The sequence below is a fragment of the Peromyscus leucopus genome, chromosome 7 (genome assembly GCF_004664715.2).
Source record: "Peromyscus leucopus breed LL Stock chromosome 7, UCI_PerLeu_2.1, whole genome shotgun sequence".
Classification (NCBI taxonomy): Eukaryota; Metazoa; Chordata; class Mammalia; order Rodentia; family Cricetidae; genus Peromyscus; species Peromyscus leucopus.
Genome location: NC_051069.1, coordinates 102,300,594 through 102,442,706, shown reverse-complemented (window position 1 = coordinate 102,442,706; position 142,113 = coordinate 102,300,594). Strand labels below are relative to the sequence as shown.

At 46.5% G+C, this 142,113-nt stretch overlaps 2 protein-coding genes and 1 pseudogene across 9 annotated transcripts; 2 read left to right on the top strand and 1 right to left on the bottom strand.

Annotated features, from left to right (window-relative positions):
- Positions 1–25,827: 25,827 nt before the first annotated feature.
- Fbxl2 (F-box and leucine rich repeat protein 2) lies at positions 25,828–84,754 on the top strand. Of its 4 annotated transcripts, XR_005092048.1 has the most exons (16): positions 25,828–25,913; positions 35,461–35,522; positions 52,243–52,297; positions 52,505–52,579; positions 58,255–58,349; positions 68,570–68,638; positions 68,736–68,831; positions 69,875–70,001; positions 70,104–70,178; positions 72,702–72,832; positions 74,645–74,705; positions 75,478–75,522; positions 76,026–76,082; positions 83,055–83,267; positions 83,811–84,020; positions 84,335–84,754. XR_005092048.1 is itself a non-coding variant. In XM_028893006.2 (15 exons), the coding sequence occupies exons 1-15, from the start codon at positions 25,911–25,913 to the stop codon at positions 83,916–83,918; spliced, it is 1,272 nt and encodes a 423-aa protein (XP_028748839.1). In that variant the 5' UTR covers positions 25,828–25,910; the 3' UTR covers positions 83,919–84,754. The 4 variants fall into 4 exon arrangements, 3 of the variants coding, with proteins under 3 accessions (XP_028748839.1, XP_028748840.1, XP_028748842.1); XM_028893006.2 differs by having other exon boundaries at positions 83,811–84,754; XM_028893007.2 differs by lacking the exons at positions 25,828–25,913; positions 35,461–35,522; positions 52,243–52,297; positions 52,505–52,579 and having other exon boundaries at positions 58,262–58,349; positions 68,717–68,831; positions 83,811–84,754.
- Positions 84,755–85,687: 933 nt separating this feature from the next.
- Positions 85,688–135,884, bottom strand: Ubp1 (upstream binding protein 1). 5 transcript variants are annotated; one of them, XM_028893004.2, is made up of 17 exons: positions 135,818–135,884; positions 135,278–135,467; positions 119,906–120,057; positions 112,636–112,712; positions 108,333–108,438; positions 107,592–107,698; positions 105,272–105,424; positions 105,072–105,182; positions 104,522–104,629; positions 98,726–98,829; positions 96,815–96,869; positions 96,478–96,571; positions 93,516–93,606; positions 92,670–92,788; positions 90,297–90,439; positions 89,604–89,655; positions 85,688–87,583 (listed from the first exon to the last, which is right to left on the bottom strand). In XM_028893004.2, exons 2-17 carry the CDS (start codon positions 135,388–135,390, stop codon positions 87,546–87,548), a joined length of 1,623 nt encoding a protein of 540 aa, XP_028748837.1. In that variant the 5' UTR covers positions 135,391–135,467; positions 135,818–135,884; the 3' UTR covers positions 85,688–87,545. The 5 variants fall into 5 exon arrangements, 4 of the variants coding, with proteins under 4 accessions (XP_028748837.1, XP_028748834.1, XP_028748835.1 ...); XM_028893001.2 differs by lacking the exon at positions 135,818–135,884 and having other exon boundaries at positions 135,278–135,586; XM_028893002.2 differs by lacking the exons at positions 104,522–104,629; positions 135,818–135,884 and having other exon boundaries at positions 135,278–135,587.
- On the top strand, positions 128,705–129,374 carry LOC114709259 (annotated as a pseudogene).
- Positions 135,885–142,113: the final 6,229 nt, after the last annotated feature.

Sequence of the window (142,113 nt, the reverse complement as noted above, 5' to 3'; positions counted from 1 at the left end):
TCCTCACTGGGTATGCTGTGTTTATAGAGAGAAGATCTTGCTATGTAGCCCAGGATAGCCACAGCCTCAGCCTCCTGAGTCCCAGGAATGGAGCTGTGCACCACCAATAGGCTCCTCCACATCCTCCACGTCTTCTTTCGTTGTGAAACAGTGTTCTGTCCTGTTTTGTATTTCTTAGAGTCTCATACTTGTTCTCTATTTTTTTTAAAGATGAAGTCTGGCTTCTCTGAATTTCTTGGGCTCAAATGACCCTCCCTGCTGTCTCCCAGATAAGCCGGACTACAGGTTAGTTTCGGGATTTTGTGTGTGTGTGTGTGTGTGTGTGTGTGTGTGTTTTAAGATAGGGTCTCAATTTGCATGTAGCCTTGTCAGGCTTGGGACTCAGTATGTAGACCAGGCTGGGCTCAAACTCACACAGACCCTCCCACCTAGTGTTAGGTCTTTATAGTAAAGATTTTTCTCGGATAGCTAATGACCCTTTACAGTGCTCATGAGCGTTTAAGGTCACTAAGGGATGTGTCCTGGGACAATCTCCATACAGACAGCCCCCTGAATCCCGAGACGTCTCCACTTTAAACACAGATGTTTTTAAAACTTACACAAAGGAGGTACAGCTTCGTGTCACCTAAGCCCATAGATTCCAGATTCATTGATCCTTCCCAACCCTGGACAACCCGGTGCCTCCTTCTGAAAGCCCTCTCGGGATAGGCATTCTCTCACTCCTAGTTTGCCAGGAGGTCTGCCGTCGCTGCCATGTTTGCCACGAGATTCCCCTGCGTCACTTTCCTTCACGGCAGCCGTCAACAGGTTTACCATGCAAGCTTGGTGGGGCACTTTCTTTCACGGCTGTGTCCCCCAAACGAGGCAGAGAAGGACGGCAGTCCCCAAGCTTAACCAATCACTGTACCACGTTTGCAGCGCACGGGATTTCTCGTTTAATAGTAGCAATGTCTATGAAAAACACACAGCTCTCGCCTGGAAGGGAACAAGAGAGAGTTTATTCTCCAGCCATTTGAATGACCATGGCCCAGGAACCCAGATTTAGGTTACCTCACAGTCCATGCTCCAATGTGGAATCAGTTCTATAGTTTTACAGAACAAAGAACATCTTAAATCAAAGTAAGTTTAAAATACGTCAGTGTGGTGGTTTGAATGAACATGGCTCCCAAAGGCTCATATGTTTGAATGCTTGGTCCAAAACTGGTAGAACTGTTTGGGAAGGATTAGGAGGTGTGGCCTTGTTGGAGGAGGTGTGTCTCTGGGGGTGGGCTTTAGGGTTACGAAAGAGCACATCATTCCCAGTTAGCTCTCTGCCTCCTGCTTGTGGATCATATATAAATTCTCATCTGCTGCTCCAGTGCCATGCCTGCTGCTTGCCTGCCTGCCTGCCTGCATGCATGCTGCCTGCTTATATGCCTGCATATGTAAACTCTCAATTACTGCTCCAGTGCCATGCCTGCCTGCCTGCCTGCCTGCTTTGTTGTGGGAATTCATTCCATTTAGCCAATGGCTTTGGGATAGAAAACCCTAGGTCATGGTCTTACCTATGCCTATGTGACCACTTAAGAGGAGAAGGAGAGAGGTTGTGTCCTCTCTTGGGTGGCCAGGGCCAGCTCAAGCAGTGTGGAACAGCTTGAGGTTGGTCCCCATCTTCCTTGGACAGGTCAGCGGCAGCTGGACCAGGAGGATCAGCACTGGCCTCTTCCTTGTTCTGCATTAATGAGTCTGTATTTCCATTGCACCCCTTAATAAATTATTAAATAGATTTTTGTGGGCTCACACTTCACTGCTGCCCGCCTGCCTGCCACCACGCTCCCGCCACGTTGATCATGGACTCTAACCTTCTGGAACCATGAGCCCCAGATTAAATGCTTCTTTTAAAAGTTTCCTTGGTCATGGTGTAGAAAATTTGCTGGGCAGTGGCGCAAGCCTTTAATCCCAGCACTTGGGAGGCAGTGCCAGGTGGATCTCTGTGAGTTCAAAGCTAGCCTGGTCTACAAAGCGAGTTCCAGGAAAGGCGCAAAGCTACACAGAGAAACCCTGTCTCAGAAAACCAAAAAAAAAAAAAAAAAAAAAAGAAAAAAAAGAAAAGAAAAGAAAGAAAGAAAAAAAAATTAACTATGACAATTAGAGAAGAGGTGAAGCTTTTCTACAGGACTTAGGTGGTGATGACATTCTTAGCTTTGGGGACCTGAAACATTCCAACCCCTCCACATCGCTGCAGTTTTACCAGTCCATTAGTCTTTGCAGACACAGCTACTTTCCAGGAATTCCTGATCACAGCAAGAACTTTACGAATTTTGTATCCTCCTCCTCCTCCCTACTTAACACAGAGGATACAAGATGTGGTGCTTAGTTTCCCTGAATCAAGACATCTGGTGAGACAGAAGTACCTGCCTCAAGGCTATGCCTCAGCCTCTCCTTTCCACTGAGCCTCTAAGGATGAGGGGTTCCCAGCCAAGTACCCCCTCCCCCACCAGGGAGAGCAGGCAGGGTTTCTGTAAACGCCAGTAGACTTCAGTTCTCTGCCAGCCTGGGGAATTATTCAAACAAGCCAACCGCACCCTGGGAGTGTGACCAGGCATCACCCCGCCCTCCTCACACCACAAAGCCTGCTCTCACTGATGTCCTTATTTTCCGTAGTCTGCTGCTAAATGTAACCCCTGGGTGGTCTGTACAGTGCGTGGCGTCTTCATCCAAATGAACTGCTGTCAGTTTCCCTTGGCCGGCACCAGGTAGGTGTCAAGTGCTCAGCCATCTTCAGATCCCGAGGACCGGACTCCTTTGCGCACCCATGCAGATTGGCAGCAAGGACCACGTGCCTGCATCATACCTTTCTGCTTCCTGAGTACCCAAAGCCACCGTTCCCTAGAGGCAGGTCAGAAAGACACGGGCACTAAGCTGGAGCTAACCCAGGAGAATAGACCTGGGGCTTTGACCCTCACCTCACCTTAGCTAAAGGGATGGGAATGCACGGGGTGACCTCTAGTTACCTGTACCGAGCAAAGAGAGTCTCAACAATTTGAAGGAAGAAGAAATTATCCAAAGGAGCTGGGGATGTAGTTTACCAAGTAGAGCATTTGTCTGGTGGGTGGAGGCTCCTGGGTCTGAGTATCAGCACTGAAAGTGGGGAGGAAAGGGAGGAGGGAGAAAGGGAGGGAGAGAGGGAAGGAGGGAGGAGGGAGGGAGGAAAGGAGGGAGGAGGGAGGGAGAGGGAGGGAGTACGGGAGGGAGGGAGGGAGAAAGAGAGGAAGAAGTAAAAGGAGGAGGAAAGATGCATGAACAGAAGGAGGGCAGGAGGAAAATGAAAGGGAAGGAGAGAGAAAAGGAGAAGGAGAGAGAGAGGAAGTAAGGATAGAGAGAAGCTAATACAGGAAGTCAAGGCAGGAGCCTGAAGCAGAGATCACGGAGGAGCAGTGCTTGCTGGCTTTCTCCCAGGCTCACATCCAGCTACCTTTCTTTTTCTTTTTAATTTTTGCTTTATTTTACGTATATGGGTGTTTTGCCTGCATGTATGCAGGACCCAAAAGTGCCAGAAGAGGGCGACAGATTCCCTGGGACTAGAGGTGGTTAAGTTTCCTTGTGGGTGTGGGAAACAACCTGTAAGAGCAACCAGTACCCTTAACCACTTAGCCATCTCTCCAGCCCCATCAGCTTGCTCTCTTATACAGCCCATGCCCACCAGCCCAGGAGTAGTACCACCTACAATAACTGGGCCCTCCTATGTTGATTAACAATCAAGAAAATGCCCCACAGACAGGGCCAACGTGATGGAGGCAATTCCTCAGGTGAGGTTTCCTCTTCCTAGATGACACTGAGTTAGTGTAAAGTGACAGCTGGAGGTAACTGTGACATCAAGTCAGAACAGCAGGCGTCCTTACCCACCAATCCATCCTCGTGGCTCCAACTACACCATTTTTTTGTTTTCTTTACCATCTTCCGGTGTTTTCTCCTTGTCTGTCTCCTGTCCTCGTCCTCATCATCATCACATTCTTCCTGCATTTTAGGTCTCTGCTCCCTTTGCTTCCCACCACAACTCCAAATGCACCCAGCACTCAAACACTCCAAGATGCCGACACTTACAGATGAGGACCCACGTGAGATTTGACCCTGGTGTGCAGGACTGTCCTCCGACCTAACAGCTCCCATCTCCAGGAGTTTGGCAGGCCCTGATCCCCAAACATCACAGCTGGGTTTGTTGACCTCCCCTCCAGGAAGACGGGATGGAGAGGATCCTGGGACCCTCAGCCGGCCTGTATATCCAGTCACTCCTCCCAACCAGCTGTATGTAGTTCTACCCTAATTCAGCCTTGGGTCTCTGGGAAGGGCCAGAGGATGCAGGTGGGGAGGGATGGGGGAGGGAACTACACAGCCGGAGAAGAGCCACCCTCCTCGCTGGGTACAGCCCCTGCCGCTTGGCTACTTTAAGGCCACCCATGCTCCTGCCTGTAACTCCTCATCCCTTGCTCTGGAAGTAAGTCTGAGACGCTGGTTCCCCTGCAGGGTGGACTCTGGCAGAATCACACCTTGGGACCACAGAAGGAGGGCGTTTAGAGCTCACCAAGGGAAGAGTTTTAGCAGCAGGCCCATACCAGAGTCCCATTGTTTACAGTCAAAAGAGTTTGCTTTGAACTGGCCATAATGGTGCATGACTGTAATTCAACATCTAAGGCAGTAGTGAGACTAGAAGACTCACTACTAGAAGATTTCGAGTTCAAGGCCAGCTTGGACTTAGTAAGACTCTAAGCAAAATAAAATATGAAAAAGGTCCGAGAAAGCAATTCAGTGGTAGAGTGCTTGCCTAGCATTTCAAGAGGCCTTGCATTCAATCCCCAGTATACAAAGGGGGGTGGAGAAGGGGGGTGGAGCTGAAGAGAGGGGGCCCAGCAGCTAAGAGCACTGACTGCTCTTCCTGAGCACTGGAGTTCAGTTCCCAGCACCCAGGTGGGCAGCTCACAACTGCCTGTAACCCCAGCTCCAGGGAATCGGATGCCTTCCTCTGGCCTCCAATGTCACCTGAATACATTTATGTATCTGTGTGAGTGTGGTTACACTCACACATATACATAAATACAAGCGATAAGGAAGAAAGGGAGGGGAGGGAAGGAAATTAAACCTCAGGGAAGGAGAAGCTGTTCCTGTATCAGCCTAGAGAGCAGCCACTGGGGACCGGGGACAGCATGTGCCTGCACAGCTGGGACCCCCGTGACCATGCTCACGAGCCTGTCCTTTCCACAGGGCGGGGACGGGTCTCACCATCTCCATGTGAGAGTCCGCCTCGATCCCAGCCTGCTGCCTGGCCTGGTTGCTGAAGGTTTACTGAGTGAAGGAGACACTGTCCACAGCGATGAAGACGACGTCTCTCCCACAGTCCTCTACACCTCATCGTTTCGGAGCTGTGGGGCAGCGGCTCTGCTGAGCAGTCTTCCTGGTGACCCACCCCCTCCACAGATGACGCCTCCTCTACCTTGCCCTGGACTGTTGTAAGAGCTCAGGGGCTTGGCTCCTGAACATTTACTTCATAGTCCACCTGTCTCTCCTACCCCGCTACTCTAAATGTCCTTGAGGACAGAGACCACATCCTGTCTGGACTGCTCGCTTTTGTTTAAATTGCATGAGCAGGACATGAGTTTTTCTTTTGTTGGTGTATATTCATTGAACATGGTGTTGGATGTAGTTAGAGTTTTCCTGCCTTGCCCACAGTCAGGACAAATCTCTGTCACCCGCCAGTCCCACAGCTGCTCAGACCCGGCCAAGTAAAGACAGAGACTTATATTGCTTACAAACTGTATGGCTGTGGCAGGCTTCTTGCTAACTGTTCTTTTTTTTTTTTTTTTTTTTTTTTTTTTTTTTTTTTGGTTTTTCGAGACAGGGTTTCTCTGTGTAGCTTTGCGCCTTTCCTGGAACTCACTTGGTAGCCCAGGCTGGCCTCGAACTCACAAAGATCCGCCTGGCTCTGCCTCCCGAGTGCTGGGATTAAAGACGTGCACCACCACTGCCCAACTTGCTAACTGTTCTTATATCTTAATTTAATCCATTTCCATAAATCTATACTTTGCCACATGGCTCGTGGCTTACTGGCATCTTCGAATGCTTCTTGTCATGGCGGTGGCTGGCAGTGTCTCCCTCTGTCTTCCCGTTCCCTCCTTTCTCCTCTCTTAGTCCCGCCTATACTTCCTGCCTGGCCACTGGCCAATCAGTGTTTTATTTATTGACCAATCAGAGCAATTTGACATACAGACCATCCCCCAGCAGTTGGGGTCATAGAGGAGCTTTCTTTCCAGCAGAGGACAGTTTGGGGGAGGTGGTTCTTTGGACCATGCCAATCCCCAAATCCCAAGGATCCAATTCAGGTCCTTAGGTTTCATGGTGACCTCATCGTGACCCAAGCTAGAGTCACCTGGGAGGAAGGAACTTCAACAGAAGAATTAACCTCCCTCCATCAGGCTGGCCTGTGGGCGTGTCTGTGGTACATGGCCCCCACTGGCAATCCACAGCGGAGGCCCAGCCTACTGCGGGCAGTACCATGCCTAGGCAGCTGGGCCTGGGCTGCAGGAGAGGGAGCACAAGCCGAGTTCCTCCCAGAGTTCCTCCTGACTTCCCTCTGATGGGAAACTAAGACGCACTTTTACCCACTGAACCGTCGTCAGCAGCCCTGTGTTTAATTTTTTTGGGAGGGTACTCCATACTGCTTTCTACAGTGGTTGGGCCGTTTTTCTTTTCTGTGTTTTTTATCCGTAGCGCCATGCTCACGGTGGGTCCCCAGTCAGAGGGTCATGTGGGAATACGCCCAGTGTCAGGCTAACCCATGAAGGCCCCCGAGAAAGCAAGGCAGTAAGTTCATTGGTTTCAGTGTCTTTTGCGTATTTGGCTTTTACATTTGTTTTATGCACTTACATTTGTGTGTATGTGTGCACAATACACATGCATATGTGGATCGGGTCTTTCTCAATTGCTCTCCACCTTATGTTTTGAGACAGGGTCTCTCATTGATCCTGAAACTCGATTTAGCTAGACTGGCCAGCAAGCTCCTGGGATTCTCCCTGTTAACCTCCCCCTCACTGGAATTACCTGCATGTACCCACCATACCCGACTTTCCACATGGGTGACAGGAGTTTGAACTCAGGTCCTCCGGCCTGCACGACGCTTTACCAACTGAGCTGTCTCGGGAGTCCCTCGGTGTCTGCTCTATAAGACACCAGCCCTGTTCTTGGCCCCTTGCGGACGGGGCACATCTTGCCCATTCGGTTAGGCTTTGCTAAGTGGAAGGATGGCTCCATGAGCCTGCAAAGCAGCATCATACCAGCCAATATAGAATTTCAAAACCTGTTTGATGTGCAGCAGCCTTACAAATCATCTTGCTACCAGCCTGAAGCCACTGAAGGCCCTGAAAAAACCCAGGCACAATGTGGCATTTACATGCCGGCTGCCTTGGAGGCCCCGGAGGTTGTGGGCGGGGTCCTGGGTAAACACAGGCTGCACTGAAGAGCCATTGTGGACACTGGGGTTCTTTCAAGTTGCTCTGGGGTCTGAAGCCGATTTGCAGCTGGACGCAAGTCATTGCCAAAACTGCTCCCCACCTCTCGACCCTCAACTTACCTTCCCTGCCGCTTTTAAAAATTAGAAGAAACCATCCAGGGAGAAGCCCGCTAACCGCAGGCTGCCAACGGCAGGAGACTTTTCTTGTTTACCACAGGGTTAGCGCCTAATCTGCAGAGCAGGAATGAGTCTTCAGAGAGGGGTGCGGAAGCCTGGGTCCCAAAGGAAGCCCCCCCCACCCCCACGCTTGGAAGGAAGGCAGTTTAGGGCTGCCAAGGAGAGAGACACTCAGGAGTCTTACTTCTGGGTGGGCGTTGCCTCTGACTTGCTTCTTTCTGTATTAGCATCTCGGGAACCCTGGGAAGTCCCCAGTCACCCAGGAAGGCCCTGCAGGCTCCATATGGTACCCCTGCTGCTTTCTTCCTTTTTTGTTGAAATGCAGATGGCCCTGAGAGGGACAGTTCTGGTAAAATACCATATTTAAAACCTGTGGTTAATTCTGGCTTTTGCGATTTAATCAGCAGGAGCCTTAGCGCCTCATTTTACATTCCTGGACCTCAGTTGCTTTCCTCTAAAACACACAATAGTGTCACCTATATAGATGTTTCATTTGTTTAAAAACAGGACCTTGCAGGCTGGAGACGTGGCACAGCGGTTAAAAGTGTATGTATGGCTTTTGCAGAGGGCCAGAGCTCAGTTCCCACCTGTAAGGCTAGCTCCAGCTCCAGGGGATCTGATACCTCTGGCTCCATGTGCACCCCCACCCCCCACACAGACACAAAATAAAAAGAGGACCTTAAAGGCCACAAACTAAAACCGGCAGTGGTGGCGCACACCTTTAATTCCAGCACTTGGGAGGCAGAGCCAGGCGGATCTCTGTGAGTTCAAGGCCACCCTGGGCTACAGAGTGAGTTCCAGGACAGGCACCAAAACAACACAGAGAAACCCTGTATTGAAAAACCAAAAAATAAATAAAATAAATAAAAATCACAAACTAATCAGTGAAACATACCCTTGCTTTGAGAAACAATTAAACTGACCTTCTCCATCGACTTTTCCATTGTCCAGTCACAGTGACATCCCAGATTGTCTTATTATACCCATCAGTATACAGGTGTTTGTCAGTCTGTACGCCCAAATCTTTGTTTCTTTCTAGGTATGGTTATGGTTATGTGGGACACAGCAAAGCCTACTTTAATGCTCCAATAAGTTAACATCATCACTCATTGAGATGCTGTGCTGACTTAGGCTTTATATTAAAGCTTTAGCAAAGGTATTTTTCCTGCCTTTATTTTCTTCCTTCTGTTCATTCATCCATCCTTTCTCCCTTCATCTCTCCCTTCCTGTTTTTCCTCCTTTGGCTGGGCAAGTACTGAGACTTGAACCCAGGACACATGCTAGGTGAGCACTCTGCCCTGAGCTCTGCCTCTAGCACTGGCACACAGTCCTTCCCATTTACTCTGAGAGACATGGTAGACAGGTTCAAGACCGGCCAGGATCAAAAGTAGTTTGCCAGTTTATTGTAGGTTACTCGTCCCTTTACATTCTGTTTCTTGTTCTTCTACTGCGCAAAGCCCAGGAAGACAGGGATGACTTCTAATGAGGTTCTCTGTATCCTGTTGGGGGTCACAGGCCTCTCCCCTCACATACAGCTGTTTCCTGATTTAGGGTGCCTCCTCTTGGACAGGCTGGTATCTCCAAGTCCACATGTTACAGCTTGAATCAGAAATACAAGTCCTACACACACACACACACACACACACACACACACACACAGAGACAGACAGAGAGACAGAGAGAGACAGAGGGAGAGGGAGGGAGGGAGAGTCCTATTTTGAATGCTTGTTCCCACTGGCTATTCTGAGAATCTCTGGGGGCTTTAGGAGTTAGGGACTAACTAGCTGGCAGAACCTGTTAGGGGCAGGTCTGAAGGTCACACCCCCTCTCCTGGTTTCTCCTTGCACTCTGCTCCCTGGTTTGCCAGGATGTGAATGCCTCTGCCCTATATTCCGTCTGCTATACAGTGGCTCCCCACCCTCTCTGTCAAGGTAGACAGAAATGTAAACAGACGTTTCCTGTCCTGACTGCCTGTGCCCCACATACCTGGTAGCTGCTTCCTAAATTACCACACAGAGGTTTAATTATAAATGCTCAATAGCTCAGGCTTATTACTTAAACTAACCCATAATTCTTATCTATGTTTAGCCACGTGGCTTGGTACCTTTTCTCAGTACGACATTCTCTCATCTTGCCTCTCTGCATTTGCCAGTGACTCTCTGACTCTGCCCTTCCTCTTCCCAGAATTTTCCTAGTCTGGCTCACAAGCTCACTCTCTTCCTGCCCAGCTATTGGCCAACCAACTTTTTATTAGCAAATGAAAGTAATACATATTCTCAGTGTAGAAAAGGATTGTTCCACAGCACAGACACTCTCCTGTTTCTGTCCTGGTGACTCAATGGTAACTAATATCTCACACTATTACAATTTGTCGGAGCATGGGTCCGAACCCACGAGGGCATGAGGTTATCTCGGGCTCGCCACATGAGGCCATCTGAAGAGGCAAAGACCTTTCATCAGGAAGAGGACTAAGAGTTTCATCAGTTGTGCAAGGTCAAGAGATGCAAGGGATTTCAAAACAGGGAAGTACCCATGATGGACATGAGAGCCCAAACCAGCAGAGAGGCCTTGATGCCAAGCAAGCTGTGTGTTTTGACCATTAGCAGTCTGATGACAGATTCTGAACCAAAACTGTTTGCAAGGCAGAGAATTCCAGGCCAGCCTGGGCAGCAGAGTTCGGCTTCTGCCCTTTGAAAAGCCAAATGCTTAGTGGTGGAGCCTTGCTTAGCATGTACAAGGGTTTGCATTTGATCCCCAGCACTCCAAAAATAAAAAAATAAAAAAAAAGAAAAAGAAAAGAAAAAAAGAAAAAGAAAGGAAGAAAAAGAAAAGAAAAAAGCAGTTTGATGATTACCCAAAGTGAGGGGGAAAACCAAAACCAAAAAGTAATGCAAACAAAAAACACAGGGTAAACTGAAGGTTGGAGGCAGGAGAAATTACTTCAGTAAATAGTTCAAAGGAGGCCTAGAGAAGGATGGTGATAAGTAGTCCTGGCTGGCTTTGATGTGTAACCACGGCTGGTCTCGAACTCATGACAATCCTAGCCTCTCTAGAACTAGGATTATAGCTATGTGCCACCATGCTCAGCCCTTGGTAGCTTTGTTTTATTTTGTTGTTTGTTTAAGACAGGGTCCAGCTATGGAAGCCATATCTGCTTCAAACTCACTATGTAGTCAAGGCTTGCCTTGAACTAAAGATATAGTCCAGGCTGGCCCAGAATTTTGTGGCAATCTTTCTGTCCTAGCTTCTCAAATGCTGAGAGTGTAGGCATGTACCACTATGGTGATATTTTATTTGTACTGAAGTGTGATTTTAATTTTATGTTAATAAATAAAGTTGCCCTGGGGTCAGAGCTATTAGAGCCATAGCAAGAGCGTGGTGGTTAGAAGAGCTAGGTAGATTTCTGTGTGTTCAGGGATACAGCCAGTATTGGAGACATATGCCTTTAAGACCTGGAGGGCGGTACTTACAGGCAGTGATGAGGCAGTCATGTGGTTGGGTTTAGAACCAATGAGAAGGCAGAACAGAAAGACTATTTAAACACAGACAAACAGGAAGTAGCTCTCTCTCAGGGAAGTTAGGAGCACTGCAGGAGGTAAGATTTTATCTCTGAGCTCTGACCTCTCGGCTTTCTCTTTTACATTGGCTTTGTGTTTCTTATTTTAATAAGACGATTGGTTACATCTACATCTGGCGCCCAACGTGACAAGAATCCACCACTGTGTCTGCATTGACTAATATATTTTACAATGTGTGTATTCATTTGGAACCTCAGTTTTATTTAATTTTGCATATAAAACTGTATACAATAATTTCTATTTTTACCATTATACACTAGAGGCTAAGTCCATTTATTGCCAAGACAGCAGATCAATAACAATTAGCTTAATCATCTAAAAATATCAAGATAGGCATGTTTATATAAGTATGAAAGCGGTCTGCAGATAGAGCTCAGTGCTGAAGAGGATGTACTGCCCTTGAAGGGGATCCAAGTTCAATTCCCAGTACTGACTTTAGGGGGCACACAAGTGCCAGTAAATCCAGTTTAGGGGCCCCAGCACTTCCTCCTGACCCCAGAGGGAAAGGACCCCCAAGACCAAGTTCTCAGCCCAAAGGAGAGTTCTTTGCCCCAGAGGGACAGAGAGCAGAGAATAAGGGACAGACAGGAGACAGAGGATGAGAGAGAAGGAAGGGAACTGGGGAGGAGGGGCAGGGGTGTTTGTCCCAGGCTGGGGGTGGGGTGTGAGGGGGCTGAGGGGCTGAGGTGGGAAAAACAAAGGACTGTCTCTGGATAGAGAGGAGGCAGACATGGCTCATAGGAAAATGGAGGTGTATAAAGGGAAAATGGGAACTCCCGTGTTAGGATGGGGCGTCTAATTTTAATTGGGCGTGTTAATTAGGTGAGCCAAAGGGCTGCTCACTTTTAATTGCTGGACCTTGGTGGTCAGCCTCAGGAGGAGGAAGTATAAGGGAACAGACCTTGATGGCTGGCTTTAGGGATGTAATCTAATGGTTTTTGACAAGGCAGAGGGAGTCAAGAAGAAGGGAAAAGCCGGCCAGAGCTGTGTTTGCCATGCTCAAGCTGGCTAGAGTCCCTTCACTGAAGGTACCTCAACTCTCTCTCTCTCTCTCTCCCTCTCTCTCTCTCTCTATCTCCTCTCTCTCTCTCTCTCTCCCTCTCCCTCTCTCTCACACACAGTAATAATAATACATTTTTTAATAAGAAATAATTATGCAAGTTTTCTAGGCAATTGTTGTGAGGCAGATGTTCTTCCCTGGGGAGATGCAGCAGACACCTCTCTTCACCCCAGGAAGGGAACCTTGGCAGATCAGGTTAGGACGACACCGTGTCCCATGTGCTGCACCGCCGAGTTATTATAGGGGTTACTGACAGAAACGGGGTGATGGTTGTTTGTTTGTTTGTTGACAAGGACAGGGATGACTCAAGGCACTCGCATCACCAGGAAGCCCACGCCACACGGTGATGGACGACACCTCACTGTGGCTGCAATCCTAGCCCGCTCTGCACAGCTTGCAGGCAGGTGCACAGTCCAGATGTCTGCTCTCTCCCTCAGCAGTCCCGCTGGTCAGAATCTCCTTCCCAGGTTGTCTACTGCTGGGGAAGGACCGTCAATAAGTCTAGTCGACCAAGTGAGCTCCAGGAAAGGCGCAAAGCTACGCAGAGAAACCCTGTCTCGAAAAAACAAAATAAAAAAAAAAAAGACAGGGTTCCTCTGTGTAGCCCTGGCTGTCCCGGAACTCTCTTTGTAGACCAGGCTGGCCTGGGACTCAGAGATCTGCCTGCCTCTGACTCCCCAGTGCTGAGATTAGAGGCTGTGCCACCACGGCCTGGAACAAACAAGGAAAACAACAACAACAAGAATCCAGGTTTTTGTTCTCCCAGATTTGAGCTCCGTTTACCCCCTGAGCCTCTTCCTCCTCCTTGGAAGGAAAGTTTCAACTCAGAGAAAAATGCCGTACAACAGTGATGTAGAACTGACTTGAACGGGTCAGGCCCTCAGGAAACAAGAGAAATCTTTTCTGTTTTCCCTTTACAGTGGGCCGCAGAGAGCCGATAGGACAAGCAAAAAAGACTGGCCAGGGGGAAGGCCTCTGGCCAGAAACAAGTTGCCCAGCACTCATTCATGCATACGTGCAACACGCAAGCGGTGGAAGATGCGAGGCGAGGCGGACACATTCTGGAGGAGACGATCTGGTTTGACAGCCCAACTCTAGGGCCAAGTCGGTTGGAATCCAGAGAGGGGGCAGCCGAGCACTGGGTAGCGCCACAGGCATAAGTCACTGTGGACCCCATCAGGCCCCTGACGAAGCCCTGCTGAGGATATCACCTGCATCAACTACCCCGAGACCGCTGGACACCCGTCTGTTACCCAGCTCCCTGTTTACTTCTACACTAGCCATTGCTCCGGTGGAAGGTCCACCTCAAGCCCTCCCCTCTCTCTCTCCCCAAACCCCGCCTCATCCCAGAAAGCCTGCCAAATAGGCTCCACCCCCCGGAGGGTGCCTAAGGTCCGGCTGAGCCGTGCCCTCTTGGTTCTCCTCACGGCTTCTCCTCTTCTCCTGGGGCCACCCAGGAATGCTCTGCTCAGATTAAACCTGGATTTACTAATTCGTCCTGATCTGATTCAGTACATCGGCGGCAGCGTTATTTCCAGGGGCATTTAAACTTTCACCCATTGAAAAGGTGGCCAGGCTGGTATTTGTTTATCAGAAGAGGTGGGAAGAGCCTTGGGAGAAGGACCCCACGCCCAGTTTTTTCATCACTTTGTATTTCAGTGCTCTGTCTTTTCCTGTCTGTTGACTTCTAAGAAGCCCTGCCAGACTCTGCTGAGCGAATGAGCAAATAAAAGGATTGCTTTGTAGCTGCTTGGAGAGCTTTGGAACTTTATCTTCATTTGCACAGAAAAAAACAAAACAAAATTCTAACTCCACATTTCACCAAAATGTGCAGTGTGTGCCTACAGCAGCAGACAGGAAGGATGGAGAGAACAGACCCCATTGCCCGCAGACAAGCTCTTGCTCCAGTGAACGGGAGGCCATGTGTGGACCAAAGGCTGGGGAAGTGGAGGGGGGGGCAGCAGGGGTCTGTTCAGTGCTGTGTGAGGAAATACTGTGAACAGAGAAACTAAAAATAATCCCCAGAGGCGGGGAGATGATTTAGCTGGCAAAGTGCTTGTGGGACAGGCATGAGGTCTTTAAGTTCAATCCCTAACATCCACATAAGCTGGCCTGGGGCTCGAGAGATGGCTCAGAAGTTGAGTACACTGCCCTTCCAGAGGACCCAAGTTTGGTTCCCAGTACCCATGTCAGGTGGCTCAGAGGCTCCTGGAACTCCAGGTCCAGGGGGTCTGACACCTTTGACCCCCAAGGACACCTGCACTCACTTACACACACACACACACACACACACACACAACTTTAAAGAAGCTAGGTCTAATAGCATATGCCTGTAAGTTCAGTGCTAGAGAAACTGAGACAGGCATATTCTGGGGGCCCATTGGCCAACCTGCCTACTTACTTGGTAAGTTCTAGGCCAATGAGAAACCTACCTCTATAGCTAGAGTTCCTGACAATCAGGACAAATCGTATGCTGTAGTACACAGAGTTATTGCTACTGTAGCTGAGCTTAGCTTAGATTAATCATGATACTGCACAGCGTCATATTCTGGCTGGCGGCGCCAGTGACTTGCCAACTCTGCCTTACTTACTCTTGTAAGTTCTCTGAGGCCAATCAGTGTATTTATTGACCAATCAAGAAGAATACAATACAACTCAAAAATAAAATGCCCCCAAGGAATAATAGCCAAGGCTGTCTTTTGACTTCTGCTTACATCACATGAGCACACATGCACATGTAGCTTCCCTGACCCCAACATAAACATACATGCACACAAATAATTCCCATCTGAAGTGTATTGTAGAAACACAGGACCTGGGAAGTGGCAGCTACTTAGAGTACTTGAGGCCAAGACAAGAGGATGATAAATTATAGGCCGGAGAAGACAATGTAATGAGACCCTGTCCCAAAAGACCAAACATCAAGCAAATGCACTCAAAGTAGAAAAAAATCTCCAAATGTTAGAATGTCTGACAAAATGATGCTCTCTGGCCCAAAAGCCTTCTACTCAACCCCAAAATGTCTTTGTCCCGCTTATAACTCTGACTCATTCAAATTCTTAATTATGTAACTTACAACTAATTCATTTATTTTATAAAAAATTAAAATGTTATGTGAAAGCCCAAACACCAAAAGCCTGTATCATTATGAGTTTGTGTACACAATTTTTAAAAGAATAAATTGGTCATAGTGGCTCCTGCCTGGGAGCCTGGGACTCAGGCTCAGTGGATGAGAACACAGGCAGCTGTTTCAGAGGACTCATGTTCAATTCCCAGTGCCTAATGTTGGCTCAACCGCCTGCAACACCAGTTCCAGGGCATCCAACACTGTCTTCCGGCTTCCACGGACACCATTCATGCGATGCACAGATGTACACGCAGGGAAAACACCCGTACACATACAACGAAAATAAGTGTTGGCAATCTGGCCCGCCATTTGGAGACCTGCCCTGTGTCCCGAAGCAAATCCTCTTTTAAGGAAAACCCCTCCCTTCTTCCTCTTCCCCTTCTTCCTTTGCTCACCTTGAAGTGTGGCCGCCGCCGCTTTCCCTCTTTCCTGCTCTCTTCTCTCTCTTGCTCACTCTGTAATAATCTACTCTCTCCACATGGATGCTGTGCCTGGGGTGTGAGTGACTTTCCAACCTGCCACGCCCCCTGCCCCAGCGTCTGCATGGCATGTCTCCCTCACCCACTGGGACACCAACCCAGCAAGGCTCCCTACTCACCATATCATTATAGTAAGTCCTTAAAAATACAAAATCTTTAAAAACTACACAAGGCTACACAGAGAAACTCTGTCTTGAAAAACAAACAAAAACCAAACAAAAGAATGTGTCAGGGTTAACAACATAACTTTTCTTTCTTTCATTTTTATTTATTTATTTATTTATTTATTTATTTATTTATTTATTTTTATTTTTGGTTTTTCAAGACAGGGTTTCTCTGTGAAGCTTTGTGCCTTTCCTTGGTAGCCCAGGCTGGCCTCGAACTTACAGAGATCCGCCTGCCTCTGCCTCCTGAGTGCTGGGATTAACGGCGTGCGCCGCCGCCGCCGCCGCCGCCGCCGCCACCACCCAGCTCCAACCTTTGTCTTTTAAAAGGGTATTTGCTTCTTTATTTATTTGTACATTATGTGCATATAGTGTATGTTTGTACATGTCCATGTGTGTGAATATTTGTATGTGAGTGCCCGTGTGTGCCCTGGTGCTCATGTGGAAGTCAGAGGACAATGTCACGTGTCTGTCTCTGCCTTCCACCTTGTTTGAGGCAGCATGTCTTACTGCTCACCTATGTGTAAGCCTGGCTAACCAGCCACAGATTTCCAGGTACTCTCCCACCTTCCCCTCCCAGCCCACGACCGGGTGCTGCACTGTGCAGGTTCTGGGGATTCTAAAGTTTCCTCGCTTCGGTTGAAAACCCTCTGCCCTCCAGTGCGGTCTCCAGGCTGCCTCCTAGTGGCTTTGCTCCCCGCCTGCCCCTTGGGCCTTCTTGATGTGGACAAGTCAGGAACCCACCAACTGCCAGCCTCCAGCTAGCAACCTGTCAGCTGGTCTCCTTCCCATCCAGGCTAATGTGATGGGTGTTTCTGATCTTCACACACAAACTGTGCACCCATCTTGCAGACAGCTAACCTGTGAGGATGCATCTGGCATCAGCGTTCATGCTGCAGACCCGGCATCCTGTGTCTTCTCTGCAGCGGTTGCTGGACGGGCTAAAGGAGATGCCAGGGAGGACAGCGAATGCAGAGTGAGTCTCAAGCCATTCCCCCACCCCGGACGCCACCCCACCCCCACCAGGGACGCCACACACAGACTGGTGCTGGCAGGGAGGTTATTTTTGGATCGACTACATATAGTCTGTTTAAGGAAGTCATCTGTTCTGGAAGTTAGAAAAAAATGGCCGTGAAGCTTACAGAGGAGCTCACCAAAGGTCAGAGGTCACCGAAGGAGAGATGAACTGAGGTCAGGCTTGTTAGCAAGCACCTTTATCTGGCCAGCTCTTTCCCTGCCACCCCCTACCCCGCCTTTATTTGTTTGTTTGTTTTGAGGCCGAGTCTGCAGCCCAGGCTGGCCCCAGACCTGCATCATCCTCTTGCCTCATCGTCCCAGGTGCTAGGATTGCAGACGTGAAGCTCAAAGCCTCTCTCTTTTGTTTGCTTTGAGACAGGGTCTCACTCTATAGCTCAGACTGTCCTTGAATTCAATATGTAGTCCTAAGTGGCCTTGAACTCCTAACCCTCCCACCTCCACTTCTTGATTATAGGATGAGCCACTATATCCAATAATGTTAAAAATATATTTATTTTTATTTATTTGTATGTATGTGTGTGTGTGTGTGGGTGTGTGGGGGCTCGTCATGCATGAGTTTACCATGTGCATGTAGTTTTTCGTGGAAGCCAGAGAATATTGGGGTCCCTGGAACTAGAGTTAAAAGTGGTTGTGAGCCACCTGATGTGGATTCTGGGAACTGAACCTGGGTTCTCTTAATCATTGAGCCATTTTTCCAGTCCCAACCTCCTAATGTCTTGATTTCATATATGTATGAAATTGTTCTTTGAAGGAATCTTGAGAAGAATGTGGCTGACTTCATGTATATTCATGAGTTCTCTAAGCAAAAATAAGACACAGTTCTTAAGAAATGCAAAGTCTATAACTTAAAACGATGTGGGGAGGGGGGAGAAACAAAAACCAAAACCATACTAGGTAACCAGACTGAGGTACTTGAAAAATGTATGTGTCTTAATTTCTTTTCAATTGCTGTGATATGACACCATGACCGAGGCAACTTATAGAAGAGCTTTTAGGTGCTTACAGTTCCAGAGGGTTCGAGTCCATGACCACCATGGTGGGGATCACAGCAGCAGCAGGCATGGTGCTGGAGCAGTAGCTGAGAACTTACATCCTGACCCATAACTTTTGTTTCTGTTTTTCGAGACAGGGTTTCTCTGTGTAGCCCTGGCTGTCTTGGAACTCACTCTGTAGACCATGCTGGCCTGGAACTCAGAAATCCTCCTGCCTGCTTAAAGGCTTGCACCCACCCCCAAGCAGCCCTTAGCTCTGCCCCTACAGTCCTAGTCTCTCACTAAGTCATTTTCCAGTCCTTGCTTTGACAGTGACCCAGCTGTGAAGCCCTGGATCAGCTGGTGCTGTCAGAGTGGGCTCAGACAGGGGGGAGCTAGAAAGGAATCTGGGAATATAAAGCCTGACAATGGATTCAAAGAAGATGGGACCATGGACTTTTTGTTTGTTTGGTTGTTTTTGTTTTTTTGTGACAGGGTTTCTCTACGTAGTTTTGGTTGCTGTCCTGGATCTCGCTCTGTAGACCAGGCTGCTTTGAACTCACAGAGATCCACCTGGCTCTGCCTCCTGTGCTGATTGGTGTGGGCATTCTAGGACTGACTTTTTTTTTTTTTTTTTTTTTTTTTTTTTTTTTTTTGAGACTTTCTGTGTTTTTGCGTTTTCTGACTCACTTGTAGCCAGGCTGGCTCGAACTCACAGAGATCCACCTGGCTCTGCCTCCTGAGTGCTGGGATTAAAGGTGTGGGCCACCACTGCCTGGCCAGGGACCATGGACTTTTTAAACCTCAAAGCCCACCCCCAGTGACACACCTCCTCTAATAAGGCCACGCCTCCAAATCCTTCCTAAACAGTTCTACCGACTGAGGACCAAGTACTGGAACATAAGAGCCTATGGGCCGGTATCGTTTAAACCAGCGCAGTGTGCATGGAAATCAAAGAGGTGAACTTTAGTTCCATTTGCAGTTTGCCAGCTGAGTCATGGGCTACCTTGGAATAACTTATTGGTCCAGCAGCAAAGATGGTGAACCCTTGGGGCAGTGCAAGCCTAGCCCCCCTTTTGATGGTTGAAGCTCGGCAATGGTGGAAGGAGAGGACTGATTCCACAGAGTTGTCCTCTGACCTCCACATGAGCACTGTGGCATGCATATCCACATACACATCATTTACACACACACACTCATGTGCACGCGTGCACACACACACACACGGACACCACGGACACACACACACACAGTTAATAATAAAATAAAATAGAAGTAGAGACATTCGGGCCTGGAGAGATGGCTCAGAGGTTAAGAGCGCCGACTGTTCTTCCAGAGGTCCTGAGTTCAATTCCCAGCACCCACATGGTGGCTCCCAACTATTTGTAATGAAATATGGTGCCCTCTTCTGTGTATATAATAAATAAATAAATCTTTAAAAAAAGAAAGAAAAAAATAAATAGAGACATTCTCCTCCTCCAAGAGTCACCATTGCCTGCTTCAGTGGTTTTGAATGGACCCTGAGCTTGACCCCAGCCAGCTGCTCCCTCTGCTCTACCTCTTTGTACCACCACAACGTGCCCAATGCAGCCACAACCACAACATCTGCCTTGAAGGTGTGCCAAACTACCACCAGGACCTGGATGCTGCCATCAACTGCCAGGGCACCCTGGATCTCTTTGCTCTGGTGTCTCTGTCTGAGCCTTGTTATTTTAGTCATGATGATGTGGCTTTGAAGAACCTGGCTAGATACTTTCTTCGCCAACCTCAAGACAAGAGGGAAGATGCTGAGAAACAGGAAGCTGCAGATGAAGCCAGAGTGTCGGGGCTGGAGATGGCTCATTGGGTAAGAGCACTGCTTGTAAGGGCCCAGGTTTGATTTCCAGTTCCTACTTGGTGGCTCACAATCATCTGTAACTCCATTTCCAGAGGATCGGATGCCCTCATCTGGCCTCACATTCTCACACATGTGGCACACAGACATTAATGCAGGCCAAAACACTCATACACATAAAATAATAATTTTAAAAAGAAATCTGGCACTTAATTAACTAATATACAGCATGGATCAGGCATGTTGGAGCATATCTATAATCTCAGGTGGGGCAGAACCATCATGAGTTCTAAGCCAGCCTATGCTAAGTAGCAAGATCCTGATTCAAAAACCCAAAAACAATTGCCAGTACACCCCCAAACAACACTAAAAAAATTTAGAGGAGTCTCTAACCTATTCCTAGTCGTCCAGTTGCTGAAAGCCTTGATTCTGTGTATACTCTGAAAAAGAAACAATATTGATTAAAAATAATTTCACCAGGGTTGTCAAAATGATTCTGCACTTGCTGTCTAAGTCTAGTGACGTGAGACCGGTCCCTGGAAGTCACACAAAGAAAGAAACAAGAGCTTGCATCTGTAACCCCGGCACTCCTATGGAAAGATGGAAGTTAGAGACGGACTGTCCAGAATCTTTTGGGTTAGTGTGGTAGTCTGAGTAGGAATGGTCCCCATAACCTAATTTTTTTAATGCTTAGTCACTGGGGAGTGGCACTATTTGAGGAGGATTAGTAGGTGTGGCCTTGTTGGAGGAAGTGTGTCACTAGAGGTGGGCTCTGAGGTCTCAGATGCTCAAGTCAGGCCCAGTGACTCACTCGCTCTTCCTGCTCCCTCTGGATCTGGATGTAGAACTCCCAGCTACTCTCCAGCACCACGTCTGCCTGCACGCCACCATGCTCCCTTGCGTGATGACAGTGGACTGAACTTCTGAGACTGTAAGCCAGCCCCAGTTCAATGCTCACTTTACTAACAGTTGCTGTGGTCATGGTGTCTCTTCACAGCAATCAAAGTCCGACTAAGACAGCTAGTGAGCCTGAGATACACAGAGCCGCAGAAAGAAGAGAGCCTACCTCAGCAAAGGGGCAGAGAGAACTGACTCCACAAGCTGTCCTCGGCTGCAGGATAATACTCTTGTACATTGCAAAGATTTGTCACTTGTATTGGTTTAATAAAATGCTGATTGGCCAGTAACCAGGCAGGAAGTATAGGCGGGGTGAGCAGACTAGGAGAATGCTGGGAAGAGGAAGGACAGAATGAGGAGTCTCCAGACAGATGCAGAGGAAGCAAGATGAGAATTCCAAACTGAGAAAAGGGACCAAGCCATGTGGCTAAATATAAAAAAGAATTATGGGTTAATTCAAGTGTAAGAGCTAGTCCGTAATAATCCTGAGCTAGTGGCTGTGCAGTTATAATTAATATAAGCTTCGGTGTGTAATTTGGGAAGTGGCTGCTGGGTATTTGGGAGTTGTTAGCAGAACAGAGACTTCTGCCTACAGACCTTTGACCTCCACCGTGGCACTCACATATCCCAAATAAATAAATAAATAAATAAATAAATAAATAAATAATATTTTAAAAAACTACATATGGAATCTGATATTTTCCATGACCTCAAACCTCTGTGAGAATGCTTCCTAGCAGATATGGAAGGTACATAACAACTTTAATAAAACACAAAAATTGACAGAGAACAGGAAGGAATTGACCCCTGTTGTGGAATATCACTTTAATTGTATAAACGTGTGTTTTTGTTTGTGCTGCATTTGTTTAGCTGTTTCACCTTGTTGTGAATGTGTTGCTGTTTCCTCTTGCCTGCCTAAGGCACCTGATTGGTCTAATAAAAAGCTGAACAGCCAATAGCTAGGCAGGAGAGGGATAGGCGGGGCTGGCAGGCAGAGAGAATAAGTGACATGAGAAATCTAGGCTCAGAGCAGAAGAAAGAAGAGAATGAGGGAGAAACAGAGGAAGACGCCCAGGGCCAGCCAGCCAGACACGGCAGAAACAGGGAAAGTTTGTTCTGTAGGACATACAGAATGAAAAAAAAAAAAGATAAAAAGCTCTGAGGCAAAATGTAGATGACAAGAAACTATAGCATGATTTCTATTTAGTCTTATTAATAAAAACCCAGAGTCAGATATCAGGGTGAAAGCTGAAAGATCAGAGAAGCAGAGCAGCCAGCCACCAGTTCTTACCTCTATGAAATCCTCAGCCTGAAAGAGAGCTGAGCTCCTGTTTCTTCCCACTTTATATTCCTCTCTCTGCCCAGGCATATCACTTCCTGTCACTACCTCCCTAGTGCTGGGATTAAAGGCAAGAGATTCCAAGTGCTTGGATTAAAGGTGTGTGCCACTACTGCCTGGTTTTCTTTCTCTTTTAGACTGGATCAATCTTGTGTAGCCTAGGGTGGCCTTGAACTCACAGAGATCTGTCTGCCTCTGCCTCCCGAGTGCTGGGATTAAAGGTATGTGCCACCACCGCCCCGCGAGGCCTGACTCTTGAGAGGCCCCAACATATCAGGTCCACACACTCACCCCAGCAACCAAACAGAAAAGGTAACAGTGACATCTGCAGCCCCGTCCTCAGCAGGCTGCAAAGATCTTGTTCAAGATTCTGTCGTCCAGGAGGCAAAAACCACATATCATCAGGAGTCAGTCGATCATCATCTCAGGGTCAGGTGGGGCCTTAATGTCCCTGCCTAGGGTTGGACTCCACTCCCTTCTGAGCTGGTTGGTTATCTGTCAGACCAGCTGTCCCTGCAATCCAAGATGACTTTAGGAGGACAGACATAGAGTCGAGGGGATGGAGGCAGGTGGCCAAGCCTCTATACTGCATTTACTTACCCATCCCACCTCTACAGACATTTGCAGCTCAGTCAAGTGAATTCTTTCCCTTAGCACAAGCAGCCTCGAAGTCTTTGTCATAGTGTGGAAACAGCGGTTGCAGTTAGTGGAACATTCGCATCCCCTAGCATGTAGGGGCTTATTGATTGTGATGGTTAATATTGGTTAATACTGGTTGTCCATTTGACAGGGTCCAGAGCCACCCAGGAGACAATCCTCTGGGCACATCTGTGAGGGGGTTTTACGTTATGTTATTTGACATGGGAAGACCCATCTTCAATTCGAGTGATCTTCCGTGAGCTGGGGTCCCTGCCTGAATAAAAAGAGAAAGCAAGGTGAGCACCAGCCTGCCCCCACAGCTTCCTGACTGTGGCCGCCATGTGACAATGTGAGGAGCTACCCCAGGCTTCTGCTGCTGCGTCTTCCTGTCATAATGAATGGTATCCTCAGACTGTGAGGCAAAAGGAACCTTTCCTTCCTGAAGGTGCTTTTACGGGGGCATTTCATCACAGCCAGAGGGGAGTAACTGACCACAGATGGAAGAGCTTGCATGTTTTCTTTTGTCCCACCTGCCAGAGAACCCCCTGGAATCCCACCATTGTGTACAGGACAGGAGGGAAGACAGGTGGCGCCGTGTGTGAGTCTGACTGGGCTGCTATGACAAAGTGCCACAGGCAGGGTCATTCTTAGTAGAAATGTGTTTCTTATGGTTCTGGAAGTTCCAGTCCCGTTTAGGGATGAGTCATTGTTCCCAGCACAAGGACCAGCTCACGAGTCTCTGTTCCCCACTGCTAAATGAAGCCCCTCTAGGCCACCGTCTTTTCAAGCAGGGAAACAGATTAAGTCTGAACACGAGTTTGGGGCACAGAGGTTCAAACTGTAGCACAAAGAGACAAATTTAGGCAAGGGTGTTTGTAAGAGTGTAAGTCTGAAAAAGTAGACTTTCAAGATACAGATAACATACGTACATACTATATCTACAGTTGTATCTATAATGGGTATGTGTATAAATGTGTGGTTACATTGTGTGTATTTGCACACGTGTGTGCACATGCATGTGAAAGCAAGAGGACATCCGTGGGTGTTCCTTAGGCACTGTTCACTTTGTTTTTGAGACAAGGTCTCACACAATGTCTCACCAAGCAGCCAGCAAGCTCCAGGGATCTCTTGTATCTGATTTCACATCACTGGGATTACAAACACAGGGCCCGATGACTGACTTTTTTCTCTCTTACACATGTAATCTAGGGATCAAACTCATGTCTTCAGGCTTGTGCATCAAGTGCTAGACTACCCGAGCCCCCCTCCCCGGCCCCAGCCTCTGAGGACATGTTTTTGTTGTTTTTTGTTTTTTGAGACAGTGTTTCTCTGTGTAGCCCTAGCTGTCCTGAAACTCTCTCTCCGTGGACCAGGCTGGAGATCCGCCTGCCTCTGCCTCCCGAGTGCTGGGACTAAAGGTGTGCACTACCAGGCCCCCATGTTTTTTAAGGTAAAGAGAATGTTTGTTAATAGATGGGAAGTGAGGTCAAAGGGGGAAAAGGGACATCAAGGACAATTTATTGGGAGCAACCAGGGGACAGGAGGATTGTTTGCTGGGACTGGGAAGATGGGAAAGCCAGAACCTTGGGTCCTGTAAAGTCGGGGAGTCCATCAGACATTCCAGGGGAGATGGCAGGTTGATTGCTGATTTTTGTTTATCTTATTTATTTATTTTTGAGATGGGGTCTTATGGAGCCCAGACTGGCTTCACATTTACTACATAGCAACAGGGATGACCTTGGACTGCTGACCCTTCAGCTTAGTGTGCATGAACATCGTAAAGGTTATGCAACACGGTGGGTCGAAGCCAGGATTCCTGGGTGCTGGGCAAGCTCTCTACCAGCTGGGCCGCGACCTCAGACCAAACGTTTCTTCTCCACCAGGTTGACGGGCTGGATCTGGGAATATCTAAATTTTATTCGATCACATTAAAGGGCTGGAGGGTTGGCTCAGTCATTAAAGGTTAGGCTCACAATCAACCACATGAAAAACTTCTAACAAATTACTGTCTGATTTACTAAATTAGAAGCTACGCCTATTAAGCAACATCATTAATGGACCTGCTAAGATTTCACATATGTGTTTGAGATGGAGGGGGGGTGTCTCTCTATGTTGGTCAGTCTTGCTTTGAACTCTGGACACAAGGGATCCTCCTGCCTCGGTCTCCCAAGTATGCAGTATTTCACCTTAGCCACTGCACACCAGTTTAAGGATAGTCATCTGCCCTGTCCCCCTCACTTCCCCGAGACAGGATTTCTCTGTGTAACAGCTTCTGGCTGTCCTGGATCTCACTCTGTAGACCAGACTGGCCTCAGACTCGAAGAGATCCTCCTGCCTCTGCTTCCCGAGTTCTGGGATTCAAAGGCGTGGGCCACCACCTCCCGGCGGGGAGTCATTTTTAATAGACAAAAGTAGCTTACAGAACAAATGCATGCTTCGCTATGTATTTGATTGGAAGCATGCAAGCAAACAGATTAGAATACCAGCCGTGACCATTTCAGGTGTTGCCATTTACCGTGGTCATTTAAAACGGCCTCTTAGGTAACTGGTGTTTGTTTCTTTCAAGACGAGGTCTTCTGTATCTCAAGCTGGCCTCGAACTCTCTATGTAGCTGAGGATGACCTTGGATTTCTGGTCCTCCAGCCTCCACCTCCCTGGTGTGCACCACCACGCTGGGTTTATGTGGTGCTGGGGGTGGAACCCAGGGCTTCATGCACTCTAGTCAAGCAGTCTACCAACTAAGTCACATGCCCAGCTCCCACAGTTTGGGTTTTTGTTGTAGTTTGTTTGTTTTTGCTTCCTTAGTAGAGAGGACCCACAAAGGTGTCTTGCTCCGCACAGTGCGTGGCTGGGCCACCTGTCGCTTGCGAGAGCGTCAAGGTGATGCCGTGGTGATGGAAAGGACCAGGTGTGGAGCCCCAAGGCAGCCAGGCCCCGCCTCAGAGCTGCGTGGGGCCAGGAGAAGTGGGCGGGCCGGAGGGCGCGCCTACAGATCACGTGGCGGACGTGGGCCAATGGCCGTCTCCGAGCCCACCTTGAGGCCGGGGCGGGGCGCCGGGCTGGCGTCACCAGGACAACGGGCGTCGCCGGCGCCGTGTGACTCCGGGCTGTGGGCGCGCTCGCGGCCATGGTGAGTCTGGGGCCCGCGCTCGCTCGCGGGGCAGCGGAGATGCTGGGCGCCTAGGGGAGGGTGCGGAGACGAGCCAAGGCCTGCCGGGCGGGGCGGGGCCGGGCCGGGCAGGGCAGGGCCGGGTGAGGCCGGGCAGGCAGGGCAGGGCAGGGCAGGGGCATCGGATTGGTCCTGCAGAAGGAAACCCCAGGTCCCCGGGTCCTGGATGCCGGGCACCGGGACGCTGTGCTCTCTGATGCTCCGTGTCTGGATCACGCACCCGGGACCTCCACTCGGTGGACCACCCCGACGCCGTGACGCTGTTCGGCCCGAGCGTGCCCGGGAAGCCACCAGAGGGTGTGGTTACATAGATGCCCACAGCCAACGCTCCTCGGTCTGCGTACTTCAGGCTGCTTTTATCAATGATGTCAATACCGTACCACACATTTGTTTCGAGTTCGGCGTCCTGACGGGGCTCCTAGCACAGGGGGATTTAATGGGTGGCGTCAGAGAGACCCCTTACCCCCTTTTGTAAAATGGGGGGACACTGAACTGGACTTCTTTTTTTCTTTCTTTCTTCTGAGTGCTGCACTCTGTTTCTCAGTGAGGGATTTAATGAATTTGTCATTAGTACGTTGTAAACACTTTAAGCCGTTAGCTTTGCTCAATAAACTTGGAAGGCTGTGGGCATGCCACCTGGCCTCCATTAACTTCTGGTTGAAAGCCTTACTTGACTTGGCCTGCGTGCTGGCTGGAATGGACAAGGTTCAGGTGTGATTTCTTGAGAGGTCTCCATCCACACAAAAGAAGTGAGCTCCCTGGTTCGTGACACACCCCGGGCATAGAATATTTGAGGGTTAGCCAGTAGAAACGTGCCTAATTTTAAGAAATGCGTATCTAGAGGGCTGTTGAGATGGCGCGGTGGGTAAAGGCACTTGTTGCCAATCCTGACAACCCGAGTTCCATATTCCTGCCCCACGTGTGGGAGCAGAGAGTCCTGTAAATTTTCCTCTGACCTCTGTACATACCTCTGAGGGTATGTCCTCCACATAAATAATAAAATGTAAAGAAAATGTGTTTACTGTGGATAATTAGATGGATATTTGCTTGGGCTGTGTGCGCGCGTGCGCGCATGTGCATGCATACCCAAATGCATGTGTGTAGGTGATAGTGTGAAGTCCAGAGGTCAATGACTGGATGTCTTCCTGCATCCCTGTCCACCTTACTTTTGACAGGGTCCCTCACTGAGCCTGGAGCTCTGGGGCTCTTCCTGTTTCTCTACCCATGGTCTCCTCATCGCTGAGGTTACAGACACTGTACACAAGTCGGTTGTACCGCAGAGCGTTCTGTGTCCTACTGTACAGATGCCATGGAGTAGGGAGAGAGGTTTCGTTTCTTGTTTGGATGCGTTGGTTCTGAGTGGTCTGGAGTGATTGTCGTCGGGTCCCAGCCTTGGGTTAGATGCTGAGGAACAGAGCGGGCAGGCCTCACGCTCTCCGGCTCTGCATTCTTCCCTGTGGCAAAGCTGAATGAGAAGGGATTAGCAGGCGCAGGCGTGGATGGTTCACACTTCCGCCTAGGGCAGCTCTGGGAGTTTGTCCGGCACCTCGGTTTGTGTTCAGGACTCGGCATCTGCTCTCTGCGAGCACAAGACCTTCTATCCCTCAGGATGGAGCAGCAGTGTTTAAACACGTTTCTTCTCTCTGCCCTCCTCTTTTTTCAGTCTTGGTCTCTTTTCCTGCTCCTCCTCCCTCATCTCCTTTCGCTGCTCTTCCTCACTTTTTCTGTGACTGCTGTAGAAGCCCTCCCTCCGGTGGCTGGTTTGATTTCAGCTCCTCTGGACGCACTGAATGCTCGAGTGTCTTTCCTGGGTGCCAGTTTTGTTGTTGTTTAATTCAGCTTATAAAATAAATTTATTTCAGAGCTGGGGGGTGGTGGCGCACGCCTCTCTGTGAGTTCAAGGCCAGCCTGGGCTACAGATTGAGTTTCAGGACTGGCTCCAAAGCTACACAGAGAAACCCTGTCTCGAAAAACAAAAAAACAAAACAAAACAAAACAAAAAAACCAAAATAACTAACAACTAACTAGATTCATCTCTTAAATTGTATGTCATAACATGTTCTTCCCATTTGAATCCATTCTGTCTGTTATTCTCCCTTATTTTGCACCCCACTTCTGTTTTTGTCTGTATTCAGGTCGTCTTAGAGGTTTGGGAAACGTGAAACTGGGGAAAACTCAAATATTTAATAGTAGTTTTCCACTTTACACTGAAGTTTCTTTTTTACCTGTTTTGGCTTTTCTGGGTGTGTGTGTGTGCAGGTGCATGAGTGTGTGTGTGTGGAGGCCAGAGGTCGCCTTGAGGGGTGTTCCTCAGGTGACAGCTGCCTTGTCTTTTTGACAGGGAGTCTCTCTCAGAACCTGAATTAGTCTAGACTGGCTGGCCAGTGAGCCCAGAGATTACCTCTCTCCAGGCTGGGATTAAAGCACGTGCCACGGGATAGCTGGGGGTTTTGTTGGTGGTGGTTTTATGTGGTTCTGGGATCAAGCCCAGGTCGTCATTCCTATGTGCCAAACACTTTACTAGTGGGGTGTGTGTGTGTGTGTGTGTGCAGTGTGTGTGTGTGTGTGTGTGTGTGTGTGTGTGTGTCTATGCATGTGGTGTGTGTGTCTATGTATGTGGGCAGTGTATGTGTGTGTGTGCGTGTGTCTTTTAAGGCAGCCCTGGTTGTTCTAGAACTCACTATGTAGACTAGGCCAGCTTTGAATTTGTGGTGATTCTCCTGCCTCAGCCTCCTGGGTGCTGGGATTACTGGCACCTATGCTTCTAACACTGAATATGGTAGAAAGATCTTAATTCAAGGCCAACTTGAGTAATTTAGAGAGAGCTTGTCTCAAAATGAAAGGGTCTTGGGATGTAGCTCAGTGGTAGAGCACTTGTGTGGCATGCAAGAGGCTTGCAATCCCCACACCGCCCACACTGCGAGGGGGGGAGGTTGGGGGGGGGGGTGCCGATTGAGACCCACAATCCACTGCAAGGGCAGATGATGATTGAGACAGGTGCTTACCGGATGAGATCTCTGTGTTCATTGACCGTCAGCGGTAGGTTGTCTGGATTCCTGCTCCTGATGCTGAGGTGGGGAATAATTTCAGTCACTCTAGCTTTCTTCCAGAGAGCCTGAGTTCTGGGCTGATCACATTGAATTCCTGCACCCCTCCACCATCCCCATGAGAGTGACATCACTGTACATATTTGGTAGACCTAGATTTAGTGCTTACTAGTCCCCCAGTAGTTGGTCAGTGGCCAAGGAAGGACTTGAATTCACTCTGTTGGTCTTCAAAGCCCACGATCTTAACCTTCACACCAAGGCCTTCCACACTAAAGTATGTGCTACACTCAGATTAAGAATCTCAGAGAAGGGGCTGGGGAGATGCACAGTGGTTAGGAGCACTGTCTGCTCTTCCAGAGGACCCAGGTTCAGTTCCCAGCACCCATGTGGTTTCTCACAGCTGTCTGTAACTCCAGTTTTCGGGGATCTGACGCACTCTTCTGGTCTCTGCAGGCACATTACATACTGACAAAACACCCATGCATGTAAAATTAAAAAGAGGAAAAAAAGAATCGCAAAGGACCCGGTTTGGTTCCCAGCACCTGAATGGCAGCTCACAACTGTCTGTAACTCCAGCTCCAATCTGTGGTCCTTTCTAGCTTCTGGGGGTGTTACACACATGTGACATGCATTCATACAAATGTATACATATATACATAAAATAAAAGTAAATCTTAAAGAGTTTCAATGTTTGGGGCTTAGAGAGATGGCTCAGTGGTTAGGAGCACTTGTTGTTCTTCCAGAGGTCCCGAGTTCGGTTCCCAGCACCCACATGGTGACTCACAGCCCTCCTCTGACCTCTGCAGGCACCAGGCATGCATGTGGTGCACATACACTTTGGGGGCAAAGTGCTCATATAAAATAGATAAATCTAAAGATTAAAAGGAAAAAAAAAAGAATTTCAGTATCTTATCAACCGCGCCAGAGGAAGAATGATCCCCTTCTCCCCCCGCCCCCGACAAACTGTCTATCAATATTGTCTGTCGACAGCTTGCAGGATTAGTTCTGGTTTTGTTTCTATTTGTTTACGCACTGTGTGTGTATAAAGGGCCATGGTTTGCTCCTGGCTCTCCGCTAGCGTGTTGATGGCTGGTCTTCTGCAGGAAGACTGTGTATAGACAGTCACAGCTGCTGACGGCTCCAGAGTGTGTGGTCTCTCTCCTGTTCCGAAGACAGCATTCACAGCCCTGCGCCCTCCTCCAGCTCCTCCTCTCAGTTCACCATCGTCCACCGTGTTCCTGGAGCATGGGAGGGGTGACATCAGTGTCCTTTCAGGGCTCAGCTTTCAGCAGTCAGGAATTCTCAGCAGTCTGACCAGATATGAGTCTCTGCAGTAATTACCACCCACTGCAAGAAGAAGACTCTCGGGCTGAAGCTGGCCGCAGCCCTGATCCCTGGCATAAACAGGCGTGTCTGGAAGGGAACTGGGTGGGCACACCATCTCCTGTTAGAACAGTCATAGTGATTCCCCGCTAGGACCTGTGATCGCCTCAGCCACAGGATGTTTTTGTTTGTTTGTTTGTTTTGAGATTTAATTTTGTGTCTGTGGGTATATTGACATGAGCCTGATGCCTGAGAAGGCCAGAAGAGGGCGTTGGGTCCCCTGGAGCCGGAGTTAACAGGCAGTAGTGAGGTCTGACGTTTGTTTTGTTGTTTGTTTGTTGGGACGGGATCTCATTCTGTAGACCAGGCTGGCCTTGAACTCACAGAGATCCACCAGCCTCTGCCTCCTGAGTGCTGGGATTAAAGACGTGCACCACCATTGGTGCCGGCATTTGGGCTGTGTGTGTGTGTGTGTGTGTGTGTGTGTGTGTGTGTGTGCGTGCGTGTGTGTGTGTGTGTGTGTGTGTGTGTGACAGTGTCTCATGTATTGCAGGCCAGCCTCAAGCTTGCTGTGTATCTGAGAATAACCTGATGTTCTGATGCCCACAGCTTTACCTCCCAAATGCCAGGGTTGTGGGTGGACCACACTCCGACCAGTTCACGCAGTGCTGGGGTTGAAAACCAGGGTGTAGGCAAACATTCTATCAGCTGAGGTGTATCCCTTGTTTATGCGATGAGTCTTACCATGTCACCCAACTGGTCTCAAAATCATGATTCAAGCGAATCCTTCTCCTCATCCTCCCAGGTAGCTGGGACTCCGGCACGTCACACCATTCCCGGCTGCTTTGCCAGTTCGTTCATTGAGCTGTCTTGTATGTGTGAGTTTTGTCATGAGGTGCGCACACATGCGTGTGAGGGTGCACATGTTTGCATGTAGAGGCCAGAGCAGGGGGTTGACTGTCGCTCTCTACCTTATCACCACAAGACAGCGTCTCACACTGAACCTGCGGCTCCCCATTCAGCCAGGCTAGCTGGTCAGTGAGTTCTTGGGATCTTCCTGTCTGCAACACCACCCTCCGTTGCTGGGGTTACAGCATGCTCAGCCATGCTTGGGCTTTGACATGGGTGCTGGGGATTTGAACTCAGGCCCTCATGCCTGCTGCATAAGTGTTCTTACCCACTGAGCCTCTCCCCAGCCATGGCTTGCCTTTTCATTGTTGAGAGGTCTGCTCTGTGTCCTGGGATCCCTTTCAAGTTATTTGCATGTATTTATGAGTATTCGTCTGTTTCTGAATCTCTGTCGTCCCCACCACCTGATCCCGCCAGGTCTCCTGTGTGGTCTGGAACTTCCATTATAGGCTAGTGGGGCTTCAGACTGGTGTCACTGCTTTGAAGTGCTAGGACTACAGGAGAGTGAGCCACCACACAGCTCCTTTTCAGTTTGTGAACGGTGCTCTTTGTGTCAAGAAGGTTTTAATCTAATGAAGTTCACCTTACCTACATTTACTTTTGGTTACACGTGGTTTGGGTATCATAGTTGAAAACAGTCAGAGATCCCACAACACAGAGGTTGCTGTTGGTGACCCTGTGTTTACACCACATGCCTCCCCTTGGAGTGAGTTCTGCTGCGTGATGGAGGTGAAGTCCAGCCCCATGGTTCTCATGAAGATCCCATTGTCCTGGCACATCTCTTGAAAAGACCCCTCCCCCATTTAAATCAGTGGCTCCCGGATGTAAGAGTTTGTATCTGAGCCGGTGTGGTAGGCAGTGGTGGTACATGACTTTAATCCCAGCACTCTCCTTTAATCCCAGGAGGCAGAGGCAGGTGGATCTCGGTGAGTTCCGGGACAGCCAGGACTACACAGAGAAACCCTTGTTTCTCTTTAAAAACATAAACAAAAAGCAACCAACCTGAAAAGAGAATTTGTATCTGGGCTTTCAGTTCTGTTCACGTCATCTGTCTGTTCTTAATTATACCAGGACTTCAGTGTTTCAGTTACTGTGACTCTGTAGTAAAAACTTACCCTTTTTAGGACTGGAGAGATGACTCACTGGTTAAGATTGCTCCTTTAGAGGACCTGAGTTCAGTTCCCAGCACCTATACCCACCCACAACTCCCTGTAACTTCAGTTCCAAGTGATCTCACGCCCTCTTCTGGCGTTTGTGGGCACTGCACACACAATTGTATACATGCACGCTGTCTCGGGGTTTCTATTGCTGTGAAGAGACACCCCGGGCACAGCAACTCTGCAACTCTTTTTTCTTTTTCTTTTCTTTTCTTTGAGACAGGGTTTCTCTGTGTAGCCCTGGCTGTCCTAGAACTAGCTCTGTAGACCAGGCTGGCCTTGAACTCACAGAGATCCTCCGGTCTCTGCCCCCAAGTGCTGGGATTAAAGGAGTGAGACACCACTGCCCAGCACAGCAACTTTTATAAAGGAAAGCATTTAATTGGGGCTTACAGTTTAGAAATTTAATTTATTGTCTTTATGGCAGGAAGTGTAGCTTGAGTTTTCCTGCCTGGCCCACAGTCAGGACAAATCTTTGTCACCCGCCAGTCCCACAGCCGCACAGACCCAACCAAGTAAACACAGAGACTTATATTGCATACAAACTGTATGGCCGTGGCAGGCTTCTTGCTAACTGTTCTTATATCTTAAAGTAACTCATTTCCATAAATCTATACCTTGCCACGAAGCTCGTGGCTTACCGGCGTCTTCACATGCTGCTTGTCATGGCAGCGGCTGGCAGTGACTCCCTCAGCCTTCTTGTTCTCTCAATTCTCCTCTCTGTTAGTCCCGCCTCTACTTCCTGCCTGGCCACTGACCAATCAGTGTTTTATTTATTGACCAATCAGAGCAATTTGACATACAGACCATCTCACAGCAAGGAAGCATGGTGGCATGCAGGTATTCCAGACGTGGTGCTGGAGAGGCAGCTGAGGGTTCTACATCTGGATTGGCAGGCAGCAGGAAAAGAGAGTGACAATGGGCCTGGCTTGGGCTTCTGAGACTCCAAAGCCCACCCCAGTGACACACTTCCTCCAACAAGGCCACACCTCCCAATAATGACCCCCCTCTGTCTCTCTCTTGAGATCTCTACACACACACACACACACACACACACACACACACACACACACACACAGAGTTCCATACTGAAATTGTATTCTGGGTTTGGAGAGACAGCTCAATGGGTCAGACGGCCTGTGTGCAAACAGAAGACCAGCACCCATGTAAAAAGCCAGGTGTGGCTGTGAGTGCCTGTAACCCCCAGGACTGATTGATAGTGGATTCCAGCTCATTGTCCAGCCAGCCTAGTTGAACCAGTGAACTTCAAGTCAATGAAAGATTCTGTCTCAAGGGAATAAATGGAATGTAATGAGGAGGCTACTCAATACTCAACATCCTACACTGGCCTCTGCACAGGCATGCTTGTATGCAGGCGCGCGCGTGCGCGCGCGCACGCACACGCGTACACACACACACACACACACACACACACAGGTATACATCACACTCACATACATGCTCACACACACACTCGGAGGCATATACCACACACATCCACGTGCACACATACACAGAGCCATACATCACACCCACACACCCATATGCATGCGTGCACACACAAAGGGAACAAGAAAATAAATTTTCTTTTACTGGGTCCTGGGAGTGGTGGACACACTTGCAGTCCAGCACTCTAGAGGCTGAGGTGGGAAGACTGGGCTGTAAAAGATGACAGTCTTGGCTACAGAATGAGGTCCTACCTCAGAAAATCCAAACAAGAAGAGAGGAATGAGATAGGGGGAAGAAAGGGAAAGGAAAAAAAATTACTTCAAAATTGTTGAGAGAAATTGATGATGGGAAGTGAATTGACAGACTCTAGGCTCACGATGGTGACATGTTAGCAACCCCCAGCCGGCCGCACAGGCCAGGCCTGCAGTGCCTACCAACGTCTGATCCAAATCTCACGTTCATGGACCCAAAATAAGCCTGAAAAAGTTGGAGAACTCAAACTTCCTGATTTCAACATCTGTCCTATGGCCAGGTACAGGAGCACACGCACATCTCAGCTGCTACAGGGTGGGGGTGGGGTTGACACAGCAGTCACTTGAGCCCAGACACACACACACACACACACGCACACACACACACACACACACACACACACACACACACACAGAGATGTATATGTAACTAAAATACTTTAATGATTTGGCTTTTTTAAACTCATTATTCAAATTCATGTAACAGTGTGTGTGTGTGGTGATTTGGAGGAAAATGGCCCCCATAGGCTCATAGGGAATAAATATATATGTATATTTTGTCAAATTCATTTTTGAGTAATTTATTCATTTTAATGCCGTTAAGTTTGATTGCTTTCTTGAATTCATTTCCAAGTTGTCCATTACTAATGTATAGAAATATATTTTCATGAAGCTGGAGAGATGGCTCAGCAGTTAAGAGCACTGGCTGCTCCTGTAGAGAACTGGAGTTCAGTTCCCAGCACCCACTTTGGGCAGACAGCTCACAGCTGCCTGTATCTCAAGCTCCAGAAGATCTGAAGCCCTCTTCTGGCCTCCTGGAGTGCTGCACTCAGATGTGCATACACATATACACATAATTAAAATTAATTTTTAAAAGTATAAAATTTATTTGTTGTAAATGTATGAACTTTTTGATGAGTTATGATATGTTTTGTGGGTTTCTAGAGCTGTCTTCATATGATACCGTGTCTTTAAATGGAGGCTGTACTTCATGTCTTCTGTTCTTCTCTTGCTGTGCACTTACCAGAGCCTCCAGTACAATGCAGTACCCAAATGGCTGTGTGTTGCCATTTTAAAAATATTTACTTGTATTAGTTTTAGTTATGTGTATGTGTTTGTTGTGATTGGGGTGGTAGATGCACTTGTGTGCTGGTGCCAGCGAGGCCAAGGGTGTTGGGTCCTATGGAGCTGGAGTTCCGGGTGGCTGTGAGCCGCCTGGTGTGGGTGCTGGGAACTGAACACCAGTCATGAAGGTTTTTTTTCCTCTGTAGGACAGTGAGTAGTGTTATTTCGATCCAGTATAAAAACACGTGACTTAGTTTTTTTCATACATTGGCTGAAGAACTGTTTTCAGTTTCTGTCTGTCTTGCAGGTTTTCTCAAACAATGATGACGGCCTTATCAACAAAAAGTTACCCAAGGAGCTCCTCTTAAGGTAAGTGCATACATGTTAGAATGCTCCAGTTTGGCTCAGGCCTCCAGTTGTGAGATGGCCTCTGTCTCAGTGTAGTCCTGAGCTAGAAAGGTTCAGACCTGCCCGACTTCCTGGTTTTGTTTTATAGAATGCCATTCAGTTTGTTCCTAAGGTTTACTTGGTCTCCTCCAGAATATACTAAGTATGAATTCATTTCTTAATGTGAAACACATTGCAGCCATTGTCAGCAGGTGCCTATGTTGGGTATGAATAGATAATTATAAACCAGTTAGTAACTCGGGGAAAGGTTATTGCTATAGGTGTGGGCTCCTGGGGTCAGAGAGGTTTTGGCGTTTTCTAAGAGATGAGTAATTCATCAGTTACAGAAGATGTGTGGTTCTGATGTCCTTACCCAGCAGCCAGTGCGCTGTCCCCCAGGTATTGAGAATGCATGCTAAGTGCCAGCACTCGAGAAGAAGAGGCCTCCGTGGACTCCAGTGCTGTCACCTGTCATTGGAGTCTGCAGGTGACACTGCTGGCCACTAGGCCATGCAGCCTTTTGGTTTGTTTGTTGGCAGATGTTAGTTGTGGAGGCTGTCACCTCTTACTTCTTTACAAATATGGACTTCTGGACATGTGATAATCTTTGAGTGGCATTTGTCAAACTGTTGCCAGGATCCCACAAAACAAGAAGCAGGTTCCGATCCAAGGTCGGACATTTCTTTGGTACAGGGTGTCTTAGAGCCTAGAAGGCTGGCATGCATGGTGATGGCCCGGGGTGAGGAACTAGTGACAGGAAGTTGTAGAAGATGCTTCCATCTAGAGGGGACACATGATCCCACTGCCTGGCTCTACTACGTCTTTTTAGATTTCAGAAGTGAGTCTGGGTTTTGCTTCATTATTGGGGCTTATTCTTTATTTATAAGTTAATTCATTTGTTTGGGGTAGAGGCATGCACATGTGTGATACAGTGCACCTGTGGAGGTCAGAAAACTGTGTGTGAGCTGGCTGTCTCCCTGATCACGTGGTCCCAAGGATGGCCTCAGGTCGTCAACCTTGGTGGCAGGCGCCTTCACTCACTGAGCTGTCTTGTCGACCCGAGAGTAATTTTTTCTCTCTTTTGCAGTTCACAAGGAGCCAGTGTAAATTCTGCCAGGCCTCACCTCGGCTGTCATATGATGTTAAACTTTTTTCTCTGAGTCTGTGAGGGTGAGAACTTATCTTCTTGGGTAGTGATCACATTTTAGGGGCCCCGGAGTGTTTAGTCTCCCGGGTTGTCTGCACTGACACAGGAATGCTTAGCACTTAGTTAATAAAAAACACTGACTGAGGCAGGGCTGGATGAGAAAGGGTGTTTATGTTTTACCCCAATAAAAGATATTTGGATAAGAGAATCATCTTTGGCAGTTCAACCTTTTTTAAACTCAAAAATGGTGACGAAGAAGGACTGGATGGCACAAACTCACAGGGGCTCAGAAGACGGGGCCATTGGATCCAGGGTGGACTGTTGTCACCATACAACTGCAGGGGACGTGGTCAGGCGGGGCCTCGGCCTCAGGCTGCTGTGTGAGTGAGAGCCACAGCCAGCTGCGGAAGCTCCGAGCATCAGTCGTTCTTCCCGAGGCTGCGATCAAACCCCGCCCTTCTCGTGAGTGCTTCTGCTGCTGTGACTCACAGCACTGACTTCCTTCCTCCTAGTGCTGGGTTAGCGTTTATCCTCAGCATGGAGCGGTTCTGTTTGCTGATACAAGGGAACGAGAGTCAAAATAAGGGATCTGCCACTCTCTGTGGTCATGTGATTTTTTTAAAAGATTTATTTATTTATTATGTACACATAATCATGTGATTTCTGAACCCAGCTGAGAAGTTAGTTTTGGTTGATTTTTTTTGGAGCCGCCAGCCAGCCTGTGGCACCCGCAGCTGACCTAACTATGGACCGAGTGTCACAGACATTCTGGAATTGTTTGGTCTCTGCAGCGACAGTCTTGATTGAGAGATGAGAAAAATGGTTGAAGAATGAGCCCCTGGAAGACAGTGGGGAGTAGGGAGCTCAGAGCAGAAACTGGCACTCCGGAGGAGCCTGAAGACAGGTTCCAGGCTCAGACCCCGGTCGAGAGAAGACCATAAGAACAGAGGATTCCTCTCCGTTTGGTCTCCAGGGTCTTTGCATTTTGTTTTTAAAGATTTATTTTATTTTTTAATCATGTATGTTTGTGCCTATGTGGGTATGTGCATGTGGGTGCAGTGCCTCAAGTGTCCAGAAGAGGGCATTGGATCCACTGGAGCTGGAGTTGTGATTTGCCTGGTGCAGATGCTGAGAACTGAACTCAGTCCTCTGTAAGAGCAGTGTACCCTCTTAATTACTGAGCCAGCTCTCCACCCCTACCCCCTTAGAATCTTTTGAATGAAGAGTAACCCAGGAAGAATTGAGCCTTGGAAAATATGATAACCTGGATTCTGACCATTTCTTAAGCAAACATTTAGTACTCTCAACTCTGCTAATAACCTGACTCCTCTGTGCTCCTCACCTTTGTTTGCATCCACTTAACACTAGCTTGTCTCTGTCAGTAAAATAAATTAGGCCAGGCCTGGTGGCACACCCCTTTAAATCGCAGCATTTGGGAGGAAGAGGCAGATGGATCTCTGTGAGTTCTTAGCCAGGGTTACACAGTGAAATTTTGTTTAAAAAAAAAAGCAGCGGGGGTGGGGGGGAGGTTTTTGTTCTTTAATGACCCAAAAGTAGACTCTGGAAATGTCAGTGGCTGGTGTGCTTGCTTTGCTGTGCAAGCATGGAGACCTGAGCTTGACTATCTGGGCAGGGTGGTGTACACCTGTAACCCCAGTGCTGAGGAACTGAGGCAGGAGGATCCTGGGGCTTCACTGTGTGGCCAGCCTAGCTGAAATGGTGAGCCTTAAGTTCAGTGAGAGACCCTGTCTCAATAAAATGAGGCTGAGAAGAGATTAAGGAAAGACATCTCATTGTCAACCTCCGACTCCTTGTGTGCCCACATGTGTGAACATGCACACACATGTATGCACAAGCATGCACACAGAGGACAGCAATCCACAGTGTATCAGTTGTTGTGAACATGGAGGTTGTGGTCATTAGGTGTAGCTTTCGAGTCATGCACAAGGCTCATCTGTCAATCATTTTTTGAAATGAACTGCCACTTGAGAGCAGATGTCCACCACATTTTCTTGAGAGTTCAGGTCCCACACTCCTGTTGTTATTTTGGAACCAGTCAGAGCAAGTAAAATTTTATTTTATTTTTAATTAATTAATGAATCAATTATTTTGAGGCAGGGCTTCTCTGTGTAGCCCTGACTGTCCTAGCACTCACTCTGTAGACCAGGTTGACCTAGAACTCAGAGATCTACCTGCCTCTACCTCCCAAGTGCTGAGATTAAAGGTGTGGGCCACCACTGCTTGGCATCGATTTAAATTTTAAATACTGCCCTGTCGAAACTGCCTCTAGAAAACAGTGGAGGTTTACAGTTTTGCTGTGTGTTAACTCTTTCTGCCCCAGACTGCCTTCTTGGCAAGCAGCTTTCCGTCAGGCTCCCCTTTGTCAGCAGAGCCTGCAGGACCAGGTTGCTCAGGTGAGCGCCACAAAGTCCCTGTCTCCTGGATCCTTATTTGTAGATGTAATTCTGAATGGTTTTATTAAATAAGAAACACAGAGCCAAATGCAGAGTTAAAGGCCCCAGAGGTCAGAGAGCAGTAGCTGAGACCCAGACCGTCTTCTTACCACATGCTGCTGCTGCTGCCGTCCTTCCCTTCAGCAAGAGACCTACTTCCTGTGTGTCTGTCTTTTTTTTTTTTTATAGAGTTTCCGTTCTGCCTTCTCATTGGTTGTAAGCCCAACCACATGACCTCCTCGTCACTGCCTGTCTATACAGACCTCCAGGTCTCTATGGTTGGTATTGAGATTAAAGGTGTGTGTCTCCAAGCTGGCTATGTCCTTGAACACACAGACTCTGCCTGCCATGTGATCTGATAAAGGTGCTGCCGGCTTCTGCTATAGCTTGCTATTAGCTCTGACCCCCAGGCAACTTTATTTATTAACATACAAATAAAATCACATTTCAGCACAAATAAAATATCACCATACATATTTTCTTCTCCGTTCAATGCTGACTTCTTAGGTTTGGTCTTTTGACTTTGTATTGGAGTCCTGTGATGGTGAGTGCTGCTGTCCTCATCCTGACTCATCCTGATGGATTCCTGTCCATCTTCAGTACACGGTAGGATCTCACAAATGCAAGACAGACCCAGCGGTGATGGCGCACGCCTTTGATCTCAGCACTGGGGAGGCAGAGGCAGGCGGATCTCTGTGAGTTCGAGGCCAGCCTGGTCTGCAGAGCGAGTTCCAGGACAGGCTCCAAAGCTACAGAGAGAAACCCTGTCTTGAAAAAAAACAAAACAAAACAAAAACAAACGCTAGACAGGCACTCTCGCTAACCACTGAGCCATCATCATCTTTTGGTCTCTTCATTTGGAGATGGTGTGTGTGCACGTGCATGTGTGCCTCACTGTGTAGCCCAGCCTGGTCTTAAGCTCAGTCTTCCTTCCTCTGCTTCCTGAAAAAAAACCAGGATCACAGGCCTTTTATGTAACTTTGAATCCACTAAAAAACAAAAAAAAAAAAAAAAAACAAAAAAAAAAAAAAAAAAAACACTGTTTTCTTCTCATCGAGTGATTTTTATTGGTAATTTTAAGAATACTTAATGTTATTATTTCACATATTCCTTCCACTCACTTTGTTATTAAGTTTATACAGCTTGACTTTTTCTACACACCTTTCACTCATGAATTAAAGATTTTCTTAGGGCTGGGGATGGCTTGGTGGTTAAGAGCACAAACCGCTCTTGCGGAAGATTCTCAGCACTCGAATCTGGTGGCTCATAACCACCTGTAACTCCAGCTCCATAGGATCCAGCACCCTCTTCTGGACTCCACAGGCAAGTGCATTCATGTACCCATACAGAAGACACATGTGCATATTAAAAATAAAAATAAATCATTTAAAAAGAAAGTGATTTTCTCTGCTCTTGGCTCTCACATAGCTCAGTAGCTCACACCTTTCAGTCAGGTGTGTGTTGTTCATCACTGTGGGAGTGTTAGCATCCACACTAGTTGAAGATGGATTACATGGATTTCCCATATTGTTAATTGTCTCTCTTGGTTTCAGGAAGCAGATTTTATGAGTTGAGATCTCAACGGTATCTGTTGGTGTGGCACTTGACGATGGGACTGATTCCCTCGATTTTTGTTCTCTTTCCTTTAACTTTCTACACGTTTACTCAGCTCTGTGTTGTCATTTTGTTTTCTGATGCTTAGTCTCCAGAATATTCCTGAGGAAAGGCTTGGGAGAAACACTGTCTCAAGTCCCTGTATGTCTTTTTGTCACTTTTACGGTGATAAAATGCCATAATCAAGGGCAACATGGGGAGGAAAGGGTTTATATCATGTTACAACTTGTAGTTCCTCATCCAAGGAAGTCAGTATAGGAACTCAGGCAGGGCAGGATCCTGGAGGCAGGAGCTGAAGCTGAGACCATGGAGGGGTGCTGCTTACTGGCCTGCTCACTAGGGCTTGCTCAGCCTGCTTTCTTGTAGAACCCAGGACCACCTGCACAGAGGTGGCACAGCCACAGCAGGCTGGGTCCTCCCATTAACCAAGAAAACGCTTGCACACAGGGCAATCTGATGGTGGCATTTTCTCACTTGATGTTCCCTCTTCCCCGGGTGACATTAGTGTGTGTCTGCTTGACCAAACACTGGCCAGCACAGCCACCTTGTGTCATTTACACAGAAAAGTTTGCCTCGTGGATATTAAACTGGTTCATATTTCCTCTTTCTGATTAATTAAGATATATTACTCCATTTTCTTGATATATGTTAAAGGATGAAAACAGAGTCTTCCTCTTGGGGTTTAGATCAACACAATGACCCCAAACTTGAATTCTGTCTTTCATCTGTCTGTAGTTTGGTTAGTGGCCTGTCCATAGCCCTCGCCCCCCCCCCCCCCCCCCCCCCCCCGCGTGTGTGTGTCTGTCTGTCTGTCTGTGATCTGTGTCTTCTCATGTTGTCCGTCTCTGCTGCTGTCCCTAACACAGACCTTTGCTCTGTGTTTATTGAACAGCACAGAAAGTGGTGTGGGAAAGGCATGAGGAGGAGTACTTTTCTTTTTCTTTTTGGATATAGGTGTATCCCTGGCTGTTCTGGAACTCACTCTGCTCGCTCTGTAGACCAGGCTGGCCTTGAACTCAGAGATCTGCCTGCCCCTGCCTCCCAAGTGCTGGAATTAGAGGCGTGTGCCACCACCGCCCGGCCTTTAACACAATTTTACAAGGGAAGAAGTTACTCTTCCCTTGAAACATTATTTGAAATAGCAAATGGATGTTATCAACCTATAGCCACATGTTGCTTCCAACATTGTGGGGTATTTGTTTTGTTTGAGATTGCATTAAATCTGTACACTGCTTTCAGCAAATGATTCCAGTGCGCACACACATGCACATGCATCCTTCTGCTCAGGAGCATGGAAGAGCCCAGAGTTTAGGAGCAGGGCAGTGGAGCACTTGCTGCTTTCATAGAGGACCCAGGTGCAGTGCCCGGCACCCACCGGGTGCCTCACAACTCTCTGAAACCCCAGTTTCCGGGATCTGATGCCTTCTCTGACCTCTCAGAATAGATAATGCTTTCTTTAAATACAAAGCTTCAAGTCACCTTTTAATTTTTCACGAGGGACTAGAGAGGGCTCAGCAGTCGACAGCATTTGCTGCCCTTGCAGAGGTCTTGGGTTCAGTTTCCAGTGCCCACATGGGCAGCTCACAGACACCTGCCACTCCAGCTCCAAACGCCGCCGCCTTCTGGCCTCACGTACACTCTCGTAAAATACATAAATCTTTACTTCTTCGTGTTTTTCCATTCCCATTTCTGCTTTTCCTGCCCTTTGCATGCTGCTCACACACAGGAAAGTCTTACGACCTGTAAGATAGTCTGGTGTCTGTCTTTATCATTTTCTCTTCATATCCTCTTCATTTCTCTATTTTGGCCTTTTTTATTTTTATTTTTTTTTTTATTTTTTTGTTTTTTTTTTCGAGACATGGTTTCTCTGTGTAGCTTTGCGCCTTTCCTGGAACTTGCTTTGGAGACCAGGCTGGCCTCGAACTCACAGAGATCCGCCTGCCTCTGCCTCCCGAGTGCTGGGATTAAAGGCGTGCGCCACCACCGCCCAGCTATTTTGGCCTTTTTTAATGTTATTTTTTTTTCTCCTTTTAGCCAGACATAGTAGCACTTTGGCCTTTAATCATAGTACTTGTGAGGTAGAGAAAGGTAAATCTCTGTGAGTTCAAAGACCAGCCTGGTCTACATAGTGAGACCCTGTCTCATTTCTTTTGACTCAAGATAATCTTAATTTTTCTTTTGCGAATTTTAAAAAGTTGTATTTACTATTGTGTATGGTGTATGGTGTGTGTGTGTGTGTGTGTGTGTGTGTGTGTGTTTTCCATAGCATACCTGTGGAGGCCAGAGGACAAGTCCTAGTTTTTTCTTTCTAACTTTACATCAGCATGTGGAGACAGTCACAGAAGCACTGAACCACTTTCAAGGGACCTGAAGGTGGGATTTGAGTTCTAAAGAGAATTATAGACAGAGATCATGGGATATGTAAAGCATTCATGGCTGGAGTTGTTTTTCAGACTGGCTTACAGGCGTGGGTCCTCAAACTGTGGAAGGACACCAGATATCACACATGATCAGGAAAGATAAATTCATACCTAAATAGTTATAATGAACTGGCAGAACATCAAACACAAGCCTTATTACAATTTGTTTGTTTTTATTTTAAAATATTTATGTATGCGTGTCTGTGTCTGTGCATGTGTGCACTAGAAGAGGCTTCCAGATCTCTCAGAGCTGGAACTACACGTGTGCTGTCTGGTGTGGGTGCTGGCAACTGAGCTCAGGTCCTCTGGGAGAGCAGCCAGTGCTCTTAACCACTGAGCCATCTCTCCAGCTTTTATTTCTTTTGTGTGAATGTGTGTGGGTTGGGGATGTGTCCTAGTATGGGTGTGGTAACCAGAGGCTCTCCTGGTTAAGTGTGTGGGTTGGGGATGTGTCCTAGTGTGCATGTGGTAACCAGAGGTTCTCCTGGTTAAGTGTGTGGGTTGGGGATGTGTCCTAGTATGCATGTGGTAGCCAGAGGCTCTCCTGGTTAAGTTAGTATTGCTGTGCTGAAACACCATGACCCAAAGCAACATGGATAGGAAAGGGTATATTTTACTCACAGTTCCACATCACAGTTCATCATCAAAAGCAGTGAGGACAGGAACTCAAGCAGGGCAGGAACCTGGAGGCAGGAGCTGATGCAGAGGCCATGGAGGGTATTGCTTAAATGGCTTGTTCGTCATGGTTTGCTCAGGTGTTGTTTGAGTCTTAGATGGTCTTTTAATAAAAATCCCAGAGCCGGATATCAGAGTGAAAGCTGAAAGATCAGAGAAGCAGAGCAAGCCACAGCCAACCTCACCTTGCCAGCTCCTCAGCCGATCCTGTTTCCTCAGACTGAAATCCTCTGAGTCCTCACCTGAAAGGGTCTCAGCTGAACTGCTTTAGTTGCTGTTTCCTCAGGCCTTATTTACCTTTCTCTGCCCAGACATCACTTCCTGGGATTAAAGGTGTGTGCTTCCCAGTACTGGGATTAAAGGTGTGTGCCACCACTGCCTGGCTCTGTTCCCAATGTGGCCTTGAACTCACAGAGATCCAGGCAGATCTCTGTCTCCCTAGTGCTAGGATTAAAGGTGTGTGCCACCACTTCCTAACCTCTGTGTCTAATCTAGTGGCTGGCTTTGTCCACTGATCCTTGTGCAAGTTTATTAGGGTACACAACATATCACCACATTACAATATATCACCACACTCAGGTTCACCAGCACAGGGATGGCCCCACCCACAATGGGCTGGGCCCTCCCACATCAGTCATTAATTAAGAAAGTGCACTGTGGGTTGCTTACAGCCCCATCTTATGGAGGCATTTTATTTTTTTATTTTTATTTTTATTTTTGGTTTTTCCGAGACAGGGTTTCTCTGTGTAGCTTTGCGCCTTTCCTAGAACTCACTCTGTAGTCCAGGCTGGCCTTGAACTCACAGAGATCCGCCTGCCTCTGCCTCCCAAGTGCTGGGATTAAAGGTGTGCGCCACCACCGCCTGGCTATTTTTTTATTTTATGTGTATGGTAATTTTGCCTACATGTATGTCTATGAACCACATGCATGCAGGGCATTAGATTCCCCCTGTGACTGGAGTTACAGATGGTTGCTAGCCATCATGTAGGTACTGGGAATTGAACCCAGGTCCTCTGGAAGAGCAACAAGTGCTCTTAACCCCAGAGCCAATCCTCCAGCCCCCCCCTCCCCCGGGCATTTTCTTAATTAAGGTTTTCTCCTCTAGGAGTGTTGGTGGTGCATGCTTTTAATTCCAGCACTCGGGAGACAGGAAGGCGGATCTCTGAGTTTGAGGCCAGCCTGGCCTACAGAGCGAGTTCCAGGACAGCCAGGGCTACACAGAGAAACCCTGTCTTGAAGGAGGGAAAAAAAAGGTTCCCTCCTCTCAAATGACTTTCCTTTGTGTCAAGTTGACATCAAACTCCAGCACAGAGGACGGGCGACCAGTGGAAGTTGGTTCTGGGGATGAAACCCAGAACTTTGGGCATGCAGCTGAGCCATCTCAAAAGCCCAAGATGTCCTAACAAACCTGTAAAATGAGCCCAATTCCTAGCGACACCCGTAAGCAGGTCTCTGGGCAGCACTGACAGAAGGAGAGAGCGGACTCTTACTCCATGTGCCCAAGGGAAGAGAAACCTAGAACGGTCTGCCTGAGCTAAGTTGTTCTAAAATGAAGATGCACTAGTGATAATGAAGTTGTAATTGGTGTAGCCAGTTGGCAATTCTTCAAAAAGAAACACAAAATAATCACACAGTGGGAGTTCCACTCTTGGGTAGGCTATATCCCTGTGTATCCCAGCAGCCCGAGTGACTGACCGGGTCCTGCACTGTTTTGTTTTTCCTATACATGCAGAGAAATTTGAATCTACAAATGAGCAGAGTAAATAACAGTAGCTGTAGTAACACAAATAACAATACTCAGTAATAACAATGCCATGAACTCAAGCCAGGTGCGATGGCACACACATCCATCCCAGCACTTACAAGGCAGAGGCAGGTGAGTGTCTGTGAGTTTTAAGGCCAGCTTAGTCTACAGAGTGAGACCTTGTCTCCAAAGAAAACAAAAAATTACACAAACTTAAAATTGCTTATTTCTGGAATTTTTTTTCATTTAAAATTTGGGATCACAGTTTGCCATCTTAAAATTGAAGCTGCAAAAAAGCCAAAATACATGATAAAACTATTAAAATGCCAACAATTGGGATTGGGGATTTAGCTCAGTGGTAGAGCGCTTGCCTAGCAAGTACAAGGCCCTGGGTTCAGTCCTCAGCTCTGGGAGAAAAAGAAAGAAAGAAAAAGAAAAAAATGCCAACAATTGCATGAACACAAATAATCATAGCAGAATTATTCACAAGAGCCAAAATGAAGAACTCCAGATGTCCATCGACAGATAACTGAACAAACAAATCGTGATATAAACACACAAAGAGGTATTCAGCCAGGAGAAGTACTTGTGTGTGCCAGTGTGGGTGAGTGTGAAGAGCACACTAAGGAAGCCATGCCCCGAAGGTCTGTTAGTCCGTTCACCTGGATGGAGATCAGGGAAGGATCCTTGCAGCCAGGCACATCAGTGTTGGCCGGGCTCTGGTGGGGGTGGGGGTGGCATTTCACCTGGGGGATGGAACTGTTTCCGGAGTCAATGCTCTCCTCCTGCTATGTGGGTTCCAAGAATCAAACTCGGGTCATCAGGCTTGGCAGTGAACGCCTTCATCCACTCTGCAGCCTCACTGAGTTTTATAGAAACTAGACCAGCCATGGCTTAGAGGCCCAAATGCAACAAATTCTTTGTCCTAAAATTTTTCCCCATTCGTTTCTCCTGAAACAATGTGGGGGGAGGGGTCGAGCTGTCTGCAGTGCCTGGGCCTTTGGATTCTTGCAATCATGCAATTCAGAGGAGTTTACAGACTTACAAGGAAACTGCAGCTAACCTCTTCCGTTTCACTCACAACAGTTAAAAACCCGAGTCCGGCTCAGCCGCTCACAAGTGATCTGAGTAGTTTTAGCTGCACTTGAGGACTAGGGTGTACAGATGCTAAACCTCCAGAGGAAAGGCCAGCGCTCTCTGGGAAATAAGCCAAGATAAAATGCTACGTTCTCCAATGGATCGGGAGTGAGACAAACAACTCAGAAAAACCATGACCCACGGGGAAGAGGAAACAAATCAGTGAGCTCTCTCGGTCCCTGGCTCCTGAGCTCTGTAGCTGAGCCCTGTACAGCAGGGTTAAGATAAGGGGAAGAATTCACAGGAAAAGCTGTATGCAAGGGAAGATGAACTGTCTCAGGAGACAATAAAACCTCTGGGGAAAATATCAGTCATAGTGGCGTGGGGGGTGGGGCAGGGAGGTGGAGGGCTGGAGAGATGACTGACCCAGAGTGCAGCCTGCTGTTACAGAGGATCCAGGTTCAGTTCCCGGCACCCACATTATTGGGTCTGGGAGTCGCACAAACATTGAGGATGAGGCCCCCAAAGTTAGATGAGCCCAGGCCACTTTTTACTCCATTGCTGCAGGGTACAGAACTCCTAGCTAGTTAGGGCCACAGGCAGGTCAGGTTCCGACACTGTGACTCCAGCAGAGGGAGTGGGTCCCTTTTAAAGCAAAAGCCACAAGTAGGGAGGTGAGGGGTGATGATAAGAAAATAATTTTTACAATTTGAGGTCAACTCTTGGGTGACAGTACATTCTGGGAATTTACAACTTGTGATAACATATTACAATTAGTACAATTTGTGATGACAAGGTGTTTGTACAAGTTTAATGGGTTTGTAAAAGCATGTTTACACATGTCTGTGGTTATCTTAACACAGCTCTTGACACAGCTGGGGTCTTGTCCTAATTTTTAACCAACTGTTCCTTTCGTATGGGACAAGGGTCTGCAACAGAAGAATCGGCGTAGCGGCTAATGCCTTTGAATTATTGTGGACTCTACACACATCGAGTTGCTCACAACTGCCTATTACCCAGCTCCAGAGGATCGGACACCTCTGGCCTCCAAGGGCATCTGTACTTACATGAACATACCCACAGACACACACACACACACACAAATTAAAAATTAATAACTCTTCGGGAATAGTGGTGGCACATACCTTTAATCCCAGCTCTAAGGAAGCAGAGACACTCGGATCTCTGAGTTCGAGGCCAGCCTGGTCTACAGAGTGAGATCCAGGACAGCCAGGGCTACACAGAGAAACCCTCTCTCAAAAACACGTGAAAACAAACACAACCAACCACAAAACCCAAAGCCTGGGCTGGTGAGATGGCTCAGCAGGTCAGGGCCCTTGCTAGGCAGGCCTGGCACCCTGGGACCCATGCTGAGGTGGAGGGAGAGAGCCAGCTCCACAAAGTTGTTCTCTGACTTTTGCCTGTGTCCTGCGGCTCATCCACACCCACACACCATACACAAAGTAATCATTTTTAAAAATTAAAAATTAGCCAAAGTAATAAAAGCCTGGGCTGGCGAGAGGGCACAGCAGGAGCAGTCCTGCAGGCCTGGTGCCCTGACTGCAAGGCCGGAAGCCTTCCTGCATGGAGAACCGACTCCAGGCTTGTCCTCCCACCTCCACACTGGGTGTGACTGGCTCCCCCCCCCCAGACACAAATAATACATTTTAACTAAAAATAAACCTTTTCAAGTAAGTGCAAGCTGAGAAAGATTCATCACAAACACTCCCACGCAAGTACTAAAGGAATTTCTTCTTGTCGGGAAGACATTCTTTAAGTCCAGCAGGGAAGAGCAGTGTAAGAGGTCTGTGCAGGTTAAGCAGTGGGCTTTACCTCAGTAGGTTCCTTGAGAGCCATCGACTGGCTCTGTGTGTGTGTGTGTGTGTGTGTGTGTATTTTTCTCCCCCAATACTCTAAAAAGTTTGGTTTTGTCCAAGCTTCCTGCAAATTCAGGGTAATTCCAGTGAAAGTTTCAGAAAGTTTTCTTATGCACGTCGACAAGAGTCTAGAATGTAATGGAAGTTCAGAGGGCCAAGAGGAATGAGGAATGAATGGCCTGATGAAGAACAAGGGTAGAGTCCGCACGGTGGACCTTTAACACTTAGAGCAGAGCTCTGTAGTTAACATGGATCTAAGGTGTGGGACAGACGGACTAATGGAACAGCTCTCACGTCTTCGAGTAGATTTGTGTCGGTTTCTAATGCAAGAAATCCATGGAGTCTGCTTTAGGGGTGAAGGAATTTATAGGGGGAAAGTCACGACAGCATGGGAGATTTATCATAGGGTCCTGGAAAGCTGAGGTCCAGTCCAACACTGTTCTGCTGCTGAGATGGTCCACGCCATCCAGCCCATGAGTGAGAGAAGCGCACAGCCTTCAGTGCATCTCAGGTCTTAAGGGTAGCCCCAGCCATGCCCCGGGAGCAGGTACTGCAAGGTCACAGGTAGGACATCTACATCTCTAGGGGTGGTGTACAAGGTCATGGACACAGCAGCTGTCCACTAGAGGTTGCTGTGGCTGTGACAAAGTACTCTGACTAAGGCAATTTAGGGGTGAGGGGGTCTATTCTGGCCCACACAACGTTCTTGCCACTGTGGACAAGTGGCAAGCTTAAGTTTGGGACACTGGTCACATTGCAGCCAGGGCCGCGCAGAGAGCGGCGAATGCTGGTGCTGGGCTCTGGCGCTTGTTGAGTGTCCAGGACTCAGCCCCTGGGGCCTCACCCACGGGGTGGTGGGCTTCCCCTCTCAGTCAGTCGGTGAGGGCACCCCACAGAGTCAGTCATGCTGGCAACACTGTCGCCATCTCCACTACCTCCATGTCCCCTTGTCTGTGTATAACATTGCGCTCCTGGGATGCTCTGGGGGGGCGGGGGGAACTGGGAGCCCCTTTTCAGAAGAGGCCCTCAAGGGGCCGGGACTGCTTCCTGCTTCAGCCAGCTCTGGTTTTTCTTTGCTTTTTTGGGGGGTGGGGTTGTTTTGTTCTTTTCATTGTTGTTTTTCAAGACAGGGTTTCTCTGTGTAGCCCCAGCTGTCCTGGAACTCGCTCTGTAGACCAGGCTGACCTCAAACTCAGAGATCCGCCTGCCTCTGCCTCCACAGTGCTGGGATTAAAGGTGTGGCCACCACCGCCTGGCTTCTTTGTTGTTTTTACTTAAAAAAAAATATTTACTCTCTTTCATGTTCTCTCTGTGTGTGTGTGTGTGTGTGTATGTATGAGAGAGAGAGAGAGAGAGAGAGAGAGAGAGAGAGAGAGAGAGAGAATGATGTGTATAGGGGAGGGAGAGAGAGAGCAGGCTGGAGCAAAGCATAGCACACGTGTGGAGGTCAGAGGACAACTCGGAGTCATCAGGCCTGGCAGCAGGCACCCTTACCTGCTGTGCCCTTTCCCTGGCCCCCAGGCATCTGTCTGTCACTGGTGCTCTGGGGTCTGTCTTTCACCATCGATTTTGTTCACCAAACCCCGCGTCAGAAATTGGTGTAGGCTGTAGATTGGCAGTTGGAAATACCACCATGCCTGCTTGTGGAAATGAAATTGCATTTAGTTTAAAGGTGTGTGGGGAAAATGATGTAAATACCTCGGGCGATACGCTTTTCCATTCGGTGACCATAAAATGGAGTCATTGGCACAAGAGGAGGCACGTGTATTCTGACCCACTTGGTTCCTGTCTGTTTCAGCCTACAAAGGTCTTGCTTCACTTAGACTAGATTTTTCCAAACAGCATGCTCACTAAGAGAAACGTCTCCACACAGTGGCTGGTCAAGTCCCAGGGAAGAAATCGCTGTCAGACTTTCCCAGGCAGGGCACGCGTGGTCGTGGCTCTTGGGCCAGCTGGACTGCTTTGGTTCAGACTGCAGCTGCAGCCTTTCCATCCCTGTGGCTTGATCAAGTCACCTTGTCTCTGTAGTGGACATGACAATAGTCCTCCTCCTCCTCACAGTGTGGCTGTGACAAGTGACGACCGTGGAGCCTGCGGGTGGTCCACGGGGCACAGTCGGTGGCTGTCTTTATAACCAGTGTGGTGGTGTTCCTGGGGGATGGTAGATTGTGTCATTTGCCATGTGGATTGTCCTTGGGGAGATTCAAGGAGACCTTAACTCTTTCACCTCTGTCGTACGCGTTTGCACTGGGCCCCAGCATGATGTGTGCGTGGGTAGTTTGTGGGGCCCCTGTGGGCTAGCAACATGGCTATCGACAGGAAGGCCTGTGGGGTGAGCAAAATAAATTCCCATAGAGGTCACGTAGGTGTGCAGATCCCCAACATAAGAGTATGAATCTATATGTCAGCATACATTTCAGCCACGGGCATTTTCTGTACTTAGCTCTGTAAGACCAGTGCAGCCTTGAGGCTTCTCCCCCGTGTGTTCACGGAGTCTCTGGTGGAGAGCAACGTCTGCCACCTCTAGTCCCCTGGTATTGCGTGGGTCGGGCCACCATGGTAGTGTGCAGTCCTGGGGCACTCTAGGGCTCTGTCATCCGTCCCTGAGTCCACAGAATATTAACTCAACACTGGCTGTAACTCTGAAGACTTGGGGACCTATATTGGTGTACATTTGCCATCTTACCCTGTCCTCTTCCTCACACTTCCATAGCTTCTTTTTGCCCAGCCAGCATTGTGCCCGCCCTCAGCGCCTCCCCAGCATTGAAGTGCACACACAGTGCATCCACTCCGCTATCACCAGCACCCAGTGTCACAGGGACCCCTCAGGCCCCGCCACACCCATGGTCACCTTCCTCTAAAGCCCTCACAGGCGTCACCAGGCTTCCATCTGTCCTTTGCCCCTTCCCTTCTTTCTCATCTCCCGTGGCTCCTTGGCATCTGCCTTGGGAGAAGCGCTCAAAGATGATGAGATTTCTTTGCTGTGTGAACAGATACATCCAGCCAAATGGGTTTTCTCATCCAGCCTTTTGAACCGCATTATTTGAGGCTGCAGTATCTGAACTAGGAGCTGGCGTTGTGCATTAGGAACATTAGAAGGACAGGATTTAGTCACCCTGGCCCAGCACTGGGAAACTGGAATGCTGGTCTTCAAGGAGAGTGAAGTAGGGTCCATTCCTACATCAGTTCTCAGAGCAGGAGAAAGAGAAGCTCGGGGACTCCTGGTTAGAGAGACTCTGTATGACGGGACTAGAGCAGAGTGGGAGCAGACAGGGTTTACAACGGCCGTGGGAAATTAGTGTGCGTGGATGTGTGGGAAACAAGTGTGCATCAGTGTGTGGGAAATTAGTGTGCATGGATGTGTGGGAAACAAGTGTGCATCCGTGTGTGGGAAATTAGTGTGCATTAGTGTGTGGGAAATAAGTGTGCATCAGTGTGTGGGAAATAAGTGTGCATCAGTGTGTGGGAAATTAGTGTGCATGGATGTGTGGGAAACAAGTATGCATCAGTGTGTGGGAAATAAGTGTGCATTAGTGTGTGGGAAATAAGTGTGCATCAGTGTGTTGCCTGCTGAGTGGGTTGCCAGCCAGGGGCTCTTGAAAATTCTGCGTGTCCAGGTGATGCCTTAGATTATGTCTTTCAAGTTCTAATTGTCCTGAGGTGTTGACACCCTCTCATCTTCTCTCTCTCTCTAGAATATTCTCCTTCTTGGATATAGTAACTCTTTGCCGATGTGCACAGATATCCAAGGTAGAGTATTGCCTGGTTGTTAGTATCCATGAGAGCTTGGTTCAAACTAAACATTACAATTAAATGTTGTCTTCTTAAAATAACAGTATTATAATTCCATATTTTATTTTAATTGACGTACACCATGAATAAAAGTTTGGAAATACAAAACATTCTCAGCAAATGTGTCTCTCTCACCCCACCCTCCTCTCTTACCTCCCCTCCCAGGCATGGAACATCTTAGCCCTGGATGGAAGCAACTGGCAAAGAATAGATCTTTTTAACTTTCAGACAGATGTAGAGGTAAGTTAGTTCACCTAAATTATTTTTGTATTCATTTATTGTGTGTGTGTGTGTGTGTGTGCGCGCGCGCGCGCGCGCGCGCGATCGCACTTGTATTTGCCAAGGGAGGTCAGAGGACAACCTGCAGGAGTTAGTTCTCAGGTTCCAAGGATCAGATTCAGGTCTTCGGGCTTGATAACCATTACCTACTCAGACATCGCTCTGGTCCCGCTGATGGTAGTGTTTTTTGAGCTAGGGTCTCTCTATTTTGCAAATAGCTACAGCAAATGGGCAGAGCACTTCCCTCTCACTGCTCACTTTGGAGCCCTTCATTCCTCACTCTTTGGTGGGTGAGTACAGAGGAGACAAGGACCAAAGGATCCATGTGTCCCTCTGGAAAGGGAAATATAACTGAAAGCTTTTCTCTGTCTTACCTGGTCCCACAGCCACTTATAAAATAATCACTTAGAGGCTTAATACTAATTACAAACTGTTTGGCCTATTCTCAGGCTTATTACTAACCAGCTCTTAAAACTTAAATGAATTCTTTTCTATTAATCTGTGTTTTGCCGTGTGTCTCGTGGCTTTACCTGTGTTCTGATACATCTTGCTCCTCTGGTGGCTGGAATGTGTCTCCTCAGCTCTGCCCTCCTTTGTATTTAGTTCAGCTTTCCCGCCTAGCTACATTCTGCCTTGCCATAGGCCAAAGCAGCTTTATTCATCAACTAATAGAAGCAACACATATGTGCAGCGTACAGAAGGACATCCCACGTCAGAGAAGCCCTAGTCCCTGCAGATAACACACAGACAGCGGTAATTCCTGACTGCCCACACAGTTCTGAGCATGCCTCGTGTGTTAACGCAGTTCATCCATCCTCTCAATACCAGACTGCAGAGGGGCTGCAGAGACGGTTCAGTGGTTCAGAGCACTTGCTGCTCCTGCAAAGGACCTGGGTTTGATTCCCAGCATCACATGGCAGCTCACAACTACTGGAACTCCAGTTCTAGGCAATCTGAGGCCCTCTTGTGGCCTCTGAGGGCTCCTGCACTCACATTGTGCACATAAACTCACATAGACAAACACATACATGTAAATCGATAAACTAATTTAAAAAAACAAACTGAAGAAACTGAGGATCAAATAGGTTGAGTCTAGGTACCTACCTAGGGAAGTGGGCTACACACCTGCGGGTTGGTAGAAAAGGCAAAAAGTATTCAAATGGCAGGAACTTATGGAGTCTTCCAGTGCCACTCTTTCTGAATGTACATGCTTCTCTGAGGTGAGGTGTTGTACGAATCCTAATTGGTCTTATAATAAAAACCCAGAGCCAGATATTGGGGGTAAATGCTGGGTAAATGCTGAAAGATCAGAGGAAGTAAGCCACAGCTACTTCTCACCTCACCAACTTCTCAGCCAAAAGAAGATCCTGTCTCCACAAATCCCCCGACTGAATACCCCTGAGTTCTCAGCTAAAGGGGGCCCAAACTCCTGTCTCCTCCACCTTACATTCCTTTCTCCATCCAGCTGTATCACTTCCTGTCTCAACCTCCTAGTGCTGGGATTAAAGGCGTGTGACTCCCAAGTACTGGGATTAAAGGTGTGAGTCATTACCGCCTGGCTCTGTTTCTCTTTTAGACTGGATTAATTTCATATAGTCCAGGGTAGCCTGAACTCTGTCTGCCTCTGCCTCCTGAGTGCTAGGATTAAAGGTGTGCGCACCGCTGCCTGGCCTCTATGGCTAACTCTGTGACTGGCTCTGCCCTCTGATCTTCAGACAAGATTTGTTAGAGCATATACAAAATATCACCATATTTCTCCTCTTTTTGGTCTAAAATAAAAAAGGTTATAACTAATGTAAGGAAAACTATATACAGTAAGTATAACAACTACATATAATATATACAGTCAAGAATTACATTAACAATGTCCAGTCCATTAGCAATTGACCAATTCAGAGAAAATACTCCATTATTTATTCTATTTTGATGAGTCCAAAGTGTTGTACCTAATTCACTTTGTATCTAACTTGTATTACCAATGGAAACTACCTTTTGATGTCTTTAAAACTTATATACTTTTACACCTCTTCCGTGAGTTTCTTTTCTGAATTTGTTAACAAGGAAAACTATAACTATCTATCTAGTCTTCAACTCCATCAGAGACCTGAGAAGGAAATATTACCTGAGTGAATAGGAAGTGCAAGCAAATGACTTCCAAAAATTATGAGAAATGACAGAAACAGCTGGCTGCCTGGACCGTCACCCAGGGTCCCTCTGTAACATTGGGGCATCCATCTTCAGCCTACAGGCCTAGCATATCTGACAGACTGAACTGTGAAGCAGGATTTTCTAAAGGGCCTTCCTACTTTGTCTTGGCAAAGTTGGGCAGTCCTTTCTTTTGTCCTGCTTGTGCATTTGGACAGCATACTGTTAGCAGTTGAGGCAAGAGCATTTTCTTTCCCAGTGGCTAACTTTTGCCACAGAGAAAGGAAATTCCATATGGAGATTTCTTTGATGCCCATCATCTTTTTTAAGTATATTGGTGCTGCCAGGAGCAGACCTGTCTCACTGTCATAAAAAGAAGAACCTATGTTATTATAACATCTTAAATGCCACATACAAATAGACTAGATATTATAACTATAATTCTTGCTTGATAACTGTTTGTTATATGTAATTTTACTATGTTAAAATGAAAACCTCCCTTTTTGATTAGACAGAAAAGGGGAAGTGCTGGGGATGGTCTTTCTGTATGCTGTGAATATGTGTTGCTACCATTGGTTAATAAATGAGATGCTTTGGCTATGGCAAGGCAGCTTAGAGGCAGCTGGGAAATCTAAGCAGAGATACAGGAAGGAGAAAGGTGGGATCTGAGGAGATGTTGAGCGCTGCCAGGGGAGCAAGATGTAATTCAATACAGGTAATACTATGAAGCCACATGTGGCAATACATAGATGAATAGAAATGGGGTAATTTAAGATTTAATAGCTAGCTAGCAATAAGCGTGAGCTATAGGCTAAACAGTTTATAATTAATATAGGCCTCTTTGTGTTTATTTGGGCTGAATGGCTGCAGGACCAGGCAGGACAGAAACTTTGCCTGTAGCGAGGCATTCCCATGCCTCAGAGATTGGACACATGAGACCAGGAGATGGCTCTGTGGGTAAAGGCACTTCCTACGAAGCCTGACTATCTGAGATCAGTTCTGGGGCCCCACATGGTAGAAAGAGAGAACGGACTCTTGCAAATTGACCTCTGACCTCCACACTTGTGCCATGGTACTTTTACATGTATATACAGAAATATATAAAATTTTAAAATAAAAAAGAAATTGTCCATTCCTCATCAATTTTTGTAGTTACAAATGCTACCCACCTATAGCTGAGGAACTATCGACAACTGATAGTTGTTAGGAGAGGGGGGAGTCACTTTTCTTTAAGAATATAGCACCCGAGTCATGCAGTAGTGGCGCACGCCTTCAATCCCAGCACTCAGGAGGCAGAGACAGGCGGATCTCCATGAGTTCAAGGCCAGCCTGGTCTACAGAGTGAGTTCCAGGACAACCAGGCTACACAGTGAAACCCTGTCTCGAAAAACAAACAACAAAACAAAAGAATATAGCCCCCGGTAAAGTGATGATGCTCCAGGAGAGTGGCGCACACCGAGAAGGGGTGGGCAGCACAACTTGGAGTCGATGAGTGAAAAAACCAAAAACAACCCACAAGGTTGGGTGTGTAAGGAAGGGTGGATCTGTGCGGATCTGAGGGGCTTGAATGTGATGAAAAGATAGTACAAGATTCTCAAAGATCTAACTCAAAAGTGTAACCAGGCCAAAAAAATGAGAAGAAACCAGGTGGTATGTTAAAGTCATAACTTTGGGTTTTAAAAGCCTATGTAAGCCTCCCCAGAGCCTCCCATCCTGAGGATCCCATCCTGAGGATCCTATCTTGAGGATCCCATTCTGAGGATCCCATCCTGAGGATCCCATCCTGAGGATCCTATCTTGAGGATCCCATCCTGAGCATGCCTGTGGTATGCTCTCAGGCAGGTAACAAGGGCTATTGAATTAACATTGAATTAGCAAAGGACTTGCCATTTTTCCCCCTCTTAGAAACAGTGGTGCATAATTATGGCCATGTACATAACTTTTTTTATTCTGGTGCAAGAACTGTTGTTCCAGTGAACAAAGGAATGAAGTCTTGCAGTGGAGAGAGCCACCAGAAGCTGCTGTGGGTTCTGCTGTCAGCTGCTTACAATTTCGATTTCCAAGTCCTAATCTTTCCCCTTTGGTAGCAAAGATTTATTTTACAGTTGTCTTGGATTTTGCTTAAAAATGATAAACTCCTGTTAGAGAGATGGCTCAGGGGTTAAGAGCACTTGCTGCTTTTCTTTTCTTTTCTTTCTTTCTTTTTTTTTTTTTTTTTTTTTCTCGAGACAGGGTTTCTCTGTGTAGCTTTGTGCCTTTCCTGGAACTCGCTTAGTAGACCAGGCTGGCCTCGAACTCACAGAGATCTCCTGCCTCTGTCTCCCGGGTGCTGGGATTAAAGGCGTGCGCCACCACCGCCCGGCTTCTTTTCTTCTCTTATGTTTATATTAATGTTTCTTTATTCTTGAAGTCCATACACGTAGACAGTGAAACCCTCACTTCTGCCCTGTACATCTCCCCCCAAGCCCTCCCAACCAGTTCAGCTCATTGATTGATTTGTTTAGTTAGTTTACATTCCACTGCGGCCTCCCCTCCCTCCTCTCCCCTCCCCCCAGTCCACACCTCCTCTGTGTTCACTCAGAAAGGGAGGCTTCCTGTGGACATCCCCTAGCTGCTTTCCTGGTGGACCCCAGTTCTCTTCACAGACACATGTTGGGTGACTTACCAGCTCCTACAAGCTGCGTCTCCAGGGGATCCAGCAGCCTCTCCTGGCCTTTGTGGGTACTCACACATATACATAAATAAAAATAAAATATTAAAAAAGTAGCTCAGGTAATCCTCAAGAAAAATAATGAATACTACCAGTGTGGACGGTCAGACCTCCAGTCTAGCTGATGTTTGCCAGGTAGCTGTGTGTGCCAGCCCTCTGACGGTGTTGTGGTTTGTGTCCCAGCAGATCCCTAGTGTTTACAGGTGTTTACCACACGCACACACAATACACATACGTTAAAGAGACTGACTTGCTTTTTGCAGCAGCATTTTATTTCCAGCAGTTTCCACAGCTACATTCCAGTGGAACAGCTGGAATAGCTGGGGGTGTGGGGGTGCTTTCCAATCTGAAAGGCAGTGGGGGAGTAGCTGGGGTGTGGGGGGGTGCTTTCCAATCTGAAAGGCAGTGGGGGAGTAGCTGGGGGTGTGGGGGGGGGGGGGGGGGGGGGGGGGGGGGGGGGGGGGGGGGGGGGGGGGGGGGGGGGGGGGGGGGGGGGGGGGGGGGGGGGGTGGGCGTGGGGGGTGGGGGGGGGGGGTGCTTTCCAATCTGAAAGGCAGTGGGGGAGTAGCTGGGGGTGTGGGGGGTGCTTTCCAATCTGAAAGGCAGTGAGGTGCTCAGAGTCCTCATCGCACTGGTGGAGGACAGGTGAGGATGAACTCCAGACCAGCGGGTGCGTCTCTTGCTGCATTTGGAAAACTCCATTTACAGGTCAGCTTATTCTGTTATTAAATAGTAGTACCAGCATGAAAAGGTGACCGTTTCCCACCTTTCTCCATTTAAGGGCCGAGTGGTGGAAAACATCTCCAAGAGGTGTGGTGGCTTCCTTAGAAAGCTCAGCTTGCGCGGCTGCATCGGCGTTGGGGACTCTTCCTTGAAGTGAGTGACAGCCACCGCAGCTGATGGTTGACATCAGCAAAAGCAAAGCAAACCTAGTCTGTGCTTTTCTTCCAGTAAGTCCTTTCTGTGATAATTTGCATAAGGAGAGCTCTGCTTTTAGAATAGCTGACACCCCACTGTCCTGAAGGGAGCAGCCTGGGGACGATGGCTTCGCCTGCCTGAGCTCTTTCTCCTGGATGCCCGTGGGGCGGTTAGGAGTGGAAGTGTCACAAGTGCCCGCTGTCGAATAGCTGGCAGACGGGGCAGCGCCCGCCACTCTTGGCTTACTCTCCGCTGTCCCTTCTCTACCCTCTCATCTCCTAGTTTCTTAGAAGACTTCACTCACACGCAAATGAACTCTTTCAGAAATGCCTGTGCTGTAAGAGAGAGTTTTGCTTACTCATGATGGGACGGATTTATTACGTTACTTTATTGTGGTGATCAATAGCGCCTGTCCAATACATGCATAGTCCCTTCCTGCTAGGCAGCCATGCTTTGTTGGAGGAGGAGAGGGTTTATTTGATCTGCAGGTTACAGTCCGTCATCGAGGGAAACCGAAGCAAGAACTCAAGGCAAGAGCTTGAAGCAGAGGCCGTGGAGGAACACTGCTTACAGCCCAGGCCCAGCTGCTAAGGGATTGTGTCGCCCACAGTGGGCCGGGCCCTCCGACATCAGTTAGCAGTTAAGAAAAGGTCTCACAGCCCTGGCTGTGGGTCAGTCTGATTGAAGCAGTTCTGGAGCTGAGGTTCCCTCTTCCCAGGTGACTCCAGGTTTATACGTAGTAGACACAGGAGGCTGACTACAACAGCGGCTTGATGGGAAGCAGTTTTACCCTAAATCATCTCTCCAACCCATGAAGGATTCTTTTCTTTTTAAGACAGGGTCTCTTGATTAGCTCTGGCTGCCTTGGAACTTGCTATGTAGACCAGGATGGCCTTGAACTCACAGAGATCCACACTACACTCAGCCTTCTTGAGGTTTTTTTTAAAAGTAGGAGTATAGTAGAAAGTAGAGGAGGATCAATTGGGTTAAGAAAGGAAGGGCAGATGAAGGTCATGTGCTTGAGCTACCACAGTGAAAAATGTTATCATGAAACCGTCACTGTGTACAGGGTAGATATTACAAACTAGTCCAAGCTGGGTGTGGTGGCACAGCCTTTAATCCCAGCACCAGAGGCAGAGGCAGGCGGATCTCTGAGTTCAAGGCCAGCCTGGTCTACAGAGCTAGTTCCAGGGCAGCCAGGGCTACACAGAGAAACCCTGTCTCAGGGTTTCTGAGACAGAAAAATAAAAGGCTGGTTCAGATCTTTAAGCCCAGAGTTTCTACTTGAGAAGCTTTCTGCATCAGTGGAATGGACTAAGTCCAGCTCAACAGGAAACAGGGATTTACCAGTAGGCCTGGTGTAGCTTGTAATGCAAGACATAAATCTAATAGTTGTCCCATTGAAGACACCAAAATAAATGTGAAAATGTGGATTGCTGCTGGGGACTATGAAAGAAGTACCATTTTATTGTTTGTTTATTTTATTTTTTTAAAGATTTATTTATTTATTATGTATACAGCATGTATGACTGCAGGCCAGAAGAGGGCACCAGATCTCATTACAGATGGTTGTGAGCCACTATGTGGTTGCTGGGAATTGAACTCAGGACCTCTGGAAGAGCAGTCAGTGCTCTTAACCTCTGAGCCATCTCTCCAGCCCCTGTTTGTTTATTTTTAGAGTCTCATAATATAGCCCTGGCTGGCCTAGAACTCTCTGTGTATCTGTGTAGACCAGGCTGGCCTGGAGCTCACAGAGACCCGCCTGCCTCTGCCTTCTGAGTGCTGGGTTAAAGGCGAGCACCACCACCCCCGGTAGGAAGCACCGCTGAGAGGCCAAGAACATTGAGTCGTTTGTCCTGAATTTGAAACCCAGACTCTTCAGTGATCACTTAGATGCTGTGCATCGATCGGAGGGAGACTCTGTTCCAGTGTGTGGCTCCTGCTGCTCAGCACAGTTGCCCTGGATTCATTCATTCATTCATTCATTCGTTCATTCATCCATCTTGCTGGAGACACCATTTGTTCCTTTTACTGCCCTGCAGTAATCCATCCCATCGATGCACAGGTGCTGTTGGGATGTCAGGCTCACCGTCTGATGCCCTTGTCTTAAGGGGCTGGGGAGGTGGCTCAGAGCTTGAGAGCACCAGCTGCTCTTGCAGAGTTCCCGGAACCCGTGCCCAGTAGCTCAGAACCTGCTGTGGCTCCAGCTCCAGGGATCCAGCGCCCTCTTTTGACCTCTGTGGGTACCTGCACTCACGTGGCACACACAGAGATACATACAGTCATGAAAGTAACCGCTTACAATTGCATTTAATACACCAGCCTCCCTGAACTAACTGCAAAGCTTAGCTTGGCCTTAGGTGTGTTTGGAACACTTGCTGTGACCACAGAACTGAGCAAAAGCGTCCAATCCACAGCCTGTCTCATGGTGTAGTTGTGAGGGTCTTACATACTTTATCAAGCATCTGCATCTGAACACAACACGGTTTCTGGAATGGTTTCACTCTTCATTCTTGTTACCATGTTTCCAGCCAGGAGCTGTGCCCCCCCGCCCCCAACCCCCCCCCAGTGTCTGACTCAGGTGTTAGTGAGCTGTGCCCCCCAGTGTCTGACCCAGGTGTTAGTGAACGGTGCCCCCCAGTGTCTGACTCAGGTGTTAGTGAGCAGTCCCCCGCTCCGTGTCTAAATGCAAGCATTAGTGAACTTTGCGCCCCATCCTCCGGTCTAACTGCAGGTGTTAGTAGCTGTGGTCATTGTGACCAGAATGCCTGACAGGAACAACTCAGGGAAAGTTTATCTCGGCTCCCAGTTTCAGAAGGGTTAGTCTGTGCTGTCTCCTTGTGCACACTGAGAATGTGTGGCAGAGGCTGTTGGTTAACAGGAAGTAGAAAGCAAGGCAGCAAAGAGCCAGGGAAAGATAGCTCCGGAAACTCACTCCCAGCAACCTGCTTCATCTAGCTAGGTCCCTCTCCTCAAAATTCCACAGCTTCCTCAAGTAGCACTAGCAAGAGACAGTGCTCCACTAGTGAGCTCATGGGAAAGGGCAGATTCAGACCTTAGCAGTGCATAGCAACAATGGAGGGAAGCTAAAACTCACACTGTGATTTCTACTAACTGCTGGTCACTGTAGGACAACCATTGAAGTCCTAAATCCAACCACTTGCTACCCAGAGACTGCTGCAGTGGCGAGTCCTGTGCAGTGACTGTCAGTCAGGGGATCTGCAGTGGGGAGTCCAGTGCAGTGACTGTCAGTCAGGAGATCTGCTGCAGTGAGGAGTCCTGTGCAGCGACTGTCAGTCAGGGGTCTGCTGCAGTGGGGAGTCCTGTGCAGCGACTGTCAGTCAGGAGATCTGCAGTGGGGAGTCCTGTGCAGTGACTGTCAGTCAGGGGATCTGCTGCAGTGGGGAGTCCTGTGCAGCGACTGTCAGTCAGGGGTCTGCTGCAGTGGGGAGTCCTGTGCAGTGACTGTCAGTCAGGAGATCTGCAGTGGGGAGTCCTGTGCAGTGACTGTCAGTCAGGGGATCTGCTGCAGTGGGTAGTCCTGTGCAGTGATGGTCAGGGGATCTGCTGCAGTGGGGAATCCTGTGCAGTGATGGTCAGGGATCTGCTGCAGTGGGGAGTCCTGTGCAGTGACTGTCAGTCAGGGATCTGCAGTGGGGAGTCCTGTGCAGTGACTGTCAGGGATCTGCAGTGGGGAGTCCTGTGCAGTGACTGTCAGTCAGGAGATCTGCTGCAGTGGGGAGTCCTGTGCAGTGACTGTCAGTCAGGGATCTGCAGTGGGGAGTCCAGTGCAGTGACTGTCAGTTAGGGCTCTGCTGCAGTGGGGAGTCCTGTGCAGTGACTGTCAGTCAGGGATCTGCTGCAGTGGGGAGTCCTGTGCAGCGACTGTCAGTCAGGAGATCTGCAGTGGGGAGTCCTGTGCAGTGACTGTCAGTCAGGGATCTGCAGTGGGGAATCCTGTGCAGTGACTGTCAGTCAGGGATCTGCTGCAGTGGGGAGTCCTGTGCAGTGACTGTCAGTCAGGGGTCTGCTGCAGTGGGGAGTCCTGTGCAGTGACTGTCAGTCAGGGATCTGCAGTGGGGAGTCCTGTGCAGTGACTGTCAGTCAGGAGATCTGCTGCAGTGGGGAGTCCTGTGCAGTGACTGTCAGTCAGGGTCTGCTGCAGTGGGGAGTCCTGTGCAGTGACTGTCAGTCAGGGATCTGCAGTGGGGAGTCCAGTGCAGTGACTGTCAGTTAGGGATCTGCTGCAGTGGGGAGTCCAGTACAGCGACTGTCAGTCAGGAGATCTGCAGTGGGGAGTCCTGTGCAGTGACTGTCAGTCAGGGATCTGCTGCAGTGTGGAGTCCTGTGCAGTGACTGTCAGTCAGGGATTCTGCAGTGGGGAGTCCTGTGCAGTGACTGTCAGTCAGGAGATCTGCAGTGGGGAGTCCTGTGCAGTGACTGTCAGTCAGGGATCTGCTGCAGTGGGGAGTCCTGTGCAGTGACTGTCAGTCGAGGAGTCTGTGCTGGCAGTGGGGAGTCCTGTGCAGTGACTGTCAGTCAGGGATCTGCTGCAGTGGGGAGTCCTGTGCAGTGACTGTCAGTCAGGGATCTGCTGCAGTGGGGAGTCCTGTGCAGTGACTGTCAGTCAGGAGATCTGCTGCAGTGGGGAGTCCTGTGCAGTGACTGTCATCAGGGGATCTGCTGCAGTGGGGAGTCCTGTGCAGTGACTGTCAGTCAGGAGATCTGCTGCAGTGGGGAGTCCTGTGCAGTGACTGTCAGTCAGGAGATCTGCTGTGGGGAGTCCTGTGCAGCGACTGTCAGTCAGGAGATCTGCAGTGGGGAGTCCTGTGCAGTGACTGTCAGTCAGGAGATCTGCTGCAGTGTGGAGTCCTGTGCAGTGACTGTCAGTCAGGGATCTGCTGCAGTGGGGAGTCCTGTGCAGTGACTGTCAGTCAGGGATCTGCTGCAGTGGGGAGTCCTGTGCAGTGACTGTCAGTCAGGGATCTGCAGTGGGGAGTCCTGTGCAGTGACTGTCAGTCAGGAGATCTGCAGTGGGGAGTCCTGTGCAGTGACTGTCAGTCAGGGATCTGCAGTGGGGAGTCCTGTGCAGCGACTGTCAGTCAGGAGATCTGCAGTGGGGAGTCCTGTGCAGTGACTGTCAGTCAGGGATCTGCTGCAGTGGGGAGTCCTGTGCAGTGACTGTCAGTCAGGGATCTGCTGCAGTGGGGAGTCCTGTGCAGTGACTGTCAGTCAGGGATCTGCTGCAGTGGGGAGTCCTGTGCAGTGACTGTCAGTCAGGAGTCTGCTGCAGTGGGGAGTCCTGTGCAGTGACTGTCAGTTCCAGGGATCTGCAGTGCGAGTCTGCAGTGGGAGTCCTGTGCAGTGACTGTCAGTCAGGGATCTGCAGTGGGGAGTCTGTGCAGTGACTGTCGTCAGGGGGGGTGGGGAGTCGTGCAGTGACTGTCAGTCAGGGGTTGCTGCAGTGGGGAGTCCTGTGCAGTGACTGTCAGTCAGGGATCTGCAGTGGGTAGTCCTGTGCAGTGACTGTCAGTCAGGGATCTGCAGTGGGGAGTCCTGTGCAGTGACTGTCAGTCAGGGATCTGCTGCAGTGGGGAGTCCTGTGCAGTGACTGTCAGTCAGGGATCTGCAGTGGGGAGTCCTGTGCAGTGACTGTCAGTCAGGAGATCTGCGAGTGGGGAGTCTGTGCAGTGACTGTCAGTCAGGGATCGTGCAGTGGGGAGTCCTGTGCAGGACTGTCAGTCAGGGATCTGCAGTGGGGAGTCCTGTGCAGTGACTGTCAGTCAGGAGATCTGCAGTGGGGAGTCCTGTGCAGTGACTGTCAGTCAGGGATCTGCTGCAGTGGGGAGTCCTGTGCAGTGACTGTCAGTCAGGAGATCTGCTGCAGTGGGGAGTCCTGTGCAGTGACTGTCAGTCAGGAGATCTGCAGTGGGAGTCCTGTGCAGTGACTGTCAGGGTCGAGGGGAGTCTGTGCAGTGCTGTCAGTGGGGGTGGGGGGAGTCCTGTGCAGTGACTGTCAGTCAGGAGATCTGCTGCAGTGGGGAGTCCTGTGCAGTGACTGTCAGTCAGGGATCTGCTGCAGTGGGGAGTCCTGTGCAGTGACTGTCAGTCAGGGATCTGCTGCAGTGGGGAGTCCTGTGCAGTGACTGTCAGTCAGGGATCTGCAGTGGGGAGTCCTGTGCAGTGACTGTCAGTCAGGGATCTCTGCAGTGGGAGTCCTGTGCAGTGACTGTCAGTCAGGGATCTGCTGCAGTGGGGAGTCCGTCAGTGACTGTCAGTCAGGGATCTGCAGTGGGAGTCCTGTGCAGTGACTGTCAGTCAGGGTCTGCTGCAGTGGGGAGTCCTGTGCAGTGACTGTCAGTCAGGGTTGCTGCAGTGGGGGCTGGCAGGGCGAGGGGTGCTGCAGTGGGGAGTCCTGTGCAGTGACTGTCAGTAGGGTCTGCTGCAGTGGGGAGTCCTGTGCAGTGACTGTCAGTCAGGGATCTGCTGCAGTGGGGAGTCCTGTGCAGTGACTGTCAGTCAGGGATCTGCAGTGGGGAGTCCTGTGCAGTGACTGTCAGTCAGGAGATCTCTGCAGTGGGGAGTCCTGTGCAGTGACTGTCAGTCAGGGGTCTGCTGCAGTGGGGAGTCCTGTGCAGCGACTGTCAGTCAGGGATCTGCAGTGGGGAGTCCTGTGCAGTGACTGCCATTCAGGATCTGCTGCAGTGACGTCAGGCTTGGCAACAAGCGTTGCTACCTGACGATCCGTCTCAGTGTCCCCCAGCCCCCAGCTTAAACTTTTAAGATGCTTCCAATCTATTTCACAGCAGAATGTACTCTTCTACGTTCCCACGGTGACCTGTGACTCTACAGTTCCTTCCGACCTTTAGTGTGGCGTGATCTTTTCACTTTGGCCCTTGTGATGCACAGTGGCATCTTGTGGTTGTCCTGCAGTTCCCTGGTCCTGATGCTGCTGGATGTCTTCCTATGCTGACTCACTGTCCATGGATCTTGGGGAAATGTCTGTCTAGGTCATGTGCCCATTTTTCTCATAGGTTGTTTTTATTGATTTTTGAGAGTTCATTTTTTTTTTTTTTTTTTTTTTGAGACAGGGTTTTTCTATATAACAGTCCTGGCTGTCCTGGAACTCTCTCGATAGGCCAGGCTGTCATCAAACTCACAGAGATCCCCTGCCTCTGTCTCCCAGTGCTGGGATTAAAGGTGTGAACCACCACTGCCCACTGTTTTTGAGAGTTAAGACATTTTTGGATACCAGTGCTTGTCAAAGTACTTTTGCAAATGCATTCTCCCAGTCTCTAGCTGCCTGTCTGAAGGGAAGTTCCTCTACAGATTGAGTTAATTTTTAAATTTTGTGTTTGTGTGTGGACCTTCATTGATTTATGTTCATTGTATATACTCGTGTCTGCAGAGGCCAGGAGAAGGCATTGGCCTCTGGAACTGGAGTTATGGACAGTTGACAGCCACCACGTAGGTGCTGGGAACCAAACTTGGATCCTCTGAAGAGCAGCAGGTCTGCTGACTAACTGCTCAGCCATCCCTCCAGCCACCGAAGTGAAGTTTTCAATGGAAGACATTTCGCCATCTTCTTGCTTGTAGAACACAAGAACTTGCTGCCTCACCTGACGTCACAAACGCGCTGACCTGTGCTGTTTTTCTAAAAGTCCTTAAGATTGGTTTGTTTTCGTTATGTGTGTGCATTGATGCCTTCATGACGGTGCACCATGTGTGTTCGGTGCCCACTGAGGCCAGAAGAGGGCGCCAAATCTCCAACCGGAGTTGTAAGTTGCCATGTGGGTGCTGGGAACTGAATGCAGGTCCTCTGCAAAATAATATGAGAAATCCACGGAGTCTGCTTAGGACAAAGGAATTTATTTGGGGAGAAAAACTCACTGTACAGAACAGAATTGTCGCAGGTTCTAGAATGCTGGGCGCAGTCTGCTGTCTCAGTCAGTCCCACATCCAAGTCGATGAGGGAGCGAAGAGAGATGCATCTCAGGTCTTAAGGGTGGCTGAGAGACCACGCCCCAGGGGCATGGACTACAAGGTCATAGGCAGTGCTTCAAGGTCAAAGACAGAACAGCTACCCACTACAGCAAAAGCAGCCAGGGTTCTTGACTGCTGGGCCCTCTACAACTCAGCACCCCTTAGAAGTTTTCTGATTTGAACATAGATCTATTTGGAGTATTTGAGGGGCAGTTGTTAGTGACTGAACCCAGGGTCACTCATGCCGGACTCTCCCACCGAGCCCTGCCCCGACCAGAACTGGTTTTTCTGTGTGGCACAGGCTCGCACTCGGGTTGGGTTCTGCCGTAGACTTGCTGCTGTTCTGGTGTGGTCTGTGTCTTGCTGTCAGTCACACTTTGTGAACACAGTTGGCCTCGGCCACACCAGGCAAACGCTGCACCACTAGCACATGCCCTGGCCCTGCTCTTGGTGGACTCACCGGTCTTTTTTCTACCTACCACATCTAATGTGTTGCTAATCAGCCTATTAGTACATTTGCATCACAGTCATGTTTAACATGTCTTCCTCTCGAATGAACAAAACCCTCTCATGTCTCCATGAAGCGTCTTCACTCCGCACTGTAGCTCCGCAGCGTTCTGGGTAAAGCAAACCTTTCAGTGCCCTGGCCTGCTGCTGCTGCCTTTGCTATCAGGCTTGCATAGGATAGGCTAGAGAGATCTCTGTTCCTTGTAGATCTAGTTTCCTCGCCGTTGAAAGCACACACGGTTTTGCTCGGTGTTGGGCGGGCATCATAAGTTCTACCTTCTTGGGTATGGAGCAGTTTTTGTTCCTATAAATGCTCTATCGAGTTTAGGTCTGGGATGCAGCTGCATTGTTTAACCTGTTCTTTTTTGGGTCTTTGTTAGGCTTGGGGCGGGTAGGGTGAAGAATGGCAGTGTGCTCGCGTAGCATGTTGGAGGCCCATGATCCCCAGCACCACGAAAATCAGTCCATTAATTAATGAAAGACTTGGAAATGTTTTGTGTGTACAAGTGTTTGTATGCGCATATGTGTGTACGCCACATGTACATAGTACATAGTACATAGGCCATAAGAGGACCCTGGATTCCCTGTTACTGGAGTTATAGATGTTGTGTGCAGCCTTGTGGATGCTGAGACTCAAACTCAGGTCCTCTGCAAGAGCAGCAAGTGCTCTTATCCTCTGGTCATCTCTTCAGCCCCCCATTAATTAATTAAAGTAAAAGGTTGGGCAGAGTGGCATTTCATTTAGGCTACTTCCGCATTCCTGAAGCTCGACTCTTCTCACTACCCAACCCCAGAAACAATGATATATTTTTAAGTTTCGAAGGTAGAAGTAGTCTCTGTACCCACCAAAGGACCTTGGTGATCTTTCAATCTCATCCTTCTAGCTGATTCTGTCCGCAGCCTTGGGCAGTTCTTCAGATGCCAATGTCAGGGCCACGCATGGCAGCTGCTGGCATTCTGTTCCACTCACACTCCTTGACATCATCGTGGACTTGTTGTATTTTATCCAGTTTAGTTCCCCATCCCTCTACTTGGCAGGACAAAGCGAGCAGATGACATGCTCATGGCCATGAAGCAGCCAGGACTCGGTCCTCTGAGACTGAAGTTGTATCTGAGGAAGACATAGATTGCCCGAGAGCACTCCCGAGAGCAAGGAGTGGGAGTGGTGTGTGGTTCTCTACTTCTGTCCATGCTGTCAGCCACGGTCAAGGCAGCTTTCACACTGTGGGGTCCTTGTCAGCAAACCTGGGTCTGATACTAAAGATACTGACAGTGTCAGAGTGCCCCCAGGGCACGCACGGCCAGGAAGGAGTCCATCCTTTACTGCAAACTGACTTTTCTAGTGAGAAATTTCAGGCCTCCCATCTCAGATGATCCCAAAGATGGGGCCGGAGGAGGGTTAACTGACAGGTAGCTTGGCCTTCGTTTCTGAAAGTGTGGTGCCAGGCTAGTAGCACGCAGTGCCTGAGAGCGTCCCAGGTTATTGAGCTCCGAATCTGCCAGGGAGTCTGTGGCCTTTGCAAAGTGCTGCTCTAAGTGGATGGTTGTGCTGCCCTCTAGTGGCCACTCTGCAGCTTGCAGCAACCCTGTGGCCACGGGTCTCGGTGCATCATTTTGCTTTAAAGCTTTTTGTGCTACTTTTTGGGGATAAAAACCCACACAAGTTTTACCGCCCCCACCCCTTTTAGGACCTTTGCGCAGAACTGCCGAAACATTGAACACTTAAACCTCAATGGCTGCACAAAAATCACCGACAGGTAAGGAATAAAGATGGATCTGGGGACAGAGCGGCCACAGGGAAGCCGGGTGAGAAACAAGGTTGAAAATATGTTTAGTGTGCCTGCCTTTTTCCAGCACGTGTTACAGCCTTAGCAGATTCTGTTCCAAGCTGAAACACCTGGATCTCACGTCCTGCGTGTCTGTTACCAACAACTCCTTAAAGGGGATCAGGTGAGAGCACTTGACTTTTGGGGTCAATAAAATACCCAGTGTGGGCTGAGGAGGTGGTGCGGCCTGTCAGGCAATAAAGACCCAAGTTGCAATCTCCAGAATCCGTGTAAACAACCAGGAATGGTGGTACCTGCCTGCGACCCCAGTCCTGGGGAGGGAGAGACAGGAGGATCCCGGGACTCACTGGCCAGCCAGCCTAGCTGAGTCTGGGAGCTCCAGCCAGGTTCAGTGAGAGACCCTGTGTGATAAGGAGGAGTGGAATGCAGGAAAAGGGAGACACGAGCCATGAAAGAGGACATCAAGCCAGGGGCTGGGGAGAGGGCACAGGAGTTAAGAGCACATACTGCTCTTGCAGAGGAACCAAGTTCCGGGTGCCCGTGTTGGGCAGCTCAGTTGACTGCAACTCCAGATCCAGAGGTATGATGCCCTCTCCTGGCCACCCTGGGCAACTGCATCCATAGGCACATAACCCTGCCCCCCCTCAACACGCAAATTAAGATTAAAAAGACAATTTAAAGCGAATCATTTTCTGTTTTCAATTCTATCATTTTTTCTTTTTGTGATGGATAAGTACATAAAATTGTAACTGATACTGAAAGTGCGAAATCCTAAGGGAAACTCCGTGGCTTTGGAATGGTCTTTCTAACTGCATAGAAGTCCGCGGAGAGGGATAGAGTGAGGCTGGATCACTGACTCACTCAGTCGTCTATCTGTATCATGTTTTCTTGTTTGTGAGTTCATCACAATCAACTGATCTTGTAAAAATTAGTAACAAAAGGTGGCGAGGAATTGAGGAAGACACCCAAAGTCAACTTCTGGCCACACACAACCTGCACCCACACATATGTGCACTTACACAGAGAAACCCCAAGCCCAGCACTAGTGTGGCTAGCGTCGCAGTGGGAGACATTGGCAGGGACTCCCGGTGAGGACGAGGCGGTTGAGGCGGCCCTGGGCTGTCGTCTCCAGGCTGCGGTGGTGTACTGAGTTGAGCACTGTCTGCAGGAGGCTGCACAGGGTGCCGTTGTTGTTTGTTCTCTCAGCGACGGCTGCCGGAACCTGGAGTATCTGAACCTGTCCTGGTGCGACCAGATCACAAAGGAAGGCATCGAGGCGCTGGTGCGGGGCTGCCGGGGCCTGAAAGCCCTGCTCCTGAGGGGTTGCACACAGGTACAGACACCGGTCAGTCGGTCGGTCGGTCACCTGTTGCCCTGGCTGTGGCAGTCATCTTGACCTGACCCCGTCCCTCTTTCATTTCCGCCCTCCACTCAGTTAGAGGACGAAGCTCTGACACACATTCAGAACCACTGCCACGAGCTCGTGAGCCTCAATCTGCAGTCCTGCTCGGTAAGCGTGGACCCGGCACCTGTGCGCAGCCCCCCTGTGTCCCCCCCCCCCGCCCCCGTGCCCCCTGCCCCGCCCCCGTGCCCCCTGCCCCCCCCGCCCCCGCGCCCCCTGCCCCGCCCCTGTGCCCCCTGCCCCCCCGCCCCCGTGCCCTCTGCCCCCCGTACCCGTGCCCCCTACCCTCCTGCACCTGAGCCCCCTGCCCACCCCCGCCCCCGTGCCCCTGCCCCCGGCCCCGCACCCATGCCCCCTCCCCCCGCACCCGTTCCCCCTGCCCCCCCGTACCCGTGCCCCCATGACCCCGTACCCGTGCCCCTTGCCTCCTTACTCGTGCCCCCTGTCCTGTCCCGTCCCCCTCCCCCATCTACCACACCCCTGCCCCCAATCCTCCACACCGAGACCCTGCCCCCATGCCCCCTCCCCCTGGCACCCATGCCGGCTCTGCACCCGTGCCCAGCCCCCTCCCTGCCCGCATCCACTGCCTGCAGCCCCTTGTCTGGCCGCACTTGCCCAAGGTGGCTGGCAGATGGCCACATCACCCTGCCCTGACTCCTCTTCCTCTGTCTTCATTGGAGCTGTGAGTCTTTGTAAGGTGAGAACAATAATAAGACAGCATGTTCAGCATATCGGCCCCTCCCCCAAATCACAGGAATCAGCCCTGATTGTTCATGTCTACACCTGTACTCATATTTAGAAACATGTGTGAATATGTGTGACATATATATCACACACATATATATATATGAGAGATAGACAGGGTGTCACTGCATAGCCCAGGCTAGCCTAATTCTCATGCCTCAGCATACTAAAAGCTGGGGTTACAGGTGTGGTGGCCAGTATGTCTGGCTGACTCCTTCAAAACAGAAAAATCAGGAATGCTGTCGCTAGGTATCTGTTAGACCTGAACAGCTTGGTAAGATCTCAGTATCTCATTTCTTCTTAATACACTGGGTGGTGGCTCCTCTGATTCCTCGGTGAGAATAGTACTGGGCTGGGGAGCGAGCCCAGTCAGGTAAGCACAAGGACCTGAGTTTGCCCTGAGAACCCATGTGGAAAAGCTGAGCATGGTGGCATGTTCTTATAACGCCAGCACTGGGGAAGGAGAGGCAGTGGGATTCCTCCCGCTTGCTTGCCAGCCCGCCTCCTCTACTTGGTGGGTTCTGAGCCAGAACAGAATGTGTCTCAAAGAAGAAGGTGGCCAGTGCCTGAAGAACGGCACCTGAGATTGTGCGCGCACACGCACACGCGTGCACACACACACACACACGCACGCACGCACGCACGCACGCACGCACACGCACGCACACGCACGCGTACACACGCACACACGTACGTAGCTGTGCTGTAAACGGTGTGTGCAAGAGAAACCAGCATTCTTCTCTAGGCAGTAGCCCTGGGAGGACTATGGGTCTTCCTCACTGCTGCTGTGGGGGTGTGTAGCCCTGGGCTGCATGACCCAAGGGGACCTAGAGTTTTGAGAAACATGAGAAAAAGACCTTGCACTCAGCTTTTGGTAAATAAATCCTAAATCTTAGAGTGCCTGACGGTAGAAGGGAAAACAGTTGTTCACAGCTGCTTCGCAGATCGGCCAAAGGCAGGCCCTAGTTACAGAGTTAACACTGGCCGGTGGTAAGCCTAGAGGATAGGCACATGCTTATGACTGCATGAATTAGTGTATTGGAGTGCAAAGATTGTTCCAGATCTTTACAGAAAATGAAATAGAACGCCAAGGAATTTATCAGTAACTAGTTTTCCTTTTCTCTAAATTGTTTGGTGAGATGCTACATACATGTAAACACAACACGATTTCTGTGAGTACAGGAAGAATCACCGTTTGCACATTTAGCCGCATACTGACGTGTCTTTTAACTAGGAAGTCTCATGAGTTCTTTATTTCATGTTTTATCATGAGTTTATGAATTTCTCCCGAAAACAGTCTCTCTTGATGACTCTTTGGGTAGAATCTTGACTTCCAGTGTCTAGTGTTAGCAATATACTAGGCTAGTTTATAGCTGTGCAGAAGCCTCTCTCTACTCGTTTGTTGAGTAGTACTGGGATTGAACTCGAGGGAGAGAGAGCCTCTTGCATGTCAGGCAGGGACCTACCAACTTAGTGATAGCCTGGACTTACCTATTTACTGTTATTTTGGTTTTAGACAGGTTTGTTTGAGACAGGGTCTCACTCTGTAGACCAGGCTGGCTCCAGACTCACAGATTCGCCTGCCTCCGCCTCTGAAGTGCTGGGATCAAAGGTGTGGCCACCACACCTGGCTGCTTTCTTTTTCTTTTTCTTAAAGGTAGAGTTTCACTTTATGTAGTCCAGGATGGGCTAGAACTGGCGATCCTCCTACCTCAGCCTTCTTAGTGCCAGGACTACAGGCGAGTGCTGTCACAGCCAGCCTGCTTGTGTTTTGTGGGGGTGTCAGGGTGAAGTGCTGGTGGGCAGCAGGAGACTCGTTCTCCTGACCTGAGTCTCCTGTCCTGAGTCAGTGCTGGGCCTGACTCCTGTACCCTTCTTTCTCCCCAGCGCATCACTGATGAGGGCGTGGTGCAGCTCTGCAGGGGCTGCCACCGGCTGCAGGCTCTGTGCCTCTCGGGTTGTAGCAACCTCACGGATGCATCTCTCACGGCCCTGGGCTTGAACTGCCCCAGATTGCAGTGAGTATGACCCACTTTGCTCTGTGGTTCTAGGAGGACCAGGCTTCCAGAGGGGAGAGGGGTGGGGGAACCAAGAGCTGGTAGGTGGACTGGGCTAAGGCAGTGCCACACCCACTGGGGAGGAAGGTGTGGAGCAGGATGGCTTTTTAAAGAACATTTTAAAGCATCTTTTTAATGATTTATTTATTCTTATTTTATGTCCATTAGTGTTTTGCTTGCATGTATGTCTGTGAGGGTGTCAGGTCCTCTGCAACTGGAGTTACAGTTGTGAGCTGCCATGTGGGTGCTGGGAATTGAACCTGGGTCCTCTGGGAGAGCAGCCAGTGCTCTTAACTGCTGAACCATCTCTCCAGCCCCGCAGGATGCCTCTTACCATGTTGTTTCTTGCTCTGTTTCATGCATTGGCCCATAATTTGACTCGTGCTGTTCTGCTCTGGCCATTCGTGTGGTCTGCCAGTGAACAGACTGAGGTGGGGCTCTGCGGCCCCTGCCACTGGAGGGGTAAACTGGGAAAGTAGCAGCGGCTTGCCTGCTGTCTCCTGAATACCGGAAAACGCGTTGGCTACCGAGGCAGAGTCACTGTCCACTGCCCCAGGCACTGACCCTGCACATACAGGAGCTTGGTGCCTGACAGTAGCTGCTCACTGTAGGCCTGTGCCACCCTGACTCAACTCGACACATCCACGTGAGCGGACACTCACTCTCAGCAGAAACTGAGACCCAGAGGAAAGTCAGTTTGTCCTGCATCTCATGATGGATGAGGAGAGAAGCAAGAATTGTAACCTGTAGCTTTCTATTTCAAAACCAGCAGTTTTTTGTTTTGATTTGTTTTTTGAGACAGGATTTCTCTGTGTAGTCCTGGCTGTCCTGGAACTCACTCTGTAGCCCAGGCTGACTTCAAACTCACAGAGATCCACCTGTCTCTGCCTCCTGAGTGCTGGGATTAAAGGTGTGCACCACCACTGCCTAGCAAAACCAGTAGTCTTTTTTTGTTTGTTTGTTTTTTGGGTTTTTTTTTGTTGTTTGTTTGTTTGTTTTTTGAGACAGGGTTTCTCTGTGTAGTCCTGGCTGTCCTGGATCTTGCTCTGTGGACCAGGCTGGCCTCCAACTCACAGAGATCCACCTGCCTCTGCCTTCCAAGTGCTGGGATTAAAGGCGTGTGCCGCCACCGCCTAGCAAAACCAGTAGTCTTAACCCAAACAGCTATACAAGAGGTGGTGGGAGAGAGTTATATTTATTTTATTTTTTTTTTACATTCCAGTAAAACTGTTTCAATTCTTTTTCTTTTCTCTTTCTCTTCCTTTCTTCCTTCTTTCCTTACTTTTTTTTTTTTTTTTTTGAGATTTATTTATTTATTATGTATACAGTATTTTGCCTGCAGGCCAGAAGAGGGCACCAGATCAAGTTACAGATGGCTGTGAGCCACCATGTGGTTGCTGGGAATTGAACTCAGGACCTCTGGGAGAGCAGCCAGTGCTCTTAACTTCTGAGCCATCTCTTCAGCCCCTCCTGTTTCAATTCTTATGAGAATTAACTCATGCTTTTGTATAGCAAAAATTCATTTTAATTGTGTTAAAAACAAACAAACAAACAGTGGTGGGCAGGCTCCTGGATCACTGTCCGTGCCTGTGAGGAGACATGAGGACTCCACTCCAGTCCCCCATCCTGGTGCCACTCGTGGGTCCTGAGGCTGTGTTTGCATGCGACAGCAGCTCGGTGTGCCGCAGAACAGCAGACTGGAGGGTGTGCGGCATGCAGTGTGTTTGTTGTTAACCAGGCTCTCATGCTTTTTCTCCCCTCGCCCCCTCCCAGAATTTTGGAGGCTGCCCGATGCTCCCATTTGACTGACGCAGGCTTTACACTCTTAGCTCGGGTAAGGCATTGAGTTTGAAATACAACCATGTTGTAATTAACCCCCCATAGTTCAAAGTTACTTAGGTAGTTTTGGGGAGCACAAAGAAACAAAGAGACGAACATGAGGTCGGAGGATAGAACCCTTTTGGGAGGTTTTGTTCTTTTTTCTCAGCTAGCCAGGACTCTAGGGAGATCCTGGAAGGCATGTTGAACTTTTCAGCATAACATTGTCAGTTACAAAGTTCATGTTAAGAACTGTGTGCATTGAGAAAAAATGTTGGGCCACATTCATAGCTCTCCTCGGGCACGTGTGGCCCACAGGGTGCAGTTTGGACCTGCCTGCAGAGCATTCTAGAAGGAGTTCAGGTCTCACTGTCCCTCAGTTGTCAGTGAGGCCCATCTGGAACAGAACTTCCTCTCCAGTGGCAGGTGCCCTTTCTATGTGAACCCAACTTGGCCTCTGCTCAGCTTCTCCTGCAGGGCCGTGCTCTGCCCTCTGGAATACTGCCTGTGGTACCCTGTCTGTGTCCTCCTGTCCTTACCTCCCACAGGACAGAGCATCCATTTCTAGGCCCTCCTCGAGTCTGTGGTGAGAAAGATGTGTCAACCCTCTCTGGGTTGAGAGGATGATGTGGCCTCCAGTAGTCACGGCCATCCTCCGAAGTGAGCCCTGACTGGGAGGGCAGCCTTCTGAATTGCTGGTTTAGACCTGCTGTAGAAGTAGGGCCCATTCCTCAGGGGACCGGGGGAGCTGCCGGGCCACTCTTCACGTGTCTTGTGGCCTTTTTCAGAATTGCCATGACCTGGAGAAGATGGATCTTGAAGAATGTGTCCTGGTGAGTGGACTTCTGGCCGCCCCTTGGGCTGCTCTGTCACTGCTAGGGGCCTGGTGTGGTAGCAAGCCCGGCTGCCATTCCCCAGCATGGCGGTGGGGACTGGGCCCCTTTAGACCACTTGTAATGGGAACTTCAGACAGACTAGAGCAGGAACATGCAAGAGAGCACCATCCATTTCCAAGCATAAGCAGGATCCCCTTTATTTTACACAGCCTGTGAGAGGAATGAACCTGCATGTCAGGTTCTAGGGTATCTACAGAGAAGGGTGTCCTGGGGAACTCCTTTGTTCACCTGCTTCTGTGTCCTGTCTAGGCTCCCTCAGGCACCAGAAGCAAGGCCAAACAAGAGTGTGCCTCCCCAGGAATCGACAGTTTGAGCCCAGTGTGCTTGGAAGAGGTGTTAGTTTTCTTTTGTACCCTCTGACCCCCACGCTCAGGAGAAGCCAGGATTAGGTATTAAGTCCTGGCACAGAAGCCACACTGACAGCATTTGTTTCTCTCCAGATTACTGACAGCACCCTCATCCAGCTCTCCATTCACTGTCCCAAGCTGCAAGCCCTGGTGAGTCTGAGTTATTGGCGATAGTAATGTCTTACGAATGTCTTAATAAGCAAAGGACACTCCCCCCCGCAAGTGCCATATGGGTCCCTTTCTGTAAAGCCACTGTCGCTCTTGGTCTAAAGATCTCCTTGTTGGGCTAACTTGGGCTGTGGGCTATCTGGATGTTACTGCTTCCATTGTAGGAAGTGAAGCTGGTAGGGACCAAAGCCCATCACTTCAGTTAACCTCATATTCAGCTTGTATAATGCCCTCACATGGACCAAAGATTGGGGCCACCCTCCTGCTAGGTTTGCCTTTCATAGTCTCTCGGCTGCATGGGAAAAGAGGTCTGAGCATGTTCTGGAAGATCTAACGGCAGCCGTGGTAGGGGTTCCTGTGAGAAGAGGACCCATTCACTGCCCTTCTTGGGAATGCCTTCCAGTAACCAGTTCTCCCTAGGGTGTTTGAGCACCAAAAACCCCTCTCAATGCAGTCCTCCTTTTTTATTCATGCCGCTTCTAGAAATGGGACTTAGGAGTAAACTGAACTGTGACACCACGAATCAGGTGGGCTGAGGTGACAGCTGTGAGTTCAGCTCCTGGAAGACGACACAGAAGACTTTTAGGTGTGAGCTCAGCCTGGCCGGCATGTAGAGACCACATTTCAAAGAACAAGGTCAAAAAAAGCTTCCTCCAGAAATCAAAGAGCCTAAAGTGAAAACGGCCAAGGATAAGTAGCAGCCAGTGAGGCCTGTAGCCACAGTGGGAACCACCTCAGAGTTGAGTCTGGAGAGAAATGCTGTAGCTGCAGATTCTCACTGCAGGCTGTCCTGAGGGCTTCTCTGACCAGGGACTGTTCTCATTGGAGAATACAGGAAATTCAGGCAACAGCAACCTGTTCTCCGCTCTGAAACTTGAATCTTTGTGTAGGGGATGTGCCCTAATGTCTTTAGAACTTGTAAGCATCTCTGGATGTTGAGATTTAGAAGACATTAGACTCTCCCATGTGCCCACAAATAGTTTCTCCCCAGAAGCCCACACCACCTCCAGCACAGATCCCCTACCATAGCCTGGCTGGGACTGTTAGCTTTCCTTATTGGATGAGAATGCACACAAACCCATGGTGGTGGTTTTCTGATGAGCCAACTTTGGCATCATATGCTTTATAGGATGTCATCAGCTTGCTGATACTGTGAGTGGCATGTGCTTTTCTTTCAGCTTATCTGTTTATGTCTCTTAGAGACAGGGAGTTGAGTGTTAATTTGACCTAGTCTGACTTTTAAAACCATGTGTCTGTGGGCATGCACATGAGTGCAGCGCCCAGAGCCCAGAAGGTTCAGATTCCCTGTAGCTGGAGTTACAGGTGGTTGCGAGCTGCCCTGTGTGGGTTGTCTGTAAGAGCCTACAAGCTTTTGATCACCTAGTCATCTCTCCCCTGCTGGCCTTTTTAAGTCTTCTCAGTCCTGAGGCTCAGCCCACATCCCTGCCCCTGCCATACATCCCTGCCCCTGCCACACAGGCATTCTGCCACCAGGCTACACCCTTCAACCCTTGGCTTTGTTTGGAATCAGTTTGTGTAGCCTAGGCTAGCCAGGAGTTCACAGTCCTGCCTCAGCCTCCCTGAACAACCATACCTGCCTAATTCCTACTCCCCTGCCTTAGCCATGCTAGGCACTACTCTTGCCACTGAACTGATCCTGAGCCCAGATCTCTACCTTTGAATGGGAAGATCTAGTCATTGGCGTTCAATGTGATGGCTACAGCTGGGCCGTGACCTCTATTTACTATTGCTTTTAGTTTTCTCTTTCTCTGCTTTTTTGGCGCTTCTTTGGAATAATTTGTCTTTAACGTTTTATCTTACCCTTTGACTCTGTAGTTCTATCTGTGCGTTGATTTTTTTTTACCTTTAAACAGTAAACATTAAACATTTCTTTTTTTTTTAAATATTTTTTTTTATTTTTATTTCATGTACATTGGTGCTGTGCTGCATGTATGTCTGTGTGAGCGTGTCAACTCCCCTGGAACTGGAGTTACAGACAGTTGTGAGCTGCCATGTGGGTGCTGGGAATTGAACCCGGATCCTCTGGAAGAACAGCCAGTACTCTTAACCTCTGAGCCATCTCTCCAGCCCCGTAAATGTGCTTTCTGTAAATCCAAGGTGGCCTCCTGCTGTGGGATTTCTAGGAAGGACTGGGCCCGTGGTTTAAGACTGCCACTGTGGAGGACAGCCAGGACCCTTGGGCTCTGCCCCAGAGATAGGGCATGCGCCTGCGCAGTGAGTGCTGGGACCATCCCAACCACTGTGAGGCTCAGGCATCGTCAGGAAGGCACTGTGCCATGACAGCCATCTGGCATCAAAGGAGGGAGTCAGCAAGGACGGGGCAGCAAATCCTCTCCCTGACATACTCGTGTGTGCTCAGAGCACCAGGTGGCTTCTTCAGCAGCCGACCAGCTCTTACAGTATTGCACCACCATCTCCAGCGTGACTGCTGGAGACCAGGGAAGGCTCAGGCTCAGGCAGGGGACTGGGTCTCATTCCTCAGGCTGTGGCTCATCACACCTCTGCTGGCAGGCTACTCCTGAGGTGTCCCTTAGGAAGCATTGCACCATAGTAGAGAGTACATTTCTGACTCCAGGCAGACCCCCAGCACCCAGCAGAGGAGGAGAAAGCCAGCACAGGTACAAAAGCACAGCCTCATTTCTCTGCTGAAGTACCTGCCTCAGCTTTAAAGTCTTCCTTATTAGCTGGGTGGTGCACGCCTTTAATCCCAGCACTCAAGAGGCAGAGGCAGGTGGAGCTCTGTGAGTTTGAGGCCAGCCTGGTCTACAGAGAGCTTGCCTTTAAAAACATCCCCCCAAAAAAAATCCAAAAAAAAGTCCTTATACTTTGTCATCTACATTGACTTTCAACTAAGTGCCTAGACACAGAGCCTCTATTTAAATATCAAGAAGGCAAGAGAAGATGGGGAAGCCAGGCAGGGACCTTAGGGCTGTGGACTGCGTGAGTCCATGGGGGGCAGGGTTGCTTTTGCTTTGTACATCCCAGCTAGGTTCTAAAGGAGCTGACAACTCGAAATGCTGAGATGGGAAGAAATCCCAAAGAATCTGTTCTTTCTGACAGTAATTCTCCCCTAGCCCCAGAGAAAACTGTGCTTCCCCACCCTGCCAGTAAAGGGTGAGTGGAGAGCTAGGATCTCTCATCTTTGCCCAGTAGTAACAATAACCATCTCCCAGCCCCCACATGCAGTATCACTGGAGACCACAGGGAGGCACTCACCAGGTGGCAGTCACATGTCCCCGCACCTGAATCAGGGCTGTTTGGGAGTCTGAACGCCCACCTCTACCTAGCAGTAACAGGGCACCTGCCCCATGGGATCAGACTGGGATGGGGACTCCTGGCCACTGTATGTTGACAACAGAGCATTACCGCACAGCAATGTCGTGCCACAGGCCTGGTGCAATGAGATGTAAATAGGACATTTTAATGTCTGGGATACAACAGAACAATCTGGACTCATGAGAAGAGATGGTCAGTGGGCACCACCATCAAGATGACAAGTCCAGATAATATGAAAGCATTTAAAGTGGACTTCAGAGAAACATTCCAGCTAGAAATTATGAAAACACAGTAAAACCAACAGAAAGTCAATGTCTGTGACTAGATTCAGTATATTCAAGTGTTCAGAAAATTAAAACCACAGTTCAGTGGGCGGCCTTAAAGCAGAGTGGAGGACCCAAAAACAGAGATGGCTTACTCTTGGCAAGTGAGAACAGCCTGAAGAAAATAAAGAACAAGAGGGGTAGTTTAGGGCCTTAGGGAGCTGGAACAGAAGATGTCACAGTCACAGTATCACAATTAGAACTGAAACAGCTAAAAATTCCAAAGTTGGTAAAATGTTCCTGTAGGTTCAAGCTAATCAAACCTCAGACAGACCAATGCTCACCACGGCCACCACCACCATCATCATCCATTCTCCAGCCACCAAAGCCAGTTCCTCACGAGGAACCTCGAGCAGACACTGCCTCATCAAAGGCTGAGAATTCACTGTCTCCAAAACAAAACAAAAAACAAAGGCTGAGAATTCTCAGCTCTGGATCCTGTGTGGTGGAGATCTCCTTTAGAGGAAGTGCTGGGCGAACATGGAAAAACAGGGACCCTTGTGAACTGCTGGTGGGAATGGAAAATGGTTCCACTACCCCAGAAAGCAAAGTGGTGGGTCCTCGGCACGTTACAAACTTCAGTTGCTGGGTATGTGAAAACAACAAAAGAAAACAAAACAAACAAACAAACAAAACAAAAAATAAAACACCACCAACAAAATGGAACGAAGCCAACCTGAGAGGGGGATGTGAGAGACAGCCACGGCCATCCAAACTGAAAGCATTAATCCACAACAGTCAAAGGGAATCAACCCAAATGTCTGTCCATCAATAGGTGAATGCAATATGCTGCATACACACATGGAGAATGTTGTTCAACAGGAGGAAGAAAATCCTGGCACATGCTTCACGACAGATGAGTTTGAGGACATGATGCTAAGTGAAGTAAGCCATTCCCCCAAAGACAGGTGTCATCTTCTGTAGGGGTTTGCCACTTCTCTGAGATGCCCAGTCAGAGTCGCATGGGCAGAAGCTGAGGGAAGGATGCATCCTGCAGTGAGCGCACTGTGAACAGGTCCCAGAGCCCCACTGAGTAATAACCTTAACTAGAGAATTACAGGCTTTCAGCTCAAGATGGCAACAGAAAGGTTACACGTGGAAACTGAAGAGCAGGCTTCTAGATAAGAGCAGTCAAGGGGGACCTCAGAGTGAAAGGGAGGTGAGCTGAATGAAAGTCACATCACTGTGGGAGAACTAAGAGCTCTGCAGACTCTCACACCAATGCTTGCATTGGAGAAAGGTCCCAATGATTTCATTTTTCAATCCAAGAAGCCAGAAAAAAGTAAAATAAGGCCCAAACTCAAAGGACAGACCATGGTAGACACGAGTGAGACTGAGAAGCAATCAGGACAGCAGTGTCATGGAGACTGCTGCTGCTTTGGAAAGAGGCCCTCAGGCCGGCTGTCCCCAGCTCTGTCCAGGCTGAGCGTCCTTACCCAAAAACGTGTGGGACGTAGGCGTTTGGGCTTCCAGACTGTTTCATCACACGCTTGTCATACACACTTACACAGTGTGCTTGGGATTAGGGCCCAAGCTAAAAACAAATTCATTTCTATCTTGCTACTGTGTTCAGCTGCGGCTTGTCTCAGGAGGTTGCCTGTGGATTTCCTATGTGTGGAAATACTGTGGTGATACTCAAACATTTTTAAATTTTGGAGAATTTAAAATTTTCACATTATGGATACACTTAACTACATAAATTTGACAACATGGGTGAAATGGACCAATAACTCATTTGATGTAAAATAACCTCCAAACTTCTCTTAAGGAAATTCACTTACTCTCTAAATTCCCCCAAATGTTCATATACAAATGGATTTGCTTAGAGTTCTTCCTAACATTTAAAGAATTAACAGGATTCTATACTGTGGAGCTTTCTGATAAGTGTAGCATCATAGTCCCAGTAACCCTGGGATCAAAAGAAAAGCCATGGGCAGGCTCAGTGGGGAAGGGTGATTGCTGCCAAGCTTGATCCAGATGGTGGCAGAAAACAGCCAACACCCTCAGTTGTCCTCTGACCTCCACTTCTACCGTGCATTGGCTTACACGGCCTGCACATCCGGGGATCTCTGCCCATCCAGGACATCCTGTCTTCTGCTAAGCTCTGAACCTACATTCTTGTCCACCAGCTGGGGCACTGCAGCATACCCCGCCCTTTCCTACTCGGCCCCAATACCTCAGAAATCACCTCAGTCTCTTCCTCAGGGTAAACCTGTCAGTCACTCTCAGGCATTCTTTCTTTTCCCTTCTGAAGAACTTTTATAATAGTGAAGATTTTCCATTTTTCTTTTCTTTTTTTTTTTTTTTAAAGATTTATTTATTATGTATACAGCATGTATGACTGCAGGCCAGAAGAGGGCACCAGATCTCATTACAGATGGTTGTGAGCCACTATGTGGTTGCTGGGAATTGAACTCAGAACCTCTGGAAGAGCAGTCAGTGCTCTTAACCTCTGAGCCATCTCTCCAGCCCGATTTTCCATTTTTCACAGTGAAGAAACTGTCCAGTCTGAAGTTACTAAGTAAACTTGGCTGTGTAAAGTACCCATTACTTTTGTAACCTTTATTATTACTACTTCCAAGAGGTTAATGATGCGTGACTATGGGTCAGGGTCCCGGCCACCTGCACTTTTGAATGTATTATATCTGTGCTAGGACGAGTGCATGTGACTGGGTGCTCATGGGAGCCAAAGACATGGGATCTTCCTGTAGCCAGAGTTACAAGCAGTTGTGAGCCACCTTACATGGGTTCTGAGAACCAAACTTTGGTCCTCTGGAAGAGCATGTGCTTTAACTAGTGAGCCACCTTTCCAGCCCTGTATGTTTTAAAGGAAAAAGGGAACCAAAACCACTGGCTTTACTGGTGAAGGCTCTACTCAGATGGTGAATTGGGCCATAAAATTGCTCAAGGGGGTAAACTTTAAATCCCCCCTGGAACATGTATTTCCTTATTTTGGGTTAAAGTTAGCTGCTATGGCCTGGGAATAGCAAACTCAGGGCCTTGTCAGCTCCTCCCTGGACAAGACAACTGTCATGGCCATTTTGTGCTGGTCTTACAGAAAACCCCAGACTAAGTGTTTCCTGCAGTACTGGATGTTGGGGGATTGTCAATCTGATGAGGATTTTGCAGACCAGCCCTTACATCTTTCATTCATTCATAAAGGTGGTCCTCCCCAACACATGGCACAAAATTGCCAGCATGTGCTTTTCAGAGGACATATCACACACTTCACACCACAGCAAGCAGTTACCCCGGGGCACTTCAGGAGCCAGCTCTTACGAGCTGGAACCTGCAATGAGAGTCCTCTGAAAGAACATTTCTTCCCCATCCCCAGAGCTTGTCCCACTGTGAGCTCATCACTGATGAAGGGATCCTGCACCTGAGCAGCAGCACGTGTGGGCACGAGAGACTACGGGTCCTGGAGCTGGACAACTGCCTCCTCGTCACGGACGCTGCACTGGAGCACCTGGAGAACTGCCGTGGCTTGGAGCGCCTGGAGCTGTACGACTGCCAGCAGGTCACCCGTGCGGGCATCAAGCGCATGCGGGTAGGTGTGAGGCCTCCTTAGCAGCAGAGGGCTACACAGAAACCAAGAGCGAGGCTGCTAAGAGCTCAGCAGGTGAAGGTGCTCGTGCCAAGCTGTCTTCTTGAGTTCAAGTCCAAGGACACACGAAGTAGACTAGAACCAATTCCCAAATGTCTTCTGACCTCCACATACATGCTGTGGCATGCACTCACACTACTGCACACATCCACTTCTCCAGTCTGTTGTGTTCACGCAAACTGGTCTGATTACACAGCACTTCCTTAGGCTTCTTCACACATCTATTCTTGGAGGTGGAGGTTCCATGTAGTCTGGTGATTGGCACCTTCGCAAGCTTCCATCTAAGGACAGTTTGGAGTGTGGGGGCCATTTACAAAATGGCCCCTGGGAGACTCTTTCCACTTGTCTCTAGACGGTGCTGGACTTTGGGGGTAGAAGGGAGTGTGATGGGAGCAGTTCTAGCTTATGACTTCAGGTTCTCTTAGGTTGCTATCCAAGAATCCTAACACCAGGGCTGACTACTCCCCCTCCTCCGTCTCCTTGCAGGCCCAGCTTCCTCACGTCAAAGTCCATGCCTACTTTGCTCCAGTCACCCCTCCACCAGCAGTGGCGGGCAGCGGACATCGACTGTGCAGATGCTGTGTCATACTCTGACAGCAGCTGCTTAGGCCAAGGGCCCCATCTTCCAGGTTAGACCAGTCTCCTGACTGCGCCACCATCACCCAATCTCGACTCTCCATTGGGAAAGCATTACAGGTAAAAGACTTGGGCACAGATCACAGTAACTGGTGATACCACTCACCTTAACCTTGGCTGGGCTGCAAGCAAATCAAAGCCTGTGTCAGTTACCATGTGGCAAGAGTGGTGTGGTGCAGCCGAGACCACACAAGTAACCCAGAGCCCTGTAGAGGTGGGCACCTGCCTAGGCACAGAGCCGCGCGGCTTTGCCAGCACCCTCCATAGACCTTCAGTGTTAGCACAACCTGAGCAGAGCCAAGAGCCTGCCGATCTCCACCTGATCCTTACGCCAGTGGCCTACTTTAAATCATAACGATGCCTACTGTTTGCAGGACTTTTCCACTTTGAAGACTAAATAGCACCTTTATCAACGTGACTGCACTGCAAACTCAGAATGGCTGGTAGTTTCCTATGTAGAAACGTGTGTGAAAGGCATGCTAACACATTTCCATAAGACACCAAAGAAACGAGGACTTCCGAACCGGGTGGGGCAGGATCTTCACCGTTGTGTCAGCTTGTCACATCCAGTTCTACAGACCAAAAACTAAACAAAAGCAACCTACTTTACACTGTCCCATTGGAAATGATGAGCCCTGCCACATGCTACAGCACACAGTGAATTTTTGTTAAGAGAAAAAAAAGCCAATTATGTCCACACTTCTCAAAAAAATTTGGGGGAACCTTGAAGTAATATAGAATTAAGGCTTAAGTTATCTATAATATAATCAAGTAAAAATAATGAATTGGGTGCATGTAGAATGGATGTATTTTTTTTCAAATTTACTGAATTTTTAGAGATCATACCAGAATTATATTAAAGCTTCCCACATGAAAAACTCAAACAAGTAACGTGTTGGCACCTTTAGAACTCCTATCAGGCCCTTCGAGTGCTCACTAGAATTGGTCAGAGGCTTTACTGCTGTGATGCTCAAGCTGGCAAATCTGAGCAAAGCCACTTTCCAAATGCAGGCATTTCTCTATTACCTGAACTAGAGTAGGATGCCCAGTCTTTTACTATGGCTGCTGTCTGCTCTGTGCTGTCAACATTTACCACCACCTTCAATGTGACTTTAGGGGTTAATGGTAGCTGGTAGGGGGTAATGGAACCTTCCTAGCAATCACTCCCCAGCCAAAACTGCAAAAATGAGCTGTGTTTCTGTGGACAGGGTTACAGCCTCTGTACACGCTGCCCAGCTCCATTTTCAGAAGGAAAGCAAGTACACACATACACGCTGGAAATTCCTTAGGAGAATCCTTGTAAGCATTAGCTTACTGTGGGGTTGACTGCCTTGTGACATGTTGCAGTATTCCCTGGTTTGAAGGCTATTTGGATATCACAACAGCTATTTAAGTAACTGTAAGGGGTGCGGGGGAGTGTGAAGTGTGTACTAGACTTGCTTTAGTGATTCATGAACTCATTTCTATTAAACATCAGAGACAACCATACATTTTTCTGAGCTAGAGTGCAGCCAATCATCGATGTAGGACTTGGTGCTCAGTGACCACACATTCACTCCCAGACTAGAAGAAGCTCTAGTCAGAAAGCCTGACTTGTCTTCTGTAAGGTGGGGTAGTTCCTGTAATGTCACCTTTGTGGAAAGCAGCAGCAAAGAGAGGGCAGGGGCAGCCCACAGGGTGGCCTGAGATGGCAGCAGTACAACTTTAGATGTTAAATGAGTGACACATTTACAAAACAATCAGAAAACATTTATTACACTCAACTGTACATCCTAGTAACCAAATAGCAAACTGCTGGTGCTGTGGGTTCTATACAGTTTCACTGAGACAGACCAGCACTTTGTGCTGCTCAGCACAGTTTCAAGTCTGAGGAGCTTGTAAGTACTTTCACCCCACTTCTAAAACCTGATAAGGAATTCAAAATAGCACACAGCATTAAATGACATTTATTGTTCCATAAATCATGAGATCCAAAAAAGAAAGCTAACAGACAAGCAAAACTCTTAAAAACAATTCAGAGATAAATTCGCTTCTTCCCCAAATAAGTGACTGGTACAGAAAGCATGTGGTCACAAGACCAAAGGGAAGGGCAGATGGGAGCGCTCCCCTCCTCAAGGGCTGCAGAGCCACAGCCCTGCCAAGCCCAAGATGAAAACATGGAGACAGTTGAGTTTGTGGCAAATAATTAACCCCCATTATGAATAAAACGCAAGACGTTAAAGCCGTTACCCACTGAAGTAGTCATTCCTACCCCCCTGAACAAGGGTCAGACAGACATTCACAGCCAGCAGCTGAGCGAATGGGCAGAGATGCTACATAATTAATTAAAATGGAAAAAAGTTTTTTAAAACTCAGACCTGCCACAGGCCTCACAAAATGTTTGCTGATGAACTCTGGAGAGGTGGTGGTGGGGAGGGAAAAGGCCAAGACTCCCTTGAGAGTGGTGTGCGAGCACATGTGATCCTATAAAGAGGCACACCTGTTACAAAGCAGCAAAGATGCAGGACACCTTGACAGCCCTAACTAATCACCAGAGAGAGATCCATGATTGTACTGAAACTCAGCATCCGAGGGGAGGAGAGGGGGTTATGGTACATTTTAGTGTCTTGTTGTGACATCTAGTGTTTCCATGGGTACTTGTGTCTCATTCAAAACAAAGATCCCTTTAACACCAGTCAGAAGCTATCAACAATAATACTCTGTTTCCCTGTTACATCCCCTAGTTCTAATGTCTGGGGAAGGGCTTTAAACATGTTTAAGAACGGAGCTAGGCACAAACAAGTGAGTGCGCACTTGGAGTCCCAGCTACTTGGGAGGCTTAAGTGTGTATGGGGCGGGGACAGGATGGAGAATGGGGAGATGAGAAAAGGAAACCACATGAGTTTCAAAGGCAACAGGGTTTTAAATGGTGAAATCTGGAAACTAAAGGCTAAACATGGAAGCGAAAGTCGAACACCCAAGTCTTTGTACCTATTAGGGTTTACACTGACCTCACAGCAAGGTACTGCGGATAGCTTGCTCATCTCCTCTGCTTGGCTCTTCCCTGGTCTGGCATGATCCCCTTGGATGCACACCTTCAGACACGATCACTTCTGAGAAGGTGCTCAGCCTCTTACCTGACCAATGCCGCCGTGTCTGCAGCATGGCTCCCCAGAGAACACACCCTATCTCCGCCCCAAGTCAGCTAAGGGTCAGGCAACAAAAGCCAGACTGGCACAGAAAGGGAAACGCCACGGCTGAGTTTTTACATTCATTTCAAACCGCTACAGTGTCAAAAGCCAGTAGAGACTGCTTCGGGAACTCTGGCCGCTGGCCCTGCTAGGAAAGTGGGCCCTTGTGCCCACGCCGTGTCCAGGAGCTGGTTGCACGTTGACTGATGTGCTCACTCTCATGAGGGTACTGGGCTGTGGCAGTGACAATGAGGAGACTTGTCTCTCCTACAGCTCATTAGGAAGGTCCTCTTGTGTTTTCAATATGAAACATTTCACAGTAAAATCCAATCTCAAGACTTCTTGGATTCAGTCTTCACACACTTTTAAGCATGACTTTATTTGGTACTGAATAGAGTTCAGTCTGTATAAGGTATCACTTCAAAATTATGTGAATACCATCATTATTTTCAGCTGCCAAAAAAAAAAAAAGGGAAAAAGTTAAAAAAAAAAACAAACTAAAATTAGAAAAGAAACTGTATTCAAGATGGAAATGTACAATCTGCTTCCGAGTTTCCAGCTTGATAAAAAGCTAATTGCTTTGCTTTGCTCTAGCTCTGCTCCCCTGGGACAACTCCATGTACACGTCCCTGGGACCCCCGCCCCTGCACTGCTTGCCCTACAGGGAAGAGCTTGGGGGCACAGCAGCAGGTAGCCTTTATGCTGGGTGTACACTAGGCCAAAGCACTGTGTGAGGGCAGAGCTGAGAAGGCCCTGCACCAGATGGGCGGGCAGCTCGCATCTCTCTTTCCTGGAAAACTGAATCCTCAGAGGCAGATATCTAGTAAGACTGCCTAATGGCCTCAGAAAGCTGTGAGATGCAGTGAAGGCGTTCCTAAAAACAGAAATGGAGGTTTTCATGTGGATGAAGTCTCACTAACAGTAAACTAAGACTGGAGAGAAGTCTTGTAAGGACAAATTCTGTAAACGGCCACGAGTTTCACAAGACACAAGTATGTGACTAAGCATGGGTTTCTGGGTTTTCTGGAATTTTGTAAGATAAAAGCGATACAGTTTTGAAATTAAAGCTGTTTCTGCACATGACTAAGAAGTGGGCCAGTTCACTGCTGCCTTAGATCTGCAGGGGGCTTGATGGCCAGTGGCATATCGGGTATAAAAAGAAATTGTCACTTCAACCCTTTTGGGCTGCTTCTTTGCAGCGATTACCAGAAAAGGGGGACGGGAGACCTTGTCCTCTTCTGGGGGAGAGGAGTCTGGGCTGAGGTCATCTTAACCCGTGTCTGCCTTCACGGACCCCTTCCCTCTCTAACTGTACTCTGGAGCTCACTTGACCTGGACCTCTTCCCACACTGCTCCCTCATCAGCGCTGTACAGCCCGCCAAGCTCTGACATCCAAACATGTCTAAAATAGCACCCCAAGCCCAAGGCACCTCAGAGTGGTACAATTAGCTGCCTGCTTGACACACCAAGTTGTTTCGCATCAACCTTACTTACCTCTCTGATGAGGTGGTCACCTGCCTGGCAATCACAACTACTCCATCAAACAGGGAGCCCAGTGAGCTCTGTCCACATGTCCATACACTCCCACTACCTCTGGCCTAGACAGACTGCCTACCTTCCAGTTTTGCCATCTTGTTATTTCCACAGTTGTAGAAAAAACCCCAACCCCATTATTCCTTTGTTTAACCCACTTCACTAACTTCCCACCCCATCTGAAGTAAGATTCAGTGACCATCATCACCAGCCATCACTGTAAGTCAGGGCCTGCTTCTCTCCCTGACCCCACTCTCCTCTGCTCACCCTCACCCTACATGGCAGCTGCATGGCCTTCTTCCAGGCCTCACAGAAGCCAAGTGCATTCTTCTGCACAGTCCCACACCACCCTTGGGCTAGTCCTGTGGCCAGCTCATTTTTCAGATCGCCTCAGAAAAGCCTTCTGTAACAGCTCTCCACGCTTCCCCTTCCCGATTAGCCCCACACTACTGTTTCTTCACGGCACCGAATACTGGTCATCTGCTGTGCCTGTGGCCAATTCTGACTTTTCCCACTGTCCTTGTTTCTTTCCAGCACTAGCACTAACAGTCTTGGATGTGACGCTCAGCAAACACTGGCAGAATGTCATCTAGAAAAATCAACCCTTTCTATATCTACTAGATAATTTCTATTAGAAACACTAAAATTACCGCTCATCCATGTTCCGACCCCTTAAAATTAGCTAAGACATCGTTTTCAAGAATATTTACACATAGCTAGGCAGTGGTGGCACATGCCTTTAATCTTAACACTCAGGAGGCAGAGGAGGCCAGCCTGGCCTTCAGAGCTAGTTCCAGGACAGCCAGGGCTACAAAGAGAAACCCTGTCTGGAATAAACAAAAACAAAAAAATAGAATATGCGCACACAAGAGAGCTGCTATCAGGGGCACACTGTCCTTCATGATCACAACATGCCGAGGCACACATACATGGAAAGTACCTTTCACTGTGGAGAATAAAAAACAACTCTCGTCTTGAAAGTTCTGAACCATCTAGAAAGATAAAGCAGACGTGTAAGTGTATAAGACCCACCAGTTCTTAAGTAACCATATACGGTTAAATCTGTGGCTAAAGGACTACAACACAATCCTTACATCTTTCTTACACAAATATAGGATCCAGATAATCCATGATGGCAGTATGAGATAGTCAAAGTTTACACCTGTTACCCTGGAGCAACTGAGGAGATTGCTGTGCCAGGTCCTATGGATACCGACTTAAAGATTATGCAGACTGTTTCCCTATTATTACTGCCTGTCAGTGAACATAGCTTGAGCAGGGGGTAGGCTGTACTTGTAATATTACATGTTTTAAAAATACTGCTCTTCCAATACTGTGTAAAAGGAGAATATATCTAATGCCTCACCCCTCAGGAAGGACAGAAGCCCGTCACTGACCTTAAAGCCCCAAAAAGTATTTCAGAAAGGTTAGGGAAAGCTCAGTCTGCTTTCCTCAACTATCCCTTCTCTACTAAGATGCTCTAACTCCTGGTTATAAACTCTTACACATTTTGATCCCAGCTCTTTAAAAATGACTCTCAAGACTTGCAAAGAAGTCAGCATTTGTTACAGTTCCAACAATGTAGACCAGTGCCACTGAGACAGGAAGAGTGACTGCTGCCCGTTTGATTTACCTGGTCACTAACGAGAATGTGGATACCAGTGGGGCCCTGTCTGTAAACCTGGTTAATTTGGTGGAAAGGAATATTAAACACCGAGGCAAGCTTTCGAGCAACTTCTGAGGCAACCATTTCTTCCAAGTAGATTGCATGATAAACTGGAAAAAAAAAAAGAAAGAAAGAAAAATAGCACTTTAACAATAATATTTGATCTGATCTATGCTTGACCTATACAGTCACCCTTTTCAAAGTGTCAAAGTAATAAAGTGCAAACTAGAAATAGGGACAAGGTAACATTTCTTTGCCCTCTTAAGATCTCTACGCACTTATTTGAAGTAAAGAACACATTATTTATGGTCATGTATAATAAATACTAATCCTCCTGTACTATATGATGTGACTTTATATTTTTTTTTGCAACAAAGTTTCATATATTAAGGGTTTAAAAAAAGAGTATCAGCTGGGCATGGTGGTGCACTCCTTTAATCCCAGTGCTTGGGAGGCAGGTGGATCTCTTGAGTTCAAGGTCAGACTGGTCTACAGAGTGCGTTCTAGACAGCCAAGGCTACACAGAGAAACCTTGTCTGGGGGGGGGGGAGCATTAGGGATCAGGGTAATGGAACTTACAATGGATTGGGGCAAAGGATGAAAAAACTGTGCATGAGCTAAAATGTCATTGTGTTGTAGACACAATGGGAGAGCATAAAAAGAGCTCTAAAAGGAGTTTGAACCAGTAACTCTCCAACTGAGGATTTAAGAGCAACAATTCCCTGTGTCACCTCCTATATATACACCAAATCAAAAGAAATGGAGACACCACCATATGAGAAGGAAGGATACAGACAACGAAGTCTGGTTCTGTTTTAGAGAAAGTCCCAGCCTCAGTTCAACATCCCCTGTTCTGTTATTTATGTCCATGACTTAAACTCAGCAGTGTGAGTGTCACTCAAGGGGTTATTGCTCAACCACTGACTCAAGCCAGACATGGATCTGCAATAAGGAAACTGAAAAATTGGCTTCCAAATGAGCAGCTATGTGTACAGGAATGTTCACTAATTACGCACTTGGAAAAGCTTTGGATTAAAACTCAAAACTAAAGGTAACTCTGAAGGATTACCATATCAATGACCAGTTCCTGCCCTCTGGCTCTTTTAATTAAGTGGAAGCAACTTTCTGTTTATGGGAACAGGGTCAAAGTCATTGTTCACATGCTGTGATGGCAGAGTTCAGTGCAGAAAAGCCCCTGTGGTTGAAGTTCACTAAATGTGAATGGTCAAGGAAAAAGGTGTCCAGTGTCTTCAGCTACCTCTCACCCCTGCCAGCACTCATCTCTGAGGACACATATTCTGTAACACTAGACTCCGGCAAACATGGGATGATGGATACGATGGAGTGATACAGAGGACTCCTGTAAGAATTTGTGTCCTCCATCTTAAGTCACAGCTCACACCTGGAGTTAAAGGACATAAATGGAAAGGCTCACAGCTGTGATTTACAACTCTTCCAATTGTTTAAAGAACTCCACGCCAGGCAGTATTTTTCAGAGCTCTACCCACTATCGGGGTAAGTAACTGCCTCTGTGAATTCCATAATACATGTTTCTCTGAAGCTGAGTGTCACCTTCATTCTGTTTCAGAATGTGAGAATAGGGGACATTACTTCCACCATATAAGTGAGAGGAAGGCGTGGTGATGCACATCTGTAATCCCAGTACTTTGGAGGATGAGGCAGGGAAATGGCAGTTCTGAGGTCAGTTTAGACTACTTAGTAAGACCTTGTCTAGCCTCTCCCTTTCCCAAAATCTTTATATTCAAAGGAGGGGGGAAAGAGACAGGAGAGGCCCGACTTCTCCATATTGTCCAACTGAGATAAATCTGCAGGACAGAAGCCCTCTTTACTCACAAGGTAAGCGACTGCAACTGTGCTAACACTGACCAAGGACACAGCACCCACCTTCCGACCTGCATGCAACACAACAGATGCTCCCCCAGATGGGTCTACACTGGAGGAAGACCGCTACACAGACTCCCATTTGCTCATGTGTGATAAGGTCCCCCTTCCCATCTAGTCAGTGAAATGGGGGAAGAAAGAGAAACCTCTTGTTTCTTCCCCAGCAAGCTGGCAATGTTACATTCATTCAGAGAGGTCTCAACATGTTCAAGTTATTGTATTGCTTCCTGGTATTTCATGCATAGAGCTATATAAAAAAAAGAGATCTATGGCATGCACGGCAGAGAACTAAGGAAGGTTCTAGTTTCTTCCTTCCCCAAGGACATGGCCCTACAGCTGCCTCTGTCAACTCTGTAGTGGGAACTCCACAATCCTCCACCGGTTCATTTCTGACAGTCTTAGGAAGGACAGGAGACCTCAAGTGCCCTCAATACCCACCGCAGGGTGTCCCACTGCCATTCTCGCCTCCACTGCCTGCAGCTTGTGGCTGCTCTTGCAGCACAGTGCTATTCGGCTGCTCCTGGCAGACATAGATGGTTAAGCGGGGTCTAACTGACCTGTAAATCAGAAGATGCCATCAATGAGACTAGGAGAGGAAGTGGCCTCAGCACATGTACAATCAATAACTACAAGGAATCTAAGGTCTATTTTTCCTTAGGAGAACTTTACAGTGTTTTTTCATTATGCAAGATAATTCTCTAATAAAAATATAAAACCACACACCTCACAACAACTACCACAGGTCCAGACTCTAAACCATTGAGATGGTCTGTCAGATGCTGGTAAATTTAAGTTTCAAAATTGATTAAACAATCTGCAATGAGTAAGGCTCGAGTTACTAAACTCTCACCACACAAGTCTAGAGACAGGAATGGCAGGCAGTAGGTCTCAAAGCCAGCACAGCCACAGTTGGAGCATTCTAATTGACAGTTACAAGTTCACATTTAATAACTGCTTAACAATAATCATGACCTTGAAAACCATAGATTCTGTAGAGCTCACCTAAATTAGAAGTTTTGTTTTCTTGGCAACAAACCCAGTCGTCTTCAAGAAATCAGTCCTGCCCATGTGCATTGCTACCAGTCTTAGTCTACCTCTGCCCTCATCAGTGCCTGCCCTGAAGGTGTACACAAAACAGTCTTCTCGTGAGCACGATGTTGCCGATACTCGGTGGCGCACACAGGCACACGCCAACCTAGCGTGGAAACACATTCTGCCCACCAAATCCCCCACGCAGAGAAAGGTCCATTCTCATTTCTCACAGAACAGTCTATAGTATTTTACCTTGACTTCAGGGAATTATAGAGCCGAATTCCATCGGCTGCACCACAAATCTGAACTAAATCCTCCTTTGTCAGCTTTAATAAGTCGGCACCTGGAAAACAGCAGAGAGATCCTCAAATAAGCAGGGGATGGATACAGCAGGTGCTTCATGGGGCTCTGTCTCCATATGGTTCTGTCCTTTTAAGCAGCATCAGGTGTCCTGAATTACACATATCCACGAGTAACACACATCTGTCCTTCTGAGAAACAACGTGCTAAGGTAACAAGGTGTCAAAGGGCCCGTGTGCTCTCAATACAAGACTCCCATACTGTCTTTCTTTCCTTGTTGCTGGGCTGTGGCTACCCATGTTTCTGACCCCAGCCTGACGTGTAAAACACCTCCCCACCCCCACCCCCATCTCCCGCAGCCCTGCCATCTTCCTATTTATTTATTTGTTTGGGTTTTTCAAGACAGGGTTTCTCTGTGTAGTTTTAGTACCTTTCCTGGATCTCGCTCTGTAGACCAGGCTGGCCTCGAACTCACAGAGATCCACTTGGCTCTTCCTCCCGAGTGCTGGGATTAAAGGCATGTGCCACCACCGCCTGGCTCTCTTTTTTTATAAAATGTAAGAGGAATCTTAGCATCTGGAGAACTTGCCCAAAGCCACCAGTGAGTGGTAAGCAAAGTGGAGACCAGGTCTCATTACACAATTTAAGTTACGACACTCTGTTACAGCTCCATCTCCACAGCCAGTTCTAATAGGAACGCAAGCCTAGTAGAGAATCACTCTGTTCTTTAAGATCTCCTCCATAAGTCCTTGGCCTTAAAAGCAACAGAAGGCCAGTGTGTGTAAGGGAGACGTGGGTACAAGACTGCACAAGCACTGGGCAACAGCTAAGTTGGAGCGGTCAAGGGAAGTCCTTCACATGTCTTCCATACTTTTGATTATGTTTGGATATGTCCACAAGATCTTGTTTTTAACTCTCTTAGTATCAGTCAAGACCCATACTTCCAGAATGAAGGTATGATTTCATATAATGATATCTACTCCCATATGTAACAAGATAATGGAGTTGTCTTTATGTTTCATAGGCTCAAAAGGGTGAGCCTGATGGAGTCCTAGTTTGTAAAGAGAATCAAGACCAGAGATCCTAACGCCCATGCTTTGAGTCATTATGGAGTCACTCTTGGAATGAAATAGCAGAGAAAGAGGTTCTCTCATCTACTGGAGTCATTACACACAGCTCTGAAGCAGGGCTCCCAGTTGTGACAACTGTAACCCAAGGAGAGAAAGGGACAGATGGCACATCAGTTCTTTCTGACATGTGGCTGACTGTGAGAAATTGTCCTCTCCATTCTCCAAGTGCTGTGGCTCAGGTGATGTGCCAAAGGGCAGCTCTGCATGAATCAAAGCCCCCAGGTTAAGGAAAAAGCAGAATGCCAAGCCCTGTGATCACTGTACACAAGGACAAAATCTTACAGCTCCACAGAACACACATGGGTTCACATAACAAGCAGGCTCCAGCTGTCAGAGGAGGTTCTATGGGCTGTGCTTTCCATCCGCTTGTCCTATAATGGTTCATGAAATCCCTCTCCCCTCATCTTGAATTCTGTGATTTCTAGTTTTTCACACATTAAAGGCTTTATTTATCATATAAATATGTGAATCACAGCTAGCAAATTACTTCCATGTGGGATTTTAACTTGAGCATCTAAGAGCTACACAAAGAGTAACTCCTCAAAGCACAGACAATACAATAAATGACATAATAGAAACCTACTGTTTGTTTCCTTCAGCTGGGTATGTGCACACATGTCTGTCCTCTTAAAAACTGTTTCAGTGGCCCCATACACACACAAAAGGAATGCTAGCTGCTGCATCTCTGTGGCCCAGCATTTCTCAGAATGTTTGGCCAGGACACACTATTAGCAAATGTACTGTGGGGAAAGGCACAAGGGCCACACACATTTTGAAGACTGCCCCTGCCTCCTGCATGCTCTCCAACCAACCATACTACCTGGGGCATTGCTGCTTGACACCTAAAGTCCCACCAGAGCATTCCTTTAGTTTCCTGTGCAGAAAAAGAGTAGGCTGTCTATGACACCCACACTTGAGCCAAAGCACACAAATGAGATACTGCTCTATGTGAAAAGGCTAAAACCACAGGATACAGGGCAGCCTTGTAGGATCTGAGATCATAAGGCCAACGAAGAAAAGGCCAGATTCAAAGAGCCATATCCTGTAGGCTTCTATTTATTTAACATTCTTAGCATGACCAAGTCATAGGCAGGACAGTTCAGTGTGTGTGTGAAAGGTGTGTGTGGATAGGGGGAAGAATGATCTTACAGAGATGCAGCAGGACAGAGAGAGCACCTGGGCAGACAGACACCCGACCTCTGTATCTATCTGCAGTGGTGGCTGCACAGATCTACACTCACAGCACAGTTGACAAGATCTATACACCCAGGATGGTGCTGACTTCTGGCTGTAATACTATAATTTTGTGAGACACTGAGTGAATGGAATGTGTGCTGGATCATCTTCAAATTGTCCTTATAGTTTATTATAAAGAAAATATTATCTCAAAGTAAGTTAGAATTGGGGCTGGGGAGATGGCTCACCAGTTAAGACCACAGTTCAGGTCCTAACACCCATGTTGGGGAACTCACAACCACTAACTCCAGCTTCAGGGGTTCTGATACTTCTGGCTTCTATGGGCACCCACACTCACAATGCATATACCTAGACACAGGCACACAAATACACACATAATTTTAAAGTAATACAAATAAATAGAATGAAAGTATCGCATAAAACTGTCTTGAGTGGACTGGAACAATGTTAATTTCCTTGTTTGGAAGGAATTTAATAAGGAGTCACAACCGAGGAAAACCAGGAGACAAATTCTTAGTTAATAAAAACACAAAAACATACAAATAAAATACTGTCATGCACCCACGCATGCATACATACCTACCTACCTGAAAAATTAGAGAACAGTCTTGTGTAGGAAGAGAACCTGTTTTTGAGCAGCCACTGCTGTGTTTCCTGGGTTGTAGCTGAAGGCTGAATTTGCTATTAATGAAGAAAAAAAAAAAGTGAGCATAGAGAAAACCATTCAAGCTTAAAAACAAAAACCAAACCCCAAACTAAAACAAAGCCCAAGTCACTGGCATGAAGAATGTTTAAAAGCAAAACTCAAAGGGCCTTAAGTCTGAAGAGAGAACACAGCTGATGGCTGAGCAACCCACAACTTGGTCAAAGTGTTTAAAGTGCAGGACCTTAGCAGTATTGAACACTTCCAAGGAAGATACTTACTTCCCCAGACACCTGTGCAACTCCATCTCCCTGGTGATTTGGGGATGAAGAATTGCTGGAGAAAGGAAAAGGAACAGTTTTTAACTTTTTTTAAGTCAAGAAACGACAGGTTAGTGCACAGGTCATTTGAAATAGGACAACACCGTGGAGAGAGCTGTGTAAGCTTGAGAGACTGCACACAGTAGGGCGGGCACAGAGGACGTGACAAGACTGACGGCAGCACTGTGTGGTGGGCACGCTGGAAAGTGTGCCCTTGAGTTCTTGTATGGGTGCCAGGAAAATAAGGGAGGTATGCACTCATCTGAGTTAGGAAAAGATGGGAAATTAAATAAGATACGGCTAAAAATAACTATAAAACACTAATAAAATAGGCTCTAAGAAACAGTGATCCTAACTAAATATACATCTCTTTGTCTTTAATTAATATATCCACCCATGAGAAATGAGGAAATGAAACCAACACCTGCCACCATTCTTCCGAGTCTAAGGTATAAAGAAAACTGCAAATAATTTCAGAGAACAGGCACCTTGCCCACTCCGGAACAGGGTTCCTTTCTCAGCACCAGCTCTCCACTGCCTATACCTTACATTACTCTCCACTCGCCAGAACGTAACCCCTTCCAACAGGAACTTGTCTGGCCATCTACATATCTTAGCACCTGGGACCATGTTGGGAACACAGTGGGCTCTCAGGAACCATCTCGAAAACTAAGGTATACAATTTAAAGCTCATCTCTCAGATCACAGCAATTTGTTAACAATACCCAGACAGGAAACACAAGAGACTTCTTGTGTGCTACACATTGGCTCTCTGGTCTCCCTTGTCCATGATAATTTTTTCTACTTGGTTTTGTTGTTGTTTTGTATTAACAGACAGGGTTTTTTGGTATAGCCCTAGCTGTCCTGGAAGTCACTCTGTAGCCCAGGCTGGCCTCGAACTCAGAGATCTGCCTGCCTCTGCCTCTGAGTGCTGGGATTAAAGGTGTGTACCACCACACCTGGCAAGAATTTTTCTACTTGTAGACAAAACTGCTGCATGAAAACAGGCTCCTGGCTAGTTTTCCTATCTCTACAGAGAAAGGATTTTGTAGTTTTTCTTACCAGACCCTGTTAACAAGACTAGAGCATTTAAAGAGAACTTTCCCCTGCTATCTCAAGCTTTTATAATTTTTCTGCTCTATAAGAAACTTCCTAAAAGCAGGAAGTTCTGAACTACTGTCCTCCAGCAAGGCTGCAGGAGCTGAGGGCTCATAGAAGCCTCAGGCCTATACAGCTCCCACTCTGAGCTCCCTGGACCCTCAACTGCCAGGTAACACATACAACAAAATCCAGAGGTCCTGATTTGAAAGCCACCATAGTCTTTCCTTTAATATTAAATACTCAACTAAAACTACACTAGCTGAGAGAGTAAGAAACAGTGCAAAAAACAAACAAACAAAAAACCTATGTCATGTGGTTAACTTAAAGCCCACTGTGCTTTGTAATCAATGTAATCTTAACATATTCATATCAGAGCTTCACATCAACCATTCACCCTGTGTCCTTAACTGTGTATCCCATTTTTTTAAATCTCTCAAAAACAATTCCCTGGCTCTTAAATCTTAAAAACTCCTCTCCCTCTCTGTTCAGATAGGGTCTTGTTATACAGCCCTCAAGCTGGCCTCAAACTCAAAATCTTCCTGTTTCCGTCTCTGGAGAAAACGCCCCTCCAACCCTTTCTGCAGTTTCTGTTGTTGTCAAAGTGAGACACAGGACGAGATGCACAAAGACTGTCAGGTGAAGAATCATATGACCTAAGTCCGGGCTGTTTCCCACCACCCAACACACAGACACACATAAATGAGGCCGCATGGATGGGGACTTGCAGGAGCAACGGTTAAGTGCAAGCACATGGCCACACAAACCAGATACCTGTCTGGGATACTGCACGTGCTCTGCTGTGAGGAGGTGAATGTGGGCGCTGGGGAAGGGCTGTTATTCACATAGGCTGTGGGAGTGTCAGGCCACGGAGAACACTAAGGATAGAAACAGAAATGAGTTAACAACATGCTTCTTAAATGTGTGGAAGAAGCACTTGTGTAATCTGGTCTCTAAGTGACCCAGTGCAAACTTATAAAGCACAAGATACCTGGTGCCTATTAAACATGTATCAAATTCATCCTGTACAGCTAAAGACATTTAGCTTAAAGATAATCTGAGTGATGATAGCAGCAAAATGTATAGACACTTTAAATATATTTGCTTTCTAAAAGCACACACACACACACACACACACACACACACACACACACACACACACACACACACACCTTCCAGCATCTTCTGTCAGGTGCTCCAACAGATATATCTCAAGGTTTAAAAACAGCAGACAAGGGATTCACAAGCAACATCTGACATCACACAGTGACCTGGGTGTGGCTAGGTCCTGTTTATTGCTCGTATGCTTGCCCAGGAAGCAGCCTCATCAGTACCTACTTGTTACTTTGATATAAATAAGATTTAATGAACAGGCTAGCACGCAAGCACACCAAATGTGTGTGTAAGCTGCCAGGTGTGTGTGTTTTCTGAAAGGGATATGGTGAACTGAGTATCTCTCAACCTTAGGCAAAATTTTGACAAGAGACAGAGTAAAGATACAGAAACACACTATTACAGTTAGCAAAACTAAATAAGCCAAGGTCCAGAGCATGCTGAGCAGGCTACAAGTAGAAACCTTCCCTCCTGAGCTTCACAGATATCCACCTAACAGCTGGTATTCTTTCTACAACTGTTCTGTTGAGGATGTCAGTACCTTTATAATCAGCCAGCTCCCAGGAAAGAAAGGCATGGCATCTAACTTCAGCACTAGGGTTTAAGACTCTCTAGAGCCAAGCAAATGACAGTAGAATAGCCACTTCTAATGACTAAAAGTTTTTCTCTTGTTACTCAGGAGGACCTATGGTCACCCGGCAGATACTAAATAATCTACAAAGATCACTGGTATATCTATAGAGGATTCAAAAGGAATGCCGAATCTTGAATGATGACAAATCGAAACAAAATTTCTTAAAACTATTTTAAAAAATCTAAGCTGGGCATAATGGCACACACCTATAATCTTAGCACCTGGGGATGTTCCAGGCCAGCCTAGTCTCAAAAAAATAAGGAAAAAAAATATCTAAAAATTATGTCTGCTCTCTTTATTCAAGATGCATTTACAAAGACATTCTATTTTTATATTTATTAGCTGTTCTTCAAAATTTGTATAACTGACTGTCAGGTGGTGGTGGTGCATGCCTTTAATCCCAACTCTCGGGAGGCAGAGGCAGGCTGATCTAAGTTCGAGGCTAGCCTGGTCTACAGAGTGAGTTCTAGGACAGCCAGGGCTACAGAGAAACCTGCCTTGAAAAACCCAAAACAAACAAACAAAATGAGTAACTGTTTTAATAAACTGGTCCTAATGAGTTTTTCTTTTTAAAATTACATGATGTATGTATGTATGTATGTATATGTGTGTGTCTATATGCGTGCACACCTGCCATGGCATGTATGTGGAGGTCAGAGGACATTTGGGGAGTCTGTTTTTTCCTTCCATAACTTGAGTCTTGGAGATCAAACTTAGGTTGCTGGGCTTGGCAGCATACACACCAATTATTAATTTCCTACCCAAGCTTAATCTATAGTCGTAAGAAATTTTAAAAATTAAATTTCAAGCCAGGCACGGTAGCACATGTCTATCACCAAGCTCAGAAGGTGATCAGAAGTTTAAGGCCAACATCAGCTACATGAGACCCTAACTCAAAAACAAAAGTAAAAACAACAAAACTCCGTCTTCCCCATTCATAAAAATCTATTGTATCCAGGAGTGGTGGCTCATGCCTGCACTACAGAATTCAGGAGACTGAGTAAGGAAGATAGATGGTCATGATTTCAAGGCCAGCCTGGGCTACAGAGTTAGACTCAAAAATTCAGAAGCTATGTTGTAAAGAGCTAGGGTTACTGGGCTGGAGAGATGGCTCAGTGGTTAAGAGAACTTGTTTTTCCAGGACTTAGATTTGGTTCTCAGCACCCATACAGCTTACAACTGTCTGTAACTCCAGTTCCAGAGGGTCTGACATCCTCTTCTGACCTCCTGGGCACTGCGCACATGTGGTGCACAGACATGCATGCAGGGAAAATGCTCATACACATAAAATAAAAATAAATTTTTAAAAGCCTCCCATGTACATGTGTACAGTCACATTAAGGTACCACTTAAAAGGAACAGGATACAAGGGTGAGACCAAGAGAGGAGACGGGAGTAAAACTCAGCACTAAACCAAAGAAATTCGCAATGTCTGGGATACTTGGAATTCTGTAGCCTACTTCCCCCAGATTAATAACAGTTTTGAGTTTTAACCTTTTTTTGGGGTTGTTGTTGGTTTTTTGTTTGTTTGTTTTTGTGAGACAGGGCTCCTCTGTGTAGCCCTGAATGTCCTCAAACTCACAGAGATAAGTTTTAAAATTTAAGAATTATAAATACAAAAACATACATCGTGCCATGAAATGCTTCCTTTGCAACTGTTCAAATTTACAATGAAACTTTTGGATGCCAGTTTGAAAATAATCAAGGGAAAAATCATCTTGTTCAAATTCTTCTTAGCAAAGTGTTAAGATCACTAATGTGAAGCACAGAGCTTGAACTGAGGCCTCTCTGGGCAGAGACCATCTGTGTCTTAGCAGCTACCAGACACAGGCATAGACAGGGAAAGAAAATAAATCCCCAGCTTTCCTCACATCTGACCAATTATGGACCCCTCAAAAAAAAGAAAAAAAGAAAAAAAAAAAAAAAAAAAAAAGAAAAATCGGGCTGGAGAGATGGCTCAGAGGTTAAGAGCACTGACTGCTCTTCCAGCGGTCCTGAGTTCAATTCCCAGCAACCACATGGTGGCTCACAACCATCTGTAATGAGATCTGGTGCCCTCTTCTGGCCTGCAGTCATATATGCTGTATACACAATAAATAAATAAATCTTAAAAAAAAAAAAAAAAAAAAAGAGAGAGAGAAATCATTGCTGACATTGTTCCAAGACCATCACCTTTCAAAGCAGAAACTGGCCTGACTGATCAGCTCTACTAGTGACCTTAGTACAGATTACACTCCACACAAAAATGCCTGTTGCTTTAAGAGCAGGGCCTTTTTCATCTTACTAAGTATCACTTTCTCCTCAGCTTATATAACATGAAGAGCCCATGCCTGTGCCATGCTCATACAAATCTAACCAAGGGAGCATGGACTGTCACTCCACTACATGCAAGAGCTTCCTGTTACATCACCCTTCTCCTAATAAAAAATATTACAATACAACCAAACATACACATCTAAATAACTCTTAATAATCAAAGCAAGACCTTCCCAAATTTACCTTGGTAATTACTGCCAGTTCTTTGAGAAAACAGAGCTATCCCCAAACTTAAAGTTGGCGTGGCACAGTGGAGACAGCACGTTTACTCACCATACGCTCATCTATTTCACATTTACAAATTTAGATGCTTTTACTATCACAAGAGGAGTTTTTAATCTGGGGTTTGGTTGTTTTGTAGGACTGGAGAGCAAACTCAGGCTCGTATGTGTGCTGGGCAAGCACTGTACCACTAATGGGTACCCATAGCTCAAGGTGCTTCTAAAAGCAAGCTGTAGTACAGTGCCGATGTTCCTGAAGGCTCTGCCAATGGTCTGGACCTGTGCAGCTCTGGTTTCAGTGTACTGCAATGTAGCATTTTCCCACCCAGGTTAAAGAATGAGGCTCCACTGTCAGTAGCAAACTATGGCAGCTCAGGAGTGAGCCAAAGATCAAGACACACAAAGGGTTTGTTAGGCATCATCCCTGGGAACTCATCAGTGTGGGACCCTGTCATCCAGCACCTTTTGATTTTATCAAGGCTTCTGGATATACATCCCTTTAACTGAAAGCCCAAAACTACAGGAAAGGTTGTCCCCATCCCCTTTACAGACATTTGAAGAGATACACGAAGTGCTGCAGCTACGTTCTTGGTTAAGGGATTCATGATCTGGACCCTGCATTTTGAAAACAGATTTCCAGACTGCGGTCTAACCAACTCGAGAAGCATCATACCCAAACCAAACGCAGCCAGGGTGGCAGGCGACACACTTAAGAAGATGTGAAATCCCAGGCATGAACTGCTGACGTTTTGCATATTTTAGACTTAAGAAGTGTTAAGAATTTTCTACTGACTTACTCATTTGGATTGGCTCTGGGCTAAAACAGATTTACCTATCAATCACACCAGAACCAACTTCTTTAAATTAGCTAAATGGTTTATAAGGCAAGTTATAAAGGCAAGTGACTTAAGCTCCCAAGATCTCCTCAAAAAATTTTACTAAGAACATTTGTAGGTTTTCAGAAGAATTAAGAGTGAATAAAACATAAAACTAGAGAGCACACATTTGGGGAAAGAGCATTCAGTGGCTCTGTCTCTGATTTACACCAAAACAGCCCAGCTACAGAAAATGCAAAGAATCAGGTGTGGTGGCTCACACCTGCAATCCTAGTACTCAGGAGGCTGAGGCAGGAGGACTGCCAGGAGTTCAAAGTCAACCTGAGCAACATGGTGAGTTCTAGGTCATGCTGGGCAGGTGTGTAAAAAAAAAAAATAAGTAAAAGAATAAATTAATGAATAAATAAAAGAAAATGCAGCATGTGCTCCCAGTGCCCTGGGATGCAAGCATGCATAAAGAAGCATCTAAACGTTGCTTTAAAATGGAAATGATGTCTCTGTTATAGTCCTTGTGACACTGACCTTCAAAGTCCACAATTAATCATAGATAACCGTAAAAGTGAAAATCCATTTTGGGGACTCTAATAATACAAACGGTGCAATAATGAACAGAGTTCTCAAAACAGTTATTTTAACAAATTCTTTCACATCCCTACTCATATTTAGGAAGGGTATATGGCTGATTTCAATCTGAACTCAGAACAACCCTCTGTGGACTACTGGGCAGAGTTGTGTTACTAAGACTCGGGTGTTCACCGTGACAGCGCTCGGTCAAACCCTCACTAGGTGCTCGTTGCTGAGGGCCCTGGGGTGCGGTGCAGCAAGCTCACCACTGTGCTTTGAAGCGCTACATCACAACGCAGGTGCCAAGAGCAGACACCACACAGTCAAGGATGTTCTTCTACCAGTGCTGCCGAGGAGGCTTTTAAAAGCACAGACAGACACACATTCTTATAGTGCATGCAGGGAAGGTCACACAGAGTACTGCACATGGTAATGTCAAGCTTGCTGCCATCATTTAACTATCTACAAAATTTTCTTATTTGGTATACATGTGAAAAAGCAAAACTTCTGAACTACATAAAAATGATTTAAAATTAGTCAAGTAATTCATGATCTTGAAGGAGTTGTGTGTGTGAAGGGGAAGAAGGGAGGGAGAGGGCAAGGGAACAAGGGAACAAGTTGGAAAACATCTCTCTCTCTGAGTGTCGTTCCCTCCAAAACCACCCACTATGGTCAACATTGTTTATGCTTTGTTTTAAAGTGTTAGATTTAGGAAATTTTCCTCAGCGAGGAACAAACAGAAAGCAGAAAGTCTAAACAAAAGCAAATTAAATCAAGACATGGACATAAAAACAATTTCGGCTTTACTTTTCCATGGAAGTTGGTCCTATATCTAACACTGCACAAGGGTTCTTGCACAATGAAAAGAGAAGCAGAAGTCCCTTACACTGCCTCGCTTTGCCAGAGAATCACCGTAGTCTGCTGGCAAAGTCCGCTTGCTGGACTTTTTCTGCTCATGTTCAACTGCATCTTCAATTATAGGCTCAAGCCTCATCTGGACAAACACCAAAGATTGGGGTCAATGTCTTTTCATTATACAAAGAAAGACCTAATACCCTGTTTTCATGTCTTTGCGCTCAATTAAACAAATGTATGACTAACAGGATTCAAAGTTAAAGAAAATGCAAAACCCCAGCAGTGACAAAAATTGGACATTCTAGGCCCCCACTTAAATCTCTTATCAATTTCAAGGTTTTAAGGTCTATTCTGAGACCTCATTGGGATTTCAGCATCTTCATTCAAGATCCCACCCAAGCAAATAAACTCATAAAACCCTCAAACTTAGGGTAAAACACGTGCCCACAAAAATCCTCAGAATATCACGTCAATCCGCCACCCAGCCTTCCCAATCCTTTTGTTGCAACACATCTACAAGGCCCCGCTAACACGCGTTTTAAACCGGTTTCTCTGCAAAGCCAAATGCCGCGCCACATTACCTCTGTGAGGATGGTGGTGTCATAAGATGGCTGATACTTTTCTTTTTCATGAGCTGTTCTCTTCTCCATCTTTTCTCGGTCAGTTTTTTGTTTCCTATCCGCACCTTTAGGCTTAAAAACAAAGTAGGTGACTTCATTTATCTGGCTGCACACAACTTTACAAGCAAAACTGAACATCCCTCCTGGTTTCCATTGCTTACCTTAAAGACTTTGATTTGGCAGCTAGCTGAGTGAAGATGATCTGTGTATTCTCCATTTTCATTCTGCTTAAAGGTGTCCACCTGGATCCTAAAAGGCACTCCCTTTTCACCTCCGTGCTTACGTGGAGTGAATTCTGTGCTGATACAGTGTACCTACAGAACAGTTCAAGCCGAACTACATTCAAAAACCTTCCACTGAGGCTCTATTTTATTCTCTCACGGATGTACATTCAAGATCCCTTAAAACAGACAAAAGTCAAATTCTCTCAGAATTTCCTGAATGCTCCTGAATACAGGCCTTCCTTTGAGAACCTCAGTGTTTCTGGACTCACTGGGCTCCAGCAATTCTCCTGCTCTAGTGCTTCTCCTCTCATGGGGGATGGGTTCCAGTGAGGAAAGGAGCCCAGAAGCATCTACACATTCTCACCCGCCTCCACCCCAACAGCATGCTCTCTCCGACCAGGGTCCGAAGGCCTGCTTCCCACTGCCTCCACCTCTGCTGTAGACAGCCAAGCTTCTTGCTACTGCTTCTCCAAACACAACAATTTGTGATGCTTTGCCTGGGTGATTTTTAGTCCCTAAAGCCTTTGTATTCATCTAAACTCTCCAGATCAACCTTTCCAAGTCCTGGCAGGATCCCAGGGGCAAAATTCACTCCAATTCCCCCTACCCATACCACTTCAGAAAACAGCCTCAGGGTACAACATGAAGTTGGCAAGCAGCAAGACCACAGTCACGTCTGACTGCTACGCAGACAAGCCCTCCTCACGGTACACACCGTGAATTCAAGCTCACCTCTGCAATAAGGCTGCATAGCCTGAGGTAAGGCCAGGTCTTATCACTCTTATTTACTACAAAACTGATAATTCTATTGGACAGACACTAATAGCACGTGACAATATTCAACCAATATGAATCATGTCATCATCATTAACTGAAGGGAATATTTCACAGACAACCCAAATACTGAATGCTAATGATCATTAGAGTTGATGCAAACACAGCTTACTTAAGCTGGTTAACAATTACATGGCTATTCCCTTCTATATAATGACTACCTATGCACAGTAGTTAAAATTCCACCACTTACAAATTTGGAAACACTACATATTACAATTACTTTTGAGTTTTAAATATGTAATTATGTTACTTTCAAAGTTATCTCTTGGACACACAAAAGTGTTTATGGATAAAATACAGTGGGGTTTGTTTTAAAATATGCCAACAGTGCCTGGTGTGATGGTGCACAGCTTTGATCCCAGTCTCAGGAGACACAGGCAGGTGGATCTCTGAAATGATGGACACATGAAGAATCCACTATCGTTATCTCTTCATTTGTAGAGGCTTTAAAGTTTGATTATGAACATTTTAAATAATGTTAGAAAAAAATTTTAAGCCTAAAACTTTTTTCAATAGTATCCTTTTTAAATGGCAGTTTCTGTTCAAGAGAAATATGCATCATGAAAAAAACAGAAAGTTGTATTATTGTGAACACCAATCAAAAATAAAATTTAAGACAGGCAGTGGTGGCACACGCCTTTAATGCCATCCTTTGGGAGGCAGAAACAGAGTTCAAAAACAACCTGGTCCACAGAGTGAGTTCCAGGATAGATAGAGCTACACAGAGAAACCCTGTCTTGAAAAACAAAAAAAAAATAAATAAATTAAAAGCCCAAAGGTGTGGAGGCATGCTGTACATGGTGAGCTCCAGGCCATCCAAAGCTATAAAATGAGATCCTGTTTCCAAAACAAACAAAAAAAGGTAATAATAATAATATTGCCAGGCATGGCGGTGCACCTTTAATCTCAGCACTCAACAGGTAGATCTCTGTGACCTGAAAGTCAGCCTGGGTTACAGAGTGAGTTCCAGAACAGCTAGGGCTATGTAGAGAGACTGTCTCAAAAAAACAGAACAAAAATAACAACAACAAAAAAAAATTTATTACTATCACCCAGTGTCTTTTATGTCTATATAACTAATCTAGTAAATTAAACCCATTTTAACTGTATTTTTAAAAATAATTTATTTTTATTTTATGTGCATTGGTGATTTGCCTACATGTATATCTGTGTAAGGATGTCAGATCTTGGAGTTACAGACAGCTGTGAGCTGCCACGTGGTTGCTGGAAATTGAACCCAGATCCTCTGGAAGAGCAGCAAGTGCTCTTAACTGCTGAGCCACCTCTCTAGCCTCTTAACTGTATGTAATTTATTTTAAAGACATTACGTTATAATTTACAAATAAATACTTTCATGAGACAGGAATTCAATCTTCTAACATGACTTGGGCACTATGCATAACAACATAAAAAGGCAAACCTGAATGAAGGCAGATGTGCGCTTTGCAGGGTCCCACAGAAATTCAACTGCATTTAACTGGCTTGGATTTGTCCTTGTATCAATTATTCCCACAGACATTGGAATATCTGTATGTTCAAACACAAGTTACAAAAAAAAAAAATGCATCCATTTTAAGTAATTAAAATAAAAGACTTACAATTTGAGCCTGGTGTGGTGACACACTCAAGTAGAGTCCCAACTATTTGGGAGGCTGAGGTATGGGGGACAGCTTGAGCCTAGGGGTTCAAGCGCAGCCTGGGCAGCCTAGTAAAACCCCATCTCAAAACAAAACAAAACAAAAAATCAAAACAAACAAAAACAAAACAAACTTAAAACTTACTATATTATGTTCTATGGAAATAATTAATCCATGTTGAACTTCCCTTCAACGTTCTCCGTAGTCAACCTTGTCTTCAATATCAAATCCACCTAACAAGAATCACAGTTTCTCCTACCACGGTTTGTATTTCATTTCATTAAGAATATGATGGACGATGCCAACTGAGGTTTAAAATAGCTTCAAAATCATACAATTCCTGGTGGAGGTTACTTTAGCACCACAAAACTACTTCACTTTTCAAACATAAGACAGTTCTCAAGACACAGATCTACTAACACCTAAGCTGCATCCGCGCGATGAATTTTACAATGGTGCCAACATGTTAATGGACACAGTTACACAGCACCTTCATCTCCATGGTCTATGACAGCCACCTGTACCTAAATCGAGAAGTCTGTCTCCTGGGCGATTCCACTTCCAGCCTTCAAGCTGCTGATGCTCTGTATACTGTAGCCGTCTGTCATGGAACACCACCCTTATGATGCTCTGTGAAACCAGGGAGGACAGTGAGCATTTCAGTCACTCTGAATAAATGCAGAAGCATTTTCGGTTTTTTACTTATTAAATAGTAATAGATGAGCATACAAAACCAGGTTCTGCTTTAAATGCTCCTTCAGTGAGGTTGAGCACCATAGCTCACACCTAAATGCCAGCACTTGAGAGGCTGAGGCAGGAGGATTGCTTCAAGTTTGAAGCCATCCTGGGTCACATAAACAGCTAGTTTCAAAGCCCACATAGGCTATATAGTGAGTGACATCTTAGTTCCAAAATGAGAAGAGAAATTCCACCTGTTTCTATTCTTGGATATCTAATTTATGACACACTTACTTAGTTACCAAGAATTATAACTAAAAATTATGCACAAATTTAAAAAGTGTAATTTTTTTCCCCCTCCGAGACAGGGTTTCTCTGTGTAACAGCCCTGGAACTTGATTTGTAGACCAGGCTGCCCTCAAACTCATGGAGATCCGGCTGAACACTGGGATTAAAGGTGTGTACCACCACCACTGTCTAATTAAAAGGTTTAATTTATAAAATAATTCGATATTGTAATTAAAAAAAAATCAATGTACATGACCATGAAATTAGTGAGCAGGAATTAGATTTCTATGAGAAAATACTAGCTGCCCAAAAGACTGATGAAGGATGAAAACATAAATATAGATAGGTAGGCCTGACTAACAGTCAACTGTATTCATCTTAACATCGGCTGTAATGACGCAGGCCTGCAATCCCAGCAATCTCGAGGCTGAGGCAGGAGAGCTTAAGATTGAGGCCAGCTAGGTTACATAGGCGACTGTCTGAAAAACAATCACTAAGTTTCTCTAAAAAGACAGGTTGGTGAGGTGGCTTAGAGGATAAAGTGCTTGCAGATGACCTAAATTCAATCCTGGGAACCCTCATAAAAGTGAGAAGAATTGACTCCATAAAATTTTCCTCTAATTTCCATACACACACACTGTGGCATATACATACACACAACTAAATTAAATAAATCACTAAAGACTACAAAAGTGAACATTCTAGCTGGGCCTAGTGATACAGGTCTATAATTCTCACTACTTGGGAGGCTGGAGAATCAGAATATGAGGCTAGCCTAGGCTACAGAGTGAGCGCAAGACCATCCTTCACAACTTAATGGGTCCCTGTCTCCAATTTTAAACATATAAAAAAGTAGAGCCAGGCCTGACAGCTCACATCCATGAGCCCAGCACTGCAATACCACAGTAAGTCTGTGGCTTGAGTTTCATGATGAGTGCCAGGCCACACAGGCCCACCAAACAGTCAAAGGGTGGTCATGCTGGGAGTGGCTTGGGGTAGAGCTCCTTACTTCATGGACTGCCTGTGTTGCCTGTTTCTTCACTTGAGTTAGTCTGATATACTGTTTCTGTGTGTTTTAATTTGGAAGTAAATTCAAAGAAGTTCAACAAATTAAATGATTAACCTTTCATACCAAATTACTCTGACAGGCATTTTAACTAGCTCCATGAAACCATTTTAAATACAACTCACCTATGTAACTAGCTATTTCTCAATCAGGGAACTGCCTTAAAAAGTCAGTTTTCACTGATAAATGCCAAGTGTTTTAGAATTGACTTTCCCAGTACTTTGATAGAAATTTAATTTGGCACTTGGTGTTGATTTCAAACTGTGTTACACTTTCCTCAGATCATCAGTAGTCTTGGCTAATGACCTAAGCAAACATAAACTAGTAAACTGTACAACCCAGCACACACACAAGGAACTCAAGGGTATGGAGACAAGATATACAGCTCAAGGGTTCTTACAGCTGAGGACTTGCTCTTGTGGAAGACCCAAGTTCCATTTCCAACATTCACATATGCAGGCTCACAACCACCTGTAACTCTAGCTAGCAGGGATCTTCTGCCTCCTGAGGGCTCTTACACACACATTCACACACACACACACACACACTTTAAAAGTTAAAAAGTCAGGCCTGACAGCACAAGCCAGCAACTCTGCTCTTAAGAACTCTGAGGCAGGAGGACTACAAGTTCAAGGCCTTCATGATCTACACAGGGAGCTCAAGGCAGCTTATTCAAACTGTTGTAAGATTAGAAGTTCAATGGATTTGCAAATTGGCTCACTGAAATAGAGTACTAGCTTAGCATGTATGGGGCTGTAGGTTCAATTGTCAATACCAAAAAGAAAAACAAAAACCAAACAAAAAGTTTTTAACAGCTGGAGACATGGCTCAACAACTAAGAGCACTGGCCACTCTTCCAGAGGACCCGGGTTCAATTCCTAGCACCCACATGGCAACTCACAACTGTATCTCCAGTTCCAGGGGTGCTGTGGGATGGTCTGTATGTCAAATAAAACACTGATTGGCCAGTGGCCAGGCAGGAAGTAGGTGGGACAAGGAGAGAGGAGAATTCTGGGAAGCGGAAGGCTGAGGCAGAGAGACACTGCCAGCTGCCGCCATGACCAGCAGCATGTGAAGACGCCGGTAAGCCACCAGCCACGTGGCAAGGTATAGATTTATGGAAATGGATTAATTTAAGCTATAAGAACAGTTAGCAAGAAGCCTGCCACGGCCATACAGTTTGTAAGCAATATAAGTTTCTGTGTTTACTTGGTTGGGTCTGAGCAGCTGTGGGACTGGCGGGTGACAAAGATTTGTCCTGACGGCTGTCCTCAGGCTACATGAGGAATGTGAGACCAGCCTGGGCTACAGGAGACCCTGTGCCAACACACATGCACGCACACTTGAGCTCCACTTTTGGAGCCAGTTTTATAAGGCTCAACACAAGACACATCAAATACACTGTCAATGCTATTACAGAATCCATAACAATGAATCTTCAACCTTTTTATATTTGCATATTTTTTGGTAAAAGCAGCATGCTAGCTATCAAATTTAACTTTCACAGTGACAAAAATACAGTCTTATCTCCTGTTTAAAAAATTATTACTGGTGCTGGGTGGTGGTGATGCACACCTTTAATCCTAGCACTTGGGAGGCAGAGGCAGGCAGATTTCTGTGAGTTTCAGGCCAGCCTGGTCTATAGAGTGAGATCCAGGACAGCCAGGGCTACACAGTGAAGCACCCTTTCAAACAAACAAACAAATAAACAAACAACAAAACCAATGAAAAAATTATTCCTGGGAGTATCAGCAGACATGTATCTAGTCTGTGTGAGATCCCAGTTTGACCCCCAACATTACCCCAAACAGTAGGGGAGCTGAGCTCCGCGCAGCTCCTGCTAACAGTGCAACCTGTACCCTCCCAATAAGCAGATTCCAAAAACGCACTGCCTTTAATGCTGTAGTTTCTATAACAAGCCCAGTACACAGGCAGACAGGGCTAGAAGGGCTCACCACCCTCCATGACCCATGAGTGAGAGTGTGTGTATTCCTTGTCTAAAGATCAATCCTCAAGGCTGACCAGACAAGGCCTATGTCTCTTATATATAGGATGCCTGACATCCTCATTTAGATATGTCAGTAGATAAACTGAAATTTCAAGTTATACTGAAGATTTAAAAACTTAAAATTTAAAAAGTGAAATAAAAGGTTCTTAAAAGTTGTAAATTAATGTATTTCAAATGAAAGTTTCGGCTGGCCAGACGGCTCAGCTGGCACAAGTGCTTGCAGCACAAGCCTGACAACACGGGTTCAATGCCCAAATCCCGAATGAAGTTGGAAGGGAAGAACAAACTTCCAAAAGTTAGCCTCTGGCTTCCACATATGACATGCGCATACCTGTGCAGGAGTGTGTGCTCTCATTCTCTTTCTCTCTCTCATAATAATGATAATGATAATAATAAAAAAATAAAACTGAAAAGGGTCTAGATGTGAAGAGGGGTTTTGCTCTGCATAACTAACTTTTCTACTGTTTCCTGGATCCCAAAAACTGTAACTTCCATGTCACACATGAGTAAGCAAAATAGAGCTGAAAAAGCCCAAACTTCTAAAGTAGTCATTTTTCTAAAGAGATATTTTAAAATGTTTATAAAGAAGCTTGCATCAATGGCTCAGAGTTTAAGGTACAACTTCCAAACCTCTGTGGTGGAAGCAGAGAGCCCTCTAGCCTCAAGTGTGCTGTGGCAGTGGCACACCCACAATATAAATACATATCAAAAAACAAAAAATTTCTTGCATGACAAAAGCCACTTTTATTCAATTACCACAAAATCCACTGAAACAGACTGTCCTTACCTTTACCAATTTTCCACTGATCTCAGGCATATCTCCCATTTTGCGATTATCCAGCATCCGAATTTCATAGGACTGGCCTAATTTAAAGAAATTATATATCAAAAACAATCCATGTAAGGAACATCACTGTATTCTACATAATTTAACTGTCCCTCAGAATATACAACTACATGAAATTAATTTTTCAGTGTGCCAGAGAAGCATATTCAAGTTGATCTTTCTCTTTTTTCCCTGAAAAATCACACCATTCTATCACTGGCCATTCTCCTCAACTATTTTACTGCATATGTATCCAAGATTTAACTTTCTGCTTTTCTGAAATATTAAATTTATACCATGAAATCTATTTTGCTTATTTGTTTATTTATTTATTTTGGTTTTGCCATGTAGCTTTGGAATCTGTCCTGGAACTCATTTTGTAGACCAGGCTGGCCTCGAACTCAGAGATCCACCTGCCTCTGCTTCCTGAGTGCTGGGATTAAAGGCATGCGCCACCACCACCCAGCATAAAATTTATTTTTTAAGCTATAATTCATAGAGTTTTTAATATGTTCAGAGCTGCACAACTATCATTACTACCAATTTTAGAGCACTTTATTGTCTTAAACAGAAACCCCAACTCAGTAGCTATCACTTCCTATGCTCCTCTGTCCATCCTACTAAACCCCAGGCAATTACTATTCTACCTTCTATCTCTAGGGACTTGCCTATTACAGACATTTCATATAAACCAAAACATAATATGTATGGTTTCAGAGAATGTCTTCTTTCACTTAATGTGTGGTTTTTCCTTTTTGGGAATGACAATAAATGGTACTATGAACATAGACAAATAGTTTTTTTTTTTTGTATGGACCAAGATCAATTTTAATCTTGGAGCCTCTGTGTGTTACTAAATCCAAGTCACATTTGCCCATTGCTTCATTTGTATGTACACACACACACACACACACACACACACACACACACACACACACACACACACAATTTCTACATACTGGTCTAGAGCATTTAGAAAATTAGGAGGAGCTGGAGAGATAGATGGCTCAGTGTTTAGGAGCACTTACTGTTTTTCAAAAAGATCTGAGTTTGATTCCCTGTACCCATGTGAGGTGCTTACAACCTTTTCTAGCTCCAGGGGCAACAGCATTCATATCCACATTACCTACCCCTACAAAGACATATATATACCCAAATTTAAAAAATACTACTCTGGGTTGTTATTAATAAAAATAATGGTGTCATTTGGTATAAACCAAACACTGTTTCTAGACCAGTTGAACTTGAGACTTTAACTACCAACACCCTATCAATTCTGTGGGCCTACAGAAAGATAAGCAGTTCAACCTGTGGGTCATGACCTCTACAGGGGTCGAATATCAGATATCCTACATATCAGAAATTAATATTACAACTCATAATAGTAGCAATGAAACAATTTTAAGGTTGGGGGTTACCACATGAAGAACTGTATTAAGGGGTTGCAGCATTAGGAAGGTTGAGAACTGCTGCTCTAGGTTACAGAATTATCAACAAAGGGCTATCAAAATATAGTCAAATCACTTGAAAATTGGTGAGAAAAAAACAGCTGTGCATAGTATATTACTGAAATATTCCTTAATTTTTAAAATATTCCTTAAATTTGTCCATCATACTGAGAGATTAATAAAAGAATTTATGACAAGAGAAGTTTAAATATTTAAACTAAGATACAGATTGCAACATATTTAACAATGAATCTTGATTTTGAAAACAGTAACAATTTTTTTTGAAAGCATAGACGCAGTTTTGAAAAACATATCATTACACATTTAAAATTACATCAAGCCTCATAAGAACTTAGGAAATAAAAGTAAAAGTTTTGTGTTAGTTATCTGATTATTCAAAACGCTGAATAAAAAGTCAACACTGGCAGGTGAAGCAAGCCCGAGAGTTTCAGGCCAGCACGAGCTACGTAGTGAAACACTGTCTTGAAAAAGTCAAGTGGGCAAGGAATGGTTTTATACAATGATCTAAAGAGTCTCTCTAGAAAACAGCTTGTATGCACCTGTCAATAAGTTAAATTCCAGATCATTGGACTCACAGTCTAACTAATCAAAGGGGGAAAAATACGAGAGAGGGACTATTTTAACTTGTATTCCCCATAAAGGGCTGCCTGCCCAATACTCAAGAAGTGCTCACAAAATCACCAACAAATGCCTGATATTCCCCAAGGTAAACATGAACAAATCAAAAGGACACGTGAATTTAAAAAAAAAAAAAAAAAAATTGAAGACCAAGAGAAGTCTGTGGTGACATTGTGTCCCCCAATATATTGTGCACCTTAATAAACTTACCTGGGGTCAGAGAACAGAACAGCCACAATATTAAACATAGAGGTTAGGCAATGGTAGCACACGCCTTTAATCCTAGCATTCCAGAGTTCAAAGCCACACTGGAAACAGCCAGGCATGGTGGTGACACACGCCTTTAATCCCAGGAAGTGATGGCAGGAAGCAGAAAGGTATATAAGGAGTGAGAACCAGGAACTAGAGCCTGGTTAAGCTGTTAGCAGCAGTTCCACTGAGACCTATTTGGATGAGGACTCAGAGGTTTCCAGTCTGAGGAAACAGGTTCAGCTGAGAAATTGGCCAGGTGAGGTAGCTGTGGCTGGTTCTGTCTCTCTTGATCTTTCAGCGTTCACCTCATACCTGGCTCTGAATTTGTTTTTATTAATAAGACCTTTTAAAGATTCATGCTACAGAAGTCAGTCACTCTCCATGAGAGAAACCCAGACCTATCAGAGTGGTGTCGGCCCTTCAGTTTGAGTTGGCAAGGCTAAAGGTTTGTCCTATTTGCTGATAGCAGGAGAGGTTGAAAGCAGAGGTCACTAACTGGAGGCACCATAAGGAAGAGCCTATGGGAGCTTTCTGCTTTTAGATGTAAACTGTGAGGGGGAGGGGGAAGGACTACTCCAGAGTTCTGATGGAGGAAGAGCAGCTGCCCCCTCCTAAGGTGGTGAAAACAGCAAGGAGCAGCCCAGAGAAGACAAGACCCAAAGTGTCAAGTCAGCTACCATGGGACATCCACGAGGATGAAGTTAGTTTCAAATCTGGAGCTACAGGAAGAGAGGGGCTGCAGGGTTAACAGAGGCTTTTCAGGATACAGTGTGAGGTGCAGCCGTTTCAACACGACCACTGAAGGAGTAAAGAAGAAAACGAGGCTTCACCTCGTGGAGTCACCCAAGGGAAGATGAGAGGTGGACAAAATCAGTGCTCATTTGGCTCCCCTGGACAAAGGGAAAAACTGTCCCACTGGGGTCACTTTATGATCCTCAGAAACACCAAGTCCTCAAGCCTGAGAGAATAAGGAAGAGAAGGAAGGAGTCCTGGTGCCCCTGCTTTCTTTGGTTGATGTTTCCTGGTCCATCTAAGGAAGGGTCTGTCTGAAGCACACAGATGACAGTTCTGTGTCTTCCCACAGACAGATCAAAACATGCTGCTCATGGATAAAAGTTATTTATCCTCCCAGACCAGGAGCGGGCTTTAAAGGGTTCTGGTGCCATGGGCCTGTAACCTGGCACTTGGGAGGCAGAGGCAAGAGCTCCAGGCCAGCCTGTTTCAAATCCCAAGGGCAGGAATGTAGCTCAGAGATAAAGCACTTGCCCAGTCACACCCCAATGCCACATATTCCACTTCAGGAACGCCCACTGGAAGGTGACCAGCACTTCATAGACTTTTCTTTCCATTTGTCTTCTTCTCCTCCATAGTTTTTCAACTCCATACATTTCAGTTCCAAATAAAACTCAAAATTCCACTCCTAATAAAGTATTAAGTGTATCAAATCAAACTGTAACATCCCGTGAGATGCTGGTTCTGTTCTGACCTTTACCTTCTGAATTTTTAAAAATATTTGTTTAGTTTTTATGTTTGTCTGTCTGTATATATGTATATGTATATACATATATATGCACCATGTGCATGCAGTGCCTGTAGAGGCCAGAAGACGCCATCAGATCCCCAGCAACTGTAGTTGCAGATAGTTGTGAGCCACCATGTGGATTCTGGGAACTGAACCCAGGTCCTTTACAAGAGCATTAAGTGCTCATAACCACTGAGCCATCTCTCCAGCCCCTACCTTCTGAATTTACCTTCCACACTTTGGTATTTTTCTTCTTTGGGGGTTTAGTAACACAAAAGAACTGCCATGGTTGACAACTGCTAGCCCGGTGTAGTGAAGCACACCTTTAATCCCAGCACTCAGGAGGCAGAGGCAGGCTGATCTGAGTTCAAGCCAGCCTGATCTACAGAGCAAGTTTCAGGACAGATAGGGCTACACAAAGAAACCCTGTCTTGATAAACAAACAACCCCCCCCCCTCAAAAAAGAAAGAAAGAAAGAAAGAAAACACAACTCCTATGCTGAGTTCATATCCCTACATACCTCTTGTTTTAAGTACTCAGATTCTAAACTGACCTTTCTCACATGGACTCCAAAGACATGACAACACCCATGTGGCTAAGTTTAAGCATATAAAAAAATCATTTATTTTTCTTTTATGTGTATGAGTGTTCTGTCTACTCATTTGACTGGTGTTCAAAGAGGCAAAAAAGAATGCAATAGATTCCTTGGAACTGGAGTTACAAATGGTTGTAGCACGGCACGTGGGAACTGGAAATGAACGTAGGTCCTTCCTCTGCAAGAGCATTAAGTATTTTTTAAAGCTGGAAAGCCTAGCATGTGGGAGACAGAGGCAGGCAGATTTCTGAGAATTTTAGGCCAGTTTTATCTATACAGTGAGTTCCAGGCAAGTCAAGACCACAAATGAGACCCTATCTCACAAAAAAAAAAAAAAAAAAAAAAAAAAAGGGCAGCAAGTATTCTTAACTGCAGGGCTACCTATGTTTTATCCTCTTATTTTCACAGTCCTGACTTTCAGTAACCAAAATTAAACAAAAGGAAATCTAGTATGGATAAAATGAAAGTAACTAAAAACAATTTTTTCTAGAGTGTACAATATTTTCATAGAATTTTAAGTAAAAAAAAACGTGCTATTATTTCCTAAAGCCTAAGACCTCTTTGCAGTGTAGCTGATATTGGTTAATCAACAGGGCAGTATTTGAGAGGAACTGGGAGGAAGGTTCTCTTTTTTGCTTGCAGATGAGATGATGCTCCAGTGGCTACAAGGACCTAACCCAGAATTTAGCAAGGCAGAATAGGTCTCCCAAATCCCCTTCCAAAGACTAAGCTCCTTGGCAAAGGATGATTTATCCTAGTCAGACCCTGTTCAAAGAACCAGTTACTCCAAGTTCAAAATCAGAAACCTAATTCTTATAGAAAGCTATTTAGAGATAACCAGCCAAACACAAAGTTGTGGTCTTCAAACTCTGAACTCTTATAGTTTGAAAACATCACCCCTCCCACCCAGCTAAGAATTCTTGATCCAATTTCTGCTACCTACATTATCTACAGTTTCCCCTTTCTTTTGTTTTCTTCCCATTATCCAATGGTGTAGTCCTAATGAATAGTTCCAAAGGCAGGTGAGCAGTGAGCCTAAGGGGGAGCTACTAGCAAACAGCAAATCACAGCATTAGCCTCCGAATACCTGCCAACTCTCCTCTGAATGCTATCCTTCAACTGGTGGTACTGGAGGGCTGGGGGTTGGAGCTCAGCAGTGGAGCACCTGCCCTGCATGCTTGAGGCCAGTGTCTGATCCCCAGCAATGCAGAAATAGAAAGACAAACAGAAAGCCCACTTATTTTCCCAAATATTTAAAGTTTAAAAAAAAAAAGTGAACTGGGGAGAGGGGGCGGGGCATGGTGGCGCACAGTTTTAATCCCAGCAACTAAGGCACAGGCAAGCAGATCTCTTTGAGTTTAATGCCAGCCAGGTCTACACAGTGAGTTCCAGGGATAGTCAGGGATATACAGTGAGACCCTGTCTCAAAAGAGAGGGGCACCTATGGTTCCCAAGCCAGCAGCAGCCTCACCTCAATTTACCAGGAATATAAGTTCCTGGCAGTGTAGTGGCACACACCTTTAATCTCAGCACTTTCCAGGCCTTATCTCAGAAGAGAAAAGAGGAGAGGCGGGAAGGGGAGAGATGGGGAGGGCAGAAGAGAGAGAAAGAGAAAAGCAAAGTTCCTGGGTCCTATCCTGGGAACCAGGACCTCACTCTCGGCCTCCCTGCAACTCTGAGACCACTACCTTGTATGGAAGCCCAGTGCTTACTGGTCAGGGCTCCTCCCTGTGCACTCAGAACCTTCCCTTAGAACAAGGTCCTGCTCTAAAAGCTCTTAGTGGGCCTGATGGAGAGTGCAGCACTTGCCTTACACATCTACAGCCCTGGGCTGGATCCCAAGCACCCCAACAACAAACAAAGCAGCTCTTACTAAAATAGCCAAGAATTAACCACATTTTCCCTCAGTGCCTAAACAAATCTCAGGGTTCCATCCCTAACACCACACAGTCAACCAACAGAATAAAATAAGATTAAAATGAATATCCTTGCCCCCACACTGTTTCTTTTGAAAATTTCAAGTCCCAAACAAATTACTAAATAAAATCATTTGAAAGTTAAATTTCCAATAGCTATATTGGAATAATAAGTACTATATATTAAAAGCAAAGTGGACGAGCACACATGCTACAGATAGGATTACTGTCTTGAGATAAAGAGCCTCATTATTCTAAACTCCCTATCAAGGGAAGTTACAAGTTAATCTTCCACTTTTTTTTTCTTCCCTTTTTGGAAACAGGGTCTTACTGTATAGACCAGAGTGGCCTCAAATTTAAGATCTGCCTGCCTTTGCCTCCCAAGTGCTGGGCTTAAAAGAACGTGCCACCGGGCTCAGTTCCCTTCTACATCTTGTAATATTAACCACAAATATAAAGCCTAAAACCTATTGTTCAATGAGTTAACGATTCTACTTTAGTGGCCGCCAGGCAGTAGTAGTGCATGCCTTTAATCCCAGCACTTGGGAGGCAGAGGAAGGTGCATCTCTGAGTTTGAGGCCAGCCTGGTCTACAGAGCTAGTTCCAGGACAACCAGGGCTACACAGAGAAACCCTGTCTTGAAAAACAAAAGATTGCATTTAGTGACAGAAAAAGAACCACAATGTACATGAAAAGGTTGTTCATGTACAACACTGTTGGCTCACAGAAAATGTCCTACAGATTTTGCTAAGCTTGTACAATGTAAGAACCTTTTTAATTGTTACTAGCTAAGTTACAATACCAAAACATTTTAAGATTTTTGTAGATTTTTACATGCTATATGAGGAACCATACTAACCTTGGTTCAAGTAAGTGAGGGTCTCATCATGCAGTTTCACGGCTGGTGAAGTCGCAGCACACATCACATACTGAAATGGGGGGTGCTTGGCCTCACCATCCAAAGAAAGGCTGGAATCTTCTTGCTTGAAAATGGGCAATGCCAATACATCACTGAAAAACAGAACATTAAAATTTACTTTTCTTTATGTTTCAGGTATTTGAAAGCATGTAAACATAGTTCAGGGGTCATCACCATCCATCCAGTGCTCAAGATGGAACCCAAAGTTTTGCATATGCTAGATAGTCAATGAATTATTTCATTTAAAATTTAAGATAAGCTGGATGGTGGTGATGACCCACTTGGGAGGAAGAGGCAGGAGGATCTTTGTGAGTTCCAGGCCATCCTGGATAGCCAGGGCTGTTACACAGAGAAACTCTGTCTGGAAAAAACAAAAAAAGAAAAAAAAAAAAAAAAAAAAAAAAAAAAAAAAAAAAAAAAAAAAAAAAAACAAAGAAAGAAACCCTGTCTTTAAAACCACTCCCCCCAAAAAAGAAATCTGAAAAAAAATTTAAGATAAATGTTTTGTAGAATAAAACCACTATTAATGCTAATCTGGTTTATCTAAAAGATACACTAAGTCACTCATTTTTCTAATGACAGCACATTAGGAACACTGTAAAGTAACAGCTAAGGCTGGGCATGTAGCTCAGGGGAGGATATTTGCCTATAATGTAAGGGCCCTAGGCTTAACTCCCAACACCACCACAAACAAAAAATTAGCTAGAATTTTTTTTCTTTTAAAAATCAGTAAATTTAAGCCAGGCGGTGGTGGTGGTGGTGGTGGTGGTGGTGGTGGTGGTGGTGGTGGTGGTGGTGGTGGTGGTGGTGCACACCTTTAATCCCAGCACTTGGAGAGGTAGAGACAGGTGGATCTCTGTGAGTTCAAGGCCAGCCAGCCTAGTTTATGTAGCAAATCCTACAGAGTAAGTTCCAGGAAAGGTTCCAAAACTACACAGAGAAACCCGGTCTCAAAAAACAAAACAAAACAAAACAAAACCAGTAAACTTGCTGGGTGTAGTGGTACAGGTCTTTACTTCCAGCATCCAGGAGGTAAAGGCAGGTAGATTCCTGTGAGTTCAAGGCCAGCCTAGTTTATGTAGCAAATCCTAGACTTCAAGAGTTACATAGTGAGATCCTCTCAAAATAAACAAAACAATAAACTCTGGCTGAGGATATAGCTCAGATGGTACACCCTGGGCCCCATGAGACCCTGTCCTAATAAAAAAATTAAACTCCAGATTACCTTTAAAAAAGAAAAAGCAAATCCAGAGTGCCTAACTACCTGTTTTGAAAGGCAGAAACTAAGACTCCTGCCAAAAGACAGGTCACATTAGCATCATGGAGCCACAAAGAAGCATTGAATAAAATAAAAACGGTGCTTAACAAATGCTCCCCCAAGAGGCCTGCTACAGCTGAAAACAAAGCTTTCATCTAGTCCAAAACAATGACTGAACAGCAAACTGGCATTAGAAACAGTGGCTACTTTTCTCCCAGGAAAAATCTGCATCCAGGGGTCTTCTGGGACTGTCTGTACCTGTCAGCTTTGTGAGCATGGCTGGCTGGCTCTGCTTGTGTTTAACAGAATCACTGAGTAGTGACAGTCATCTTTTAACAATGTACGATACCGTTATTTTTGGTATACTGATAGAGTCATGCAACCATCACCAGTATCCAATTCCAGAACATTTTCCGCCTCAAAAAGAAAGTTCTTATCATTGTAATCTCAGCTCTTGGGAGATTCAATAGTGTGAGGCCGGTCTGGATTATACAGTGAGATTTTCTTTTCTTTTCTTCTTTTTCTGAGACAGGGTTTCTCTGTGTAGCCTTGGCTGTCCTAGAATTCAATCTGTAGACCAGGCTGGCCTCAAACTCACAGAGATCCTCCTGCCTCTGCCTCCCGAGTGCTAGGATTAAAGGCCAATGAGATTTTGTTTAAAAAAAAAAAAAAAAAAAAAAGAGGGCTAGGAATGTAACTCAGTTGGTAAAATGTCTCAAAAAATGGGGGAGGTTGTGGCTCAATTGTAGAACACTTGCCTAGCATGTGCAAGGTCCTGGGTTCAATCCATGGTAAAAAGATGAGGGGAGAGCAGAACAGGGAATATTAGCAACCCCAGCACTGAAGCAAGATCACCCCAATTTGATGGTGGTCTGGACAGTGAGGCCATATATCCCAAAAGAAAAATATGGGGCTGGAGAGGTGCTCAGCGGTTAAGAGTACTTCTGGTTCTTGTCAAGGACCAGGGTTTGGTTCCCAGCACCCACAGAGCGGCTGATTGCTGTCACACTTCTTCTGTGACTCTCTTTTACACACATGCACACACACATGGGGTGGGAGAGGGAAAGGAACAGAGAGAGAAATATTTAAAAAAGAAAATGATGACAAAGTTCCAATCAACACAGCAAACATCAGAAATTAGGTCATTTTATTCCTCTAAACCCTCCATCAGCTGGCTTTCAACCAGGGTTCTAACAAAATCATGCAAAGCCCAGCCCATGGTGCTCCTCATCCTTACCAAATCCTGGCCACATTGACCTCCCAACATGCCCTTTTCAGGGCTATTTGCTGGCTGCTCTGCCCACAGAGGCCAGAAGAGGGTGTCAGATCCCCTGAAACTGGAGTTACAGGTAGTTGTGAGCCACCATGTGGGTTCTAGAAATGGAACTTGGGCCCTCTGAAAGAGCAGCCAGGGTGCTTAACCCCTGAGCCATTTCTTCAGCCCAGGACAGATTATTTAATTGAACTAAAATAAGTAAATTTCATCTTTTAAAATTGACAAATAAGTGCTGGGTGGTGGTGGCGCATGCCTTTAATCCCAGCACTCGGGAGGCAGAGGCAGGCAGACCTCTGTGAGTTTGAGGCCAGCCTGGTCTACAAAGCAAGTTCCAGGAAGGGTGCAAAGCTACACAGAGAAACCCTGTCTCGAAAAAACCAAAACAAACAAACAAAAAACAAACAAAACAAAAAACTGACAAATAAAATAATATATATTTTGGGGCATCACACGATGTTGCAAACAAATAGAACATTTTTAAATGAAAGATACACAAATGCTACAACAGATTTGATCCTACAATGTATCTACTGCATAGCCACAAAATGCATAAAACCAGATAAAACTCTTGATAAGAAAAGCTGAACCATCTATACTGTTAGCACTAAAGTTGTGACTTTAAGACCTTAACAAAGCTGGGCACAGTGTGCATGCCTGCCATCTCAACAGAGGCAGGGTCAGAAATTCAAAGTTATCCTTAGTTACATGTGGAAACGAAAACCAGCTCGGCCACAGGAGACTGTGCCTCAGAAAACAAAGAAATATGCTGGGTGTAGTGGTAAACACCTGTAACTCCAGTACTAGAGGCATCAGAAATTCAAGGCCAGACTTGGCTACATAGTGAATTTGAGTTTGGCCTGAGCTGCATAAGACCTTATCTCAAGAAAAAAAGGAAAAGAAAGAAAAGGAAAAGGGAAAGGAAAGGAAAAAGGAAGGGGAGGAAGGGAGGAAAAGAGGAGGGGAAGAAGGGAGGAAGGAAGGAAGGAGGGGAGGGAGGAAGGAGGGAAGGAGGGAGAGAGGAAGGAAGAAAGGAAGGAAGGAAGGAAGGAAGGAAGGAAGGAAGGAAGGAAGGAAGGAAGGCAGGCAGGCAGGCAGGCAAGAGAAGAGCCCAAGAAACTTGATAAAATGACCATATGAAGAACCGGATGAAGAACCGTAAGGATCCCTAAATATCTAGCAGTACACGATGCTTTCCAGGATGACTGGGCCCAGCATGCACTGAGTGTCCGTCCTGCCTGCTCTCATAGCTTTGAACACAACTACAGCAATGGGGTAGTTTTCAAAAACAAGTGAAAATGTGATGCCTTCTTAGTGAGAAAGTAGCAAGTAAGTCATGAAAGCATATTTGGAAGGTGAAGTTCTAAATAATTCCAAAGACAAAGAAAGGGCTGGCTAAATGACTCATGCAGGAAAGGCCCTTGTCACATAAGTGTGGTGACCAGTTTAGTCCCCAGGATCCACATGGAAGGAAAGGACAGGGCCAACCCCAACAAACTGTCCTTTGACTTTCTCATGTGTGCTGCGCTATGCATATGTATACATGCATTCACACACAGAGTAATAAAATGTAATAATTTTTTTCAAAATTCAAAATAAAACCAAGATGGAAACTAACATGGAGACCTGAACTAACAGAACAGTCTATATGCCAACTCTGCCCCACTCAGAACAAGAAAGCAGACAATTGAGGCAGATGTCCAAGACCAAGACTACTGAGAGTCCAGAACAGCAAAAACAGTGATCGCTCTATAATATCACATATATTATACACATATATGTCCAGAGGTCGTGGCACATGCCTTTAATCCTAGCAGTTGGGAAGCAGAGGCAGGTGAATCTCTGACTTGAGGCCAGCAAGGTCTACAGAGCGAGTTATAGGGCAGCCAGAGCTATACAGAGGAAATCACATATATTCTTTAAAAAAAAAAAAAAAAAAAAAGCCAGGCGGTGGTGGCTCACGCCTTTAATCTCAGCACTGGGAGGCACAGGCAGGTGGATCTCTGTGAGTTCGAGGTCAACCTGGGCTACAGAGTGAGTTCCAGGAAAGGAGCAAAGCTACACAGAGAAACCCTGTCTCGGAAAAACAAAGAACAAAAATGTTTTTCTTTAAAAAAAAGAAAGAATGAATGAATTTATTTAGTGTGCATGTATGAATTTTATATGCCCCACATTGATACAGGAGCTCAAGCCAGAAGAGAGTGCTGGATCCTCTACATCTTAGAGTTATGAGTAGGCGGTTGCAAGCCACAATGCAGGTCTTGGGAAATGAACCTTGGTCACCTACAGAAGCAGCCCCAACATAAAATCTTCTTACAAGGACTTAAGAGCTAACTGTCTTTACAGAAAGAGGCTAAAATACAAGCAAAGTCCAGAAACTCTGAGCAAACCTGGAATGCAAAATAGCTTTTACCAAAGGCTGTCTTTCCAGTTTGAAGATAGAATTACAGAGCTACGTCATTATTCTGGCTACATTATGGATCTAGAATGAGTCCCTCCCTCAAATGAACTGAACAGGAAAGAGTCGAAGAGAATGGATGAAGTAGAGCAAGCTTCTACAAGGATGCCTGTCACATTAATTTCTCCAGATGATCCAAGAACTGCTAAATGTGGATTCAAGGTGGCTCTAGCCAAGCAGGAAGGCCTCCCAGAGTTTGACAAGCTAATGAAAAGTCACAGGCATCAAATTGTTCCATGTAATTCCACAATGCCAAGATTCAAAAATACCAAGCATAAAAGGACAAACAAGACTCTAGGAATAAGAACCCAAAGCAAAAACAACAGATGGTTTAACACCCAGTCCCAGACTCCTGTCTGCAGTACCCAGCACTTTTCGATCTGTGCTGCAGAGGACAGAGGCCTCACAACCCTCATAGGAGACTTCCTACTAACTGGAATCTTGTTAGTTTTCAGCAAAGAGAAGCACGTGTGGAAGATTTCAGAGTGGGGCAGGGAAAGGCAAGGCAGGTAACACACAGGCTTCTAAGAGCTAGATGCTGAGCCAGCAGGAGCTAAGGGCACCACAGTCCTTCCCAGCCCTCTCGGCACCTCTGCTGTGGAAGGTTTCACTACGCTCCCTGCTGCTACAAACAGCTCAGTGGCTTCCATTTTCCTAACTGGATACAGAAATGATTCAAACTCTGAAATCATGCTCACCTAGTTTGAAGAAGTCTAGAAAGACCTGCAAGGAACAAGAGACTTCCAAGGAGAGCTAACACATAGAATTCCAGAACAGGAAATTAAGATGAACCAAATTAAGAACTCGGGCTGAATGGCAGCTCCGACTGTGACTGGAAAGTCAGGGAAACGGAATAGGAGAAAGGAGGTATCCATAAGACGGCAGGGGGGAGTGGAACGGAGGGGAGCAGAGGATAAAGACTGAAGTTGCAGTGGGTTGTCGTCGTCGTTGTTGTTGGGGGGGGGCATTGACACAGGGTCTCACTATGTAGCTCTGGCTGTCCTGGAACTCACTATGTAGACCAGGCTGGCCTCAGAGATCGCCTGCCTGAGCCTCTGAGTGCTGCACTTAAAGGCGTGTGCCCACCTGGCCAAGACTGCAGATCACCTAGATGTGCTCTTGTTTCTAGAAGCAACTAGAGTCTGCAGCTGGACACAGAGGAGGCATCCTGAGGCTGGGAAGCCGTCTAGGAAAGTGTGGAGCATAGGGTGGGCAGGAGCAAGGGCAAAAGGTCACTAACTACCGAGCAATGTGAAGCTAAGACTCAACTAGAATTGTGCATCAAGCACAACTAAGATAATCTCAATATTCCCATGTACCTGAAAAAAAAAACTACATGTACAAACAGTTTTGCAAACATTCTCATTGAAAAAGAGCTAAAACCTCAAATCTAGAATTCACTCTGGGTGAATTTTACAAAACATTTTTTTTTTTTTTTTTTTTTGGTTTTTCAAGACAGAGTTTCTCTGTGTAGCTTTGCGCCTTTCCTGGATCTCGCTCTGTAGCCAGGCTGGCCTCGAACTCACAGAGATCCGCCTGCCTCTGCCTCCCGAGTGCTGGGATTAAAGGCGTGCGCCACCACCGCCCGGCTTACAAAACATTTTTGTCTTTTTCAAAAATAATTTGTCTTTAATTTTATGAGCATTAGTGTTTGCCTGCATGTATGTCTGTGTAAGGGTGGTGGATCCCTGGGAACTAGAATTACAGACGGTTTTAGGCTGCCATATGGGTGCTGGGAATTGATTGACCTAGGTCCTCTGGAATGAGCAGCCAGTGCTCTTAACAACTAAGCCATCTCTCCAGCCCCCATTTTTTCCTGTCTTGAGAGACGGTTTCATGTAACTCAGGATAGCCTGGAATTCACTCAGTAGCTAAGAATGGTCCTGAACAACCAATCCTCCTGCCTCCACTTCTAAGTACTAGGATTTCATGTGTGTGTCATCATGCCTGGCTTCAACCTTTGAATAGTTAATTCCACATGAGCTTATAGCTCTAAGAAAAATGAACAAAGAAAGGGCAGTGAAACTGCTCATCTGGTAGAAGCACTTGTTGGCAAGCTGGGACCCACAAGGTAGAATGAAAGAATGGAATTCTGCAAGTTAGCCTTTAACCTCCACATGTGTGCTGTGCCAAGTCACACAACACATTCTCTCCCTCCCTCCCTCCCTCTCTCTCTCTCTCTCTCTCTCTCTCACACACACACACACACTTTTTAATATAAAATGCAATAAAAAAAAGAGGGCTAGAGAGATGGCTTATGGTTAAGAACTTGCTGCTCTTAAAGAGGACCTGGGTTTCGTTCCCAGCATCCACATGATGACATACACTATCCATAACCCCAGTTGAAGAAAATCTGATAATACCTTCTTCTGGCCCCCTTGGGCACCAAGCACAAACATGGTGCACATACATACATGCAGGCAAACATTCACACACATATAAAATAAAATAAAACCTTTTAAAATATTTTTTAAAAGAAAAGAAAGCTAAATAAAAAGCCAATCTTCTCTCAGGATGGAGACAATTTAGGAGAATTTAGAATTTAAATTTAGAATATAGAATTCTCTATTAAAATCAGTAAGATAACTAAGGATTCCTCCTTTTGGTGTCTCTAGCCAACGTTTCATTGAAACCCTAGACATCTCACAAAGAGGGAGACAGAAAGAAATATAAGACCTACAGTCACCATTTAATGACACACTCTAGCTATGCAGAAAACCTGAGATCTTACACATTCCTAGAATGAAATAAAATGATCAGAATGATAACAAGTGAGGTGGGGGTAGCACAACAATAATAGAAGTTCTAACCAAGTCATGTGCCTCTACACAAGAATTGCACAAGTTTTAGGTCAGCCTGAGCTACACAGTGAATTTGAGGACAGCATGGGCTATGGCATGGACTATATAAGGAAACCCCACTCAAAAAACAACACAACACAAAGCCAAACAACAAAAAGCACAGGATTCTCAGTCCACTTTCCTCCTGTTGAGATCCTACTCTTCTATGTGGAGACTGTTCAATTACTATCAGTAGGATGTTTAAGAAGGTAACGGAAAGGACCAGAGGTCAGTCCTAGTCTGAACCTGCAAACCTTAGCTGTCACTCACTGAGTAACACTCTGCAGGCTACTCAACTTCTATGGGCTCCAATAAGTGGTAAAGCTGAGGGACAGATCTTACAAGTGTGTGAGACAGGAACAGACATCATTTTAACCTGAAAAGGTATGATGACTCTGATCTAGATGTAGAACAGAAATGGTCTCCACATTAACACCATGAAGACTGGCAAGAGGACTCAGCAGGTAAAAGGGCTTGCTGACAGGCCTGACAATCTGAGTTCTAGTCCTGACACACCTGGTGGAAGGAGAACACCCACTCCCAAAAGCTATCTTCTGACCTTTACATCAAGCACATCCTGGGGTATGCACAAACACAATAAATAAATGTGATTTTAAAATTTAACAGAGCAAGCCCATCATTCAAGGCAAAAAAAGTTGACAGTATGTTGCAGTAATAAAGTCTGAGCCTCCACCATGTGCAGGAGAGCCGTCTATATTAAAGAATACAACTTCTTGATACTGTGTAACTTAAAAGTGTCAAAATGTAACTGACTATAGCAGCAAACTCCAATAACCTAGCACTCTGAGGCAGGAGGATAGAGAGTTCCAGCCAAAAGGGCTACGTAAATAGACTGCCTCAAAACAAGAAACCGGCAGTACACTGAGCTCAGACAGCCCCGGGGCAAGCGAGAGCCAGACCGGCACTGGGCAGAGGAAAATCAACTAAACATGGGCAAAGGAGATCCTAAGAAGCCGAGAGGCAAAATGTCCTCATGTGCATTCTTTGTGCAAACTTGCCGGGAGGAACACAAGAAGAAGCACCCGGATGCTTCTGTCAACTTCTCAGAGTTCTCGAAGAAGTGCTCAGAAAGGTGGAAGACCATGTCTGCTAAAGAAAAGGGGAAATTTGCAGACATGGCAAAAGCTGACAAGGCTCGTTATGAAAGAGAAATGAAAACCTACATCCCCCCAAAGGGGAGATCAAAAAGACGTTCAAGGACCCCAATGCACCCAAGAGGCCTTGTTCGGCCGTCTTGTTCTGAGTATCGCCCCAAAAATCAAAGGAGAGCACCCCGGCTTGTCCATCGGGGATGTGGCGAAGAAGAAGCTGGGGGAGATGTGAGCAGCACTGCTTCGGGCGACAAGCAGCCCTACGAGAAGAAGGCTGACAAGTACGAGAAGGACATCGCTGCCTACAGGGCTAAAGGAAAACCTGATGCAGAGAAGGGGGTCGTCAAGGCTGAAAAGAGCAAGAAAAAGAAGGAAGAGGAAGATGAGGAGGAGGATGAAGAGGATGAGGAAGAGGAGGAAGAAGAGGAAGACGAAGATGAAGATGATGAATAAGTTGGTTCTAGCGCAGTTTTTTTCTTGTCTATAAAGCATTTAACCCCCCTGTACACAACTCACTCCTTGTAAAGAAAAAAAAATGAAATGTAAGGCTGTGTAAGATCTGTTTTTAAACTGTACAGTGTCTTTTTTTTGTATAGTTAACACACTACCGAATGTGTCTTTAGATAGCCCTGTCCTGGTGGTATTCTCAATAGCCACTAACCTTGCCTGGTACAGTCTGGGGGTTGTAAATTGGCATGGAAATTTAAAGCAGGTTCTTGTTGGTGCACAGCACAAATTAGTCGTATATGGGGACGGTAGTTTTTTTTTTGTTTTTGTTTTATTTATCTATTTATTTTTTTCATCTTCAGTTGTCTCTGATGCAGCTTATACAAAGATAATTGTTCTGTTAACTGAATACCACTCTGTAATTGCAAAAAAAAAAAAAAAAATTGCAGCTGTTTTGTTGACATTCTGAATGCTTCTAAGTAAATACATTTTTTTAAAATTAAAAACAAAAACAAAAAAAAACCCACAAGAAACCAAAAAAGCAAAACCAGAAAAGTACTGAAATGTCATGGTTTTGGATTCTGCACACCAGCTGAGTTTTAGGAGACTATCACTAGACAGTTCAGTGGGTAAAAGCATTTGCTGCCAATCCTGGCAACCTGAGTTTAATCTGCAACATCTACTGACCAAAGCAAGCTGTCATCCATTTCCACCCTAAAGCTGTGGTTCTTGTTCTCTTTCTCTCTCTCTCTCTCTCTCTCTCTCTCTCTCTCTCTCTCTCTCTCACACACACACACACACACACACACACACACACACACACTAAATAAAGTTTTAAAATGTAACTTATTTTATGTGTATGGATGTTTTATCTGCATATGCCTGTGCCCCACATGTAAGCCTGGCGCTGGAGGAGGCCAGGAGAGGGCTGTGGATCCCCTGAGACTGGAGTTAAAGACAGTTGTGAACTGCCATGTAGATGGTTAGATGTGAACCTGAACCTGAGTCCTCTGGAAGAACAGCTAGTGAGTGCTCTTAACCACTGAACCATCTCTCCAAGTTAGTAAGTTTTTTAAAAAGTAATCTACCACTTGTCAAATGTTGATATGTTCAAAGAATAATATCCACAATGATCTGAAAAAGCTATGTACATAAACAAAATTAAGTACTTCTCTTTGTGAGGCTAATTTTCTTCACCTGTATTAGATAAGCAAGCCAGGCAGTGGTGGCACAAGACTTTGATCCCAGCACTGGGGAGGCAGAGGCAAATAGATCTCTGTTAGTTCGAGGCCTGTCTGGTTTACAAAATGAGTTCCCAATCAGCCAGAGCTATTATATAAAGAAACTCTGTCTTGAAAAACCAACCAATCAATCAAAAAAACAAAAGTAGCCGGGCGGTGGTGGCGCACGCCTTTAATCCCAGCACTCGGGAAGCAGAGGCAGGCGGATCTTTGTGAGTTCGAGGCCAGCCTGGGCTACCAAGTGAGTTCCAGGAAAGGCGCAAAGCTACACAGAGAAACCCTGTCTCAAAAAAACAAAACAACAAAAAAAACAAAAACAAAAAAAAAAAAAACAAAAGTATCAGATAAGCAAATTCAAGGGGGGAAAAGTTAAGTTTTACAAAATAGAAAATAAGAAATTTCATTCTTATGGCTAACTTTAACATTTTGCAAAATAGCTTTTAGTAAAAAAATAATAATAATAATACAAAGTGGTTTGTGGTTATAAATTAATAAGGGCTTTCTTTCTTCTTTCCTTCCTTCCTTTCTTTTGTCTCATGTATCTCAAGATGGTCTAGAACTTGCTATGTAGACCAGAACAGCCTTGAATTTCTAATGTTCCTACCTACAATATTCCTAAGTGATGTATGTAACACTATGCCCAGTTTCAGGCAGTGCTGGGGACTGAACCCAGGGCTTCATGCATGCTAGGCAAACACTCTACCAACTCAGCCAGCTCCACTCCCATCCTGGAATTGATATTGTAATAAAAAATTAGCTAGCTTAAAAGTCTGGCTGCAGAACACATACCTGCAAAAAGAGAACCAGACCCCTCCCCCAGAAAAAGAGAAGCAAAAGGAATACTGGAAATTTGCCTAAATATGTCCCCAATACCATAAGCCTACATTATTTAATAAAACACATATAAGGCCATAGATCTAGAAAACAAAAACAAAAACAAAAAAACCCACAATTCTCCAATTTTTTCAAGTTATTGTCCACAAAAGCTGTGGAAATGCTGGGTGGTGGTGGTGCACGCCTTTAAACATCCCAGCACTCGGGAGGCAGAGCCAGGTGGATTCAAGGCCAGCCTGGTCTACAGAGCGAGATCCAGGACAGGCACCAAAACTACACAGAGAAACCCTGTCTAGGGGATGGGGGGAGCTGAGAAACTACCCCCTAAAATAAGTTTTAAGAATAAAATTGCAGCCAGGCATGGTAGCACATGCCTTTAATCCGAGAGGTAGGCTGATCTCTGGGAGTTTGAGGCCAGCCTGGTCTACATAGTGAGTTCCAGGACAACCAGGAGAAAGACCAAAACTACACAGAGAAATCTTGTCTCAAAAAAACAAAAACAAAAAAAGAATAAAGAATAATATTGCAGTACTGGAAATGCAGAAGCCGATCTCAAGTTTTGAGATCAGTCTGGGCTACACTGTAAGCTCCAAGACAGTCTTTTAAAAAAAGTCTGAAAAAGGTCGAAAGGGCAGTAGATACAGCTCAATTGGTAGCGGTGCTTGGCTAGCTACTATGCACAAAGACCTGGGTTCAATCCCAGCCAGCACCATACAGACCAGGATGTGGTTCGCACCTATAATCAAGCACTCTGGAAGTGGAGGCAGGATGACCAAAAGTTCAAAATCCTCAGCTACTCGGTGAGTTCAAGGCCAGTTTGGGCTAAATAAGATCCTTTTCAAAATGAATGAATGAATGAATAAATGAATGAATAAATGAATGAATAAATGAATGCAAGAGAAACAAAAAGTTCTAATACTTTGCCTAAACTGGCTATGGTGGCTTATCCTTATGATCCTAGCACTCAGGAATCTATTCAAGGCAAACCTAGGCTACATGGTGAGCTCCTGGACACCCTGGACTGCATAGTGAGTCTCAAAAAGAAAAGAAAAAAAAAAAAAGACCTTACCTAGTAAACTTTGATGGGTTAATGTCTTTCTGTACGCTGCAAATATGTGTTGCTCTGATTGGTTGATAAATAAAACATGGATTGGCCAGTAGCCAGGCAGGAAGTATAGGTGGGATAAACAAACAAGGAGAACTCTGTGAAGGCTGGAAGGCTGAGTCAGAAGACGCCAGCCCTCTGTCCGCGGAGCAGCATGTAATGACACTAGGTAAAGCCACGGAAGATGTGGCAATATATAGATTAACAGAAATGGTCTGAGTTTTAAGTGTAAGAGCTAATATAATCAGTAGTTAGCCTGAGCTAATGGCCGAGCAGTTATAATCAATATAAGCCTCTGTGTGTTTACATGGGTCTGAGTGGACTTTACTTGGGCTGCAGACCAGGTGGGACACAGGAAAACTTTCAGTTACAAAACTCAAGGTCTTTGGTTCAGTTCCCAGAGCCATAAAGTTAAGAGACAGAATGAATTTTATTTTAAGACTCCCACAAATACAGTCTGAAGAAAAATGAAAAATGGCTTACACACAATTTAAAAAAAAAAGAGCACACAAGGGTGCCTTCAACATGTATGTGATAAAAGGACACCTTGCAGAAGTCAGTTTTCTCCTTCTATCATGTGTGTTCTAGAATGCACATCTGCAAGCTGGGTGGCAAATGCCTTTGCCTGCTGAGCCATCTCTGCAGCCCGCCAAACCAAATTTTATCAAGATTATTCCAGTAAGTTCAAGTATACTTCTTAAGCGCTCACTCTGTGTGTGTGTGTGTGTGTGTGTGTGTGTGTGAGTGTGAGAGAGAGAGAGAGAGAGAGAGAGAGAGAGAGAGAGAGAGAGAATAGGTACCCAGGCTGGACTCAAACTGAGATGATCTTCACGCAGCCTCCCAAGCGCTGAAATTACAGATGTGAGCCACCACCTCAGGCTTACTTTTTGAGCTTAATAGGTGAGAACAAATAACAAAAAGGCAAGGCTTGCTTCTGATCAGATTCCTATGCAGAACAAGCAGGCTGCTCAAGATAAATGGGGAGAGAGACAGCAAACCAAGGGAGGGAGGCCTATGGAAGACTAATGCCCTTCAGACTTTCTCCTCGTCAGCTCAATTTCACAATGTCTTATACATGAAGATTTTAAATCAAGGGTCTTGAAGGCATAGGAGGCAAACTCCTCTTGATTTCTCAGAACCCAGTTGAATATGAACAAATAAACAAGCCCCCTCAAAAACTGCTACTGACTTTCAGACACATTGGGAATTTTAGACTAAATGACACCGCCAAAACCACAGAAGGAAACAGTTTTCCCAGTGTAGTGTCACTAATGAGAACACAAAGATGCCAGCACAACTTCAAGAATAAGGTCAAAGGAAGGATATCTCTAAGAATTGATTTCCTCTTCAGAGAAATAACACAAAACACAAGTTAGCCAGTTGGCAAAATCACCAAAAATTTAAACAAACAAACAAAAACAAAAAAACTAAGCACAGTTCACAGAAGACCCTAGAAAGAAGTCAAGCTCTAGAAACTGCCAATAAGCAAGCTTTTCAGCAGCCCCGTCCGACTGAAAAACGAGGAGACACATGTGCTCTCCAGTGGCCAAGGGCACTCACTGGAGGAGGCTTCCACAGGAAAGCCTCCTCTTCAGTACACCTCTCTAGGTGATCCCGAGACTTGCAGTAGCTCAGTTTTCTCAACAACCAAGACAGCTGTTCTAGAAAACAATCCACCTCATTTAAGCCCTCAAGTTACACAACTGGAGTGAAAGGAGGTGCCAAGTTTAGGGGTGAGCAGAGACCACACCGGGTTAGATGTGAGAGACTTAATTCTCAGTTGAGCATGCTTTCCATCGCTGCTGCCCACTGTTCTGAGAGTTCTGTGTGGGGCAGAGCCAAGCCAAATTGCTTCAGGGATGAGCTTCGACTTCTCCAGACCAGCTCCGACCCAGGTCATTTCTTATGGGGTATTAACGCTCCTGTCCTCCCCTGGGCGACAGGGAAACTAAGAGAGCTTCTAGAAGCTGCACTTCACACACCAGGCATTTTCTGAAAACAATATCATACTTAATTCACACCAGTTTCAAAGACCACTCCGTTTTTCACTTCATTGGCTAAACCATACCCTACACAAGTCATATTCCAACATCAAAACAAAGAGCTTCCAGGGCCACAAAGAATTCTTCAACTCTTTCGGGATAAGGCGAAGACATACTTGGCTCCTATCTGTTTCAACCTCTCCCATTTATACAAAATGGAACAGCTGCTGGTGCAGACTGCAGTGACTAAACTATTGTTTGTGGCACTTTGTGGCACAATCTTAAAGCCCTCTGCAAGAGGAAACAGCCTGAGGGGAGTCACTTTGAGACCGAAGAAACCAAGGCAAGGGTCCAGCTTCACTTTCACACTATCAGGAGACTACACAGAAAGTCAACGCGCTCGCCGACCCTCGGGGTTACTTTCATTCACAATATAACTTACTGTTATAATGTCTAGTGGCTGAAATGCAAAGGCCACCCTAAAAGGCACGGCAGGAAAGGCTACCGTGTTTTCCCATCACAAGCGGTGCCTTTTGTACAAGCCTATCGCAGCTAAAAAGCCTCGGAAATCCAATGGAAAGGAAGTCTCCCTTGCCCCTCTGACCCAATCTCCACAGCTAGAGCGGCTTCCCTGGGCTAGCGGCGGGGCCCAGCTCCAGGCGCCCCCGCCGGGCTCCGAGGCCACGGAGCCACGCGGCAGGACCCCGACCCCGTGGCCCAGGCCCCAGCGGGCGGAGGGAGGCAGCCGCGCGCGCCCCTTACCTCATGCTGTAGGCGCCGGCGCCCAGCTCCTGCCCGATGCCGGACAGGCTGGAGTCGAAGTCGTGCACCAGCCCGGACTCGATCACCTCGTCCATCTTGAGCACCCAGGCCATCTTCCAGCCTCGCCGCCGCCCCGCGCAGCGCGGCCTCCGGGTCCGGGGCGAAGGCGCCCGAGCTCCGCGGGCGCGTCCTGAGGGAGGGCGCGGGTGAAGCCTCCGGCAGCGCGGCGAGTGGTCACCAGCGGCGGCCCGGGACGCGGCCGAGACGAGAGCGGCCGAGGCCCAGCTGTCAGGGCACAGCGCGCCGGCCAGCAGCTGCAGCGGGAGCGACCGGGCCGCGGGCCGCGCCGCCCTCCCGCGGCCGCCGGCCCAGCGCCTCATGCGGCCGCCCGCCCCCGGCGCCGCTCCCGCGGCCGCCGCCCGCCCCGCCCCACAGCCCCGGCTCGCATCCTCCCGGCACGCCCGTCACCCACACCCGGGCCGCGCCCCCCCGGCCTCTGCCCGCCCGCCCAGGCTCCAGCGCCCCTTCGCCCCGGCCAACCCCGCCGCCGCCGCTCCGCCGGCCCGGACGCAGCTTCGAGGCGACTCCAGCTCCAGCTCGCTCGCCGCTTCCGCCTCCTCCTCCGGCCCCGCCCCGGCCCCGCCCCCGCGGCCGCTCCCCTCCCAGGCCCGCCCCGCGCGGCCCCGCGCCTCTCAGCGGCACAAGCGCCTGGGCCGAGCGGAGCTGCCCGGCCCCCACGGCGTCGCGGCCCGGCGGCGGAAGAGGCGTGACCAGAGGGGCGGCTCGGCTGACTGACAGGTCTCCTGGGCAGTCACGGCGAAGCGGCGGGACTTGACTCCCGTGAGCCTCTGCGCACTCGGCTGCGCCACCAATCAAAACGTTCTTCCCGTCCGGAGGACTCCGGGACTAAATTGGCTGCCATAAGAAAGAGCTCATTGGCTCGCACTGGAGGAAGTGGTTCCGGGTCCTACTTCCGTCGATGCGGGAAAATACCTCTTCGCCGGCTTTTCTCTCCACTGCAGAGAAAAGCTGCGACATCTGGTCTGAGGAGTTAAATTAGATCCTGTTGTGCAGAAAATCTTAACTGGCAGGAGAATCAGTCAGTCAGCCCTCCCTAAAAGGCTGCCCAAAGCCTTGCCCCCGAAGAGTCAAACTTTAATCCCCGCACTTGGGAGGCAGAAGCAGGCTGATCAGAGCACGAGATCAGCTTCGTCTACTTAGGGAGCTGCAGCCAAGCCAAGGTTACGTCGTGTGGTCCTGACTCAAGCAGAACAAACAAATTGAGATTTACAGAACACAGACCATCGGGTGACTTTCAGATGGCAGAAGAATGTGTGACACCCACCTTATTCCTTATTCTTGTGCCCCAACACAAAGCATGTAAATTGCTGTGAGGGTTAACTTGAAGAAAACGAAATGATTTTCTAAAGAAAACAAGAGGCCGGGGCTGGGGAGGTGACTCAGCGGTTAAGATCACTGGCTGCTTTCCAGAGACCCAGGTTCAATTCCCAGCACCCACACGGCAGCTTACAATTGTCTGTAACTCCTGTTCCAGGGGATATGACACTCACACCAGTGCACATTAAAATAAAATTAAATAAAAACAGAAAGTCATATAGTTCAGGTAACTTGCAGACAAAGGAAGAAACGGAGATAACCACAGCAGAAAACGAAGGCTGCACTCAGCATGGAGGCTTCCTACCCATTGCCAGGTGCCTCTTTTTACTTCCCACTGAAGGTCTTCTGTGTCTGGTTATCCCTAAACATGAAGCTTTGAGGAGAATTGCTCCCCACCCCACCACCCCACTTATCAGGGCTGATCTTTGATGAGTATTTCTTTTCAACAAAATAGTGTCTCCAAAGTACAGGATTTGAGTAGTGAGCAGATGGAAGTGGGTCCAGCAACATGGATTAGCTAGGTCTATTATTAACTGTTGGAAAGTACAGAGGAAAATAAGGGGAGGGATAATTCTCTGATTCTTAGGATGAATATAATTGTGCAAACTATTATCCCATCTCTTTAACCAATCTATGCACTAAAAAAGTACTCAAACATATGTAGAAGCAGAGCCTCTGAAATCTAAGAAAACAGTTGCCAACATCTAAGGTTAGGGCCAAGAGTGGTGGTGCATGCTTTCCATCCCTGCACTTCAGAGGCCGAGGGAGGTGAAGCCTGGTCTTCAGAGTGAGCTCCAGGCCAGCCAAGGCTACATAGTGAGACCCTGTCTCAAAACAGCAGCGACTCTTGGATTAGTTCAGCTCATAGTTCTACTGAAAGACCAGGAGACAAATTAGTGGAACAAATTAGACTTAGTCAAGACCATACCCAAGGAAAATGAGCTTTTCTCTGTAAAATGTTTGTCTTTGGAAGCAGGGCAGGAGGGTTCATGCATGTAATCGCAGCTCCAGGGAGCTGACACAAGAGAATCACAGTTAGTTTGAGGCCAACCTGGGCTACAGACTGAGTTATAAATTCATACCTGGCTCAAAAAAGGTATGTGTGGAGGGGGTTTGGGTGGGTTGGAGAGATGGCTCAACAGTTAAAAGCTGCTCTCTTGCTGCTCTCCCATAGAACCTGAGTTTGGTTCCCAGTACCCACATCATGTGGTTCATAACTGTAACTCATCTCCAGAGGATCCAGAACCCTCCTCTGACCTCTGTAGGCAGCTGCACTCATACATACATACATACATACATACACATAATCAAAAATTTTAAATCTTTTTCTAAAAGAAAAATGTTCAAGGTCAATCTTGTCTGTCTCAAAAGTAAAAAATCTACCTTGGGGGTGGGGATTAGATGTGAGGGCTTTGACAGGACACTGTGAGTTATTGTTACTGTGAGGAAAATCCCAGGCTGCATGGAGCCTTCTCTGCAATACTGTCCCTCTCCTTTTCTTTAAAAGTCTGAACCTGAGACCTAGGCCTCCGAGGGTAGCCCCTGCATTTTCTCTTCAAACACATTACTTTTCTGCAAGTCAGTTCGTGAGCCAAGGATGGAGGGTGCTTATAGAGGCCTCGATTGAGATTTAGAGAGCCCTGTGGAAAGGAAGGTCGTTAAAAGATTAGGGAAAGGAGTAGGGAAGGAGGCAGCTGCAGGAGTAAGAAATCTGTACCCCAAAAGTTGGGAAAACATAGGTTGTTTTACCTTGATTCCAACTTTAGAGATAGCTCCTGGACCGGGAGTACACGAGATATTTAGAAGACACTTTTGCTGAGAAAGAGAGGGGGCGGGAATGTTTATGCCTGTCTCTTTGTCTTCCAGGAGAGATTTTTCTTACAGAAAAGAGAGCTGAGATAATGATAGTTCAGTAATTTGTGGGACCACACCATGACTGGTACTGATTAGATATACACACTTCTTGCCCTCTATTGTACCAAAACCTCTGTTATTACCCTTGAATATGGAGTGGGTCAGGTTCACTGGAACACTTCATTTGGTTCTCTTCATAATGTGGTCACATTGAATATATCTCTGCCTCTATCACTTGTCTATTTTTTTTAACCACCACCTAGCTTATTCTTTTATTTTTGAGATTAAAATTGCATCATTTACCCCTTCCTTTTCCTCCCTCCAAACATTTCCCTAAACCATTCTTCCTTTCTTTCAAATTCATGACCTCTTTTTCCATTGTTGTTATATGTATATATGCATATATATACACATATGTATATATATTCCTAAATACATAAGAACAACCTGCTCAGTCTGTATGTTACTTGTATGTATCTTTCATGGCTGACCATTTGGAATTGGTTAACCAATTGGTGTGCTCTTTCCTGGGGAAAACTATTTCTCCTGCTCTCAGCCTTCCTTCATTGCCTGTAGTTCTTTATGTAGGATTAAGGCCTCTTGGTCTATCCCTGATCCATGTTAGCATATTTACTGTTGTTGTCCTTGTTCAGCTCATGTTTCGGCAGTCATGTTGGTGAGACTTTATGGATGTAGCTTCACAACCTCACAGTAAACACCTTCATCCTTTGGCTCTTAAAATCTCAGTCCCCTCTCCAGCGATGCTCCTTGAACCTTAGGTACAGGAGTTGTATTGTAAATGTTTGTTCAGGAGTCATATTTTAAATGTATCCATTGGAACTGGGGATCCACAGTTCTGCATTTTGATTGGTTGTGGTTTTCTGTAATAGTCTCCATCTGCAAAGGGGAGCTTCCTTGATAAGGGGTGAGGACTACATTTATCTGTGAGTATAAGGACAATTAGTGGACTATGGTTAGAGACAATGCTGGTTTAATAAATTGGTGGTTGTGGGTTCTCCTTTAAGGTCCTCGCTAGCTGAGGGTAATTGGCTAGGTTTCCAGTGCTAGAATGATTTCCTTCTTGTGCAGCAGGTTTTAAGTCCAAGTAGAGAGCGATGGGTTACCACCAAGATGTGTGTGCCACTACTACATCCTTAAGGGTATCATGTCATGATGGTCATTGTTGTGGGTTGTATGTGTCAAGCTGGTTAGGACTGTGGATTTCTTTCTTCTTTTTGAAGATACATGGCACCTTCTGGTACCATAAAAGCTAGTCTCAGGAAAAAGACTTTCAGGTCAGGTCCAGCTCAGGAGCTTTTAGGCCCAGCAAATGAAGTGCATGGCATCTTCAGCAACAGGGACTAATTTTCTACTTCTAGGGAGCAAAACAGGGCAACAGTAATAGCCTGTAATGTTTTCACAATTTCTTGGACAACTGTGACCAACAACTCAAAAGAGAGTTTCTCAAATCTGGTGTTTGAATTCTTGTTAGATGGTCTTTGGCTCTAGGAGGGAGCATTGTCAGTCCAGATGAGAATACTTCATTTAAATTGTATGTATATATGTATACACAGGCTTATGTGTACTGTTTTTAACATAATTTTTTATTAATCCTTTGGGAATTTCACATCATGCACCCCAGTCCCTCTCATTTCCCAGTTCCTCCATATCTGCCCCTCACCACTGTATTGGCCTCCCCAAAAGAAAAGTTAAAAAAAACATGAATTCAAAACAACAACAACAAACTAAAACCACTTTGTTCCTCCATCTTTCCCACCTCTCCAATACCTATTCATCTTTCTTAGTGGCACTTGGAGCTGTGGTGTGTCATGGAGTATATCCTTTTGTCCTCTCTACTTTAAATGCAAATGTTCATTGTAATGAGTTGTTGGTCTTCTTTAAGGCCTCTTGTTTCTGGTACACTATCGACACTGGGCTCTTACTGTAACACGAATCTTAAAAGGTCTTATTAATAAAAAACCCAGAGCCAGATATTGGGGTGAAAGCTGAAAGACCAGAGAAACAAAACAAGCCAGCCACGTTCTTACCTCTATGAAATCCTCGCCTCAAGAGGGTAAGTTCCTGTTTCCTTATGCCTTATATACCTTTCTCTGCCTGGCCATATCACTTCCTGGGATCAAAGGCATGCGTGCTTTCCAGTACTGGGATTAAGGATTTATGTCACCACTGCCAGTCTCTGTTTCCAATGTGGCCTTGAATTCACAGAGATCCAGACCGATCTCTGCCTTAATCTGATAGGATTAAGGGTGAGGCCACCACTGTCTGGCCTCTGTGTCTATTCTACTTGCTGGCTCTGTCCTCTGATCCCCAGGATAGCTTTATTGGGGTACATACTATATCACTACATTTCCCCTTTTTGTCTAAAATAATAAAAGAAGGTTATAACTAATATAAGAAAAAAATATACAAGTATATACAATATATACAATCAAGAATTATATTAACAATGTCCAGTCAATTAACATTTGACAGATTCAGCGAACTCCATTATTTATCCTATTTTGGTCAGTCCAAACTGTTGTACCTAATTCACTTTCTTTTTTTTTTTTTAGTTAAAATATATATTTACTTATTTATTAGTACAAGTATCTGTAAAGTACCCATTTCTATCTCATCCTATACAATAATACTGGTAAAGTCCTACTTTTAAAAATGTCTTTTTTCCTATCATACACTAGGTTGAACGCTATGAAAGCGCCAATATTTTACTAGTATATATATATATATATATATATATATATATATATATATATATATATAATTTTACAATACCATTCAGTTCTACATATCAGCCATGGGTTCCCCTATTCTCCCCCCTCCCACTCCCTCCCCTTACCCCCAGCCTACCCTCCATTCCCACCTCCTCCAGGACAAGTCCTAATTCACTTTCTATCGTAACTTGTATTACCAACCAAAAATATCTTTTGATGTCTTTCAATCTTAGATACCTTACATATTTTTAGTGAGTTTCTTGTCTGAATTTTTTTTTTTTTTGAGGCAGGGTTTCTCTGTGTAGCTTTGCACTTTTCCTGGAGCTCATGCTGTAAACCAGGCTGGCCTCGAACTCACAGAGATCCACCTGGCTCTGCCTCCCGAGTGCTGGGATTAAAGGCGTGTGCCACCACTGCCCAGCCTTTTCTGAATTTGTTAACAAGGAAAACTATAACTAATCTTCAACTCCCTCAGAGACCTGAGAAGGAAATAATATTAACTGAGTAAGCAGGGGGTTGGGGATTTAGCTCAGTGGTAGAGTGCTTGCCTACAAGCACAAGGCCCTGGGTTCAATCCTCAGCTAAAAAAAAAAAAACAAAAAACAAAAAACTGAGTAAGCAGGAAGTGCAAACAAACGACTTTCAAAATATGTGAGAAATGACAGAAATGACAGAAACATCTGACTGCTTGGACAGTCACCCGAGGTTCCTCTGCAATGTTGGACCATCAATCTTTGGTCTACAGACCTAGCATATCTGACAGACTCATCTGTGAAGCAGGATTTTCTAGAGGGCCTTCCTACTTTGTCTTGGCAAGGTTTGGCAATCCTTTCTTTTGTGTTCTGCTTGTCC

What these genes read in the sequence shown, in the direction of transcription:
- Ubp1 (XM_028893004.2), bottom strand. Translation starts at nt 135,390, where the DNA reads ATGGCCTGGGTGCTCAAGATGGACGAGGTGATCGAGTCCGGGCTGGTG. An exon ending in GCCGGCGCCTACAGCATGAG is followed by an intron (nt 120,058 to 135,277) that starts GTAAGGGGCGCG and finishes TCTGTTTTTCAG; the next exon opens with TGATGTATTGGCATTGCCCA. An exon ending in CTCTGGCAAAGCGAGGCAGT is followed by an intron (nt 98,830 to 104,521) that starts GTAAGGGACTTC and finishes TTCTATCCTTAG; the next exon opens with TGTTCTCCGTGGCCTGACAC.
- Fbxl2 (XM_028893006.2), top strand. An exon ending in AACTCCTTAAAGGGGATCAG is followed by an intron (nt 68,832 to 69,874) that starts GTGAGAGCACTT and finishes TTGTTCTCTCAG; the next exon opens with CGACGGCTGCCGGAACCTGG. An exon ending in TCAATCTGCAGTCCTGCTCG is followed by an intron (nt 70,179 to 72,701) that starts GTAAGCGTGGAC and finishes CTTTCTCCCCAG; the next exon opens with CGCATCACTGATGAGGGCGT.